The sequence below is a fragment of the Notechis scutatus genome, chromosome 3, assembly GCF_049901735.1.
Source record: "Notechis scutatus isolate UNSWTSFEM ecotype Mainland chromosome 3, rNotScu1.2, whole genome shotgun sequence".
Lineage (NCBI taxonomy): Eukaryota > Metazoa > Chordata > Lepidosauria > Squamata > Elapidae > Notechis > Notechis scutatus.
Genome location: NC_142011.1, coordinates 26,557,532 through 26,667,014, shown reverse-complemented (window position 1 = coordinate 26,667,014; position 109,483 = coordinate 26,557,532). Strand labels below are relative to the sequence as shown.

Genomic DNA, 109,483 nt, shown 5'->3' with positions numbered 1-109,483 from the left:
TAAAGGGGATAATTCTTCTTTCCAAGGAACTCCCACTTGTGTTACTATTGCTGTGTAATTAAATTTGGAGACGAGCCTTTTTTACCAATAAGGAACAAGGGTATTGCTTTTTCATGCCAATACCTTTTATATACCATACTTGATTAAAGTCTGCCATCATGGAGAAACAGCTTCTTAACAAATGCAAAATGGAGCACATATCAGCTTTCGAAAACTTTTACAGCGGAGCTAAAACCAACGTGTGCATGTGACTGTACATGTATAGATACTAATGTGTAAAAAAAATGATGATTTTCCAAATATGTACCTTTTTTAAAAAGTCAAGGTTTAGGTCAGTTTAAAATAGCAGATTTCTTTCCTAATTTTGGTGTAGCAATAATGATGATGAATACTAATTTAAATGAACACCATTTTTAGTTTTGCTTTTCTTCTTTATTAAGGGCAAATTTTTGAAAGAAAGAAATGGCTGCTGGTTCCCTTTTGTAAAATCATCACTTCCTTTATTCATGCATGATGTAGTCTTTGACCCAGAGGCAGGAAACCAGACCCCCATCTAAGAATCGGAGCCTGGCTGACCTCTGCAATTAATTCATGAACTGAAGAAAGCATTAAACAGACTTTCTGTGTTGGCTTTGTCATTCCTTATTAGTTTTGCTTTTGAAAATGCCTATTGGAGAGGAATCTTGGGATGGGCTCTGCTGTGGCATGAAGTTTAAACACGTCTGAATATGGATTTCCTTTGCTATTATATTTTTTTATGAAAACACACACATTTTGTAAAATCTCAGTTACTATGCAGAGAATGTGATGATCTCTCTCCTACCCTTGCCTTCTTAGTGTCTGAAATCTAACCCTTTAAAAAATAAAATGTTTTGAAATATTAAAACTCCTAAATGTAGGAAGGTGAAAGTCCTCTTTTTAATTCAGTGATGTACTTCTATTTCTTTTTCACACAGATATAAAAACACAGTTTTGTTGAATAAATGACACCACTTAGAAATGAAGAAAGTCTGCAAAAGGCAGATATTCTAGTTTAGGAATCGTATATGGGGGATGTCTCAGGCACATTTTCTTCTAATTGGACAGCAGCTACATTTTGATAAAGTCACTATTTTGGCATGTAGCATAATAGCTATAGCACTTAGACTTATATACCGCTTCATAGTGCTTTGCAGCCCTCTCTATGCTGTTTACAAAGTCAGCATATTGCCCCCAACAATCTTGGTTCCCATTTTATTGATCTCGGAAGGTTGGAAGGCTGAGTCAACCTGAGGATCAGGATCGATGTCAGATGTGCCTCATTCAAAACCCAAGAAAAAAACTCCCTCAATTCCATTGTTGTGGTCCATTGTTGTAGAGAAAAGGTACTTTTACTGAGTTTGAAGTGATAGCAACAAAAGAAAGCAAGATCTGATGCAAATAGGTGCGGAAATTACATATTGAAAGTTATCTCAAGTTTCCCTCCCCCCAAGGGTCCAGGCTGGCTATCCAATCTGAAGTGCTTATAGTGTCATGTGGGGTACATCTTCAGATGGATATTTCATCATCTGGTATGCCAGGATAAGCAGAGATAAGTCCATGCAGCCGCGCAGGGAGCAGGAAAGCATCCCCTCCTTTTCACACAGAAACCATCTTTGCTCTCCAGCAAAATTCCCCTCCCAAATACCAAATTTCCCCTCCCCCCATTTCTATGACAGCTTACAAGAAGCAAGCAGCATGAAAGTGAAGAAGTCAAGAAAGTGTCGTGGAGATTGACAATCGAACTCTGTGGGGCAGAATTAGCTTGCAATTCTGTGTTCTAATCACTGTGCCACCACTGCTTCACATGATTGTGGCTTAATATAGTTTGAGCCTAATCTCTGCTATTTAGAAATCATGGTTTATGGCTTAGTTTCATGTGGGAATCCAACCAATGGAAGGCTTGGGAAATATTGTATAATGGTTAAACAAAATAGCATTGTATAAAAGAGGACTGCATATGCTTTATTCCTATCCCTTCCACAGACCTTAGAAGATGCAAAGCAAGCAAGACTAAACATTTTGGTAAAATGGATGTGAGTTCAGGACAAAATTGGGTACCTTAACCTTTGTTGAGTTTGAAGACATTGCATCCCAAACCTCTCTGGTACAGTTAAACTGACTCCATCCATTCACCTGAGATCCTCAACAGTTACTTTTTTAAAATGTAGCATCTGATTTAAGAAAATTGTACATTTCTGCCTTAGTATGATGTGACGAATCAGTGAGTGCCACTTCTTATGTTGTGAAAATAAACACAATGGATATTGCAAAAATGACTAAAATGATAAGTCATAGAACTGGAAGAGATCATTCAAGTCACCAAGTCCAAGAATCTATTTTGTAATCCTAAATTTAAATGCGCTGAAGAGAATGGTGTAACTTGAATAAAATCTGAATCTGATGCAGGGACAAATAGACAATTAAAGCCTTATTTAAATGCATTCTTAAACTGAGGCACTGAAATTCAGTGTAGATTGTTTGTCTAGAACAGTCTTATTTTACTACTCCATGTAAGAGAGAGCTAAACTGAGCTCTGAAAATGACCATTTGCCTCCTTCAGTTTCTTATCTTCCCAGTTTTGAACTCTAGATAATCCATACAAGGTCCCTACACTGAGCTGTACATCCTCTTTTAACCATCCTCTTTTAACAAACCCATAATCCCTTGCAGAGTGGTGTCTGGGCAATTGAATGGAGCCGAGTGTTTACTGGTCGGATGCCCTTCCTGTCGCCAATGCAGTTTTTTCCCCAGCAGATATATTCTCAATGTGTCCAGAAAGAGAAATACCTTCTTCTACCTAGGATGGAACTCACAGCCTCCTGATTGTGAGGTGAGAGCTCCACCTATAGGCCACTGCATCACTCACCTACATTGAGCTGTACATGTTGCATGTCTATTGCAGCTTAGCCCAGTTAAGCATTACCAGAGGTGTTATAGCTATTCATCCCAGAAATCTGCCAGCAACCAATTGGCTCTGGAATCCCAGCCATCTACAATACTGGATTAGGGACAGCTATTTTAGAATTATTTATAATGAGATATGTGGGATGACTGGTGCATAAGTAATACCATGTATAATTTACTTTTTGTAGAAATACTGTTTAAATGTATATCTTATTCCAAAGAAAGATCCCACCATTTGCAATATTTTTCTTGAATTCAGTCTTCCTAAAAAGGACTGGACACTAGAATCCAGTTTATCTTACCAAATTGATTTTATTTAATAGCTTGGATCTTGAAAGAGAGAGAGAGAGAGGTAGGTAGGTAGGTATAGAGAGAAGGAGAGAGGGAGTGGAAATTGAGCTACTCATCCTGTGCACAGGAATCATAACATTTTGGTTAGTCTTCATACACACTCTTATGTACAAGCTCTCATTTTTGAAAAGTGCCCAGCCAATCCATCTCTATCCACTGCTTACCTTATGTCAGCCTATTTTGGCTTTTCTGCTTCTTTGGCTAGAAAAAGACTCATTTTTAAAACATGTTTAAAACTCTGTACTATAAAACCAATTACAAAATGAAAGGATATTTTTCTCATTCGTTGTCAGCTTCCGGGTAAGTCTGTATCACATGAACCGATGCCTTCATCACCGGTATAGACTTTTCTACTTGGGAGCAAGAGGATAGCTACTAAACGTGATTTTCTTGAAATCTAAAAAAGCATCATCTTGGGAAGAAAGTCAAGCACAGTATTTATTTATTTATTTTATTTTATTGATATTGCCACCTATTCGCCCATGGCGACTCAAGGCGGGTTACACAATATAAAACCATATTTAAAACAAAAAAACAAAAACAATAAAAACTAACAAAAAGAGTCAACTAAATTAGTAAAGTACTGTTAGGAATATACACCCTAGCAGAACGTGCAACGGTAGTCAGTCAGGCAGGCAGATATGTGAGATAAACGTTGTTGTAGCTTACACTCAGTAAAACAGATACACTGTGCCAGTTAAATAGTTTTTATTCCAGTAAGAGTTATAGCATAGTCAAACAGTCCATATATCATACACTTAGTTCAGTCCGTCCGGGGATTATTCATTAGCAAAGTCCAGTGTCGAAAAAGAGGTCAGTAAACTCACAAATAATCAGTCCAGTAATATATCTCTTTTTGCAGTAGAGATATGAAGAAAATCAAACCTCTTTTCTTCCTTCAGCAATAGCAGGGAAAACACGCAGTTATCACCATCAATCCATCATTGTCAGCAATCCAGTAAAAGCCAGCAAACAGTGAGCTCTCTTGCTCTTTCTTGTGGTGATTTTACAACCGCACCCAAAATACATGTTTTACATTTAAAGCGACACACACAATCATAGTCTATATATATTATTTTACCCAAACTAAGTTAGGTAACCATGTTATTCCTAACAAGTACAATAGAACAATAAAACAAAACAAAACAAAACAAAAAACCAGAAAATCAAAAACCAACTCCCCTCCCCCTCCCTGATGACAGCAGATCACACTAGCCACCTGATGGGCTCCATCCCTCTCTGGGTTAACTGTTTCTTCTTATTAAAAAAGAAAAGCTTTCCTAACCACCTAGGTGTAGCTATTACATCCAATACCTTTTTTAAAGGAACTTCCCACATCAGTTTGTATATGTTAGTCTTCTAAGCTCAAGTATTCTTCAATTCTAGGATTTCAGTGCCCTTGGATAGAAATAGCACTAGCACTAGCACTTAAGAAGAAGAAGATCTTTTTACAATAATTTCTGGAAACTCCTGTTTCCTGAACAACCTGAATATGACACAGGCTAGTAAATAATACCTCTGCTCTAACATCTGAAAAGGACTGCAGTGGCTGCGTTGCAAAGATGCAGTTTCATTTCCAAGGACTACGTCATTCAATAGTGAAAATTAACTGATTTCTCTTTGCAAAGGTTTGTGTAAAAGAGCCTATCTATGCATTCACAACTTTTACATCATTGATTTCAAAGTGGAGGGAGTCCTGAGTAAATCACACTTCTCATTCATGGTTCCATCACAGTTCAAAAGGGTTTGGGAGTTTTTTTCCTGAAAACAAAGCACAACCATTGTGATTTGTGAACCTTTTAATACTTTTGTATTATTTGTGAACCAGCTAACTGCAGGATGTTCATCACACCGCTAACAAAACCATGGCTTGATACAATATATGAACCCACCCATTTGGAACTGTTCCCAAGACCAAACAATTCAGAACCGTTACTTGCTGCTGGTTGCCTTTGCTCTCTTTCATCAAGAGGGAGAGACTTGGTTACAGCAACAGTGAGTACACCTTTGGGAGGCTTAAAAGAACAGGTTAGAGAGAGATCATCGTCATGGAGAAAAATCTATGTGGCTGCTAAGATCGGAAAACAAATTGATGGCACTCTGAGATAAAGATGTAAACAGAGGCACAGAGGTTAAAAAAAGGCTTTTAAAATAATTAAATCTACATTGTGAAAACATATGCCAACTTCCCATAAGCTGGAGCCATAAAAAAATAATAACCATCACTTTGAATTTTCAGTTAATTCTCTATTAAGTAAAAATTAATTCCTCATCTTTTACAGGTGAAATTCAAAAAATTAGAATATCATGCAAAAGTTCATTTATTTCAGTAATGCAACTTAAAAGGTGAACCTAATATATGAAATAGACTCATTACATGCAAAGCAAGATAGTTCAAGCTGTGAATTGTCATAATTGTGATGATTATGGCTTACAGTTCATGAAAACCCCAAATCCACAATCTCAGAAAATTAGAATATTGTGAAAAGGTTCAATATTCTAGGATCAAAGTGTCCCACTCTAATCAGCTAATTAAGCCATAACACCTGCAAAGGGTTCCTGAGCCTTTAAATGGTCTCTCAGTCTGGTTCAGTAGGAATCACAGTCATGGGAAAGACTGCTGACCTGACAGTTGTGCAGAAAACCATCATTGACACCCTCCATAAGGAGGGAAAGCCTCAAAAGGTAATTGCAAAAGAAGTTGGATGTTCCCAAAGTGCTGTATCAAAGCACATTAATAGTAAGTTATGTGGAAGGGAAAAGTGTGGAAGAAAAAGGTGCACAAGCAGCAGGGATGACCGCAGCCTGGAGAGGATTGTCAGGAAAAGGCCATTCAAAAGTGTTGGGGACTTTCACAAGGAGTGGACCTGTCATGCCCCTGGTGGAGACTGACTCTGAGGAAGAGGAGGAACAGCCAACAGGGAGTGGGAGTGTGGCTCCAGAGGTGGTGGAGGAGGCTGGGGAAAGGCAGAGGCCGGCTGAGCAATCAGAAGAGGATCCAGGCCCATCCCCTATCCATCCCAGAGCCCGCAGAGAGGAGAGGATCAGGGGAAAGCGAGGTCTACTCAGGAGGAGATTACCATGATCCTCCTCGTGGCTTGCAGCTGGGAGCTATGTATATAAGTTTGTAACTACGTAGTCAGAATTGCTGGAGTCAAAGTTTAGTGTTTCCTTTGAAAGAGGTTTACCTTTGTTGGCATTCTTCCCATGGACTCTCCCCGTTATCTTCCTGGAATGTATGATTAATTATCTTGGCTTGCTTCAGAACTCTCGTCAATGCGGTTTGTTTTGGTTTCCTTTTGCCTCATTATTTACTTTTGTGACTTTAAACTGTGCCTAATAAAACAGTAAAGTTAAGTTGAAGGCATTACTGGACTTTAATGTATGTTTTGGGTTTTGGGTTATTTTGAGAGACTATAGGTCATCACACTGAGGCTGGAGTCAGTGCATCAAGAGCCGCCACACACAGATGGATCCTGGACATGGGCTTCAAATGTCATATTCCTCTTGTCAAGCCGCTCCTGAACAACAAACATCAGAAGCGTCTTACCTGAAAACAGGAAAAACAGAACTGGTCTGTTGCTCAGTAGTCCAAAGTCCTCTTTTCTGTTGAGAGCAACTTTTGCATCTCACTTAGAAACCAAGGACCCAGAGTCTGGAGGAAGAATGGAGAGGCACACACTGCAAGATGCTTGAAGTCCAGTGTGAAGTTTCCACAGTCTGTGCTGATTTGGAGAGCCATGTGATCTGCTGGTGTTGGTCCACTGTGCTTCATTAAGTCCAGGATCAACATAGCCATCTACCAGGAGATTTTGGAGCACTTCATGCTTCCTTCCACAGACGAGCTTTATAGGGATGCTGACTTCATTTTCCAGCAGGACTTGGCACCTGCCCGCACTGCCAAAAGCACCAAAACCTGGTTCAATGACCGTGGGATTACTGTGCTTGATTGGCCAGCAAACTTGCCTGACCTGAACCCCATAGAGAATCTATGGGGCATTGCCAAGAGAAAGATGAGAGACATGAGACCGAACAATGCAGAAGAGCTGAGGGCTCTATTGAAGCATCCTGGTCTTCCATAACACCTCAGCAGTGCCACAGGCTGATAGCTTCCATGCCATGCCGCATTGAGGCAGTAATTGCTGCAAAAGGGGCCCAAACCAAGTACTGAGTACATATGCATGCTTATACTTTTCAGAGGTCCAATATTTTTCTATGTACAATCCTTGTTTTATTGATTGCATGTAATATTCTAATTTTTTGAGATTGTGGATTTGGGGTTTTCATGAGCTGTAAGCCATAATCATCACAATTATGACAATTCACAACTTGAACTATCTTGCTTTGCATGTAATGAGTCTATCTCATATATTAGTTTCACCTTTTAAGTTGCATTACTGAAATAAATGAACTTTTGCACGATATTCTAATTTTTTTGAGTTTCATCTGTATTTAGGACAAAAATGGGTTTGAACAATCCAAAGCAGGGAACATGCCACCTCTTTGATTAGTTTCACTGTCAAACTACTCTTAGAAAATCCTTTTTAATATTTAATCAGCACCTGCCTTTTTAGTAATTTAATCCCAGTATAGGTAGTCCTTGATTTATGATCACGACTGGGCCCAAAATTTCTGTTGCTAAGTGAGATAGTTGGTAAGTGAATTTTGCCCCATGTTATGAACTTCCTTACCACAGTTGTTAAGTGAATCACTGCACTTGTCAAGTTAGTAACATGGTTGTTAGGTCAATCTGTCTCCTCCATTGACTTTGCTTGTCAGAACATCGCAGAAGGTGATCACAGGAACCCTGGGACACTGCAAACAGTCCTAAAATATGAATCAGTTGCCAAGCCTCTGAAATTTGATCACATGACCATGGAGATGCTGCAAATGGTCATAAGTGTGAAAAACAGTCATAAGTCACTTTTTCAGAGCTATTGTAACATTGAATGGTTACTAATTGAACTGTCGTAAGTGGAGGAGTACCTATATTTTGTCACCTGCACTAGGATCAAGAAAGAATATGTCCTAATTATAAATGTGTTAACAGCGGCTAGAATTGTATTTGCTAGAAATTGGAAAAGTGAGAAAATTCTAACAAAAGAAGAGGTGATTCAGAAAACGATGGAATGTACAGAAATGAGTAAATTGACACTAGCAAGTAGAGAGCAAGAAGATAAAGAATATTACAAAATCTGGGATCTATTTTATCAATGGTTAGATAAGAAAATAGAGAAGTAAAATGTGTTATAAAAGAGGAATGGTATAATATGTAAGATAATATAATGTAATGATATTATATAATTGAATATAATGAAATGAATTGTATGTTCTCAGACTGGTTAAAACTGAGATTTGCTCAATAAGAATTATGTGAATTTGTAGTTAAGTCTAATAATGATATGATAATAATACAATATAATATGTATAGTTGACTTATGTAATATGAATGTATGTTTGGAAGAGTAAGACTGCTGATATTATGACATTGCACAAAAGAAATGTATCAACCGACACACTGTATTTTGGAAGATGGTTTTATGTTGATGTTTTATGTTTGTGTTTGTTAGCGTTTGTCTTTTAAAAAAAATTACAAAAAGAAAGAATAGGTCCTAACCATCTTTGAAAAGATGTGTCCATTACCCAGGAACTATTCTCGCCCCACCCCAGCACTTTCAGGGCTATCTTGGAATACTAGAAATTCTGCTGTCCTAGCAGAATGTATGCAATCTGTTGTATAAAGTCTGATAAACAGTTGCCTTTGGCTAGCCTTGCTTAGTACATGGCTTCATTGCTAAAGGTGGCAGTGCCATTTCAGTACTAGATTTGGTGAGACTTTCTGAATGATATATATGAAGGGCACCAAAACCAGTTTTGAAAAAGAAGGGGGAATATGTTTGAAAGACAGCTAGCATTTGCCTCTGGTGATGGGAAAAAAAGTCTTTAGTAGGAGTCTGTGTTCCAAAATAAAACCAAAGCCTAACAAAGGACCTTTGGCAGCTTCTGTCTCTCTTCTCACTATTACTGTGTAAGAAGCAAATTTTTGAGTCACTGGAACTTGAGATTTGGAAAGAGAAACCTGTCACATCTACACGAGAGGCAAAATTATCTGGCTCAGTGGCAAGAAATAGCACTTATATTGATGGATTGGCCTGGTTCCCAATTAGAGCCAGGAAAACAACTGCCAGACTGACCAACATGGCTGGGATTATTCTTGAATCAACCTGCTTCTACCAGAGAGGAAGAATAAGCTCTGAATTTGACAGTTTTTTGTTGCATGACAACAGGAAAATATATGTAGGAATGAGAGAAAAAGAATTATGTAAAAGCATCAAACAGAAGAATATCCTTTCATCAGGGAGAACTAATTGTACCTGCAGAGTGAAAACAGTCCATTAAAGCCATGGTGATAAAACCACAAAATTTTCCTTTTAGTTTAGTTAGAGTCTCCCCTCAACGTAGCACTGTGCCAAGAATATCTTCCTTTTGAATTGTTGTGGAATGCTGCATCTGGTTGTTTTCATACCTTCAAATCCCCAAGGATAGGGTTCCAAACACAGAGTAATACAGTATATTTTGCATTCTCCTCCCCCACCCTTGCCAATCCATGGAATGATGGCTGTGTGAACCTAGAGGGAGGTGGGGCATTGCCAAAAAACAGCTGGTGGGAGATGCTGTTTCCAGGGCAACAGGATCCAGGGCTAGGAAGGAATATGCAATTTTCTTTCTCTCTCCACACAAGCTGTTTCTTAGCAGGTCCCTCATCTTTTAAGGTATTTCATCTCTTTTATTAATCTTGTCATACCAAAGATAATAATGGGTATTTCTGCCTAGTCTCTTTATCTAAAATATGTAAATAATTATAATTTTAAGAATGCCCCCCCCTCCAAAGATGGTTTGACCTTTAATAAGGACTAACAATCTAATCTATTGCACAAGCCAACTGCAGTCATGCAAGAAGGAGCCATTTTGATGAAAAATGGAGCCCAAGAATGTGATTAAGTACCAGGAAGCGAGCTGTACAAACCGGATGGATCAGCAACGGGAAGATTAGAGAGAAGTAGAACCAGCCAATAATAAATCAATTGTTCAAGAAAAATTATCTTCAGAGATTTTGTGGCTTGATATGCACATTCCTGATTTTCAACCCCCTTGCTTTTCGGAAAGCAGATCATTCATCATCCTCAGAATTTATGCCAGATTATTCCACTGTAAGCAGGCCTTCTCCCCATCTCCCTTGGCATGGCTCCCACAGGACTTTATGAGACAGCTAATATTCTAGAGGGAAATTTAGATGGACCCTTTATAGCATTTCCTCTGAAGTTGGAAATTCCAATTGTGCTTCCTGAGATTTTTTTACGTTCCTGTATAAATCAACAAGTTATCATGCCTTGGTGCAACTCGTCTATGGCTGAGCTTATAGGTGTTTCTGCAACAGCCTTGGAAATAATCATTTATTGGGGGGTTTTCCTTACCATGAAAGAATACTGGGAGGTGATGAAGAGGAGAAAGGGGTCAGAATGCTGGTTGAATCTCCAGTTTCATGTTGGCCAGTCTGTTTCTGCCAAATCAGAGGGAACATTAACCAACCTGACAGAGGTTCATGATAGCCAGATGGGAAACAAGGGCTTCTGAGGTGAGAGGCAAAATAGGGATTGTGTTGAATTTCCTACATTCTCCTGATTTTACTCTTCCAACAGGGCAAAAGAGTTAAAAGATAAATGTGGCTTCGGCCATCATCCAAGAGTCCCTACATTTTAATGGTATTTCTGAATCAAAGAATAAAATTGTGCAGGCCATTCTCTATAACAGGAATACGGAAGTCTCCTGATTCAAGAACTACAGTCTTTGAGGAGCACACCAGGTCATGCTATAAAAAGAAACTGTTGAAACCAAGACAAAAAACACATTAAAAAATACAACTTGGTGACAAAATCTGGAAATCTCTCTGCCTACATTCAAAGCTTTCAGGGACCACTCACATTCCTCAGGCTTCTAATAATGTGCCCTTCGACAAAACTGTCAGGATGTCTTATCATCTCAATGAACCTGAAAACATGGAACTCTGAGAGGCTCTGAATTTTAAATAATGTTGCCTGTTTAACAGAAGACTAGTTTTATAGTTACAAAAAGACATGTCTCTGAGATATCAAATCAAATGACCCAACCTTTTCTTCAAACTTGTATGACACTCAAACTGCATTTACTGACCCATTTATAATCTGAGAATGAAAAAGCTATTTGAATTTATCTCCACTCTTACCTAGCACATGCATTTAGACACACACACACACACACACAGACTGCCCTTCACTTGGAATCTTTTTCATCACAGTTAACCTTACTAATCAGGGCTGCTGCTGTATTAATGAGGCAATAAGCAATGACACTTAAAGCCATCAAGCCAATTAATGAAATGCTTAAGTCAAGCAAGAAACATCATACTCAAAGTTAATCAGTTGAATTATTCTGAGTGCAAGGACCAAAAGTGCAATTTCCGTTGAACTTTAAGCACAGGCATACATATTTTTTGCATTATATTTTCTTGCATAGAAAAGCAAGGCAAGTGGGAAAAATTACAATTCTCAGAAACTTGACTTTTACTTAAAACATCCTTATGGAATATTAAGAAAACATCTCTTCTGGTTTGAGCTTCTTCGGCGAGAGACCGAAACCGTGTCTCTGCGCGCTTTTGATCCGAGCTCACTGCTGGTTTCGGGGCTAAGTCACCCCATAGAGGTGGTGAAGAAGAGGGAGACTGCCTGCAGGGTTGAGGAGAGCCGCATCTCTCCTCCCCAGCTGGCCATTACTCCCGGGGACTTCCGGTTTGAGCTTCTTCAGCGACAGACCGAAACTTCGTCTCTGCGAGGCTTCGATCCGTGCTCACCGCTGGAGCGCCCCGAGCCAGCTGGTTTCGGGGCTAAGCCACCCTGTAGAGGTGGTGAAGAAGGGGGAGACTGCCAGCAGGGTTGAGGAGAGCCGCATCTCTCCTCCCCAGCTGGCCATTACTCCCTTTCCCGAAGGCGGTTGCAGCGGTGGTCAGAAATGGCCACCACAAAGAAGAACTCCACCGGAAAAGAATGTGCAGGAGGAAGATAAGAAGATAAAGTTTTGGTTGAGCGGGTCAAACAGCAAAAGCAACAAATAAGGTACCCTGGAATTGAAATTATTTAAAAAAACCAATAACATTGTTCCCTAAGAAGATTTTTAAGCTGCGAAGGAGAGAGAAAAGGGAAAAGATTTGGTTTTTTTTTCTCCTTTTCCTATACTGACAGCTAAGAAACTTAAGCAAGACATTGGAAAAAAAATCCACTTTGACATCAATAGGCATTTAATGCTGAAAATAAAAAGTCAAAATAAAGATTTCTGGATAATTAAAAGCTTTTGAAAACAGGAAAGGAGAGAAAAAAAATAAAAGGGCAGGATCTGGAAGGGAGGAGACTGCCTGGAATTAAAAAGAACTTACAGCAAAATCTCAATAAGACTTCCAAAAGATACATCTTAACTGAAACATCGCAACAAAATAGTAAAACCCCAGGAAGAGAAAGTGGAAAAAGAAATAAGAAGAAACAGCTTGGGACTATTTGGATTACTTGGTGATCTCTGGATTCTTGGTTATTGTATTTGAATGACTAAAATTAATCGGGTGGTTGTTTAAAACTGTTTAAAATGGCTCCACTTTTAGAAGAACTGAAAATGGAACTTAAAAAGTACAAAGAAGATGCACAAGAAGGGAGAGGTTCTTTTGGCTTCGTATTTCAGTTCTTAGAAATGGAGATTTGGAACTATGAGAAACAACAAGAAATGCCTGCAGAACAAGAAGATTGCGACAAAGAAGAAGCCATCTTTAATGAATAAATAATCTTAGGTGGGGGGAAAAAGGAAAGGGGGGGGAAAGAGAATGGAAAGTTTAAGATTGGGAAAAACAACCCAAAAAAAGAATAGAGTGAAAAATAAGTATAAAATCAGAAAGCAACAGAAGAGGGAAATGCAGAAAAGAGAATTAGAAGTAGAGAGACAAGGGGGTAAAAAGGGGAGGGAGAAGATGAGAGGGAAGAAAGAAAGAAAGGAAAAGAAGTTATAAAGGACAGAAACAAAATATAGAGAAACAGGGCCTATTTAGAGATAATGTGTGAAAATCTAATGGAAAAAGGGATTCTGCAAAGGTACATAAGATAGTTTTGTTATATTAGAAATAGAAATAATTTCAGAATATGAAACAATGTATGATTAAAATGTTTGATAAAATAACTATCGTAACTCAGTGGAATGCTTGTCAATAAATAAATGTAACAAAATGAATATTTAATGATTTACAAAACATATGTGAAGAGAAATAAGGGAAAAATTAATTATGGAGATTATATGTGTCTTTAAGGAAGTATGATATTTAATTGAAAAGAAATGTTAAAGATGTTAAGATTTTAATGATTATTAATGATAGAACTGAATTGGAATGGAATGAGGGTTTATAATTACATATATTTACAATCTTTTTTTAAAAAAAGAATATAGCATGTATTATAAGAATGTACCAAGCAGAATTTGATTGGAAGTTATGTATTATGTATGATATTGAAGATCATAACCTTAAGGTATATATTGAAGTTTAAATAAGAGTTGAATGGATATAATTAAAAGATATAAAGGTGTCATACTCCAATTTTCCAGGAGAAAATTTGTTTAATGAGAAAAGATAATATGAAATTGAAACAGAACAGACAAAAGTATAAATATAATGATTTGAATTAAGATGAGATAATCAAAATAAAATTGAGAAAATTAAAAGAGGGGAAAAACTATATAGAAAATGTAGAATAGTACAAGATATGGAATAGAACACAAAAATGAGCATGAAATTGAGTTTGTGTCTGTATAAAGAAGTTTAACCCGGGACCATGCTATTTTCAAAAAGGATGTTTTACTTGTATTTTGTATGTGTGAAAACCCAAATAAAACTTTATTAAAAAAAAGGAAAAATAAAACATCTCCATAGATAAAAGTGGAAGTATCTTCATGTGCACATATGCATCATCAGACTATTCTCACCAGAGAAGAAAGCTCCCGAGACAGCTGTATGGCTGACAGCCTGCATTAGGGATCTGCCAAGAGACCCTGGAATCCTTATGAAGATGCTTTGAGCTCTCCAGAGAGAGAGAAATCATCAAATGTGACAGAAGGTATATTCTGCCATCATCAGGAAATCCTCTTGTACAGTTTCCTTAAAGGAAAGTTTCAAGCCAACAATAAACCATATCTTTCTAATTCTCCAGCTGCAACTGTAAAAGTTGCCCCTAATAATGGAAAACAACCAATCAACAATTAACAGTCTCTTGTGTTCTCATCCCTCAATTTGTCCATTAAGGCTAATACTCCAACTAGCAGCAAAACTCTTAGCATGACCCCCCCCCCAGCTAAGCTACCTGATTCTTTTTAAAAACTGATCCAGGTGCAGATATTTGCAGCGCCACAATGTAGAGCTCTATATTCTAAAGTTAGAAAATGACTAGTGATCAAGCATTCCTTTTTTTAAAAAAAGCAAGGAAACTGCTTTGCTAGCAGAAATAATCATCTGCTTTTCAAAAATAGCAAATAAATTGGGAGAAAAGTTTAGGATTTGCTAGAATGGATGGTGGAATAAGTTATCTTTAATCAAAATATTCTGCCTTTCCCATGATTGAAGACAGTTAATATGACATCCATTTTTGAATGGGAAAGACTTTCTGTGGCAGAGTTTGTGAAAACATCCATTCTTGAAATATCAAATGTGTCCACTGGCTCCACCCTCCCCCAAACAAACAAACAGACAGACAAACAAACCCAACTACAGGAGATGTTTGAATGATGGCAACTAAATACACAAGCATACTGAAGAAGATGGACAGGTAATTTTAGCTGGTATAAAGAGAAAGCAGCTACTGTCTGCTTATTATTCTTATCTTATTATTGCTACTGTCTGTTTTGGGATCCTCTTGAGATATTCACTCTTAAATCCAAACTCTAAATCTGGAAAAGTTTAAATGATATGCTGTTATGTAACTCAGCAAGAGCACCAAGGACTATAAAGCAGTAAATATAGCAATGATTTTTTAAAGATTTCAAAGAAATGAAGATGGCATAAGTGGCAAATTATAATACAATTTTTTTGGGGAAAGGTTTTGAACTTGCAGAGTGACCACCGAAGATCATAATAGCAAAACAGATATTAAAATATAAAACATAATTCTCATACTCTCACATTAGGAGCATGCTCTAACACAGTTAATTATTTTGACTTTTTTCCCCTGTAACAACTTACAAATTACTTTTTAAACACTCTACAATGCGAATGATCACAAAGAGCTGCATGAAATACCTACATGCATCTAAAGGTCTCTAACACTTATTTCCTAGATCTCCAGAGGTTGCTGAACTACAGCATGCATCCCAGCAGTCTCAAGCAGCATGTCATTATATTGCCAGTTTGTGTCAACAATATCTAAAGCAGGAGTGTCCAACCTTGGCAATTTTAAGACTTGTGGACTTCAACTCCCAGAGTTCCTCAGCCAGCTTTGCTGGCTGAGGAACTCTGGGAGTTGAAGTCCACAAGTCTTAAAATTGCCAAGGTTGGACACTCCTGATCTAAAGGTTCACAAGCTTTCCATCCCTGGGCTATACTGAATATTTACTCTGCAGTTGAATAGCTAGTTGAAGGAAAATCTATAACAGTATCAAATACTGGACAAGTATCAATTTGCCACACCCATCTCATAAAATCTGTTATATCTTTATTCCCATTTGAGGTTTGAGTTGCATATCACTCTAACTTAGGGAATCCTCCAATTGCACAGCCAAAATGCATATTATCTTGCTAATATAACTGCAGAATTGGAAAACATGTGCCAAGAACTATTGCATTTTCTTGCAGAAAATGAAGTGTCTGTCTGGGTAAGACAAAATATCTTCTGCATTGAGGCTTGCTACATCTGAGGAAATAGCAGTATTAAATGAAAACATCTGAGGACATCTGAGGAAATAGCATCATTAATTTGGGGCCAGGTTTTTATTTTTAATGTTTATGTTTTAATACAAGTAGTTTTTGATCTGATCATAACAAAATTTTTAATGGTCATAAGTTAAGGCATCCACTTGACTCAACCCATTGTTGCTCAGATTTTTTCATTCATGGTTAAGTGAATGCTGAGGTTAAGTGAACACCAAGGTTATTAAGCAAATCCATGTGTTCCTACGAGGATTTTTTTTTTCCAGAAACCAGAAAAAATGTAATAAATTGTGGTCACATGACCACAGAATACTACAACTGCTGTAAAGATGAACTAGTTGCCATGTGCCCAAATTGCAATCATGTGACGTTTGTGTATGGCCATCAGTCATTGAGTGAGGACTGCCTGTAGTTTTAACGTTGTTTAGATTGTTTTATTATATCAAGCTACTGCTTTGCTGTTATCCAAGTAAGGACATTTTGTAAGAAACCAAATTTTAATATATCCTGCAACTGGCTGAAATACTGCTCCCCCAAAACCTGGATTTTTTTGTCTGGCTTATTTGTACATGTGTTCAATTAATGTCATCTAAGTCAGTGGTTCTCAACTTTTTCTTCACCACAAACTCCCCCTTTAAATACCTTTTGTGGCCACAGACCATGACCACAGACCACCAAGACTTACCGTATTTATCGGCGTATAACACGCACAGGCGTATAACGCGCATCTTCATTTTAAGAGGGAAATTTCAGGAAAAAAAATTAAATTTCTAAATAAAAACTTTGAAGCAAAATAAGGGTAGCTCAGAACTTTTTTTTTATTAATATTATTACCACTTATAAGGTAAATAATGCAAAATAATGCCCTCTGCTCGCACCGCCCGGCCTCCGCTCGCACCGCCCGGCCTCCGCTCGCACCGCTCGGCCTCCGCTCGCACCGCTCGCACCGCCCGGCCTCCGCTCGCACCGCCCGGCCTCCGCCGCACCGCCCGGCCTCCGCTGGCTTCTTAACATTATATCGGCGTATAACACGCATACATCATTTGCCCCCTATTTTCAGGGGGGAAAAAGTGTGTGTTATACGCCGATAAATACGGTAATTCAAGATTTAAATAATATTTCTTCAAGCCTTCGCGGATTTGTGGACACCGCTGCCCCCCAGAGGACCATGGACCACAGGTTGAGAACCACTGATTAATGTACAATAAGTTAATTATGAAAAGCATTGTACTGAATCTGATGCTCATAATTCATTTTCTAATTCTGCAAGGTATTTTTTAAAAAACAAAACCCATTATGGCACTTCTAAATCATGGGTGTAATCTCTTTGCATGGATTTTAAATCTCAAATTAAACCATAAAAAATCCACAAAGCTCCCATCACCTGCATACTAAAATCAGTTCATAGTAACATGTCATTTTGTGTTGTAGTATTTTATTACTTAGTAAGTAAAACACTGAATATCATTCATTATGAATCTTTTTCCCAGGAAAGTGAATGCTTAGCTTGTGGGAAAGAACTCTTGGATCTTAAAAATAATCATTAACACATGGGTGTAATTTTCTAAATGAATGCAGAAATAATTTGCCATTGCAGGATGCTTTTCCACTTACAGCCCTATGATATGCAGATGGTCTCCCATTGTGGCATTAACCAGATGCAATCCTACTCGGTTTTTCAAAATTAAATATAGGTAGGTGCTAGCCAACTTCCCCTGGCAGATGTTTGAAAATTACATGAGCTGAAACAAAAACTCCAGTTGCCCTATCTGCAGAATTTACAAAAAAAAAAAAAAAATCAGTTCGATCAAAGTCCACAATACTCAATAGTACACTAATAAAGAGGATATAAATACATTTAAACTTTCATTTAAAAGGAGCTATGTGTAGTGTTACTTACATCAAAAGCTAGATTTCTGTGAACTTGATCTGTGGGCCACATCGCTTCAGTTTAGTCGGGATAGGTATAAGTTTAGATAACCTACCTTCATTACCTGGAGCCTACTGATGAATTCAGGTTCACACACTAGGATCCAGCTATAAGGATTTTCATCAAGGGAGAAACTAGAGTTCAATTTTTCCACTTTATGAACCAACATTTCTCCAGTAATTATTTTTGTCTGCTGAAACTTTTGCTGATCACCAGTTCCATTGTCTCCCTCTTGCCATTCTACATTTAACTCTTAACATATTTACTTGCTCTTTTCACACATGCCTTTGAAATAAAGCAAGTTAAAAGCATTTTCATTTGTATATCTATTTTTCTCGTTGCTGTACTTCTATTTTTTTTTTAATTGTTAGTTCCAAGCATTCAGTTTGTATTTGAGGCTGTAACTATGTGTGGCATTCTGCAGAAAATGAAATAGCTCACAAGACAGAGGAACTAAATCACTTCTGGAAAACTAGTAGTGTTTATCAACCTTGACAACTTTTAAGATCTATACATTGCAACTCCCAGAATTCCACAGCCAGCATGGCTGAGTGTGAAATTCTGGGAGTTGAAGTCCATTCATCTTAAAAATTGCCAAGATTTAAAACCATTTTGTGTAGATTAAAGGCCATCTTGAGCTGTTTCCCAAGATGCAATTTCCCTGCAGTGCAGCACTCCATAGGAACTGGCTGCATGCTGCTTACCTTCAGGCAGCGTTCTCTTTCTGTTGAAAGGCTCCTGTGACCTAGCTGAGGCTGCTTGAAGTTGCATGAGGCCTTTATCCTTGAAGCCACTTTGGGGGCTCTTCTGCAGTGTCCAAAAACCGCATGAAACCATGGCCCAAATCTTTCATGATTTGCAGAGGCCCCAGAGGATCACGCTCTTGCAGGATTTCCAAAGGCTCTGGAGGCCACATGAGAGCACAACCATTCTTGTGCAACCTCCACAAATTGCATTAGCAGGGTGTGTTTTTAAGAATAATCATGGGGTGCTGATCAACGCTGATGTGTCACCCAAAAGATAGCGGCATGTCGCCTTTGATAGAATTGTCATAGATTCGCCAACACTAGTGAGAAATTAAGTTGTTGGACTGCTACTATAGAGATTCAGATTCACATCCACCCTCATCCTTTGACCTTGAGCCAGTCATTCTTTCTGCCCAAACTACCATATAGGGTAATTGTGGGAAAAACTGGAGGAGAAAATGTTCTGTGCCTCAACAAAATACAAGATATACATCTGAGGTGATCAGTGAAGCTACCTAAAAATATTTATAAACTAATAGGATTCTCTCTATCTTTAAACATATATTTTATTATTGACTGGGAATAAAGTAAAATCAATAGCAAAAGAAAGCTTATCTGTAATTATTGTCAAAGACATTTTTCTGTTACTAGCACACAAACACATGCAACTGTTTTATCTAAAGTGTGAAACAAAATGTTGCCCAAATAATAAGACAGCCTTAAAAAGAAATAAAATTTATAGCAAGCATGTATATTTCAAAACCTTAGATGCTACATAATTACCAAAAACTAAATTTTATAATAATTTAAATCTGTGTTTTCTAATTTACTATTCTTGCTGCATCCCCACCTTTTTCTTGATTAACATCTATGAATTCCCTCAATATAGCAATGTCAAGAGAATTTCACATTTGATATCAGGCAAATTAAAGCTGCAAAAGAAACAGTAATTTAAGTTTTATAGTTTTGTTTATGAGCCTCCCGGGGCCAAAAAAGAAACTGCTAATGCAGAGTTTTAGAAAAAAACATGAGTCAGAGAAGAAATTTGATCAGCTTATGTCTCATAAATAAATAATCAGGAAAAATAGGTTTTTAAAGAAAAACTACCGAGGCTATTACTTATGCACAATTCAAGCAGTTCTTACATGACAAAAACAAGGGAGATTAATGCAATCTAGACAACACCAAAATTGGCTCCCAATTTTAGCCAAATTGGACATTTGGTAACCCGCATGTATTTATAATGGTTGCAGCACAATTTTGCAACTTTCTCAGCCAATTTTCCACAAGCAAAATCAATGGGGGAGGGGATTTGCCAGTTTTGATTAATGACTTGATTTGCTTAACAATCATAGCAAAAAAGCTGTAAAATCTGACATGCTCACTTAACAGTGAAGGATGTTCCAGCCCCAATTGTGGTACTGAGGGCTCCCTGTACTGTTAAAAAAGATTAGGAAAGTCAATTAAGAAAGAAAATAGTTTCTGTTCCCCTTTATTGTCCAGAAAGCTCTACTGTTTTCCATATCAAGATACACAGTTACTGGAACGTTTTGTGAAATTGGTCAGGTCAGTGCCTAGATTGGCACATAAAAACTTATTTGGTTTGCAATCAAAACACTTTGGAAATAAAAATGGCTTTAGGAAGTTGTGAAAAAGATAAGCTGCCTTGAAAGCAAAGGTCTTAGTCCAGTGAAAATGTGACTGCATCATAAATGGCACTAATCCACAGACCAAAGTTTATAAAGCTTTATTAAATCTGTTGAACAGCTGTGCAATGAATAACCAACAAAAATAATTTAAAAAAGCTACTGAGGTTTCACGACTGGATTTTCAGTTCCATGTCCTTTGAGAGAGACAAAAATGCCTTTTCAGCAACATTCTTCCAAGGAAGATTGTGTAGAGACAAATGAGAAAATAACTTTGGAAAGTAACAGAACAGGTATCTGTTTGTCTTTTCCTCAGGCTACCTTAGAATTTCACACCAGCAATTAGCTCTTGAGGAGGAAAGAAAGCAAAGTCTCAGTGGAGAAAAGGAGAGAAGAAGAAAACCACGAGCCAGGTACCACTAGAAAAACGGCTTCACAGAATCCTATGAAGATATGTAGCTTAAACAGATGTCACTTTCTTTCACCTATATATGTGAACACAGGCTCATTTGCTTGTGATAACATAATACTTTTGGCCTAAAAGAAAAAAGCAGCACATTATACTCCACTGACAGCCCCACCTTGGTATGGAGAAACCAGACCTGATATACTGATCCATCCCCGCACTCCGGTTGCTTTTTCAAGCTAGAAACACTGGCAGCTTAAAATTCAAAAGCAATACAATAAAAAACAAAATTCCCCAAGCTTTACAGCAGTGCATGCTTTCTTTCCAATTCAGGGTCCTCCATAAAAAGTAGATGTTTGGGATAAAGAGAGAGAGAGAGAGAAAGGGGGGGGGAGGGAGGGAGGGAGGGAGGGAGGGAGAGAGAGAGAGAGAGAGAAAGAGAGAAAGAAAGAAAGAGAGAAAGAAAGAAAGAGAGAAAGAGAGACAAGCTTCGGCATTTGTGCATTAAAAATGGCATCGTGATGATTTTGGAATTTTTGAGCTGTGACATAGATGAAGTAGTTTGGGAAACGGGCAGTATACATGTTCCAGGATGGCCTGCTGAGATAATAAGCAGCTTCTGGCTCCAGGTGCTGTCAGGCTTATCAACCACTTGATAGTTCCCCTTCAGATGAATACCGTGAGAAGGACTAGCTTTCTACCGAACTCAAGATGGAAAAACAGCGTTGCAACTGTTTCAACAAAGATCTGACATTCATGTTCCAAAGGATGGATGGCTACCTTCTCATTTGACGTTAGACAACACTCAACAGGTCTCTTCACCTCCAAATTGGAAATGGAAGGACCAAACTCAAACGATAATACCGAAGGAAGGGATGGCACCCATTAGCAGCTCTGCTTCAAACCCTCGAACAGACAGCATTGCCAGCTATTACTAATAACAACTTTTGTCAAATTGTACAGGAAAATTGTGGAAGTGCGGATAATCATGAATGAAACATTTTAACCGAAACATGTACTCCAATCACATGCCTTATATTCCCTCCTTCCCATGACACCGCCCTTTTAAAAGGAAAAAAAAAAGTGCAACCAAGTAGAAGATTTTAGGTGCCAACTACATTGGGATCATGAGCAGAGTCCGGCAGTTGGGAACCAGAGCAGTGGTATAAGAAACAATTCCCCCAGCAGCTGTAGCAGATGAGAAACAGAGCAGCCAAGAAGACCAAGGCACAGATTGTGCAAGGTTTCCGCTCCAACAAGAAACTCAGAAGGTAGAAGCCCATGAACATTGAGTGACTGAACCACAAGGCTGGGTTGAGGGGCTTGGGAATGAGGAGGACGGGCAGTAACCACTGGAGACAGTACATGATGCCGGGGGATCAGGATGTCACAGTGATGGCAGCAATCCAAGTCGCAGTATGAAATTTCTCCTTTGCACATTCAGCTCTTCACCAACCAGGTACTTAGTCTTCATAAAACTTGGGAATAATGTGCAAGTAAATCTTGACAGAAAAGGAAGAGAGGGGAAAAAAGGACAGGTCAGTAACATGTTTTTTTTTACATTTGCATTGCTTACTAATACAATCCAGCAGAGACCCAGAACTTACCTACAATAACTTAAATGTTATTGTATCCCCAAATCCCTAGGAACTATCTCTTACAATATAAAATTTTAGTCATTTCTTCTCCAAGACAGTGGGCACAGAACATTTGCAGCACCACAATCGTTTTTCTATTATGCACACTTTCTTCAATACATCTGGGTACCTTGCTTTTGAGTATACACTTGAAAAAGTCCAAAAACAATTCCCACTATGAGGATCAACATGTGAAAACTTCCCGAATATGAATGACAACAGCTTCCTGAATTGGAAATATATTCTCTACACATCTTCCTTACTGCAATGAAGTTACCATAACAGGGGAGGGGGTTGGGGGGGGGGGAAATCAACATAATGTACGAGAAATGCTGTTCTTCCCTTTTCTCTTCAAATATTGAGGCTGATATAGAACTATCCAATATAAAAGCCAATATAGGTGGTCTTCAATGTATGACCACAATTGACCCCAACATTTCTGTTGCTAAGCAAAGCAGTTAATTGAGTTGTGCCCCGTTTGCCAACCCTTTTTTGCCATGGTTGTTAAGCAAAACACTGCAGTTGTTAAGTGAATCATGTGGTTGTCCATCAAATTTGTTTCCCCCCATTGACTTTGCTGGTCAGAAACCGGCTGGGAAGGTTGAAAATGGTGACCACACGTCCCTGGAATGCTGCAACTGTTGTAAATACAATGCCAGTTGATAAGCAGCCAACTTTTGATCATGTGACCATGGGAATGTTGCAAGCTGTACGTGTGAGAACTGGTCATTTCACTTTCACTTTTTTGAACAGTCACTAAAAGAATGGTTATAAGTTGAAGACTACCTGGCTTAAATTAACCTAAATCAACTAACTAGGATTTTAAAGACACCATTTCTCATTCTCAGACCGGCATCATAAACTATTTGGAGTAAATATTGATTTACCTATATGACAATGTCATAATGGGGAGGTTGAAAATCTATATGCATCATTTTTAAAATGTAAAATGCATTAAATAAATGCTGCTCAACTTTGATGACAAGGGAAAAAAGAAAGTGCTGAAAACAAAAACTGGGAACCAGGGAGTAAGACAGTGGTCCTCTCATATATGGAACAATCCCACTAGCTTCTGATCTTTGGGAGGAAATATAAGCTAACTTTTAATTTCCAAATGAAATGCTAAGAAAATAAGGGGCTTAAAAACGAGGACATGCATTTTGAAGAAATAATCCAACTTTGCTATAAAAATGTAATGAGCTAGTTATACTATATTTTCATAGTCCTGCTTCTTGGAACAACAGAAATGTAACTGAGGATATACTCCTAAGAATTTACTGAATCTGGGAAACAGATTTATGGTTTAGCTGAAGAAAGGAATCCCAGAGGAAAAAAAATCTCGTGTGACATCACACTTGTACAACTTATGAACCACAATATAATTAGCTTTAGTACTGGATAGGAAAGCTGATGATTAAAATTAACTTTATATCTGCAGCAGTATATATTTCCCATTTATACGGAAACAAAGAAGTGCAATGTAATGCACTGGTATGTTAACTTTGCCAAGATAGTAACTTACTACTCTGGCAAGAAATGCATCTCTTACTACTCTGGCAAGAAATGCATCTCATCATGGCATGTATCTGAGGAACTGTCTCTCCTCAATTGGACTAGCCCGTCTCACTCACACCAGTGGAATAGATCTACTGTGGACCCCATCTGCTAAGGAATTCCAGCAGGAGAAAAACCTTTTCTGCTGTGACTGCATCCCTATGGAACATTCTACCACCAAGGTGAGGCCCACCCTTTTGGTCTTTCAGAAGAGTATTAAAACTTGGCTTTGCTGGTTGGCCTGGGCCCCCAAGGAGGACGCTCATCACTGAAGTGGCTGATGGAGTAAGAAGACCTCATCCATATCCTGTCTCTTGGTTCTGGTTTCAGTATAATTTTAAAATTATAATCTGAATAGTTTTAATGTTTTGATATTTTAATTGTTTTGTACTTATAACTTGTAAATAGTCTCGAGTCACCTTATAGGGAAGATAGGGGGTAAAATAAAATAAAATAAAATTAAATAATAAAATGAATCTTAGCTCCCATCTCCTAAGATTCAGGTAAGAGGAAGCAATAGCACTTTTAATTATGAAGGCAGAATGTCTCAGTAAAATTGAATGTGGCTTCCTTAAAATAAAAGCAGAAACAAATAATTTTGAACCATGGCACCCTGCTGAACAGCATTTATTTAATATAAGAATAAATATTTGAGGATACATGGTAAATTTGTGCTCAAGAAAGAGGAATTGGATATGATTCACTAGAAGAGAGGTAGTTTCCCAACCTGTAAATACACTCAATATTCACAAGCAGGCACATGATATTACGGAACATATTATTAAACATCTGTATATTGTCTTATCATTATCTTATATGATAGTATCTTATACATCATTTCAACTGATAAAAAATACATAGAGATCATCTCATCAGATTCAGATCATGCACACTTCTCTCTAGGACAAAGTTTAAGGAAAAACAACAACAAAAAGCTCTTTAGAGAAGTATATGTTTAATAGCTTGCTTTCTTATTTAACAGCCAAGTCATATAGATAATGTAACTTTGGAATCTGGGACACTTGAAATACATTTCCCCCACAAATAAGCCTCTCCATCATATCAGCCTGTCAAATGTCCCAGTTCCATTCAGAAACTCTTAAAATTGCTGTAATTATGAACGTGAAAAAAGATTAAGGAAGATTATTACTGTGCAACCTGCCTGTGATTCTCTTAAATGATGGCAGTACTTGCAGTGTATATGACAAGAGTGACCTGAGGTTTGTAACTACCTCATTTGTGGGTAGAGAACAAAGCAAGTGTAAATAACTGTTTCTCTTTTGTGGCAGCAAAACAAGCCTTTTAGAATCAGACAGAGATAACAAAGAACTAGCGAAGATATAAGACTATTCTACTGATTTTTTTTCTATTGAAAAGCTATCAGATAGTATTATGTATACTGTTATAGAAGCCACCATATAAGGCTAAGTTGGGAACATTCAATTATTTTTGAAGTCCCACTTTATTGATTACTTTCTTCTTGCAGTTGATGCAGGCAAAAACAGTATCAGCCTTTTGCCTACTTGTTCTAAAAAAAATCTAGAAATCATTAGATATTCAAAGTATTTTTTAAAAGCCTACACTCAAGCAAGTATCTCTCTTAAAATACAGATTAGAGTTTTCAATGTAGTTGCTCAAATTCCTTTTAATGGCTTTTACAGTATTCCATAGGTACTTGAAAACTTAACAGGCCAAAGCTGAAGGGCATCCCCATTTGATGGGCAAACCCAAAATCCAGATAAGGTTCCAGAAAACTGAATTGGGAAAGGGATGGTATTGACCCCTTCCACCCCATTCTTAAGACTGCTGGTCAACTTTTTCAGAGGGGAAAACCTACAGGGGAAAGTCAGTGAGTAACTTTTCCCCTTCTTTTACTGGTTAAGGGTGTAGCATGTACAGAACCCTGAGTTGCACTCCCTTCCAAGTAGCAAGTACCAAGTACCATTGCTCCTGTCAAGGACTCTATCATAGTTCACCATATTGTGGTTCTGAAGATTCCTGCTACCCAACCTATCCATAGGATTGTTGCTATGGGGGAATTTGGGAGAGGGAATATTTGAACTCTTACAGGAAAGGCAGGACATAAATCTAATGAAATAAATAATGCACACACCCAGGCCTAGCATTTTACAGGATGTTATAGTTTCTTCAAAAACCTGTGATTTTAAATTCTGGCATAATAGCAATAGCACTTAGACTTATATGCCACTTTACAGCCCTCTCTAAACGGTTTACAGAGTCAGCCAATTGCCCGCAACAATTTGGGTCCTCATTTTACCCACCTTGGAAGGAAGGAAGGCTGAGTCAACCTTGAGCCTGGTGAGATTCGATCTGCCAAATTGTAGGCAGCTGGCAGTCAGCAGAAGGAGCCTGCAGTACTGCATTCTAACCACTGTGCCATCAAGGCTATATAATGTTGTGTGAACACGTTAAACTGTGAATATATACACTGAGTTCTGTTGAGGTAATCTTGATTTAAAGTGTTATATAAATCTAACCATCATTGTTTATAACTCATGGTTTATTATTGTCAAACTAGCAAATTATGGTTTATTCATATTATCGTTAAGCATGATGTAGGAACCAAGCTGTAATATGACTTGGCTGTTTGCTCTATTGTGAAGTTTAGAATGATGCATGAATCCAGCTACAGTATGAATGGCTTTGCTCATTACTGTAGCTGTTGAAAAGGCATTTTCATAACAAAACAGAGAGCTATACTGTGAGGGTTTTTTCACAGCTAATTGGGCAAGGCACAGTAAGTTAGATCACACATGTTAAACCAAAATAAACAAACAACATTATGATCTATCATTATATAGGAATCAGAAATCTAAATGTGTCCTTACTGATGTTGGAATCGAGTATCTGAGAGGTGGAAGCAGATACTTATGGGAATTGGAAGCCTATTACTCATTTATAAATTTTTCCAAAGTGAGAAGCAACTTGGATTTGACACAATTTTTACTATTTTATGTAGAATCATCAAAACACTAGGTATTTCTGGTGTATTATAAAACCTGTATGTTGAATAAAAATTGCATACTGATCACCACTTAAGTATGAGCCAGCTCAAGTGATTCATCCAGTTCAGGGGTGTCAAACTCGATTTCATTAAGGGCCGCATCAGGCTTTTGTTTGACCTTGGGGGACTGGAGTGGGCGTGGCCAGTTCAACATCACTCGTGTTGGGGCACCTGTGGTGGCCGGAGCACTCTGCCAGCAAAAACAGGCTTCTGAGCTCCGTTTTCAGCTGTGACAGCCTCCTGCAACTTTCTGCCAGCGAAAATGGAGCTCGGGAGGGCCCTCCTGAGCTCCATTTTTGCTGGCAGAGGCACTGCGGGCTGGTCCTTTGCTGTTTCTAGGGTGGCCCCTCGAGCCAGATCTAAGCACCCTGTGGGCTGGATCCAGCCCTTGGAACTTGAATTTGACACCCCTGAACTAGTTCAACTCCTAGTGATTTCGCAAATTTCTTGCTACCAACATGGTAGTATAGTACTTCGCCACTGTCTTCTGGGAACTTTTTTCAAAATTCCAATCTCAGTTATAGTCTAGAATTTCCTATAAAGTACTATTCATCTCTAACTCTGTTGAGATATTTTTAGATTACCCAAGGTTCACTAAGTGTTGTCATTAATTAGACATATTGTACTACTGATCATCTGATATTTCCTTGTATCTTGCATTGAAGTCAACAGGAAAGATTTAATAGGAGCATTCAAGTAATCAAATTTGCATTAACTTCAAAGTACAAGAACAATGAAAACAATAACTTTGTAGTTCATGCTTGATCACTTTCCTCTCCACATTCTTAGCATATATCATCCATTACAAACTTAATTCCTATTTCGTTGCCACTTTGAGACATTTACATGCCAACATCGTGAGATCATCTGGGAATGGCATGAAATAGATCATGACTAGTTCTCCTTTATATTTGGCCACAGCCTACAAAGTTTTCATGAACATTGAGCAAGAGAGTCTACATTTTACATTTATTTGTGCTAAATATCTGGGGACAAGAAACTATATAAAGCTTTTATCCAACATTTTCCAGCAGTCTACCAGAAGAACCTGAGCTATCAAGAATATCTGAAAAAGTTAAAACCAAAAGAATCTTGTTCAATAATCTGAATTCTCAGACATGCAAGCCATATGAGTGGAAGCTATACAGTTTCATTGCATGAGAAATAACATATAACATAAATATATGGAAATAATAGAAATAAAATACTAAATAAAATACTAGATTCATCTTAAATCTTCCAATTGTGAAAAGTATAAAAGGAAAAGCAGGCACTTTCCCCTTTTGGCAAAGAAACTTGTTATTCAATAAAATCAAATCTTCAAATGCAGAAATACTATGAATCAGGATTTTCATCTTAAGCCAGATTTCAGTGCCTTTTTATTAGATCAATATCAGTAAAATTAAATATTTCCATTTTTACAGGAGCTAAAAATAAAATAATGCAGCAGTGTTTTATTTTTGCTGCAAATGAATGAAAATTAGTTAAATCTCTTACCCTAGTGCATGCAATTTCATTGAGAGAAATCTTTTCCTTTTTTTGTAGCTTTGGTGTTCAGTGTAGCTAGATAGTCTTTCTTCCCTTAAAGAAAATGAAACAGTTTGTTGTTGAGGGCCTTAGCAATAGGTTGAAATTTATCTGTGTATCAGAAACAATAAACTGCAAACTATCCTGGTCACAAAAGCAATACAGGTGAAATATATTCACCTCAAACAATTACTTCATGATAAAAGACCAAGTATAACTAAAACTTTCCCCCTGTGATTTATTAGCATTTTTTTGGTATCTTGAAATCAGTGCTGTCTACTGGAGATTATCTGGATTAGTCCTACAGTTTCTTGGCAATACTTTTTCAAGTTTGCTTACTGCCTTCCTTTTTCTTAGCAAGAGAGAAAGTGACTGGCCCCAGCTGCTTTCATGCATAAAGTGGGATTAGAACTCATTTGTCTCCTGTTTTATAGCCAGATGCCTTAATCGCTGTCAAATGTGGAGTAATGTTTAAAAAAAGTACATTCATGTAAATATTCTTTTTATGAAACATAGTTAATCAGAGGATTGAAAAAGAGCTGGAAGAATATATGGAGTTGAAACAGATAATTATCAAAATTCCCCGGAACTATACAATTTGGAACAGAAAACCTCTTCTTAAATTCAAAAAGGTAAACAGTAAAATTCACATAAAAGCAGGAGAGGGCCTTCAATTATAATAAAATAATCAGAATCTCTTATTTGTTTATTCACATCTGGACTACAATTTTTAGTGCACAATCCCAACAGTTAATCTGTGGAATCAAACTATCTTGATAGTCTCATAACATTTTCCTTTATCTCTCTATAATGTACTGGACACAAATCTGATTTACAAATGTATTTCTTCCTTGCACTTCAATGTAGTTGTCTACCTACTGCATCAACTAGTTTCAAAAATTAAAGGAGACACGTCAGATATGAAAACAGAATAATCATAAATATACCAGAAGGAATAATTTGCCTCTTGATTTTTCTAAAACATTAAGTTTCCACACACAGAGAACTAAAGTAATCCAAAATATACACCTGTCAAAAGCTGCATTAGCTGTATAATTTCCATAGTTTTCCAGCAAGGGAAAAAACGCTCTGTTCCAAGCTCTTTAGCGCTATGTTGTAACAGGAAAGAGGCTTGCAAACTAATGTTTATTCAGTTCTCAACCGTCCATATATATATCTGTATGAACATGTTGGTGTTCTAGATCTCTTATTGAACTATTAAAACTGATTACTAAATCCCTATGCTGAAATACTTTATGATAGAGACTCCCATTTTAGAAAAAGCATGGGCGATTTTACTAGTCTACCACTTGTACAAACCAATTTAACTATCATCCTACTGCCTATTCTTAATGCCCAAAGCAAGAGAGTATGATGGAAGACTTGGAGTAAGAAGTAAGCCTACCACGAACAGTGATAATTAGAGTTACAATGACCTCTGTAAAAGGAGTTGATATTGAAGAAGTGTGAGAGGTCAAGGCACGAGACCCCTTTAATTCACCATTCGGTGTCAACAGCAGCCTTTCATATATGCCTCTATGGAGCCCCTCCCAAAAGGCTCTTGTCAAACCCTGGGTCTCTCATGCTGCGACTTGTGTAACAGCCCTTCGTGGATCCATTTCCCACAACCCTTTCTGTCCCTTCGGAGCAACCAGTGCAGCCAGCTAAGCTAGTTGTTCCAGTTGTCCATTTTTCGAAAGATTTATAACTTCTGGCTACCCTCTTTTTTCCCCCTCCCCCTCTGCCTGAGCTGCTTTTAGAGGACTAGGGCTGAACCGAAAAGCAGCCAATAACCATCCTCTTGTTGCAGGGTTTTCCAGAAGCAAATGTCGGGATCTGGGCAGGCAGGGAAGGGGGGGGGGGGCGGTTCTGCCGATCCGTTTTACGTTTGCAGAGCCGAACTTCCCAGGTCGATCCTCCCTGGGAACGGATCTGTTGGGAGGGTGGGGTGGAGAGCCGATCGTTCGGTCCAGCCGATCAGCCGCCACGGACACCGCAGTCCAGGGACGATCGCCTCGGCTCGTATGGCATAGCGTACCCGCCCAAACTCCGTCCCCCACGCCGCCAAAGCTCTGCTTATGGGTACCCGGCACACCCTTCCCCTCACCCAGGGCGACGACATATGTTTTCAGGGTTGCCGTCGAGGGACAGGAGCGAATCCGCCGGGCTTATACCTTCCCGGCGACAGTTGCCCTCAGCACCTTCGGCAGCTCCCAACCGCGCCCCCGGCAGCTGTATTACCTTCCCTCCACGCCATAGCGCCCCGTCGTCGCCCCTCGCCACGCTAATTCGCTCGCAGGTCTCTCGCTTCACGCAGGGCCTTCAACTGTCGTTTGGATCGTCCAACCCGGCGCCTGTTTTTTTTTTTTTTAAATAGCGCTCGCGATTCTACTTCTCCTGGAAGCCTGGAGGATAACCCGCGGCTGTCCGCGCGAGCCTTTCATTCCACTTTTTCTCTCCCGCTACAGAAACCGCCGAGCTGTTCCCAAGAATCAAGCGTTGTTCCGACAGGCATTGCTGTAGACAACCCCACCGTCCTCGATCTGACGAGGAGGGAAGGTCCTTTTCGTTAGGCTGGAAGCTGAAGATGCATTATAAATACTGTGCAGTCTGCATGGAAGAGAACGAGGAGGGAAGCTGGATGGAAAGTACGGAGTGGAATACGACAGACAACGGATTTCGAAGGCGGCGGCGGCGGCGGCGGCGGCGTAGTAGTAATAGTAGTATGTGTGGCTTGCACTGCTGTGATGACAAAAGAAGCTGGTTTCCTGCTCTTACCTCGTTTAATGCTGTCGACCGCAATACGGTAACGGGGGTCGTTTTTCTGGAAAGGTGAGAGGCCCCATGCTGTCTGGGGCTTCGGCCACAACAGGAGGTGGAAACGCAGCAAGCCAGAATCTAGGTTGGAGAGGAGACCACTTTGGAACACTTCACTCGCTATGAATTACTTGCAAGGCAGAAAGATAGCAGATCGGGGCTGAAAAGGCTCTGCTCTTTATTATGGTCTTCGCAAAAAATGTTTTTTTTTATCTTACAGAAGTTTTTGTTTTGACCTTTTCAGAGATACTGAAAAATGTCTTTGTCACATTTAATTGGGGACCTGAAATTGATGCAGGAGTCTATGAACTTAGTTGCCTCGTTCGTTTGGTTTGTTATTGGGATTGGGGGGGGGGGAGGTAAATTCTTTTTATTGGAATGGAGTTTGAGACCCTTTTTGTTTTGTACACGGAATGGCTTTTAACTAGGCTGAGATAGCTTATGTTTTTGTATTTACACACACGTTCATTTGAGAAGTACGTTTTATCCTGCCTTCAGACACACAGAGACCCCTCTTCCTCTCGCGACAGAAATGGGAGAGTGCTTAGTAGTACTTTAAGCTTGAGAATCTGGTGAAAGCATTTGAGGAAGAAGGGAACTGCCAAAAAGAAAGTTTGTGATCTCAATTGTGGCATATTGAAATTCAGCGAATTTATGTAGCTCTAAATGAGGCCCTTGTATGATTTGCTGATCAATTTTGAGACTCAGCATGGTGATTTACAAATTGTATAGCTTGCTCATTGAGACTCAGCATGGTGATTTACAAATTGTACAGCTTGCTCATTACTTAGGTTCAATTTTTGTGCAGTTATACCTCTTTCATAAGACTTTTTTTTAAAAAAATTGTATGTTTTAAATACTAGGGGAGGAATATCTGGATTTATTTCATTGCATGAAATAGCTAAACAAATGCCATTTTCAAATATTAATTGAATAGAAAGACAAAGACGTATTTAAACAAAGTGGCCAGAAACTAGAGCATACAAAACATTTGCTAGACCAATACTCGAATACAGCTCATCAGTCTGGAACCCACATTACGTATCTGATATTAACACAGTGGAGAAAATCCAGAAATATTTCACAAGAGTTCTCCACTCCTCTACTCGTTGCAGAATACCTTATGCCACCAGACTTGAAATTGTAGACCTAGACAACCTAGAACTACGCTGCCTTCGGTCCAAACTAAGTATAGTATATAAAATCTTACATTGCAATGTCCTACCTGTCAATGAATACTTCAGCTTCAACCATAACAATACAAGAGCAAACAATAGATACAAACTCAAGGTTAATCGCACCAAACTTGATTGCAGGAAATACGACTTCAGCAACACAGTGGTCAATGTCTGGAATACTCTACCTGACTCTGTGGTTTCTTCTCCAAACCCCAAAAACTTTAACCTTAGACTGTCTACTATTGACCTCACCCCTTTCCTAAGGTCTGTAGGGGGCGTGCATAAGCGCATCAACGTGCCTACCGTTCTTATATGTATCCATGTATTCATAACTATGTTTTTACTTATACCTATTACCTTGTAAGCAATTGACCAACCAAATAAAATAAATATAGTGTGTATTATAAAGTTCAAAAATGTTAATCTTTCTCAATATTCTGATGCAGATACCACCTTCTGGTGGTATATAATAGCAATATCACTTAGACTTATTCCCCACTTTATAGTGCTTTACAGCACTCTCTATGTCAAGTCTTCAAACTTGGCAAGTTTAAGACTTGTGGACTTCAACTCCCAGAATTCCTAAGCTGACATGACTGGAGGAGAAATTCTGGGAGTTGAAGTCCACAAGTCTTAAAGCTGTCAAGTTTGAAGACCCCTGATCTAAGTGGTTTACAGAGTCAGCATATTACCCCAACAATCTGAGTCCTCATTTTACCGACCTTGGAAGGCTGTCAACCTTGAGTTAGTCTTATTCATATAGTTATCTTAATAGATTTCAAATGTTTTTGACTCTTAATTACCACCTAATTGTTAGAGAAGTAGTGAAAAAGACAATATGCCTCCTTGCATAGAGTGAGCCAGTCATAAAGTCAATAACCTGAACCCCAATGTGGTAGCAGTAGGATCAGCAAATAGAATAAGTTAATGTTCCAGTGAATTACCTTTGTAACAAGGTAATAGCAACTTTTTATATGGTGTTAAATATGTAAATTCATGTGGTTAGATTATAGAACATAGAAAGTAGATCCATTGTTGATAATAGTAATGAACTTTCTTTGAAACTCATTAAGAGCAGGCCATGGCTAGTAATTTGCCTTTCAGGTATAGATTGTTTTGGAAATAAAAAAATCTGAATGCAAATCGAAATGTGGTTTTGAACAGATTTAATTTTTTTTCTGGACCAAAGGTCACATTTGGATTTTACAATATTTATTTGTAGATTCAATTCAGATGGCTATCCAACTAGAATTGGAGCTCTAGGCAGCTAATATCTGATCAAAACAGCAAACAGTATCAAACAAAGCAGCCTAAAAGCACATTGCCTCTGAGGTCACTCGTGTATCTTGCCTAATCATCCCTTAAAGACTTACTATCCTTGTCCAGCACCCCAGTGGAAGTGCTTCACAAAAGACTGGCAAGATGTAGGCCATCTGGATCACAGGTGTATACTATTCCACAGGGAAGGCATCATGCCAGAGATGATGTGTCTCTTGATCCTATCAAATGATGTTGCTTAATTGAAAGGACCTGGAGCATGTCCATTGTGTGTTGGATCATGTGAGAAAGTCTCCCATATCTGGGAGGCCTTAGAACCCATAGCACTCAGATTTAGCGTGAGCTTCTTTCTCTCTACAGACCCCCTCAGCTTCTGGACATTAATAATGAACAATATTTAACTCAGAGTTCAATAAAGATGAGACCGTGCACTGTTTTGGGTGTTGCATCTTTAATCAGAATCATTTTAGCTATTCACAAACTATCACCACTGTACATACTTGTAGCTTTCTTGACAATACTGCAAGTGCTTTCCACTGCCTTTTTCCTGAATGCTTTTTCAACTTCTGTCTAATTTACAGACTAGGTATTCCCTGGCTTTCTCTTATCCAAGTACTATCCAAATCTTATTCTCCTTAGCTTTACAACATCAACCAAAATAACAGTATCCTTCAGATTGGATTAGTGAACATGGGATAAAAACTGATAAGTTTTCTAAATGAAAACTTTTCATTTTCTAATGAAAACTTATTGACCAATTTCTTTATCTTGCATGATTTTGATGGGTTCACTCAGGTGAAATTTTTGCTTGGCTATCAGGCAGTATGGTACATGGAAGACTGATTAATATGATCTTTATGAAGACCTTAATACCACTTGTCAATTATATATTGAAACCTTTTTAAACTATTTGTGTTTGCATACAAACAGCATTCATTTCCCAATTTAGATTATCATCTTAATCTAAATCCTGTGGGTATCATTAGCCAGCACCATGGTTTTTTCTGTTTTAGAGTATTCTTTGTCCAGGTAGCTCATGCTCTAAGTCACAAACTGTTATGGAGATTTCTAGAAGCTGCATTCTCCAGTGACAATTGCATCAGTGTGCTTCAAATTGTTTTTTCCTCTAAAATAGCAATTTGCCAAACTTAAATAGTTATGCAGAATGCCCTCAAGCACAAATCTATATATTTAATATTTTATGTTTCTTCTCTCTTACATCCACCATCACAGTGTTGATGCATTGCTCTCAAAAAATTCTGCCTTCAGTTAAGTTGCACATCGCAATTAAAAGGTGCAAGCTCAGTATGTATATAGGACAATTGAAGTAAATTAGCTAATGAGATAAAGAGTGGTTCTACTTTACCAAAACCAGGGAGATAAAAATTCAAGAGCAATTCTGTCTTATTTGAAGTTGCCTTTTCAGATAATGTAAACATCTTCAAAAGAGTAAGCTTATCCCCTGGGCATTTTTATTTACAGTCCTGAGATCAGCAATGAAGGAAGCTATCCAACAACCATGAAAAATAATCCGTAACAAGAAAATAAATAAAGTCTTGCAAAAGGTACCCTGCTTCAACCATCTACCTTCTCACAAGTTGGCCTTCATTTCTTGGCTGGAGAGTTCCTAAAGCTTTCAGAAGTACATGCACCAGCTGTCCTCAGAGAAGAGGTACACCTCTTATTTTACGAATTATGTTTGCTAGTCGCTTGGCTAGGCCTCCCTTCTTAGGTTCTTCCACATGGAATGTTCTGGTCAGAAGATTGTAAAAGGAGCCATAACACACAGCTACCACAGTGCAAGTCAGGCAGATCACATTATATGGCATGCTAAAATCTGGTGTTGGCAGATTCACCAGTAGGGGTTCAGTGTAGAGACGTACAAAGTAGCTGGAGCCATCAAAGGAAGGAAATCTGGGAAATAAAAAAAAAATCAGCAGTTTAAAATCAGAGGTGAAGATAAAGATATTTTTGAGTCAAGCCCTACTTCCAATGACGAGTGCAATTTTCTTTGCAGATTATAGAGCTGATAAACCACTGCCTTCCTCCAAAATGCATTTCAATTTTGTTACCCTAGAATCCAGTAATCCTGGAATTCACAGGTGGTCCTCCAGCCATGTTCAACCCAGTAAGATCCCATAGCTTCTGAGATCTGCTATGGTGAGGTAGACAGCACCATTGGCTGAGGAAGATTAAAGATATATAACTTATCTGTCAAAAGACCTTAGTTTTTTTTAGCTGTGTCCAGTGCTTTAGCATGCACAAACTACTATGAATATTTAGGATGAGGCTTCATTCAGGAATTGGACATTTACTTCATATGATATTAGCATTCAAATAGGATTGATATGAATACAACTAAGATCACATATGAATACAACATATTTTGAGCATCATATTCCACATAAGATAATGACTCCTGCAAGTATGATCTTCCTTCAGCAGCAAATACTCAAGTGACAGATCACATGCACTATTGTATCAGGCGGCTTCCAAATTCAAGTGCTGGTGATCCCAGTTAGAATACCAGGCAATGAGGAAAAGATAATCAGTGTTTAAGAAACTGCAAACTATTGCTGTCAGCCTTATCCAATCCAAAATGCTCCATAAAGATAATTTTTGACTTACAATGACGATTGGAACTGGAATTTCCATTGCTAAGCAATGCAGTTGTAAAGCATGGCTGCAATGCTTACAAATGACAATCTTTGCAGTCATAGTTACCGTCTTTGGAAGTCAATAGAATCATAGGATTGGACGGGACCTTGGAGGTCTTCTAGTCCAAACCCCAGATCCTGATTTCTTCCTGGACAAATGGTTATCCAATCTTTTCTTGAAAACCTTCAGCAATGGATCACCCACAATTTCAGGAGGTAAGCTGTTCCACTGATCATTTTTTTCCACTATCGGAAAATTTCTCCTTAATTCAAGGTTGGATCTTCCTCTGATAAAACTTCCATCCATTGCTTCTCCTATCCTTAGGTGCTATGTATGGAGAATAAATTGACCCCCTTCTTCCCAAGGAAACCCCTTCAAATATTTGAAGATGGCTAAGCCTTCCCCCACTAAGCCTTCTCTTTGTTAGGCTAGACATACCTAGTTCCCTTAGCCGTTCACCATATGGTTTAGCCTCCACATGATCTTTGTTGCTTTTCTCTTACCATCCTTGTTGCTCTTCCCTGCACTCTTTCTAGGACCTCAGCATCTCTTGTGTCATGGTGACAAGAAATGGGCACAGTATTCCAAGTGTGGCCTTACCTAGTGCAGTATAGAGTGGTACTATTCACTTCTTGTGATTGTAATCACAAGGTTGCAAGGTTTTGTTGTTATAGCCAATCTCAATAAAAGTAGTTTTAGCTTCCCTGGTCTAGTCTACAAAATGGAGCTGGCAAGAATATGCAAGAAATATCTTGGGGAGAATGGAACAGATAATGACTCAATGGCCAAACAATGAAAGCTGGTATAAGCAGCTTCCCATGTTCAATAGCACTACACAAAGCAGCAATATCAACTCTATGCATTTCCCATTTTCCACCCTCCTTCATTTGCCAAGGTTTAGGGACTCACAGTGAAGCAAAAAGTGGTTTTACAGCTTCATCTTCCTCTTTTATGGCAATGGTGCTTGGTACTAGGGCACTTAAGACAGATGGGCTAAAATCCAGAGGGAAAAAAAAAAGAAAATTAAGGTTATAAGCCCCTTCAGGAAGACAAGCAGACAAGGATTCAAAGGGATGGGAGCACAGACAACTCTTTGGCTGAGGACTGTCCCCGCTTACCTCACATAAAAGCCATGGTTGGGGTCAGGTGTGTATTCGGTCCACTTGAGCAAAGCTCTCTCAAACTGGATGTTGATCTTGGTGACTGAGTTTGCTGGCAACTGAATCAACATTTCCAGGAGATGGGGACGCTTTCGGTCCTGTGCTGGCTGATAATGTATATAACCTAATAACAAAGAAATATAATTAGCATTTCAGATAAACAAAATCCTTCCACGAGGTTCATATAAATATACTGAAGAATGTTCTTGCTAAGGCCCAGATGATCTCCACAGCACCTCTCTGCAGAGCAGATCACACTGCTCCACTTTAACCCTTTGGAATGCAATCAGAATCTTTGGGATTCTGATTAAACATCTTAATTCATTTGTGGGGGGAAAACAAAAAAACAAATCTAGCATAGGACTGGCTGGCTAAAAAGCCAAACAGAATACAATGGGGTTTATTTCCAAAGTAGCAGGCAATTTATTATTTTTAATTCTGCAGGCAATTTATTATTTTTAATTCTTTAAAAAATGATATGTTAATAGTCCTAAGAAAATGTATAAAGATACTGATGAAATCAATACAAGTCAAACCCAAAGCAATCACGTTCTATAGAAAATTACTGTAGTTGCCAAAATGGGTATCTTCTACTGTGTTACTAGCCATGAATTATTTCATCCATGTATTATTTTTAGATTTTTAAAAATTCCATTAACCATGGTATAGTATCCTTCTGGGTCATTGGGAGTTGTGGGCACAGCATTACAACAATTTCCAAGCCCACCTCAATCAGTGGTTCCAGTCAGTAGACACGAGGTTGCAACTCTCAAGCTCTTATGAATGCCAACGTGGACTGCATCAGAACTTGCTGCTCTCCCCCATTGTTTATTATCTACATGAAACTGCTTGGGGGATGCCATTCAGCAATTTGGAGCAAGGCATTACCAAAAGGCTAATGTCACTCAGTTATATATTGCCACTTTATGCTGCATTGCAGATGCTGCCAAAATTCTGAATCAATGCCTGAATGCTATGATCTGAATCAAATGAAAATAATTTGGATTAAATCTAACAAGATGAAGTTGTTTGTCATCAAAATATCAGTGCAATGCAGGAACATTGATCCTGCGAATACTGCTGAGTGAAGGAGGTGGTTTATCAGCTGGGAGCTTCTTGTTTAAACAGCGAAAGTTGTGATCAGGAAAGGCCTTCAGCTCATGCATCACTTTCAATCTTACCAGGACAGTTACTGTATCTGGTACAAGCTATATCTGGAACAAAATGTGCCAGCCAGACTCTTAATAAAATAACCCTGTCAGAACACCAATATTTGACTATTAGGGCAATTAAATTGGACACTTATATGGTTCTTTAATTATATACTGAGGTATTTAATAATTGTACATTGCATTTTGTCTTTTTCTGTATGTAACAATGTTGTACATCATCTCTTCACTGAGGTATGCCATAAATATTTTAATAAATAACTTTGCCTCTAATCTTGCTATGGGGCTTCCTGCCTGTTCAGCAGTTTTGATACAATTGGAATAAATAAATTTACACATCCTAATTCCTTGTTCTGGGCTTATAAATCAGAAATTTATGGCTAAATGCAAATAAACATGTAATGGAATAGTTACACGCACAGATTGCTAAACTGGGGCTTAGAAAGTAAAACCCAAATATTGGCTCTGCATATTACTCTCTTTGCTTCACTGATAAGTGTGGATTTCAAGTCCAGAGCTCACAATCAGCTGTATAAACTAAGATTTCCAACATTCTGAAAATTGTAACAATCAGCCCTAAAGGTGGATGGTAATCTTGGGCAATCCTCTAGATCTAAGTACCATGGATACAAATTGGTTGTGGAGCAAAAGATAAACGGAGCAACAATTCTGCATTTCCACTGTTCTCTTCCAAAGGATTTCTCTTTCTAGAAAGAAAAGGATTAGAAGAAGAATGTATTAGAGAGAATTTCGATCTTACTTGGTTTATTTTCCTTTCCTTTAGTAAGAATGGTCAAGGTATGAATGTAGAGCCGTAGGTACCAGGGCACAGTCTCTAACAGAAGCACAGGGAAAGCTCGATACGGATGTGTGTTATACACAAGAGTGCTGATTTCTCCTGTTTGGAGACCATAACCACTCACATAGCGCTGAGCATGGAGCACCGGTACTGCCAGGCCCACTGAAGAAAACAAATGAGATGAATTAGAAACTCAACTTTAGCATCTGGATCAAATGAAATACACCTAAAGCAATACCTCAAAATAAAAACTCAATTTCCTTACTTACATAGGATTTCCCCATTGTTTGCCAATTGGGAGCAAGGACTATTGTTTCCTACTTTATATAAGATGTGACCAAATCACTGCTTGATGATTTAGACACTTTTGTAAGAGAGGACAATAAACACTTCTCTGAATTTCTAGAGTTTTTGTACTGTCTCTTTAAAGACATTTCTCCTGGATGGTTGGGAATACTACTGGATTTTGTACTGCTGTCCTATTTCAAAATAAATAATATTTTGAAATACACATGGATGAAATTCAGCTCTAAAGTATTAGGTCATGGGAGTGTGTGAGGACTAATTAAGTATTAGTCCTAGTTAGCAGATTTAACTGGCACAGTGCAATGGTATCCTTTATACCAGGGGTGTCCAACCTTGGCAACTTTAAGACTTGTGGACTTCAACTCCCAGAATTCCACAAGTCTTAAAGTTGCCAAGGTTGGACACCCCTGCTTTATACCATTAAAATAGCATGGGGAAGCAGGAAATCACTGATCACTCACAATTATCCTGAGGCCGTTTCCATTTCAACAGCACATTGAGGTTGCGAGATGTGTTGAAGAGTGTTGGATTGAGAAGGTCATAGACTGCATAAGTTCTCCTGTCTCCCTGGACTGATGCTTCATAGACAGATAAAGGAGTTGGGGAAACATCCAGGAGCTCTTGCGCCTGAGAATATAAGCACACTCATTTGCTTTGTGCCAACATATGACATCCTCATACCACAGCTAGCGAAAACATGCTCAACATCTCCTTCCTTATGTAAAATTCTAGAGCAACTTATGTTTATAAAGGCAACTAGACACAAGTTGTTGAGGCAGTCTCTCTGTGCATTCAGAATCACAACTGCCCAAGTTCCCCAGTTCATTGGAAATTCTTCCATTGAAACACTCTTCTAAGCAGCACATGGAAACATGACAACTGAAAAGCAAGCACAGCAAATCACAGGTACTCTTTCTATACACTGAATGGGTATGTCTATGAGAATAATAATTCTTCAATAGAGCATGTAATAACTATTTTAAAAGTCAATTAAAACATTAGAATGTTTAATGGAACCTGTAATTATAAATCTTTACATATAAACTACAGAAGCAAGATCACCTAGTTAAAAAAAAAACACAATTTAGATACAGTAAAGTAGCAAAACCAAAACCAAGATACCTAGACCAAGTAAGGGACCTCCTACACACTACCAAAACTATAAAAAGCAATCTATAAAAACTAAAAATGACAGTATTTTTTTTACATGACACTGCCTTACTAACAATCAGATTTTACTATTGAAGGTATCAAGCATTTCAACTGCAAAAAGCCAAATTCCTTGAGCACACCTGATACCCACTCAGTCCATTTACATGGGAAGCTTCCATCAGGATTTTTTCACCCAACTAGAGCTCAGTCTAAAGCCCATTTCAGGAGATGATTACACTATGGAAATATAAAGCTGGGAATCTTGTGCTAAAGAGGGCAACCTGTTGTGCCTCCGCTCCAGCCATTATTTTGATGCAGATACTGCAGATCATATTACCAAAATTTGGTTAGATGTATTTTCAAATTACATTAAGCAATCCACACCCTCCAGATTAAAGCATCTATTTTACCTAAAGCAACGGCCTTAAAACTTGGCAAGTTTAAGACTTGTGGACTTCAACTCCCAGAATTCCCGAGCTAACATGACAGGAGGAGGAATTCTGGGAGTTGAAGTCCACAAGCTTAAAGTTGATAAGTTTAAAGACACCTGACCTAAAGGAACCACTCAAAAGTCTAGAAAGCCTCAACAAAACAAGTCTTTTTCTCCCTCCCAATTCCTGTTTTTTCTAGTCTTATATAAATTAAAAAAAAACGGTGCTCAGCATATTAACATTACATCTATATTCAAACATGGTTGACAAAAAAAAAGTACCTTGGTTTTGCTGGATATATCAACATAAACCTTGCTTTGAGATGCCAGAGGACAGGCTTCAGTGAGAGTACGAGAGAAAATTTTTAAGAGCGACCAATCTGAAGAGAAAAATGACACAAGATCAACTAAGAGATGAATCCAGGCCAGCAGTACCAACACAGAGACAGTAGCCTGAGTTACCTTTCTTTCCTTGGGCACTGGCAAAACTATCAAAGACAACAGTGAGGATTTGCCTGAGTTCCCAAGATAAGCTCAGACAAGATTTGTCCTGAAAGAAAAAGGCAAAGGGAGACAAAAACACCCACATTTTAAAAAGTCGATGTGTTAAAAAGTATAGTAATCTCAACATTCTTCCCAAAATTTCTAGAGTAATCTGCCCTGAGAATTATAATTACGCCAGCAAAACAAATTTTACACACGGGAAATCCTAAGACGTATAAATAAGATTTCCTACCCAACATAAAGATATACATGGATAACTTCCTTATTTTGTTCTTAAGAGCCCCAATATAACTGCGTGGATTTTTTTGCTCAACTTGCTCATTGCCATTTTTAATTTTTCAGAACCAGTCTTTTATTCAGCCTGGATTTAAATGTGGGCACATATCACTCGGTGGTATCTTTGCCTGTTAGAAAACAGTCATCATTGTGGTAGCCAACACTTTACTCCTGATATTTGTGTGGTCTAATAAACTCTTATTAGCACACCACCAAAACAAATATAAAAATAAGAAAACCCAACTTAATAGCTGAGGCAAAGCTTTGGATCACTGAGTCAGTCAATGTATGGCATTGATATTGTTACTTAGTCAGGTAATGAAATGTTTGCAAGCAAACACCAAAGCTCAGAGAATTCCAAAGATTCCTCAGTCAATAAAGCTGATAATGGAAGATTCAGGTCAGATTAAAGCAAATTCTAGCTCATAGTAAATCCCATAATATAACCGAAGGATGCAAATACAGCAATGACCACCAACTTGGAGATTTAAAAAGGAATTGCCATATAATTGACATTAGGCTTATCAGTCATTTCTGCTTATGAAGGTTATATTTTACCTCTGGTGTTAGAGGTAACTGCCACTAAATACCAACTGCTGTGGATCACAATTGAAGCAGGGTTGTGATTTTCAAAGATATTAGATTGATCATAGTGGTAATAGAATGCCGAAATAATTAAACATGGACTGATCTACCCATTTCTTTACATTCAATTTTTAAGAGGATCATCTTTCACTTAATTAGGGAACCAAGACTATAATAGGTTCAGTATTATCAGTCTTGGGCATTCTGTCCTCGACTCTTTCAGATGACAGATGAACCAAACATCCAAAAACCCACCCTGCAGATGGGACGGATATGCACTGCCTGGGAGTGGTAACTGCTGTGGAACAGTCGCTCAGCCTTCAGCAGAACAGCCAGGCCAGCCTGGAAAATAAAAAGAAGCCTTTTTTTTCTGCAGAATCCAAAATAAGTTTAGGAACTATGCAACTAGTGTATGTACATATAATGCTATGGTACAAGTCCAAGTTACACATACCCATCAAAAAAGAGACAAAACCCCTGAAGCGATGTTGCAGATATCCAAGTAATGTTTACAAGAGTGAAAGAATTCCAGGGGTCAAAGGACATGCTGCTGCTTTAAGGCTCAACTACTGCAGCTAACACACGTCTCACCTTTGAGCTGCAAGGCAACAGCTTCTTCCAGGGTGTGAGATTTTCAGTGCATACAACTTCACGGGGCAAGACAGCATATCGTAGGAAACGATGATCTGTTACTGAATGAGGGAGTCAAAGATTAGAATCTTCCTCAACCTGGATTTTGCTAGGGATTATGGGAATTAAAAGTCCAGCACACTCAGAAGCCCCAAGCAGGGAAAACCTGGGTAAGAAGGTTTATGGACATATGCATATCCCCCTTTTATTATATATTATCCTATATATAGTAGCATATAATAAATGGGTTATGATGCTGATTAACTGGATTTCTTGTACTTCTTGTATGCCTCAGATCAATCCTGGGGAATTAAGATGTAGAGAGAGAAAAAGAGAAACTACTGTTGAACAAGCAACATATGTTTTGTAAAATGTTTGAAGAAAAATGGAATTGCCTCAACTACGGTAACTCAATTGAGAACTCTTCCTGGGGAGGCTGAATAGTGCTTTCAATGAGGTTTGAAAAAACTGTTAAAACCCTTTTTGTTATTTTTGGCTTTTTAACCATTATTAGTTCCATTCATTTTTGCTGCATGTCATTTTAAAGAATATCAATGTTCTATATTGTCAATTGCCATAATCATAGGACCTTTAATGATTTTTCCCCAATTATCCAAGTACCCATATTTTTAAATAGCACTTTTTGTTAAACTATTGTTATGTTATTCTTAAATTTTAACTGTCTTTGGTGAACACCTATAGAATTTGTTTTATAAGACCCTTTACATAGATAAGGGATGAATAAATAAATAATAAATGTAATAATAAATAGGATGAATAAATACATATAAACTCACCATTCACCAGCCCCAGGGGTTTGAAGGATGCCGTTGGTATGATTGTGTTGGTGGAATCAATGAAGTTCAAAGAGGCACAGAATATTCCTGAGAGGATGTTACTAAGATCATTCCAAGCTTTGTCAACACTAAGAAAGGAAAACATAGAGTAAGCCTTATGTTTGTGAAGGAGTTATCTGAAATTTAAAATATGTATTTGCTAAAACATTTAAAGAATAAGAATTTCTTTTTTCCTCCTCTCTCACAGCATCTGCAAAAACGAGAGCTGTTCCTGGGACTGCAGTCACATGAAGCCTTTTATAGGGTTGTCATGCCCTCAGCAGCCAATTATAATATCTGATTATTTTTTCTCACCCATATGCACAAGTGGATTGGAGATACCATTAGTGGAAAAAAGTAGAAAAGATATCAGCACATGATACCACTGCTAAATTATCAACCATCATATATAAACCTGAAAAACCCTTCCATGATGGATTCATCCAAGTTACAACAGTATAAGCCAAAAAAAACCCAAATTCAGATTATGGTTTAATATATGTGCAGTTCATGTCTACATATGATGTGGGCATGAATAATGGATGATCAGCTCAAGCCTTTCCCAGCTCTCTGAAATGTATTACATTATATTTCCCACCATCCAGTCTCTGTACTGTATGGTCAGACTGACAGAAGCCAATCAGGCACATCTATAAACTGTGAAACAACTGCCATAGCCCTTCTGGAGGCTCCCATTGACTTAAGACCTATGGAAATCACAACTTCTGTACCAGCATTTAAATAAGTAAACAAATACAAGTAACCAAGCAAAAAGGGAAGGCTGACATCACTTTTACATATTTGCCCTTGTCATAGCCTATGTAGGGTAAGTAGTTAAGGCAGGGCTGTCAAACTTGCAGCCCACTCACTGGCTGGATGCATCATGTGCTGGCCACACCCGTGCCTGGTATAGCAAAGAGGGAAAAGTCGCAATACTTAACAATGTTGTGACAATGCAAGTTTGACAACCCTGGGCTAAAGGATCCATGAAACCCAGGTTCAGTAACTCACTAGATTTACTGAAACTTTCTTTTAGCCCAGCCTACTTCACAGGCTTTCTATTGAGAAAAAAAGAATCAGTTGGAGGCATCCTAGCCAGGATGTAAGTAAATCAAATAAATACATAAACTAATGGAGACTGTGAACCGACTTACTCTGAGACAGTGTCCTGGAACCAGACCCAAAGTTCTGCGCCTGCAGGAGCTTGCAAGTAGGGCTGTCCCCAGCTCCGTGTCCGCCAGAAGCCCTGAGTGAGGGAGAGGTGTAACTCGCGCACTGAATATTTGGAAATAAGCTGGCCCAGAGCCTTAGGGAACAGCCGATAATGGGAGACTGGGAGAAAATGGAGACGGAATGGGAAAGCAAAGTGAGAATAGCATCCCTTCTCTCCCACTCCTATCTGCCCCACCTTTTATCTGCCCCTCCCCAAATGTCTATGGAGATTCTCAGCATCCAAGGTTGTCCCAAAGGTGTTGTTTTTTTTCAAAAGGCAATTGGACTCTCTTTGTTTTTCCTTGAAGACGTCTCTCTTCTCATCCAAAACCCGAAGAAGCTTATTGGATGAGAAGCAAAAACGTCTTCAAGGATAAACAAAGAAAGTTCAGTTGCCTTTTGAAAAAAAAAAAACACATCTTAGCGGCATTTATCCTCCAGTTAGAGATCTCCAAACTTGGCAACTTTAAGACTTGTAGACTTCAGCTATAGTTGGCTGGAGAATTCTGGGACTTGAAGTCCGTAAGTCTTAAAGTTGCCAAGTTTGGGGACCCCTGAGTTAAAGCAATGGCTGCTTATTATTCAGACTATTAAATAGATAGTCTAGCCCCTTCTGTCACCCTGCATCCCCCAGAGTGTTGCAACCACACAACTCCAGAAACTATCTCCCAAACCTAAAGGAGTGGGAAAGGTGCCCAATTGGAGAAGTTTTGGTTTTTTTAGGTAGAATCCACCAGTTAACAACAAGAAGTCAGCCTACTGCAGGGAAATGGGAAGCTCTCTGCTATTTTGAAACATTACAATAATTACCAGGATCAATAAATTACCAGGATCAATAAAGCACATTAAAATCCATCTGCTCCTCCGTGGGGGATTTTCGAGAGTGGAGCCTCACAATCAGGAGGCTTGTGAGTTTGATCCTAAGTAGAGGCTAATAATAGTTGGAATAGACTCTCCTGCTCGAGCAGGGGGTTGGACTAGATGACCTCCAAGGTCCCTTCCAACTCTGTTATTCTATGTTTGGAAGAGCACGGAGGCTTTTCTTAAAACCCCTTTCGAAAGAAGCCAAGAGGCAAGCTGCCCCCGGTTCCTACATAATTCCCTCAACACTATCCAACTATTTACAAAGTCTGCACTACTATTACTATTAATCTTCTCATCACTCCTTATCACCCATCCCCTCCCAACTTGTGACTGTATAACTGTAACCTCGTTGCTTATATCCTTACGATTTATATTGACTGTTTCCTAGTATAATTTGATTGCTCATTGTACCCTATGACTATTATTAAGTGTGGTGCCTGATGATTCTTGACTCTTGATGAATGTATCTTTTCTTTTATGTACACTGAGAGGATTTGCACCAAGACAAATTCCTTGTGTGTCCCATCACACTTGGCCAATAAAGAATTCTACTCTACTCTACTCCTATTCTACAAGCGAGGGTTCCCAAGGGCAGGAAAACTACATATCGGGTGCCAGAATGCACAGACCTACCCAGGTGCGCGCAGGCACCTGCCCTGTCGTCCCCCCACCCCACCCCACTCCTTCCCGGACGGGCTCTGCCACCACCCGGGCTCCCCGCGGCAGGTCCTTCTCTTACCGCCACCACGCTGCAGGTCCGAGTCCCAGCGGGTGCGGAATTGGAACGTGGCGGCCACATCGCCGGAAGGTAGCGGACTGAGCACCAACTCTTCCCGCAGGGAGTCCCGAGGGGGCTCGGCGGCGCTCTCCGCCGACCCCGAGGCCCAAAGCAGGAGGCCCAGCAGCGAGACGGCCACCTCCATTCTCGCCGCGCCAAGGAAGACGAAGCTCCGCCTCTGCCCACCTCTAGCTGGTCAACGGACAGCCGGCGAGCCTCGGCAACTCCGCCCCTCCCTTCTCCCTGAAGCCAATAGGAACTCTTCTTGCGATAACATAGAGACAAGATGATAGAGCGATGTGTCTCCTATGTTTTTTTTCTTATATTCCGAGTCCGCAGAGGAGAGGATAACTCTCAAAATGCTCTAAATCCTTGTTTCTTCCCACTTTTAAAAATTATGGAGGATCCCAAAAGAACTTTTATCAACATTTATCAACATTTACTATATTAAAAAATCAAAAGGATGCACTCGTAGAAAATTTGTCGAATTATTGAAGAATTTAAATCCATTGGATATTAAGATGTAAAATATTTTTCATAAAACCCTGTTTTTAACAAAAATAACTTAAGAGTGACATTCTTTTACATTTTTGGAAATATCTTCAATATATGGCAAATAATTTTGATTTTGCAAACTGTTACGAGGATCTTGGGGAAAACTTTGCTGTAAATCATCAGTTTTCAAGTGTGTCTGCAGGTTTTCAAGATCCATTCAGGGGGTCAGGGAAGTGAAATAAAAAATATTTTAAAAAGTTGTTTTAATTTCTGATCAGTAAATATTGACAGCTATAACCCACATTCAAGTAATCCTCACTTAATGACCATTCATTATAATCAAATAGTGATTATTTGAACTTCTGACGGTACTGAAAAATAGTGATTTATGACCAATCCTCTCACAACTATTTCAGTATCCCCACTGTGATCACATTTCAGGCACTTGGCAACTGTCACACATTTTACTATCATTGCAGCATCTTGCAGTAATATCATTGCCATTTGCAACTGTCCCAGCGGCTTTGAGCAAGCAGACTTAATGGGGAAGCTGGCAAGAGGTCAGGCAACGTGTTCCCATGATTTTTTTTATTTTAAAATTTCCTGATGAGTTGCTTAATTACATCAATGGAACTAGCAGAGCTGCAGTCACTAAGTGTGGCAGTCGCCTGATATTTTACTTAATGATGACTTTGCTTAGGGATGGAGTTGCCAGTCCCAATTAGGGTAAATGAAATCTGTTAAGCCTGGATTCCCCAACGGGTGTAAAGAAAAATCAACACTCCTACAAGAACGCAGCCTGGATTCCCCAACGGGTGTTAAGGAAAACAAACTAAACAGAACGTGCAGCGAAGTCAGATAGGAAGACAGGTAAATGTGTGAGATAAGTTTTCTAGTTAACACGCAGTAAAAATACAGATACGCTTGTGCTATCAAAAATATTGTTTATTCCATTTAAGAATTATAGCATAGTCAAATATAACGGTCCATTAGTCATATATCAATTTCAGTCAAGTCTTGTCGGGGATACTCTATTTGCAAAGTCCATGTTGAATAGCCAATGTCAGTACACTTACAATAAATCAGTCCAAACTTTATCTTCTCTCCGTTGAGAAAAATCAACACTCCTACAAGAACGCAGTCATCAATCCATCCAGTAATTAGGGATCTTCAAGCCAGAGAGAGCGAGCTGCATTTGCCTCGCTTCTTATATAGTGCTTTTACAACCACACCCTTAATTACATTCCTGCAGTTAAAGTTACACACACTTTAACTAACAAACCATGATACCTTATTTATTATTTTTACCCAAAACAGTTAGGGTAAACAATGTTATCCCTAACAAAATCGATTTCTGGTCCTCAAATTTCTAAGAATGCCAAAGGGTCCTGATGCTAAAATGTTGGAGAACTGCTGCTCCAAATTTCACTCATAGCATGTAGCAGTGCCTAGTCAGTCTTGCATATTGCAATATAAGTTATCTTCATGTTTATCATGAAACATCTAAGCAGGGAAGAACCTGCTTAATATTTGGGATGGGAGAACTCCTTTTGTGCCGGACTAAGAATTTGGAAAAATAGTTAAACCACTTCCATTTTGCAGCTGCGCAAATTATATGGGCTGGTCAGTAAAGCCACCACGAGTTGAGATGAAAAAATCCAGGAAGAGTTTGAATATTGTGATATCATTCTATATAAGCAAAAGCACTGGCATATACAGAAAGATAGTTAAACACAATAGCAAAAAACACATGTTTTATCTTGATTTTTAAAATATAGTAATAGATTTTAAACATTTCTATGGTTAAATACCCCTCTAAGCACAGACAAATGTAGCAATTTATAATCACAAACTCCTGTGTAGCGTGGGCATATGAAAATGTAGTTCTTTAAACATTACCACTTGAGAGAATAGGATCCGGAAAACAATATCCATGCAGCTATCTAGCATTGGCTCTGTTGAAGAAATATGATTACAAAGAGCTTTTTATGGATCCTCTTTGTATTGCACAATTATTGTTTGGGGACGGAGGGAGCAAACTGAAAGCACTTCTTTATTCAGGTGCTTCAATGCTAACAAGAATTAATGAATAGGAAGTTGGGCTTGGATAGGAATTAATGGATAGGAATTTGGGCTTGGCCAGATTGCTTTCAGAGATCTAGATGGATGGAAAGGTAACACTTGCCTTGACTTGCCGAGCAGTTTAAATGTAGGCATGCAGAATTGTGAAAATGGGTGGAGGCAAGAGTGGGGGGCTAAATCTAAGAAGGTACATCTGCAATTTAGTAAGTTGCAGGCTTAGGAAATCAAAGAAAACATGGAATGTTATTCGCTGGGCAAAAATAGAAGAAATGAATCCAGAAGAACTCAAAAGATGCTAAGCTGATTGACGTGCATTAGGACCAGTTGGCTATTGCAAAAGGACATGAAAACATACCAGTAAAACAGAACAATTTCTCTGGCTGAAGAATTAAAATAATCTAGGAAGAAAATTGAAAAGATCAGAGCACATCCTATCAAGCAATCAACACTCAGTTAAGCAGGAATTAACACTAGACAATCCGATCATTGAACCAATCAGTGAGGTCTCGATTTGTGAAGTTAATGAATTCCATGGAATAGAAGGGTCCTATTACTCGAATCTGTGCTATTTGAAGTGATATTTCTAAAAAAAATATGGTACAGTCATTGGTCATTGCTGAACAGAAAAAAGGCAATGAAATTTTTTAAACAAAATTGTATATGCATATGAATGAATTATTACAGAAAAAGCTAAAAAAAATATATTTAAACTTAAGGTTAACAAAGTCATGAAATTAAATCTATAATTTGTAAATCTTCCTTTTCCCGATTTTTCTCTCTAGTTCTACTAAAGAGTTCATAGACATTAAACTACAGCTGTATTACAGTTTGCAGAAGTTAAAGTTATATTAAAGACAGCCTCTCGACAAGTATTTCAGATTTTAAGATAGTGAGGAAATATTTTTCCAGCAGAGGGCAATCACTATCTTTTGAGACTACAGCTCATTGTTTTGCAGAGGTCCATCCTGCAAAGGTAGCTGTGCTCTTTTTAATCTTTTTAGGCTCCAATAGAGCTTCCACATCTGTTGCCATCTAGTGGTCCCTTGGGTCTTTGTAGACTTTGTTTGACTCACCTGGATGGCATATTGTGCTACACTAGGGGTGTCAAACTCTATTTCATTGAGGGCTGTATCGGGGTTGTGTTTGACCTTGGGGGGGCGTGGCCAGGGGGCATGGCCAGCTTGATGTCACTCACATCGTAGGCACTATGGTGGTTTGAGCACTCTGCCAGTGAAAATGGAGCTTGGATCTGGCCCGTAGGCCTTGAGTTTGACACTTCTGTGCTATACCGTAAGGTGGCTTGTTTAATTGTGTTTTAGCAAGTCATATGAACATTGTAGTTTGCCCACATTGGGTTATGGTAGGAGGGTGACATGTTTTGTGCTTCAGAGCCACATTCCTTATAACAGTGATTTTGTCTTACAAGGGCTTCGGGAGGAATGATTACTGAGCTTGTTATGTTATTGAAGTTTCTCTGTCATCCCTATTCAGAGTAGCATTTTGAGGCTCAGACAACAAGCATGTGATGATATCAGGTTAAAGATTGGTGTACATTGATTACTAGAGTTTCATGTGGGAAATGATTGATTGATACACCACATGATCCCCAAAGACTTTTGAGCATTTACCAAATAAAAATACACAATATAAAATAATACAGTGATAAAAATAATAGAATTTTAGGGCTAGAAGGGACCTTGGCCCAGGGCAGGAATTCTTATTCCATCCCAGAGAAATGGTTGTGCAATCTTTTCTTGAAAATCCTTTCATCCACAATGCAGGGAGACAAGCAGTTCCGCTGATTAATCATTCTTACTGTCAGGAAACTTATTTATTTATTAATAATGGATGGAAACTGAACGAGGAGAGATTTAACCTGGAAATAAGGAGAAACTTTCTGACAGTGAGAACAATCAATAGTTAGTTTGTGGGAGCGCCATCACTTGAGACTTTCAAGAAGAAATTGGACTCCTATCTGTCAGAAATGGTGTAGGGTCTCCAGCTTGGGCAGGGGGTTGGATTAGATGACCCACAAGGTCCCTTCCAACTCTGATTATCTGTTATCTGTTTATTCACCAGGACACCTAGATCTTTTTCACATTTACTACTACTGAGGCTGTACCTCCTATTCTATATCCATACATTTGGTTTTTCCTGCCTAAGTGCAGGATCTTACTTTTCTTACCACTGAACTGGATCTCGTAGGATGTGATAAGAGTAACAATACAGTAATTAAAACAACAAAAAAGGGATAATATAAAGATGTCAGTCACCCTCATAAAGCGCTGGCCAATTTTCTCAGCTTCATTTTTCTATACGTGGGACTTTTAGAAAGCAAAGTTGATAAAGTGTGATTTATTGCAGAAAGGAAGGAAGAATCAGGTCAACCCTTTAAATTGTGTGCTTACTTCTGAGTAATTGTCTGAGAATATTTTAAAATGTTTTAATATTTACATGGCATGTAATAAGGAATTCACCAGATGCTTTTCTGTCACTACCTTCAGAAAGCAAGATGTATGTTGTAATTGGCACCTTGTGATACATTTCTTCCAATGGAAACAGTTGCTGGCAGAAATACATGTTTTTTTCAAGATCACAGCAGATAAAATGACTCCTTCACCCTGAGCCTCTTGGTTGGCCTCTTCTGAATTTTGTGCCTATTAAGTATGCATGATGACAGCTTAGTGTAACATGATTGTTTGATTGTGGCCTTGTGTGCTGATTGAGCCTGTACACTACAGTGTAGTTTGAAAACCATGATTTATGGGTTAGCATCTGGTGGAAATATCTGGTGTCAGTTGTACCGTCTATAGTATAGCAAGGTTAAGCAAGCCATGCCTTAGCTCAGTGTGTGAACTCAGCTGTATGATTTCTTTTATTTATTTATATTTATGTTCCTAGACCTCTCGTATCCCTATAGAACTGCTAGCTGCAAAAGAAAATAGGCATAATTTTAATCTATTAATGATTATACAGAGGGAAGTGGAAGAAGTCGAGTTTTATAAGAGCTCTGGTGGCTCAGTGGCCAGGATGCAGTATTGCAGGCTAATTCTGCTGACTGCCGGGGGGGTGGGGTCAATCCTCACCGGCTCAAGGTTGACCCAGCCTTCCATCCTTGCAAGGTTGGTAAAATGAGGACCCACATTGTTGGGGTCAAAATGCTGACTCTGTAAACTGCTTAGAGAGGGCTGTAAAACACTATGAAGCGGTATATAAGTTTAAGTGCTATTGCTATAAGGGTCTTCACATATCTGTTCAAGAGGAAGGAACTTCATTCACTTAATGTTAAACCTTAGCTGGCCTTTAACAAAACTGGCCAGTTACTTAATGGAATTGTCACAAATTATATCTTGTGTACTTTAATGCATTTTACTTGTTTACATTCCACTCCCAGATTTTTCATTGCTTTTCTGTAAAAGCTTTAGACTAGATGATCAGATATGATTAATGTTAATGACATTTTCCTCTGCAAAGCTATTAAGAATTATTTTCTGACTGCAGTTCAGCTGTTGACCTTTCAAAACACTTGCATTATTTCACTGGACTTTTTCCTTACCGGGAAGCGGGGAAGTTTGTGGCTGCCAGATCTCTTTTTCTGGACTTTCTCCCCACCCACCTGTTCCTCTCCAAATCTTCCCCCTTTCAGTCCCTCCCTCTCTATTCAACCTTTCTCTCAAAAACAATGACTAGAGCTGCACTTGCAAGGGGGGTGGGGTGGGGGAAAGAGAGTCTATGAGTCATTTGCACCTGGACGGAAGTTTTAGTGCTAGAAGCTGCAACTGGAGTCACAAAAAGCTGGCTGATGTGTTGACTCAGTACAGATGCCAGGCAAATACAGAGAACCCCAGGAATTGAGCCAGCCCAAGGTTATTTATACATTGCACTTTGTTTTCCTCTTGAGCTTATTCTATTCTTTCGAGGAGTGTTTTATATTCTCTTTTATACTAGGCACCACTGTTCTGGTTTAAACCAACTTACAGTTTATGGGCAATCTGAATATTTTTTTGAGGCCAGTGGCTTCCTATGTCAGTTTTCTAAGGTCTGTGAGCCACAAAATCCCAGTGGGCGGATTCAATTTTTTTTTACTACTGGTTCTGTGGGCATGGCTTGGTGGGCGTGGCAGGGGAAGGATACTATAAAATCTCCCGTCAGAGGTGATATTTGCCGGTTCTCCAAACTACTCAAAATTTCCACTACCAGTTCTGCAGAACTGGTCAAAACCTACTGAATACTACCTCTGCATCCTCCAGTTTGGACTAATCTAATGGCTTATGTGAATGTGTATATGCAATCAGTTAATGGTTCAGTGGAGGGGTGGGATTCAAAAATCCCAGCAATTGGTTTGCTGCCCAGTTGCTGGGTGGGCATGGCCTACCAGAACTTGTGGGAGAGCCATTTTTCACCTTCCCAAGGGTCCAGAGGCCTCCCCCGGGCCTCTGGGAGGGCAAAAATGGCCTCCCCTGGGCTCTGGAACCCCCCTGGAAGTCGGAAACAGTCCCATTTCCAGACTTCCGGAAGGCCCATTTTCCCCTCTCCCAGACCCTCCACGTGGACCCTGCACTTACCTGCATTGCGTGGGGCCAGCCGGTCAGTTGAAATACTGGTTCGGTGAACCAGATGAAAACATAACATCCGGTTTTCCTGAACTGGTCCAAACTGGTAGAATCCCACCCCTGGTTCAGTGTATCATGCAGGCTCAGAAAAGTGGATTCACTGAGCAGATTATGGTAAGGTGAGGTTCAATGTGTAAACCCAAGTCTAAGGTTAAAAATATCCAGATGACCACAAGATGGCAGCAGAGAATTGAAACTGTCTTTATCTCTTTGCTGCCATATAGCAGTTGTCTGGATTTTTGCAGCCTCAGGTTTCTAGCCCTAATAAACCATAGAAGAAGAGGGAAGAAATTGTAAGAATAAAGCAATGATTTTGGAAGATTTTTCAAGGACATGAATGGATGCCACACAAAAAAGAACACCTGTTCTTTTTCAGAGCAGATGGCAAGGCATGACATTCATTTAAGGTACCAGAAGACACATTGTTATTGGGGGAAAATGTCCTTACCTTAATTAATTACATTAATGTCCTTACAAATTGCCACTGGTAATGAGAGGGATCTCTTTTCCTAGTAGCACTGTACACACTTGAAAAAGTATTTGGAGTAAATGCTTCAGAACTCAAGCAAGTACACCTCTCTATTATTCACTGTAGCACCGATTCCTTCTCCACCGCACACGCACACCCATTCCATGTGGATCTGGAAACAATTGTTTTAAAATTATATACAGTATTAACCTGAACCAACTGATTCTGTGAAACAGTCAAGGTTGGTTCCCCCCTCATCCTGGCTCCACCCTTAAAATTATTTTGTGATTTATCTTTGGAGGAGTAAAACTGCAGTGCCTGACGCAGACTTCAGCAGTAAAAGTTTTAAATTTACCTATAAAATTTTGTTCTTTAGCCTTGGTTACCAGTCTGTAAACTAACATTATGAGTGGTCACAAACCTGGCTTGAGAACTAATAAGACAGTTTTTTTAGGCAGTTTACAGAGTTGTATAAATTTTGTTACAGAACTGAACTCTGCGTGTTTTTCTCCCTCCCCACCCCTATTTCCAGTGCCCTATCCATGGGTCAATATGTTACTGTGTTCCTCACTTGATGCCATATACATCAAATCATGTAAATACCCCCAAATCAGATTGCTTTTGATCAGGGGTGGGATTCAAATTTTTTAACAACCGGTTCTGTGGGCATGGCTTAGGTGGTGGACATGGCTTGGTGGACATGTGACTAGGTGGGCATGGCTTGGTGGTCATGTGACTGGCTGGGTGTGGCCAACTCAACATCACTCACATCGAGGCATGCATCTCCTCGTCTGGCCTCTCGTGATCATCGGGATTCTGCAACAGTCGTAAGTGTGAAAAATGGTCATAAGTCACTTTTTTCAGTGCCACTGTAACTTTGAATGGTCACTCCACACAAGCAAAGTACCAGCAAAGGAAGGGAAAAATAACTCCAGAGAAGTTCCTGAGACAGGAAGTCTAGTCCTGCCAAGAATGTAATAAGGGTTAATGGAGAGGCAGTTTCCATAAGCAACACCAGAATATTTCCTTCCTGCCTTCCTTACAGGATTAGGCCAGTAATTTCTTCTAACAACCAGTTCTCTGAACTGCTTAGAATGTTAACAACCGGTTCTAGCGAATAGGTGCGAACTGGTAGAATCCCACCCCTGCTTTTGATCCTGTAACACTTCTATAATTGACACAATTGTTACTTCTCAATTATCACTTGATTTAGCAGAGATTTAACTCGGAGACATTATTTAGTCAGTCATCATGTTTTAATGGATTAAACCAACCAATTGACTAAGAGCTACAGGCAGGGCTCTGTCCACAAAGGCAGCAATTTCACACAGTGAGGTTGTCAACAACAACAACAAAAAAAAACAACCCAGAGGAATTAAGTATCAGGAATATTGAAACATTCCATAATCATTCTCTCCTGGGGGGGACTGCCAAATCTTTATTGACTACAATGGCTATCATTATTGTTCAGGAGCATTTATACACGGGGATTAAAAGTAGTCAAGATGGCAGCCACAACTACAAGATTTGAAGCCTCACCTCTTTTGTGCACATAAAATTTGGGTGGGGCTTGGGTCATGCAGTCCCCACCTTGATGTTTTCTTAAACCTCTTCCCCCAGAGACTTATATGGCTGTTTATTCTCTATGCTGGCTGGGGCTAATGGAAATTGGAATTCAACAATATGCCCCAAGCCACAAAAGTTCTCCTTTGGATGAATATTATAGTTCCATCTCTCACAGTGGTTTTGCTACTAAATCTGCTACTAGTTTACTCTTAAATGCTTTGTAAGATGTTGACGGTTTGACATGTCACTGAACTTGTAACATTTTTCAGGCATGGTTTATTATGACTGTTTGCTTAAGTGTTCATTCAAAGTTGCAATGGAACCTCCCACGAAAGATATTTACCACCCAATTTTGAATTTACATATAGCTGCCCCACCCCCAAGTCATGTTGTTTTGTGTCCTTAGCAACCTGTTCACCTTTGTGGCTCTTTGCACATCCTGTGGTAACATGACTGCAATTTTTGATGTTTTTGCTGGTTTCTGGCAGTTTTCAGCAAACACCATCCATTGGGTATAATGGATTGGTTTAATGACTGCAGCATTCGCTTAACATTCGCTGTGTTCATGTAATGCCTGCACAAAAATATTTTAAAGTCAGGTCTTGTCACATGGTGTCCTGCTTAATGATTGCAAGGACTTCTGACCATAATTCTGGGCTCAATTACGGTCATAAATTGAAGATTATATGTATCTTCAGTCCTACAGTGCAGTGGAGAAAAACCCTACAAACTGTCCCCATTGACAATGGAGTCACAAATTCTGCTGCCTGAATTCCCTTCAACTGAACGGATGAAGTGTGGATTGATCCACATAACTTACTAAGAAAGTTTCTTGGTTCCCATGTCAAGTTAACCATAAATTATTCACTTTAGCCTAATCTAGCATATTGTTAGGATCTTCAGCATGTTTCTTGAAGAACATCATCTTTCTTCAAACTACTAACTTGCCTACTAAACATATCCAGGGTTTTGAATTGTCCCTAATAGCTAAAATGAAAAAATGATAATGAAACTATTAAGCATTTAATGTTCAAAGTACTTTATATACATGTACCTTCTTGGATTCCCCCCCTCCCAAATGTCCCTGTGAGGTGGGGCACTTCTAAAGCTTATATTGGATCAAACCAATTACATCAAAAATATATATATATGAAAACAATTGGCTGTACCAACTTCTTAAAACTATAGAATTCGATACTGCAACCAATGTATTTTTCAGTATTATTGTTTCCATAGTAAGGAAGTAGGAAGGTTTTGGAAAAGAGATGAAGTGATGCTACAGCTAACTCTCTGGTTCATATTGGTGGTGAGATTTTACTGAAACTCATCTCATGCATCCTTCATATGTGGCCATTACATATCAGAGACAGGGAATCTCTTGGCCTCCAGATTTGCTGAAATGAAATTTCCAGCATCACTCCTCATTAGCTACAAAACAGTGGTTCAGCAGTATGTAAAGGGATACATGCTCCTGTATAACGGTACCTCTAACCCATGTTGGAAATGTGAAAAACATGAAGGGTCATTTTGCCATGCGTGGCAGACTTGTGAAAACCAAAACAAAAGGATAGAAATGCATACGATATAAAGAATTTTAAAGCCCAACATTCAAATGAAACTAGCACTTATGGTTAACCAATTAGAAAAGTTTTATAGGTTTTGTATATGATAACTGCAGCTAACCTATTATATTCCCTAAGTTGGAAAAAATACTGCCATACCCATAATGGAGAAATGGATTGTGAAGATGGCAGAATTGGTGGTAATGACAAAACTGAGCAGGGATAAAACAAAGTATTTTTTTATAAAAGACTGGAACAGGGACTTTATGCTGAAAATGGAAAAAGTGATTTTTGGATTTGCTGTTTAAAAAGTGTTGAATATTTATAAAAATAATATAAAGGTGGGATAAAAATGAATTAAAAATACAGGAAGAGAATCATGTAAGATAATTTTAAAGAGGAAATAGACACAATAAGTTTGTAATTGCTCTAAAGGAGATTGGAAGAGATTACTTCTTTATATATTTTTCTTTTTTTCTATTTGTGCTTTCTTTACACTTTTATCTTTTCTTTTTTGTTGGTCTCTCATTGTATTATTTTTATATTTATCTTTTAATAACTTGAAAAGTGCTAATAAAAATTATATATATATATATATATATATATATATATATATATATATATATATATATATATATATATATATATATATATATATATATATATATATATATAAAATGAAGGGGGCAAGTTCTTTGTAATAATAATATATCAAAAGGAAAGCAAAATTTAAGTGCCAAAATCTGTCCTCCAATTTCAACAAAGCTTCCTTCTCCCAAAGAGAGTCTTCTCTTTTTCTGCATCATACTATCTGCCTCATGCCCAGAATTTTTTGGAGTAATTTTTAATGTAAATATTTTTGCACTGATGAAGTTACCTAGTTTGGTAATGAAACGTCTCTGCAAGAAAACCACCAAGCTCAGAGAGCACCAAGGATCCTACAGTTCAATCTTGAGCTACAAATATTCTATCGGTATAATCGACAATTTTATAACGAGGCCGTCTGTCGTTCTTTTTGCCCCCTATTATCTATATCTGCATCATTCCACAGCACCTTTTTACCTACTTCTTCTTCTTAATCTGAAAAAGGCTCTGTGGAAGGAGTTTTCTTTGGTAGTCTTTGTCTGATTTGACTTTCACCAATATAACTGAAGGCTGGGATGCCTGACAGTGGGAGACATGACTGTGGAATGAAAGATAGAACACACCTAAGTATCTCTCAGGCATTTTGCAACTAAGGTAAATATAAAGACACAGCCAAGAAAAATCTACAAAATGTTCTTCTCCCTTGGAAAAAGATCTGAAAGCCATAAAAAAAGAACGATTGGGGGAAATGGAGAAGACATTTTCATCATAGAAATGATTGGGCTACTTTAAAACTTAGGGGAGAGCAATTAAAGTTCACTTTGCTACTGAGGTATTCAGTATGGAGGTTCAAAGGAAGTTTTTCTAAAGACTGTCCTGACTGTGTAGCTTTTCCTTAAGACCCATTTCCCTCCTCCAGAGCTCTTCCTGCGCTTTGTGGTACATGCCGCTTATTTACAATATCAGGATGTAAAATCAAACAAATGAAAAAGTTAATAAAAAATCTGATTCATTCCAAGAACCTTTCAAATTGTTTTAGTCCCACCACCTTTCAGCCATTTCTTCTCCATCTTTCCTATCCAGGTAGCCTCATTGTTTCTTTCCCAGTAACACATGTCATCCCAGCTGCTTGTTTGAAAGGAATGTAATCTTCTATTATTAAAAGGCATGCTGCATTCATGTTTGTGTGTGTATATGTGTTAGGATTAGAGAGCCTGTCAGTTTGCACAAAGGTTTTGTTTTAAATTCTTGTAGCCTTGTAGCAAACCGAGCCCTGGTGTGAGGGAAGCAGAAGCATTACTATATGCGTAAAAAGATGGAGAGTTAAATTCTATTTTAATTCTGTAGCACCCATGCCTCACCCTATTCTCCCTCTTCTGTTGCCTTATCCATGCATTGACCATCCTGCAGGGGGAAAGATTATCTTGAATCTTCCCCAAGTACAACAATTGGGTGGGGAGTTTCTGTGGGTTTTACACAGTGGGAATCAGAGCAATCCAGTCATGTTCATAATCTCATGCTGGCAGGGTCCGTTGTAGCACGATGGATGGAAAACCTTGCTAGCTCTTGATCTCCTGTTCTTCAGACCCATCTTGCTCCAATTCTTCCTCATCTGACTGCACCACAGGAGTTTCAGCTCCTTCTTCACTGGTGTCCAGGCTATTCAGGTCTGTAGAGGCAGATGATGTGGACGAAATTCGTGATTTGACCTCAACTGTATTGGGTACTTGCAGAGAAATATCTTCCTGGAAGGTGTTAGAATCTGGCAAAGGAGATGGACAAAAAGGAAAGAAAGAAGACATTAAGACGACTGGCACTTGGTTCATCCTGTCCCACAATATCCTGGTATCAGCCCTCAGGGATAAGTGGATCTACTATACCAGATTTATTTTTTATTTTACAGCTACTGTGTATTGCAGTTGCTTGACCAAACTTGAGAACTCTGCATTAAAATTGCATGAATGTTGGTGCACATTTCTGTAAACATACATACTTCTTTTGTCATATTACCCTACTGCATACATTATCAGCTAATAATATACTAGTGTATTTTATTCTATTTTATTTCATGAACATCTATATCTTTGTGCAGACCTTTCCCTTTATGACTTACAGACAAATTTGTTGATAAACTTTGTGGAAAAATTTAGAAAACTGCAAGTTTTGAATAACAAACTTTAAAATGCTTTTAAATGCAAAATGATGTAAGTCTGCACAGAAATCTAAATTATAATTATTTTTCCATTTTTGCAAGTGCATCCATTCATGAAGACACAAAATTAACTTAAGTTCTTGTTCAAATGCTATCCAATCCTAAAATACCCTGCCACTTAATTTTGCAGAAAGTACAGTTAGAAATTGCTGCAGTTTTTCAAAGATATGCACTGCTTTTTTTAATCAGTTAATAGATACATGCACATCAAGCTATTAATAGAAAATGCAAAATGCATTAAATTTTATCATTGCATCGCCCGAGTTGTACAAAGTAATACCTCGTACTACTATTCTGGGCTTAAATAAGTTGCATGTCAATCACTCCAAAAGATATAGTATGGACAAGCAAAATGCCATTTTAGGTCAGAGGAGTTTAAACTTAATTTTTTCTGATCAATCCTTCTCCAAACAAACAAACAAAACCTTTCAGATTGCCTAGAACTCAATGCCCCCTGACAGTTACACACTGCAGGGAATATTACAACTAGTCATTGCACTACATACAGATGTGCAGAAATGATACGCAGTTCCACAAACTGAGTTAATCTTTCCTTGCAGTCACCCTGCTGATAGTGATTGGTGGAAGAGGATCCCTTTTCTCTAGTTCTACATTCCAGAAGAATCCATCATAAGCAGCCTTTTCAGGCGTTTTGTCATGCCTGACCTAATTTTAAAATGTTGCAAACATGTACATCTTTGGATATATTCTGCACAGTTTATAATACAAATCACAAAATGTAATCTGAGAGGCAACAGTGAGACGGTTTCCCTTAGTGCTTCACATTAAACATTCTGCGGTGGTCCAAAAGAGGTGACCAGTTTCATGAAGGGTATAACTAGCCCTTGCTTAGCAGATTAATTGTATGGTTTGAATCACGCTGATGCATTATTATTTTATGATCTTTATTATGGCATGGGTTCAGTCAGCCTAAGTTCACGGAATGCCGTAGTGTAGATGCCAACTAGAGAAAGAGATGTGACTTGGATATAAAAATGCTATTGTAAGACCGCAGCATCACTACTTCACCTCCTATGAGTTATTTAAAAAATCAGCTCTCTAGGATCTTGCCTTAAGATGAAAGAAAAGGAAAACATGTGTCAGCTCCTTGCAGGGCTGCAAGAGGCCACGCCAAGAAAACATACACTGCAGGGATTCAAGGAAGGCCACTTTACTGTTGTAGAGTTATTTACAAATTTTGAAAATCCTGTGCAAAGTCTTCACTGTCCCCTTTGAAGGCCAAAAAAATCAAGATTGAGCTAGGCTCTCTTTCCCATACTTTCCACTCTCCCAGGTATAAGCAAACATTCTCCTTCTCCCACCTACTTCTCAAGGGCAGAGCTAAATTCCTGCACAACATATTTCTGAATCTTTTGCTCTTGGAAGAAAATTTGCAAATATGTAGGACGTACCCTGAGTGAACATTCCCGAGTCTAAACAGTTTCTGCAGCTGCTTGCTCTACTACACCTGTGATTATTATGCATCATTCATCTCCATTTTTATGTTGTCTACATTCTGCCTCTCTACAAAAATATACATTTCAAAGGCAGAATTATTTATCCAATAGAAGATACAGAATTGTATTAATCTCTCCTCATACTTCCTGGTGAAGTGATGTAATCATGATAGGAAACATCCCCAAGTTGCCATAATAGCAACAGCATTTAGCAATAGCACTTAGACTTATATGCTGCTTCACAGTGCTTTACAGCCCTCTCTAAGCAGTTTACAGAGTCAGCATATTGCCTCCAACAATGTGGCTCCTCATTTTACTGACCTCGGAAGGATGGAAGGCTGAGTCAACCTTGAGCCTAGTGAGATTCGAACTGCCAAATTGAAGGCAGTCAGCAGTCAGCAGAAATAGCCTGCAGTACTGCATTCTAACCACTGCGCCACTAGGGCTCATAAGGTCCAGATACTTCAAAGAACCACCCAGTAAGAGTCACCCTCCATAATAGTTAGGATCTAACTGGCTAATGAAACATTATGAAACATGCTAATGTATATGTGGCCCACTGAATTCAGGGACAGATGAAGCCAGTGATCCTGTAGCCTTCCACACAGAGCTGGGCTGTTTGGTTAGATCCTATCCATGAATGAATCTTTGAGCTATTCTTTATGCAATGCAAATGCTTTACATTCCTTCTCCATCTTTGGACAGGAGCTTTGGTGCTTGGGTTGTAAATCTCATAGTCTGGAGATTTCATTAGTGAGGTTACTTAATTGGAATGTGAGAAGTCTAAGCTGTGAAATGTCTGAATCACTCTCAGGGTGAATCATTGTGGCATAACTGAGTCCTTCTCCCTTCTAGCACAAAATCTAAAGTCTCCTGAAATTAGAGGGAAGATGGGTCAGCTTAAATCCCAGCATTTAAAAAAGCTCTTAATCTACACAAATTCAAAAGTATTTTGAAGATGTTAGCAGTGCTGACTATCCAGGGATTTAACAAACTGACTGGATGCTTTGTTGGATTTTTATAATTTTATTTTTACATATTCATAGTTTTCATTCACTGTACATGCATTCAATAAAAGCATTTGATAGAAGCACAGTGACATCACATGCATCACAACACATTATGCTATGATACATATGCCATTTGATGCATAATTGGTATGATAATAACCTGTTGTGCATGATATTTCTACCTCAACCTATGATGTGAGGCCATCTGTGCTCTTCCAGACATTGTTTAACTCCAACCTCAAATGTACCTCAACATTGGCTGGAGCTGCTGGAAGTTGTAGTTTCAATATCTAGAACCTCATAGAAATGGTCCTTAAAGTGATGTTGGCAAAGGGTATTTAACTTAGAAGTATTTTATATAGGTCAGGAAATAGTCAGCCTGCTTTATCCAACTCTCTCATCATATTGCGATTATATTTCATGAAATTAGATTAAGGAAAGCCACAGAGTGATGGAATTCAAGATGTGATAGAAAATGACCACTCCCTGTCAAATACATTTTTGCTCAATTCTTAAGTCAAAAACTAGTATATGCAGCAAAGAAGAAAAATTAAGCATCTTCTGTCAGGATTGCCACATGAACAAAACATACACACAGTTTACTCCTGTGCATTTATCCATTGTTTGACTTGAATGAAATTAGTTACTTTAGCAATTCACAAGAATATTGGGTCAACTTTAATAATAAAAGATGCAGAAGAAGAACACAAGGGAAATGCAGGCACCTCTGTTAGTAATCTAGCATTTTGAGATTCATCAAGGGGAATTTGGCTGTGTCCTTGGAACAGTTATTTCTTTTCATAAATTTCAGACATTGTTACTGAGGCAAACCTAGAAAGAGAGGAGTAAGGAAAGCACTGTTGCTTAGCAACAAGTATGGGGTTGTTAAGCAACAGCTTCCCTGCACTTTCCATTCCCCACTCCTCAGAATAAACATCACTGTTAAGTTTACAAAAAAAAAAAAAAAAAAAAGCAGGGGAGAAAATGTGATAAGTAAAAAGCCAGAGGGAAGAAGATGACAAGGTGCTATAAAAACAGTTCACAATGTACAGACTGCAGACAATGTAGGCACACAAAACACTACTATCACCAGACGGGTTGTTTTTCTCTTTCAGTTTTGGACAGCAGATCCAAATGGCTCCAAACCCCCATTTTCTAACCCAAACAGAGCAGATTCTAACTTGAAACAATTCCAGTAAAGTCAGAACAATGAGCTTTGAGCTTTAAGACGGTAGGTCCCCCCCCCCCCCAGGCTGAGTTTGAAACGCTTCTGCTCTGAAACATTCTGCACACCTCTTTGTGCAGCCTGCTATCCCAGGGCACAAAACAGGTGCAGTGGAGACAGTCTGCCCTCTTGGCACAAAGTGGGGAAATACTGTCTTGAAGGAAGCCTGGCTGCCTTTGCTATCCCCCCTTCTTAAGGCTGGCTACTTTATTTTATCCAAAAAGACCAGAAAAGCAGCAACGGGGTGTATCTGCCACAGGGAACTCCTTGGGTTCACTTCTTGGGGAGAATGGGGGTGGAATGACTTGTCCTGAAAAGCCCAGAAGGGTATTTTACAAGCTGATACCATATATAGCCAGAAACTGTACTGCTCCCTTTTTAACACTGAATTATTGTGTATTTATTTCATTTATTTATTTACCAGTACATGGCTTATAAATCATTCGAACTAAAGCTAGCTCTGAAAGGGTTTCAAGCAGGGATGAGCTTCTGGGGGTTCGCAGGGATTTGGGAGAGCCCCTAGCTAAGATTCTGTGCAGTTTGGAGAACCCCCAAATCCCACTCCTGGCTGACCCCACCCACCCCACCCCATCCCTCCCAGGAGTCCCCACCCACACGGCCTGTTTTAGATGCAGGAAAGTGCAGGCCGCACGCGGAGGTTTGGGGAGGGTGAAAAATGGGACTCCTGGAAGTTCGGGAAGGCCCGAAATGGGCCAGTTTCCGGCTTCCAGAGAGCCTCTGGAGCCCTGGGAGGCCGTTTTCACCTTCCAGAGCCCAGGGACGGCAAGAACACACACACACACCCCACTATGATGCAGGATGCCAACTAGGTCACACCTACCATGGCCATGCCCACCCAGCAACTGGGCAGAGAAACCTTTGCTAAAAATTTTGAAGCCCACCCCTGGTTTCAAGTGCTTATTGAGCATGGCCCCTAATATATCATGAAGCTTCTTAGGGCAAAAATGTTTAATCTAATTTAGGAGTTAAATTTATGGAGTGAAATAGGTGTATTAAGTCTAAAGGAGGCCATACTGCTCCTGTTTTTCCCCTTATTTTGTTCCAAACCTTTACTTATGGTATCAACAATTTTGCCACTCTGAGTAGTGTGAGCTGAAGAAGCACTGGGGATCACAATAGGGCTAGGGGACATGTCAGAGACCCATAACGTGGCTACTCCTGCCTTTAAGATTCCTATTAGAAGGTTAGAAGTGGATAAACAAACACCCAAATCTTGTCAGTGGGAATAAGAAAGCCAATTGTTTCCCTAGAGCCTAGATTTTAATTTATATAAATGCCCGTGATGCTTTAAGTTTTACAAAATGCCAGAATTATCCATTGCCAACAGCACATCCATGGTCTTTGGTGCTTACTTCATTATTTATTTCAATTTTCTTCAATTCAGATTAATACAGAAAAACCACACATGACAAAATGGAAGTTATACATTTGTGAAAAGGAGTAAAGAATATATGGGTAATAGGAAGTACTTGAAAGTTTAGAGCAAATAAAAAATGGTCTGTCAGAAAGAGAAAAAAAAAGAGTTTCTCTGTACTAATAGCAAGACATTAGTCAGGGTTGTGAGGTTTCTTGATTAACACAAAGGCCTACACTACTTTCTGGGTTTAAATTGATTATGGGTATTTGAGTTTTTCAGCTACAGTTGGGATTTTATAAAACAAAAAAACTCAAGCCTTGTCCAGTGGCCATCTGGAAATGTGTTTTGGGTTATGACTTCATCTCCCAAATCAATGCTCCCACTAAGAAGCTGTAACAATCTCCCTTGAAAGGAATATGCCTGGGCATAGAGCTTCTTTGACTGACTATCTGGTACCATAGTATTTCAATGTATTATACAAGAATGGTTCCATTATATACCATCCCACTTATGAATATTTTTCTTGGTACTTCCCTGATTTCTACCCTATCTATTTCTACCTGGCTTTAATTTTAGAAAACAGAGCAAGAAAATGTGACAGAACAAAAAAAAAAGTATAACTTTTTAAATTTCTACAGTATTTTTCATAGTTGCAGAAAAGGATACCAATGAAAGCTGTGTCATAGGCTGAGAAGATAAGTTAAGGTGGTATTTCTAATGACCAGGATGCTAAGAGCTTTCCTAGCAGGCCATTTCTCGTCTGTTGTCAGCCCTTTGAGGTAGACCAGACTAGGAAATTAAAGTCAAGAATGCTACTATTTTTATTGTAATATTACAGTAACATATTTTTTTTACAAATGAATACATCTCCTTCCCTCTCCCTTTATCTTCATCAGAATTAAGGAGGGTTAAGTCTGAGATGCTTCCTCAAGCTAAATTTCTGCGTCAGACTGAAACTTCTTTTGCCTGACTACGAGCACTGTTTTCCTGTTTCTCAAGGTTATTCTTGTTGCCCATTGCATCTACAGCCATACTAACTTCTACCATTAATGCCCGTGCTGGACCTGTTGATAAACAGCACATGCCCACATACTTGGTTAAATTTCCAACCCTTTCCCTGAACAGAGTTTTACCCCAGTTGGAACACAGCGGCCAACGATTGATATGGATAGTTATGGAAGTTGTACATACCTGGCAATAAGGTAGCTACATTGTTGTTATCCTCAGTCCCACAGCTAAGAAATACATCAACAGTGTCTTGGTCAGAGAGATCCAACATGTCCATCTGTTCCAGCATGTCCACATTGACCTCCATGGAAGAAATGCTACCTAGGGGAGCTGGAAAAATGTAGGGACTATCAGAGGTTTCACTGCATGAAGAATTCTCATAATAGCACAGGGCAAGACCTACACACGGCTTGATAATTGTTTGTACCTATACCTATTATTATGGAAGAAATGGATATCCATTTCATAGCTTGCCGCCCAAATTAATCACAAGTAAATTACAAAGTTACTGACTGTTCTCACACAAATAACACATAGTTTTCCCATACTCTCATTCAGTACCATGAAACAGGGTAGGCAGCCTTTCCTGGAGCCTAAACTGAATTGCACAATGATGTAGAGAAGACAAGGCTGCATCATAGCATGAATAGGACCAGGTTTTCCTCTCTATTTTTCTTCTTCTTACTCTTCTAGGATTTGTATGTGATGTTTTATTATTTTAACAGCATTGAGCCTATTTGAGGGCACATACTGTTATTTGGGGGGGGGGGGGTTGGGGGGTTCAAGGTGGAAAAAACTGCCTTCCTGATGAAAAACAGTGGTACAATTGCTGTAAAATGTCACAAAAAGAGATTTGGAGTAGAACACTGGTACTTGATGATACAGGTTGCCCATGTATGATCTATGAACTTGACACTTGAACTTACGCCTCCTGTGTTCTATCTGCAGGTGTGATACTGGGAAGAAGAAATCAACATCATGCTGGAAAACTTCTTCAAAGAATCTTTGCCTTTCCCAAAGTTTCAGTTGCTGTTGTTGCATCTGCTCAGGGTCCAGCCCCCGTTGTCCATTTTCAATATCAGCTGAAATGAAATCAGAATGAAAAATTGAAATAGTGAAGTGTTCTCTCCTGTTCTTTTCAGAACCAAAAATTGTCCTTAACAACATGCAGGATAGAAACACATTTCTTTAAAGAGAAATGTTAATGGTTTGAAAAAAAGTTTCACTTCTGTGGGTTTTTGCACAGGACAGGAAGCTGGACTAAAATTATCTCCAAGATCCTTTTCCATTTTTACATACTTTCATGCATTCTATAGTTTTGTTTTATTGTCACTTCCTGCCAAGTAGGAACAAACCCCATTAAAGCATGTTTAGTAGTGGTGAAAATCAGAAGACTTAACACATTGTAACTAGTATTAATTATTTTCTGTTTTCAAGCTATCTTGAGTTATATAAAGAAACCAGACCCAACAATTTCTGACTTGCTAAATCAATTGGACTATTTTCTACAGAACTATAACGTGATGCAAGATGATGCAAACCAAAGCTTATATTCTGACCAGCTAATCCTCTTCACTTTCCAAAGTCTCAAATAATTTATAATCCTTTCTAGAATGTATTCATACTGCAGCACAGTTTATAGCACAGAATTGCTTTGCAAAAAAAAAGCACTGTGTACACAGCTTTGAGCTCTTGGACGCACGGTGGTGTAGAAATGCATTGAACTTCCTATTTGTGATGATGAGGAAAAAACATTAAAACTTTTGCCCTACTCATTACGAAGCAGACCAGTTCTGTGAAATACACAAAATGAACCAGAAAATGACATAGTAAAGACTTATTAAATTATCTAGGCTACAGGAATCAACAAGAAAGGTTACCTTCAAAATGTCAAATTGATTGGTTCCTTTTGATTCACTAAACCAAATAAAAGATCAAAAATTTACTTTGAAAGGATGCTGATAAATACTACCTCTGAGGAGGATATATTTGAGGGCAAAATTCATCATTATCCAATATGAAACCATTTTGACATGGTGGGAACAAGCTTCCTTATTTCACATTTAATATGTTTCCCCTTTGAGCTTTGTCTATCCACCTATAAGAAAAATAATTTGGTTTCACTTATTTCTAATCCATGTAATGAAATCTATGTAAATAAATAAGTTAATAAATAAATGTTTCAGTGTTTTCTGTTAATAATTATGGTTTTAGGTATTTATTGTTTTATTGTTTTAATGTGCTGTAAGCTGCCCAGAGGAGCTTGTTCTGTAAGATAGGCAGCTATATAAATTAGATAGGATAGATAGGCAGGCAGGCAGACAGACAGACAAGAAATGTTATATAAGAAATAGCAAAAGAAAAATATAATTCATTTAAATGTATTATTTAGGTTGTGTGGGGGCTGTATAACTTATCAAGAGAAAAGGGACATATTGATGCCCATATGACATATTGATAAATTAATAAAAAACCTTGTGGGCCACAAATATGATTTACAATAATTGTGATTTATAATCTATGACCTACCATTTTGTTGCTTGTATGTACTCTGAGAGCTTATGCACTGGAGACAAATTCCTTGTGTGTCCAGTCACACTTGGTCAATAAAGAATTCTATTCTATTTTATTCTAAACATTGAATGGAGCTCACAAAAGTAAGAACATGAATAGACAACTCTTCCAATATTTTTATGCTAAACAAAGGACAAAAGCTTTGTTAAATCTTTGCCAAGAATATTAGCATATCTTCTGATGTCAGTTTAAATTTAGCAAAGCTAGTCTTAATTAGTTTTTAAGGCCATTACATTTTCTTAGTGTAATCTGCTTGAAGCTAACAGTTCAGGTTCTGTTTAGCTTCTGAAGTTGCAAGAAACTACTTGAACTACTTACTGTGCAAAGAAATTGTTTTGTAGTCTTAGTGGATTCACTTAATACACGGTTTGTTGCAAAGTGCATCACTCTGACCATTCACTGGACAATTTGTTTACTTTCTAAATTAGAAAACTGACCAAAATAAATTGAAATAATGAAGCCCATTTCAGAGGGTAAGTAAACCAACCTTTTGGAGTATCTTCTTCAAAAAGAAATATTGCTAAATCTGCTTCTTTTCAGTGTGATTAATATGAATGAAATCCACCCATGTTTTCTTTTTTGGATCCTATAATCCCTTCATAAATTTTCTCCAGCGTATACAATAATTGATCCTTGAATACAGGATATTCAAGATAAGCTTGGGTTTTTTTGAATTGATTTTTAAAATTATTTCAAAGATGCAACTCACAAAGAGACAAAAAGGAACTAGATTCAATCAAGTAATCATAGTCCATTATAAAAAGGCTGAATGTTGAGAAATCTCTTTTTTCCCCCTGGGAAAATCCACATAATTAAGGAAACAAAGTAACAGCTGGAATAAGAATGGCCCCTTGACCTTATCTAGGAGATTTTCCATAGCAAATATCAGATGCCTTTAAAAATTAAAGACATTTCTGCTCCTCTATTCAACAAGTGATGGTGCAGGGACTGGCTAGACTGATGTAAGGAAAATGTGATTACTAAGCTGGGCAGTGCCATAACCAAGGAAACCAAACAAATAGTGAAAATTGTAATTGTCTCAAGTACAACAGCCTTTTCAATTGCCTCAGGGGAAATTTCAGCTCAACAGCAACAACTATTAAACTTCCTGTTCTGGGAGGGGAAAAAGAAAAGAGGGAGATGAAGAGGCAGTGTTTCTCTGGTGTGGCCTATGCATTCAGCTCCAGATTGGGAGAAAAAAAATCTCTAAATCCATGTAACAAATATGCAATTTTGAGTTCTCTAGAACTTTTCATCAATCGTCACTGAATTCAGGAGAAGTAGGAAAGCTACACTCCTATCATTTGGCTGGTCCTAAGAAAGGCATCACCCAATGTTTGATTTGAAACTATTTTTCCCATGTATCAACCTGGCAATGGCAGCCTTTTATGTTTCAAGAAGCAATTCAAGAACCTCTGCAGCTACCAAATACAGTAAAAGGAGGCATGTTTAACCACTTGATATAGATATGGCTCATTAATTCATGGTCATCAGCCAACAAACATGTTTTTCTACCTGAGCAATTACTCAAGATAAAATTTACCCCACATGCCACCCTTCAAATATGCTGAGATTTAAATTCCAGAATTTCCACCTAGCACAAGTTTCAATTAAAAGGGATCCAGTAGCAGATGATGAAAATAATGTCTCTCTTGTCCTAGAGGCTAGAAGATCAGAGCAGATTATTAGTCCAACCAGATGTGTTGAAACATAATTGCCAATCAGCATGTTCAAAAGCTAAGCATTATGGGAGTTTTTGTTGCTCAGCTATTCATTTACCTTCAATTTGCCCAAGCATCAAGATCTTTTCCAATGACCCTTCCCTTTCATTATAGGTCCAAAATGATGAAGCTTCATCATTATTGCTTTTAGTGAGCAACCTGTTTTCACTTGATCTAGTACTGAACAATTTGTTCTTTCTCCCTTCAAGGGTATTTTCAATTCTCTGTCATGTTTTTAATTCAACTTTTCTTACTGTGCTTCCCATATCTTGTTAAAAACTGGGTATTTTTGTTGGCATCATCTTTAATGAAGCCATGAATTTCATTCTAGAGTTCTTCAGGCAACCCTATTAATCAAATCTAATCCATTTAATTAATTTTTATTTTTACTGCATCATCATGTGCAAAAAACAAGTTTGAGTGTGTGCTTCAAAGGAAATAAAAAAGAATGTCTGTGTAATATTGTACTGTAATTTTTATAGGGAGATGTAGAATTCTTTCTTTCTGCCTTTTCTGTGCCAGTATCCAGGATTGTTATTATGCAATAAAAATAATTCCTACCTTCTGATTACCAAAAACAGTAATCTTTTAGGCAGTTGGATGAAGGTATTTGCTTTGGATAGCGCACAATAGCTAAAAAGCAAAGGTATAAAATATATTGGATCAAATTTAGTCTACCCCCTAATGACCTGACTGTCATATGTGACAATGTTGGGAGTGCATATTCCCACTGATATAGTTCAGAGAATCAGTGGGAGGTGCAAGCCCTTCACAATTACAAGGGAATGATCCAGAAAAGAACAAGAAATCAGCAAAAGATCAAGAAATCAGCAAAATAGGGGAAGGTCCAGTACTGACCACACAAGTCAACACCAATTCCTCCAGATTCATGCACATGACAGCTTTTGTACATGGGTCTACACATGGTCAAAATATTTAACCATGGCTACTGAATATCTCTTCAGCCACAGTGGTTCTTCTTTATTCCAGTAAGATTTACATGTTCTTCTGGAATCCTTTATTAACAGACATGAATGAATTTCTGGCTGCTTAGCTGAGTTTTCCTAAAGAAAGCAGCCAGCAATTAAAGCAAAATTTTGATGGAAAAGGATCAGATTTTGATGGCTGAGGCAATGATTTCTAAACACTGGAGGTGCACTTGTTCAATTTCCTAAAGCTTTTGCATGATAAGAGCTGGCATAAGCTGAGGCTTTACTTCCTAAATGGCACCCTCAGCAAGACAGTAAAAATTCTGCAATCTCTAAATTGTCTTAGTTTTGCATGATCGCCTTGGTTTCTGCTTTTCATGGAATTGAAAAGCAATTTAAGTACAATGCCTTACTCTCAACACTCTTTACACTTTGAAGTCCATCATATGAATACTCCAGATGTTCCAGAACCTCAGCTCCCACTAGTCTCAGCCACTATGGCATAGCGTGAGGAATGCTGGGAGATGCAGTACAGTAATATCAGGAAGGCCACGGTTTGTTTAATACTATACCTGGAGACTTACTTATGGACAAAACATGAAAGGAAAAGAAAAAAGAAAAAACCACCAATGCTTGGAGAGCTCATTTCGTTCTTCATCAAATGCAGCAGCAAATGCAACCAGAACAGGTGCTGATAATAATGATGTCATCATTCCAAGTAATGGACTGAGGGAAGTCAAGACTCTAACACTTTGCTCAGGTTCAAGAGATCCTTTATTGAATACATCATATAGGCACTTAGAAAGGTGATGCTACCTCTAAATTATTCCCATGCTTAGGAATAGTTAAAAGAATGAGACCTCCCCACCCCACTTTGTCTCCCAGGTCATATGGACCAATCAGACCAGATGTAGGTTCCTGCTGGCGGAACAGGTGTCCGTTGACGTGACCTTGGTTCTCATGCCATGTTATGGCTGGCCAACTGAGGCACCACATTCCTGACTTCCCACCCCCCACACGCTCCCCTATACCCCTTGAATGGCAACCAAGAAACGAAGCAGAAGTAAGCATGGCTTCAGCTGAAGTCATTTTGCAGGTTGACAAACACTGCATATCTGGTGAACATATCTAATCTCCTTAAAATCAGAGAGAAATGCTAAAATCAACACTGCACAAGGGAGCCCCATTGCCAATTTTAAAAATTACAAGGTGTTCCTAATATATTCACTTTAATATAATAAATATTTCAGAATCTGGCCTTGAGCTTCAAGGCTTATTGCAGACAAAAGGGAACTTTCATCCAGCTTAGATTCTGGCTGACACCATCAGCAGAAAAATATTTTTGGATACTGACACAGCCAATACGTATAAATTTTTCTGTCTTCAAGGGGGTGACAATGAAAGCCATATACCCAACTGTGTGATACTGTTTAGAGCTCGGGTGGAAATATAAACTAGCCTGTGAAAAAGTGCTCAGTTCAGTCATCATTACTTAACTTAAAACATCCACAGTCGAGATTTTCAAAGTGGAAGCTCCATGTCTTATTTGCATAATGTATTTCCATTTTATATACTTTCTAATACACATATTTTTCCTAAGGAAAAAAATGTCTTTAAGGAAGGAAAGACAATTAACTGATATTTTGATTGCTAAAGCTTACTGTAAGTGCTCCCTCAGTTTGGAAGTAACATTGACTATGACCTACTTCACTAAATTGTTGCAGGGATATTTTGCAAACAATGAGAGAAAGTACCCTATGTAGTGCCTATGAACTATGTCATTTAGTGCAGGGGTCGCCAACCTTTTGGACCTCAGGGACCACCAAACTCATAATTTTAAATCCCGTGGACCAGAGACCCTGGGAAAATCCCAAAAAAAGTCTACAGGAAAATTCCCCAACCTGTTTTCCTACCGATCAATCATTCTTTATTTGGGATCGCAAGATATCGTTTCCTGCTCTATTCTCAGGGGGAGAGAGGGGGGGGGAGAGAGACTTTTGGCTTCTTGCAAGGAAAGCAGCAGAAGCAGCATAAGTCTTTCTTTCTCTCCCCCAAACTCTACCAGAAATGAGTCTTTGTGAAACTTGTTGTGCTGGTGCAGCCTCTTAGAGCAGGATGCCTTGCAGTGTCCCAAAGACTCGTTTCTGGCAGAGTTTGGGGGAGAGAAAGAAAGACTTTTGCTGCTTCTCTTGCGTGCAGCCAAAAGCAGAAGAAAGAAGCAGAAAGAAACAGCCCAATGGCGAGGCCAGGCACATGGGCCGAGTGGAGCAAGTTCCCCCCTCTGCCCTTTCCTCCCTCCCCTCACTACCTCGTGTTGTTCACAATGCAAGCAATGCAAGCCTTGTGTTCCCGTGGGCCATATGGGCAGCGCAGCCTTGTTTTTCCCGTGCAGCCTGGATTAATTGCTTTGGGGGGGGGGACATTTCTCTGCGGACCACCAAAATTTTCTTGCAGACCACCAGTGGTCCCCCGCCCACTGGTTGGCGACCACTGATTTAGTGACCATTCAAAGTTCGGATGGATTTACCTGGGGAGCACTTATGACCCAAATTCAAAGTTTTGATGATTACCCTCCCCATGGTCACCTGACTGAACGATAGGTGTTCAACAATCAGACCACATTTAGGGCTGTTTGTAGCATCACGTAATCCACAATTTAGAGCAGCTTTCCTATGAGGACAGATTGTGACACTTGAGGCTTTTTAGTCTAGAAAGTAGGTGAATGAGAAGGGACATGATGGTGATATATAAAATTATGTATGGTGTAGATAAATTGGACAAGGAGAAGCTATTTTCTCTTCCCAAAATGCTAGAACCAGAGGACATCCAATGAAATTGATTGGAAAAATTGGGACGGACAAAAAGAAATAATTTTTCACTCAACACATAATTAAATGTTATAATTCATTACCCCGGGATAAGAGGTGGTATTCAGCAGGTTCTGACCTGTTCTGGAGAACCAGTAGCAGAAATTTTGAGTAGTCCAGAGAACCGGCAAATACCATCTTCTGACTGGCCCCACCCCCATCTATTCTCTGCCTCCTGAGTCCCAGCTGATCGGCTGGGTCTCTTTTTGTTGCCCTGCACAGGAGAACAGAGCTGGAAAACAGGTTAGTGGGGTGGAGAGGGAATGGGATTTTGCAGTAACCTTCCTCCAGGAGTGGGGTGGGAATGGAGATTTTACAGTATCCTTACCCGGTTCATGCCCACTAAGCTATGCCACGCCCATAGAACTGGTAAAAATTTTTGAATCCCATCACTGCCCAGGATGTAGTGCTGGCTACCAGCTTGGTTGGTTGGAGCAATTCATGGAAGTCATGGGATCAATTACTATTAGCCTTGATTGTAGTGGGACCACCTCTGAAGTCCATCTGCTGGGAGACCAGTAGGCTTCCAGTGCGGTTGGGTGGCCATTTGAAAACAGACCGCTAGACTAAATGGGTCAGGAGTCCAATCCAGCAATGCACCGCTTATGTTCTTATCTTCCTCATCTGATGTTCCTTCCAGCTCCCTAACACATCCACCCATAATTACAATAGAAATATTGCTTTACATACACCACCAAGTGATGATAGACAACTTTAAAGCCAAAGTTAAAGGCTTTAAAAAGGGATTGGTAAGTTAATATTTAACAAGGGCGTTAATCTTGAAGACTCATGTTTCCAAATACTAGATACAGGAGAAATATGATTGGAAAAGGGTGTACTGTCATATTTTGCTTAGCCTGAATGAGCAAGGCTATTCTTATGCTCTTGTGTTCTTCCTTTAGAAGGTGCGGTCCTTTTTTTAAATAACCTTCACCAACTTTGGCACCTTCCAAATATGCAGATTTTAAGTCCCAGAATTCGCCAGCAATCATGGTTAATGTAAAGTTATGTTTTATTTTGGAGTGGGATAACTATAGCTTCATAGACATTAGTATGCTATTTATTGACTGAGGTTGATAGAAAGTGTAGTTCAACAATATCTGAAAGGTTAAAAGTTGCCTATCTTGTCTCTGATTACATCTAAATTGATAATTGCAATTTTATGTAAACTTGTTCTTCTATTGTTATTGTTCTTTTTTGTTGATTCATTTCCTGGTTTTCTTGGTGATCTGTAACTTGCCAATCTGCCCACAGTGTTCTGATAAATATTATAAGGTCTCAGTCACAAATTTCATTTGACATAGAATTGAAACTTATAACTTGTCTGAATGCTGGGTCTTTAAAAAAACAACCCAGCACTCTTTTCTTTTCAACTAAATATCCAGAGCAAACCCTTATTCCTATTGCTTGAGAATACAAGGTTTAGTTTCAGCTCAGAAAGAAAAGCTTTCTAAAATGAATTGCAGTTCTCATTCCATGGTGGTCTAATTCAATACTGGTCACTATGCTGGGTCTCCTCTTCTCCTGGTAGAACAGTTCTAATGTTTGAGCAAATACACTGGGAAACCAAGCTGAAGAAAGTGATCCTAGGCATCAAGACAAAGAGAGATGGAACGGATTGGTACTGTGTAACAACATGCCACGGCTTGGACATAATGCTTTATGTCAGAGCCTGAATCAAAAAGATCTGTTGGGATTTATTTCCCAGATAAATTAACAAACCTGCTGATAGATTCCTGATGAAATTTCATTAGCCAGCTGGGCAGTTGACCACAAGCATTGAATTGCCATTATCTAATTCTTGGTGCTAGTCAGCTGCTTTGTTGAGCAGCTGATGGTGGGCTGGACTGCACTAAGGCAGCAATTGAGGGTCAGCAATGGTGCCATCTTCTTCACCCCACCTTGGGCAGACAAGAAGGCAACAGGGTTTAGATATGAGCTTTTTTACATCCTTCTCTTCTGCTTCCCTGTAGCAAAGAACAGAGTGGATGCTTTTCCTTCTCTTCAGCACCGATGGGCTCTCTCATACACTGCCCAGTACTGAGATTGCCTCACTAGGATGGCATGTACCCCATGACTGTTCTGTATTCATTCACAATGCTTCCTCTTGTGGGCTGCATTCTTTGTTTAAGGAGAGAAAAATACCTGCTGCTGCATTTTCTTTCCCAGGGCATTCAACCAATAGGGGCCTGCGCTCATTCACAACTGGGAGTGGGGTGGACCGTGCAACAGTGCTTTCTCTTGAAATGCTGCCTCCCCCCAATGCGTTTCTTACTTGGGTTCCAAAAGCACCAGTTTCCCTATTGCCTACTAATCCTTCCGGCTCTCATTGCACACTCATTATGCACTGAGGTCTGGGGCTGAATGTGAAAGCGAGGGCTGTAAGAAAGGAATGAATCTGGGAGTGAAACCTATAGATTTGCTTCTCATTCATCTGTTTATTATCTACATGAAAGGTTTTTCAAACAAAGAGAGGCTTCCCAGCAGCTAGATTAACCTTAGCATCAGGTGCTGTACCTTTATCTGAAGGAAGAAGCATATAAAGCCCTCAAAAGATGGGTTTATATGGTTAGAAATGTTATTGTTGATGGGCAACAGAGTTCTATTGAATGTATTCTGCATAAGAGTTGGGATTGCATAATTTCATTTGAAATGTATTAATGTCTTCTGGAGGTAATTTTAGCATACAAGTCAAGAATATTAACACTGAATGTGTGGCATATCCACATCACTTAATATCAACACATTAAACTCTTCTATCATATATATAGATTCTCTTGAAAGCACTGTATTACTCTATCTAATGGTACTTATTTAAGTTGAAATTTTTCAAGCGATTAGATGACAATCCAGAAATTAATTCTAATATAGCTTTTAATCCATGTATTCTCAGGACATCTATAAAATAGTCCAACATAAGAAATTTAATTTTCATCATTAGCTGCAAATTTACAATAGCAAAATACTAGGAAACTAAGAATATTTTTTGTGTTTAATCAGATTTAAAAGTGGCAAATTGCATCAGTTGCCAATTTAACAGAATGTTAAATGTCATTTAATTAAGAAAGGTTTTACTCATGTTTGTTCTTTTTTTTTTTTTAACTTACATTAGTCAATTAATTCCTCATAGATTACCTCTACCTACACAAATGTACATTTTGGATAGAACAATGGCATTTTGAAGTTCAACTTGACTTTCTCAGATTTTAATCTATTGCAATAACCACTACTAAGTTAGTTACTGAAATCTGATTAAGAAGTAGGTTGTCATGGCGACAACATAGGTCTACAGCATTAGTAACTGGATTTATATGGACAGGATAGAGCCCATAATAGATGAAGCTGATCATTTTTTCCTTCTTTTTACAACCATTGGTTTGCCAGGGGCAAGCTATTGTAGGTGGATTTGTACATGATTATATGCATCCACTATATTTCTTAACAGATGTTTATTTATTCCCAAATTATTTTGATGCTTCTGCAACTAAAATAATACAAATGGTCATATTGTGTGGGCCCAGAAAATCCTTATATCCAGAGTATAAAATTATCTAACCACAATACTGCAGTTTCTCTAAATCCCTTTTCTCAAGTCTTAGGCTTCTAAGTTCCACAACAAGAAGGGCATAAAAAGTTCATCTCAGCAACTCAACTTTGTTAATGATTCATACTGCAGCTCCCATAAAGACCCTGAATGTTTGTCTGTCTGTGTCAAGCTGCAAAAGCAAAAAAGATACGCTAAGGTTCTTCTAAGGCAGGGGTGTCAAACTCGATTTCATTGAGAGCCACATCAGGGTTGTGTTTGACCTTGGGGGGCTGGGGTAGGCATGGCCAGGATGGGTGTGGCCACCTCGTCACTTGTCTTAGGGCACCTGTGATGGCCTGAGCATTCTGCCAGTGAAAACAGGCTCTCAAGCTCCATTTTTGGCTGTGATGGCCTCCTACAACTCTCTTCCAGTGAAAATGGAGCTCAGCCCTCCTGAGTTCCATTTTCGCTGGCAGAGGCACCGTGGTGCTGTTTCCAGGGCAGCCCCATGGGCCAAACCTAAGCACCCTGGGCCTTGAGTTTGACACCCCTGTTCTAAGGAGTTTCCTTCATTGTTCCTCACCTTTAGACAGAATTAAAGTAGACTGCTTGCACCATTAAACATATACTCTAAGAACTCCCAGGGAAGAGCTGTCTTAACTATTTTTACTCCCAACCAAACTATTGAAACTTTGCTGTCTTTTGCTCCTCTGGAATGTGATCCATCCATCTTGGGAATCTGGACCACATTCTACCACAGACTGTACTATAAAAGTAAAGGCCTCTTTTGATTCAATTGGATACGGTTATGTAGTTTTCTTAGAAACAATGCAGGTTATCCTTGACTTACAATCACAATGCAGACCAGAATTTCAGCCGCTAAGAGATACAATTAAGCAAGTCATCACATGAACAGAAGCAATTTAACAACCCTTTTTATCATGGTTGTTAAGTGAATCATGTGGCTATTAAGCAAATTCCATTGTCTTTGCTTGTTGGAAGCTCCCCGGGAAGGTCACAAATCATGATAAGGTGACTGCAAAATACTGAAACTATCATAAATGCAAGCTAGTTCCAAGCACCTGAATTCCTGTCATAACTTTTAACTGTTAAACTAACGGTTGTACGTCGGCAACCACCTGTATATCAATGATTTGTCATTGCCTTTTTCTAATTCTTTTTCTAATTATTAATTTTTCAATCTAGTTTATAACTCTGGTTTATCCTGTCCCAAGTATTAACCAGATCTGAACTTCCTTAGCTTTCTGAGATCAGCCAAACCATCTTAAATGACTTCCTCTCTCTTAAGTTGCTTGGTCTACTTCATAGATTGAAATATACTGATAAATAGAATTATTCACTATTTTGAATTAACATAGTCAGCCTATGAGACCCAACTTAAAAGCTGAAGATGATTAACATGACGATTCAACTCCCATTTCAGATATGAGATCACCAGGGGATATAGTACAAGTTACTAATCTCATGGCTATTTTATATTTGTCTGACTGCAAAATGAGAACAGTGAGCTATTGTACACAGTTATGAGGAAGTGTAACATAAAGACTATGAGCATGAACAAAATTCCAGAGTTGCTGAGGTCACACAGGTAAGCCACTCCAAATTCATTAATTGTTAATTCTAAAAACTATTACCATTTAGATCAAGCGTTTCCAATCCTGGCAACTTAAAAGTTGTGGACTTCAACTCCCAGAATTCCCCAGCCAGCCTGTCTGTCAGTTCTTTTAACCCAGTATTTTGTTCTCTATTCTGATAAACCAATAAATCCAAAAAGAGAAAGGACAGCATTATTTGCCTATGCTGTTGTTTCAAGTAACAGATAATTAATGAGGTACTGCTTTTCATAGAATAATAAAGCTTGAAAAAGCCATTGAGGAAGTCTCCTGTTCAACACACAAATGCAAATTAAGTATCTTCAGCAACTGTTTACCTAACATCTGGTTGCAAACTTCAATGAAGAGAAACTCACGACTTCCCTTCACTAATTGGTTTTATCATCAAACTACTCTTGCTATTGGAAAACATTTTCATAACATCAAATGAAAGAATCAGCTTTCCTGAAATTTAAATGTTGTTTTGGACTTGCATTCTGAGGGATTTTTTATTTATTGTGACACTCCTTCTGGTTCCTGAAAAATACTGTACAATCTTCCTTTCACCTGTCTTTTCTTTTTTCTTTTTTAATAAAGTTTTATTTGGGTTTTCACACATACAAAATACAAGTAAAACATCTTTTTTGAAAATAGCATGATCCGGGTTGAATTTCTTTATACAGACACAAAACTCAATTTCATGCTCCTTTTTGTATTCTATTCCATATCTTATACTATTTTACATTTTCTATATAGTTTTTCCCCTCTTTTAATTTTCTCAATTTTATTTTGATTATCTCATCTCAATTCAAATCATTATATTTATACTTTTGTCTGTTCTGTTTCAATTTCATATTATCTTTTCTCATTAAACAAATTTTCTCCTGTAGTTACAAATTGGAGTATGACACCTTTATATCTTTTAATTAGATCCATTCAACTCTTATTTAAACTTCAATATATACCTTAAGTTTATGACCTTCAATATAATACATAATACATAACTTCCAATCGAATTCTGCTTGGTACATTCTTATAATACATACTATATTCTTTTTTTAAAAAAGAAAGAAAGATTGTAAATATATGTAATTATAAACCCTCATTCCATTCCAGTTCAGTTCTATCATTAGTAATCATTAAAATCTTAACATCTTTAACACTTCTTTTCAATTAAATATACTTCCTTAAAAACACATATAATCTCCATAATTAATTTTTCCCTTATTTCTCTTCACATGTTTTATAAATCATTAAATATACCTTTTGTTACATTTATTTATTGACAAGCATTCCACTGAATTACGATAGCTATTTTATCAGACATTTTAATCATACATTGTTTCATATTTTCTAAAATTATTTCTGCTTCTAATATAACCATACTGTCTTATGTACCTTTTGCAGAATCCCCTTTTCCATTAAGTTTTCACCCATTATCTCTAAATAGGCCCTGTTTCTCTATATTTTGCTTCTGTCCTTTATAACTTTTCCTTTCTTTCTTCCCTCTCATCTTCCCCCTCCTCTTTTTACTCCCTTGTCTCTCTAGTTCTAATTCTCTCTTCTGCACTTCCCTCTTCTGTTGCTTTCTGATTTTATACTTATTTTTCACTCTATTTTTTTTGGAGTTGTTTTTTCCAATCTTAAACTTTTCATTCTCTTTCCCGCCTTTCCTTTCCCCCCCCCCCCCATCTAAGATTACTTGTTCATTAAACATGGCTTCTTCTTTGTCGCAATCTTCTTGTTTTGCAGGCATTTCTTGTTGTTTCTCATAATTCCAAATCTCCATTTCTAAAAACTGAAATACGAAGCCAAAAGAACCTCTCCCTTCTTGTGCATCTTCTTTGTACTTTTTAAGTTCCATTTTCAGTTCTTCTAAAAGTGGAGCCATTTTAAACAGTTTTAAACAACCACCCGATTGATTTTAGTCATTCAAAACAATAACCAAGAATCCAGAAATCATCAAGTAATCCAGATAGTCCCGAGTTATATCTTCTTATTTCTTTTTCGACTTTCTCTTCCTGGGGTTTTTGTTGTGATATTTCAGTTAGAATGTATCTTTTGGAAGTCTTGTTGAGATTTTGCTGTAAGTTCTTTTTTTAAATTCCAGGCAGTCTCCTCCCTTCCAGATCCTACCCTTTTATTCTTTTTCTCTCCTTTCCTGTTTTCAAAAGCTTTTAATTATTCAGAAATCTTATTATCCCTTTGACTTTTTATTTTCAGCATTAAATGCCTATTGATGTCAAAGTGGATTTTTTTCCAATTTCTTGCTTAAGTCTCTTAGCTGTCAGTATAGGAAAAGGAGAAAACCAAATCTTTTCCCTTTTCTCTCTCCTTCGCAGCTTAAAAATATTCTTACGAAACAATGTTATTATTTTTTAACAGTTTCAATTCCAGGGTACCTTATTTGTTGCTTTTGCTGTTTGACCTGGTCAACCAAAACTTTCTCTTCTTATCTTCCTCCTGCACATTCTTTTCCGGTGGAGTTCTTCTTTGTGGTGGCCATTTCTGACCACCGCTGCAACCGCCCGGGAAGGGAGTAATGGCCAGCTGGGGGAGAGAGATGCGGCTCTCCTCAACCCTGCTGGCAGTCTCTCCCTCTTCACCACCTCTACGGGGTGGCTTAGCCCCGAAACCAGCTGGCTCGGGGCGCTCCAGCGGTGAGCACGGATCGAAGCCTCGCAGAGACGAGGTTTCGGTCTGTCGCTGAAGAAGCTCAAACCGGAAGTCCCCACCTGTCTTTTCTTAAAGAGTAAGCATAGATCCTTCAACCATTCCTGGTAGGGCAGGAATCATTCCTCTGATCATCCTTATCGCCTTAGCTTGTATCTCTTTCAGTATAAATAAGGTGTTATTTTAGCAGTCTTGACTAAATCAATACACCAAATGAGAACAGCATAGAGTAGCTTTCTATAGTCTCTTGCCTTCTAAACTCATGGCCACACTAGCTGGGGAATTGAAATTTCCACACATCTGGTAGCTACCTGGTCTAGCAAGGCCGTCTTACAATAAAACCTTTTTTAAAAAAAATTCAGCAGAAATAAAACTTGCAAGAAAACCTGCCAAATCTGGCAGTTAAAAACTGCAGAAGTATCAGGAACAGAGGATATATTTAACCTAAGAGTTCTAGGGCAGGCTTAGATTTTACTGGGCTGTCTTGAGACCAGGAAGTAAAAGTCTTGTTTTGGACAAGACTTATCAGAATTGTTGGACTGGATTTCAGCTGGGAGTGGTAGCTTTTGTCATTCTTTCTTGTCCAGTTAGATCCTGAATACAAAACGCCTATTGTGAGGCAGGCAGTATGAATGAAAGGAGATGGAAGAGAAGGATTGTTACCATAGGCATACATCCAAGAGACAATGGTGGGCTTTTCTTCTTTAAAGAGGCTCTTAAAAATCTTTTGAGTTTCAAAATGCAGCTCCTTAAGGTTAAACCATCCCGTTTGGAAGAGATACCTTTTTACCTTTCCTCACTACGTAACATCTGGAATTCTTTCCAAGCCAGATATGAATGCTAGGTTAGGTTAAATTACAATTGCTAATGATAGCGGCTCATGGTTTGCACACTCAGCCACCATATAAAACAAAGGGCTTGCACTTGTATGAAAAGGAGTTTTTTGAGCCTGTTATTGCTATGCCATGATAAAACATTACTTATGTTTACTAGTAACATACACACTGAATTTGGTTCCCTCAAACTCACAGACATTTTTAAACTTTCATGGCTGAAAAATGGGAAGTTGACAGTACAAGTAATTCTCAACTTAAAACCGTTTAGTGACCGTTCAACCTTACAAACACACTGGAAAAAGTGACTTATGACTATTTCTCACACTTACGACCATTGCATCATCCCCATAGTCATGTGATCAAAATTCAGATGCTTGGCAGCTGATTCATATTTATGATGGTTGCGGTGTCCCAAAGTCATGTGGTCACCTTTTGCAACCTTCTGACAAGCAAATTCAATGGGGAACCCAGGTTCACTTAACAACTGTGTTACTAACTTAACAACTGCAATGATTCATTTAACAACTGTGGCAAGAAAGGTCGTAAAATGGCCCAAAATTCATGTAACAAATGTTTCACTAAGCAACATAAATTCTGGGCTCAATTCTGGTTGTAAGTCAAGGATCTACATATAAATGGTATATATTTGTTCCTTTTTATATAATTTGGTGTATTTTTGCAAGTCATGGGGGATTTTTCCTCTTCTTTTTCCTCTTTTAAGAAAGCCTTGACTCCTTCCATGGACAAATCCCTACAGATTTCTAAGCATCGTTTTTGGAAATGATTTGCCATCCATTTCTTCTTCCTAAGGCTGAGAGGGAGTGACGAGCCCAAGGTCACCCAGATAGCAGAATTATAACTCAGCTTTTTCTCTCCTAGTCCAGCACTTTAACCTGGCTCTCATTTATTTCCAGTGGAAGAATGCATAGCACTGAAAAACAACCATTGGTCCTCGTTTCTGTTCTTTTGGGATGGAGGAGAATGCATTCTCTGGCTAGTTGGTAATTCTATACTACAAACTCAACACATTTTGGAAGTCTTCAGATTAGGAATGCTGACCTATAGGAACCATAAATTATTTGTCATCTGGAGGTAAATCCCACTATTAAGGTTATTCAACCCATTCAACCCAGCTACTTTCAGGAATGATTCTAGATTTACTGCATGAATATCAATGGATTGTTGCTTTCTACATTTACATGGTTTTACAGATAGCATTTCTATCGGTGCAGAATGCTTTAATTGTATTGCATGCAATTGCAGGTATTTGGATTAAGGGATAAATTTTCTTCAGCAAAGATGTGATTTCCATCCAAATCTGACCCTGGACACCTTTCTTTCCCATCCATCCACCCTTCTTTTCTACATACTCCCTTTAGGCTCCTGATTTAATTCCCCACCACCACTGTTCCTGCAATCAAAATAAAATCATCAAGAGAGCAGCAAAAGTTGAGGAACAGGAAATTCTTTTAATATAGAGCATACTTCAATCATCTAGAGAATTAAGACAGCTCTGAGACTGAACCAGGCAAGGATGCTGGCTTCATAGCTTGGTTCAAGCATGACAAGGAAGCTGCCTCCTTTTGTTGTCCTTGGGGTTTTGAAGATCTCTTGCCCTCCCATCAACCTCTCTAATGTGCTCCTGGTTTTATCCTGCTCTTCGTTCTATATAAAGCAACTCGTGGCCCTGTAAATAGCCAGGTCTTATGATGTTGTCTCTGTTGGAGAGAGAGCTGTGGCCTGTGAAAATATTTTTAGCTTCAAGACTCAAGGGTTTTGAGGATAGGCCAGTCTAGCTTTAATTATGAATTTGAGACAGGGGGAAGGGTCACAGGACAATTTTTCTTCACCTCACCCCTCTCAAATCATCAGCTTTCCGGTTTCCCCTCCTTCCTTCCCTCTTTTTCTTGTACTTCATCTCCCTGCAGTTTGAGTTATGCTTTTACTGCAGTATTGCATCCCAAAAGAAGGTTAAGAGGAATATTCAAATGGGAATTGTGGATGGATTTTAAATCTCCAGTTTTAGGCCAGTTCTTCTTCCCATGCATATTATTCCTAAGACAGGCTTATCCATCATCTCTTATGGAACAGAAGGGTTTTATTTTCTTTTTCTATAAAGGAAATCTACCACCGACCTTTTAAACTATTTCAGTAATCTACCATAGGCTAATAGATCTTACAAAAGCCAATGTTATTCAATTTCTCTCCAGAGCCTAGGGAAAAAGACTTTAAATGGAGATCAAAAGAGACTTGTTTTAGCAACCTCATCTAAAAACGAAGGCTCTTCATCCAACCAGGAAAAAAAAAACCCGTAGCCTACAGATAGAACTGGACATGACCTTAAATACATCTTTGCATTAAAAATATACATTTATATTCTTAAAGGAATTAATGTTGTTAATATCAAAGGCCGATTGTAAGTGAAGGAGTATCTAAGAAAAGGGAGTATATGGTATATTTGTGTATGAAATGATGCAAAGATAGATCTAGCTTCTCTATAGATGGCAATGTAAAAAATGTTATCAATGTATGAATTATGTACATTCATCAGAATTGATATGGAGAGTACATTCTGAAGAGAGGTTACAGAAGAGGATGTTTTTCTTGGGAATAAGAGTTCATGCATAGCTTTTCATGGGGGTGGCAAGTATCTTGTCAGGAACATGACATCATTATCACACCAGCTCAGGGACCCCATCCATCATCCACTAGAGTTAAAAGGTCTCCCTAAATCAGAGCAAGCAGGGATATCATATGAAGAGCAAAGTTGAAATTGCTGGGATGATCCACACAAGAAGCCTAACTTCTTAAGTGTAGGGTATTTTTTTAGAAAGGTATGGGGGAGGTGAGGAGGGCATACTCTGACTAAAAAAAACGAGAGGGAGGAAACGCAGAGTGGGCTAATTGCTTTTATTCTTATCTTGCTGTCTCATAGCAATTATCCACCACTTGCACTTGTGAAACTACACATAAACACCCACCCATGAGAACAATACTTTCTCTTTGCCTGGAAAAAGAAACCTTTACAATTTGTGCTCTTACACTGATCACAGAGGAAGAGAAAGAGAGAGAGTTGGTGTATCAAATGTATTTTTCTCAGCCAAAACACCAACGAACACAATTATTTATTTTTACCATAAACGCCTCTCAAACGCCTCTCAAATGTAAACTAAACACCTTATACACACTTCATAGAAGGGTGGGAAGTGGGGGGGGGGGCATTGTTTAGATCTGACTATAGGTATTTCCTGAATGCAAATCAGGAAGAGACTGGAAGAGGCACAAAGTCTAAGGTTAGAAGGAGAATTATTTGTAGGCAGGAACCAATAAGGATGGGGGTTTGGACCATTCTGATTCTGGTTGAGGTTGATTGAGTTATAATTTCTTAAGAAGAGGGTGTGTGTGAAATTCTCAACAGCACATAAATGATGTAGCCATGTAAATTAGATTCAAATGGGAATATATCTGTGAGTCAGATTGTTTCCAGAAAGAAATGCTGTGGGCTGTTGTTGAAGTGACAAAATCCTAAGGGATGAACTACAATTAGAAGGCAATGGTTAAGATGGTTTCCTGCTATTAATCAAGAGGTATGGATCCTGGTACTTGTGCCCAAGCCATTCCCCTACTCCAGAAATGATGGGTTAGTCAAGCTACTTCCCCCCACAATATCCCAGGGCAGGAAATGGGGGGGGGAGTGGGAGAGTCCTGCTCTCCGATAAAAAAAAGCTCTTTTTATTCTGTATGTATTATATAGGGAGAAAACCTGGCCCCGCATCCCAGCTGGGAGCAAGGACTCTGGGGTCTGGGGGCATGAAGGGAAAATGGGCTTGTCTTCAGCCAGGCCCCCATTACTCCAGGCTAGTCTACTACACAACCTCCTTACACCTGCTGGCTGGGCAAGGCGGAGAGTTGTTGCAGGCGAAGTCTGGAGAGAAGCCGGATCCTGGAAGGCTGAAAGGAAGCCCTATCTTCTCACCTCCATATATTTCACCTGCCTGGCGCCTTGGGCCGGTTCTGCCTTGGCATTTCCGTTTCTCAGAAATGCCTAATAAAAAGTTTCGGTTCGGAAAAACGAGGGGCGGGAGGGCGCCCACTCCCACCCTGGCTTTCCCCAGGCAAAAGGACTTACAGGGCAACCTCCGGCTGTGGCCGTGATGGGCTTCGGGTCCAGACATCGCTTTCCGTGGGCAAGTACGCGCCGATTCGCCTGGATAGTCCACGACCTTCCCGGGCAGAAGGAGGCTCTCACAGCAGCAGATCGGCCGCCGACACTCCCGCCGCTCCCAAGCGCCTGCTCATCTTCCCAGGGAGTGGTGCAGCTCCGGGGACTCCACCGGCCGTAACTCCGGCTGTCTGGCTCCGGCAGGGCGGACTGGGACTTCGGCAGCACAACGTACCAAGTGGCCGGGATGCCAAGGGGGTGGAGCCGCAGATCGCGGGGCGGCGTGTGGGTGGGTGGAAGGGGAGGGTGTTGTTCTTCGCGCTGATTTTCCGTCCGCCTCGTTTGGCGACGTCGGAAGCGGAGCGCGAGATGAGGAGGCTGGGATGGCGCAGGCGTTCCCGAGCCCGTTGGAGCCCCCACAGACTCGCCCGTGGGGTGGTTGTTGTTGTCTTTTTAAAAAAATAAAGGCCGCTTTTCCCCTCAGGACCGCTGTAGGCGTGAAAGGCGGACGGGGATGAAAAGGAAGAAAGGCGCTGGAGGCAGACGTCGGAGAAGGGGGGCGTGCATAAGCGTACCAACGTATCTACCGTCCTTGTCCTATTGGTTCTTTTATTTTTATTTTTTATTTTTCTTATATGTATCCATGTATTCATAACTATGTTTTTACTTATATCTATTATTTTGTAAGCAATTGACAAAAACAAATAAATAAAAATAAATAAAGGAAACGCGGAAGGCTGCAAAGTTGGGTCGTCAGACGGGACTCCAGGGCCGATCGCGCGGAACAAGCCCTCATCGGCTTAAGTGATCCTCATTCAACTCGCTTTACCTTGCAGGGTTGTTGTGGAAGGGAATGAAGGAGGAATTGTGCCCTAAGTGGGAGCATGGAGCTCCTAGAGACATCTGGAAATATGAAGAAAATGATAATAATACAGCTGATGTAGTCTCAAATGTGCCTTACGACACCTACATGTAGCTTTTGGGACACCTGAAAGCCAGCAGGCTGTTTCTTTCATGCCAAAGGGAATGCAGGTAGAGCAGTGTTTCTTAACCTTGGCATCTTTAAAATTAAGATGGATGGACTTCCAGCTCCCAGAATTCCCTAGCCGGTTAGTTGGCCAGGAAATTCTGGCAAACCAGCCAAGGCTGGCTGGGGAATTCTGAGAGTTGAAGCGCACCCATCTTAAAGCTGCCAAGGTTGAGAAACGGATATGGAGAGTTTTGTTTTGACCGAGTCTCTCGTGGGTGCAATAAGGAACAGAGAACTGGAAATTTCAGACTTGTGCACATTAAATGGGAAGTCCCCGTGTTTTGAACTATTTTGCAATTATGTGGGGAGGTGAGACAGGTGCTTCCATTCCCTTGTGCCTGTGAAAGGAACCCAGGCAAGGAGGGCAGGCAGGGCAGCAGGTGTGATAAACTAAATTCCTGAAAGTCCCTTTTCCGGCAAACAATTTTTTTAAATTAAAAGACCTGGGATCACTTTATCAGATCTTTTGCCTCCATAGACTAGCAACAGCTCTCTTCCCACGGTTTCTCATGTCTGATGATATTAGTGACGAATGCTTAAAGGATCAGAAAAACATGCGTGGTATAAAGTTCCATGCCGCCAAAAAAAAACCACCCCTGCTTAGCAGCTAATAATTCTGTGAGTCCAATGTTACTTAATCCACTGATAGTGTCTAATGTCTCCCTGGCACACAGATTTTCTCTCCTAGATATCTTGTTGCTGTGAAGTGATTTGATCTGTTTTGATCTATTATTCATCAGTTTGAAGTACTCCTGCGCATTGAGCCCAATTAATTGATGGAATTCAGTGTGCTACTTCAGATGCAGTTACAGCTACTAGCTCAGACAAATTAAAAGATGATGCTATGAATGGCTATTAACTAGGATGGCTAATGGAATCATCTTTTGTGGGACAGATATCTGTGGGGGACAATCCTGCCAGATGCTATGTTTCTCTGCTGATGGATACTGTGACACCCAAGGTGCTGAATTCTACTCCAAAGCAACTGAAATGCCTGATCTCTTTGGGATTTAGTACTCCTTTATATTTCATCCCGTAGTTCTTAATTAGGCAAATATTAGCCAGGCTTCATGGGCATTGAAAACAAGATGTAATAGACCTTTTCATAGATACATTTTCTAAACCTTGACTTACCAATGCCGTAAAATTGAAGAGTAACAATGAACAAAGGATGCAATTATAATCTCCAATACTGATCACATTTGTCCACCTCCCCTTTCTTTGCCATTTTTGGGACCACTTTGAATGACTGACAGATGCATGTCACTCCTACATTTGTAACACCTAAGTATTGGTTCTTGATTCCTGATGCTGCCATGCAAATAAATCAGGGCGTGAGAATTGCACGAAGTATAATTTTGTGGCTCAAGGTAAACCGCTCCAAATTCAATTGCAGAAAATACGACTTCAGCAACAGAGTGGTCAATGCCTGGAACACCCTACCCGACTCCATTGCTACAGCCACAGCCCCTCACAGCTTCAACCTCAAACTGTCTATCGTGGAATTCACACCATTCTTAACAGATCCTTAAAGGGGGCGTGCATAAGCGCACTAGTGTGCCTACCATTCCTGTCTTATTGTCCCCATTTATCTGTATTTACTTCCTTTGCTCATCTTTATGTTCCTACCTACTTGTTATCTTGTACATGTCCTACTTGTTATCTTGTACATGTTTGACAAACAAACAAATAATTCTGCTTTGGCAGCCAGGGCACTCCAACTCTGCCTGTATAGTCGCCTTTCTAGTTTTACCATTTGTTCATTCAAGTGAACAAGGTTGAATGGGTTGAGTTTGAGTCATTATTGTCTGCTTTGACTCATGGCTGACCATGGCAGAGAAGGATGTGGTAAGAACAAGATCTTTTCCACATGCTATGCCATTGACCAGGCTAGTTGTTCCTTTAGAGAGGATTTGTCACCTCCAGGGCAAGAGAGTGACCTAGAGACTCTTCATCCAAGTCACCATTAAACAACCGTGGCTTCCTCCATCAAGTGGTCTTCAACAGGAGTGTATTAACATCCATAATCAGAGCCACTTATGGAAGGTCTTAGGGACTATGATGAAAATATGGGCCTGACTTGTCTCTCTTTCAACCTTATTTCCCCCCCCTCCCCAGGTTGGAATGCATATAATTCCCATCTGGAGAGTGTTAAATTCAAGGAGACTGTCCTACCATTGTGTCAGTGTGTTGTTATAAATAGTGTGACACAAAAATAACCAAGTCACAAAAATAGAAGAAAGTCCCTTTAATGCCTCCAACTTGGCCACAATGTCCAATTCTTCTCGGCTGGATATCAAACTCTTAAAGAAAACAGTTTATGGAGGGAGTAAGTGCAGTCCTCACCCAAAGTAAAGTTAATTTGAAATAAAAAACCCAACACACCACACTGAAGGAATTACTACGGCAGGCAAAGATGATTAATTGCAGACTTCTACCAGATAACGCAGCAACCACAGTTGGGAGGAAGCCAAAACACAAGTTCCGACAAGAATGCACTCTTTGCTTCCAGCAATTTTGCCATGTGCAGTTTGTCCTTTTAAACAGTCCTCCCAGCTGCAGACCATGAAGGGGATCAGGGCCCTTTCCTCCCCCGTAGACCATGCCACTCACATTTCTCCCTTATCTGCTCCTCTCTGCGTGCCCTAGGATGAAGAATGGATGGGCCTGGGTCTTCCTCTGAATATCCATCTGGCCTGTGCCCTTCCCCAGTTTCCTCCACAACCACGGAGCCACACTCACACTCCCTGTCAGCAGTTCCATCTCTCCCTCGGAGTCAGACTCCAAAAGGGGCATGACATATAGGCTATCTTAACTGGCTTGCTTGTCTTGTCTTTTCATGCATTTCTCTTTCACTTCAGGTTTCCCCTCTGACTTTATTAGACCAGAAGTCTCCAAACTTGGCAACTTTAAGACTTGTGGACTTCAACTCTTCAGTTGAAGTCCACAAGTCTTAAAGTTGTCAAGTTTGGGGACCCCTGTATTAGACCAACCTTTTTGTCTTTTCACTTGGGATCACTTGCTCTTGTTCTTTTCCATACCAACTGTTTCTAACTGGATGACAGAGGAAGGATGATTGTATTGTACAGATGGAAAGTGACGGTATCAAGAACTCCTGCTTTCACCCATATTGGAGGAAAGAGGAAAGATGCTAGGGAACCCTAAATTCTGTTGAACAAGAATTAGTCCATGTGTCCAGTGAAACCTACATATAATTCAGCAGCATGAGGTGGGTGACAGGTCCTCTCCCCAATTCTAGAACCAATAAGGTTGGAGCTATGTAAGGATGGGAGAAGATTTCCCAGATAGAGAACTTTGGGGCATATCTGGGCTTAACTGAATTTTCATGCGTTGTTTTTGCAATCCTACTTATGTGCAAGAGAGCTATGTATGAATTCTGGTTGTTAATGAAAGAATTATTTTTTAGAGTCAGAGCAGCAGTCATCAGCAGTGAATTGATTCACTGCCAGTTTGGAAGGTGGAATTAAAATTTGATTTTATTTAAAGCTGCCCTTTACAAAAGGAACCACATTGCCAAGTTATTTGCACTTTTTAAATTCAGTAAATGCTCTTGGAATAATTTGCTGAACATAATACATGGTTTTTGTCTAAGTATGTTTTCATTAAGCCCATTGTTGTGGCTTTAACATTCTAGTTTCCATCCACTGAAAAAGGTACACTCACCTCTGAGTCAAACTTTTCTCCTATTAATTTTATGGACATTTTTACATAGATTTCTTGGCATAATATGGAAGGAGTTTGCCATCATTTTCTTCATGGGGAGTTTTAGATTTCTTGGTTTAACCTACCGCACTGCAGTGGTATATTCTAGCAGCCTACTAACCTATGCTAAACAATTAATAGTGCTAATTTTGTTTCATTTATATCAGTGTTTCTCAGTCTTGGCAGCTTCAAGGAATATGGATTTCAACTCCCAGAATTCCCCAGCCAGCCAGCTTGCTAGCTGGAGAATTCTGGGTGTTGGAAGTCCCACATGATAAAACTGTTGATTGCCTTTGATCTTGTAAGCAGCAGTATGATCCTTTGCCCAACTTTCCTATTGTAGAAATGTAGTATAAATGTCTTTCAAGTACTGTATCAGCTATCTGTGAGACACTTCAGTGTTTATTTTAACAGGTTCGTGAACCAAGATGTTAAATGCCAAACAGCGGATGGACTAATCATTTTTATTACTTGACAGTTCTATTAGGATGCAATCTTCCTTGCTTATCTGTCCTGCTTTACTGTAGTTTCCATGGTGATTTTAATCTGAGCAACATTGCCCCCTGCTGATAAAATACCTAAGCATCCTGCACTTCGTAGACTAGTTAATATTTTTAGTCTTGCAATCAGTTAAAAGCAGTCCAGCTTGCTTGATAATCTCATTCCTTTCTATCTCCTCACTCACTGCATCTGAGAAGAATTTCTTTCCGTGCTTCTAAATAAGGTGCAATGTCTAAAATGAAGAATGTGATGTCAGGACTCAACGGCACATGTGAGGCATTGCTCCCAAATCTGTATAAACATCTTTTAAAAAAATAATAATAACAAGACTCTCCATGCCTAGGTTATGAATAATTGATAAGCGGTTAGGTCATTCTGGTTTAATTATGAAAGTAAACTATAAGCTGAAAAAAATAATTTTGATTTTTGGTTCCATCTGTTTCCCTATTTATTTGTTTTTCTCTCCTCTCAAACAAAGCAGGAGTTCCTTCAAAAAGATTAAATAAAGAATTTCAGGAGGAAATGCAGACAGAACACAATCTAGTACCTTCTGAGTCAAGAGAAGCTAAATACAAGTTGCTGGGGAACAAGCATGTGAGCACACTTATCTGGACAAGAAATTGTTTGGCAATTCTGGCTGGGAACTTTACAAACCTCACTCTCCACATCTGAACCCAAAAGTATTTTTTTAAAGAGGCAACTGGTCCTTCTGGTTTTTTTCCTTTGAAGATGTTTCGCTTCCTATCCAAGAAGCTTCTTCACCTCTGACTGGATGGTGGGGAATGCGTCCTCAGGGTCATCTGAGTGGTGTAAATGGGTGTGGAGGAGTCTTCTTGGAACTATTGTAGCTGGTAGCACTCAGTCCTTTCAACAGTTCCGAGAAGGCTCCAGACCCATTTGCACCACTCAGGCATTTGCCTGAGGTCACAGATAAACCTTAACAACTCGCTAAGAGAACACAAACGACCAGCTGTCTGCAAGGAGTATAAATCCTCCCATTTCCCACCATCCAGTCAGAGCTGAAGAAGCTTCTTGGATGAGAAGCGAAATGTCTTCAAACAAGAAACCAGAAAGTCCAGTTGCCTCTTGAAAAAAGCACTTTGGGGGCAACCATGATCAGATTCTGGATGACTGAGAATCTCCACAGACACTCCACATCTGAAGAACAATACATTGAGGAGGGCTGTCCTAATGTAATACAAACCAGTTAGACTTACTCCTTCCTTCGGAGAGCAGCTGGTGCTCTCCAATACACCTAGGCTGATACATTGCCTGCTTTGCCTCCCATCAAGGCAAAGATTTGCATTTGTAGAATGATTTGGAAGGAGGGGTGGTGCTGGCACCTCCTTAAGCCAGGGGTGTCAAACTCAAGGCCTGCGGGCCAAATCCGGCCCACAGGGCTTAAACCTGGCCTGCGGAGCCACCCTGGAAACAGTGAAGGACTGGGCCAGGGTGCCTCTGCCAACGAAAACGGGCTCCTGAGCTCTGTTTCTGGCTGCGATGGCCTCCTGTAGCCCTCTGCCAGTGAAAACAAAGCTCGAGAAGGCCACACACGGCCCTCCCGAGCTCCATTTTTGCTGGCAGAGGGTTGCAGGAGGCTTTCACAGCCAGAAACGGAGCTTAGGAGCCCGTTTTCGCTGGCAGACTGCTCGAGCTGCCAGAGGTGCCCCCATGAGTGACACCGAGTAGGCCATGACTGCTCTGGCCACCCCGACCCCCGGCCCTCTTAGGTCAAACACAACCCTGATGCAGCTCTCAATGAAATTGAGTTTGATACCTCTGTCCTAAGCTTTTCCCCGCCAGGTCACTGCCTACTCAGCCTTAACCTAAAGCCAATCTGAGGATTCCCTTATTGGAATCTGTCTCAGCCTCTCAGAAAAAAAAAACAAAACCTTAGGTAATATTTCCAGTTGCTTTCCATAATCCTGCTCCTCCCACCCTTTTCTCCAGCACTTTAATTTCTCTGCCATTACTGTCATGGTTTCTGATGTCACAAAGAAATGATGTCACAGCATCTGTGCAGCTTGAACATCACTCATGGCTTCCCAAACCCAAGAGGCCCATTAACTTCTCAGAGCCAGAGGGAGCAGTCACCTTTTCTCTCAGCTATCTCGCTTATGAGCTACAGGCCCTCCTTTGAAGCTCTGGCTGAACCACCTGAAAGAAGATGAAGGCTGTCGGAAAGAAGAAAGAATATCTTAATGTATTCCCTCTTGAGGCATTTTGAATATTACGGACCTAAGTTTCATTTGAAAGTTGATTATCATTTTAACAGTGACTCTAACCATCTCCTGTTATGGAGTAATAATTTGTAACCTTGTAATACTGAGTTCTATTTGAACTATGTTTATTGCATTATGATTTTGTCCATTGATTATAATGGGCTACATTGTTCTTTTCAGAAGTAAGACTAATTAATATCCACAAGCCATAATGTCATAAATGTGAAGAAGAGATGACCTTCCAGATGTTGCTTAACCACATATTCTGTGATTCCCCACTATTGGCCAAGTTGCCTGGGGTTGATTGCAGTTTCAGTTAGCAATATTTGGAAGATCCTATGTTGCCCATCCTGGTATGCAGGTTTAAATCCTAAATTATTAAATGACTAATAAAAGGAAGGAAATAATTTTTTTCTTGGGGAAGAAAGCTAAGGAATCATAGTATGTAAAGGTAGAAATGTTGAATTATCTTCTATAGAAGCAAAACCGATAAAGGTCTCTTTTCATTGTAATCAGTGTTATATATTGACTTTGGCAATTTGCTGAACTAACAAATTATATTTGTCAATCTAACAAATGATATTGCAGCAATATCCAAATCCTCAAAATCATGGTTCTTATTCCAGGAGCTTGATTATCTAAATTGGATTATCCGCCAACAGTAAAAGTCATTTGGAGATTTCAAAGATAAAGGAGACAGCCAGAGTAGATGGTGGGTAGCATATACCATATGTCAAGATTACAAGGCCATTCTGTCTCTACCATCCCATGTCTCAAAGCTGAATGAAATTACGCTTCATAAAAGTAAAACAGTGATTATGTGATGCCCACAATTTGTAGGTCTTCCAATTCAGGTCTGGAAGCTATTAGAAGAGAAAGATGCTTCCAGTTGACTAAAATTTGACTGGTCGCTTCATTGGTCCAGAAAAAACACTTTACCTGATACAGGTAGTCCCCAACTTATGACCACAACTGAGCCCAGAATTCATTAATTTGTTAAGTAAACTTTGTCCCATATTATGACTTTTCTTGCCACGTTTGCTAAAGGAATCACTGCAAAATTAGTAACCCGGTTGTTAAGTGAATCTGGTTTCCCCATTGACTTTGCTTGTCAGAAGGCCACAAAAGGGGATTATACGACCCTGGGACATTTAAACCATCATAAATATGAACCACCTTGTCAAGCATCCAAATGTAAATCATGTGGCCACAGGGATGCTGCAGCGGTCATATGTGTGAAAAATAGTCATAAGTCACTTTTTTTTTCAGTGCTGTAACTTTGAACAGTCATTAAATGAACTGCTGTAAGTTGAGGGCTACTTGTATGCACCCTGCCAATCATAAGAATGAATAGTCGGTATCTTATATTGAGTATAGATTTTACTTCTCGTATAAATCTATAGATAAGATGGACTGCACATGAATAAATAAAATAAACCTAACTTTCAGAATTTCAGTTGGCAATCGGTTATAGATGGGACTTCCGTCTTCTGCCAAGATAATGGCAATTTATTGATGGAATGCTCCCTCCGAGGCAACTCATATTGTATCTATTTCAATGATTTTCAGTTGTTTTAAGTGAAAAGATGGGATGCTTAAAGAAGCAGTCAGTGCCATTGGTCTTTAAGACGTTTTTGCTAATTTGTATTTCTCAAGTTTCTGCTATTTTTGTTTTTGTCACATCTTATTTTAATCAGGTTGGATCTTAATTTAGCTGTGTTTCTGTCACAGACTTGCTGAAATGAGTGCAGCCACTGCCTGATATTTTTAAAGCCTATTCTTGACGTAATAATGCTTAACAGAAGTATTTTGAATTCGGTATCTTAATATTTCCAATGAGTTAGCCCTGTCCATAATTTCTTCCACATGCAAGAATTGCAATGATCAATTGTTAGTAACTGTTTGCTTTTGTCTTCATGTTGCCATGGAAAATGTGTGTGCAGGATGAGCAGCTCCTGCTTTAGAGCAGGGATCTCCAACCTTGGCAACTTTAAGCCTGGAGGACTTCAACTCCCAGAATTCCCCAGCCAGCTTTGCTGGCTGGGGAATTCTGGGAGTTGAAGTCCTCCAGGCTTAAAGTTGCCAAGGTTGGAGACCCCTGCTTTAGAGGATACATTGGAAAGGCTAGTTTGCAGCATTTTCCTTGAAGCTATTTGGCAGTCTGTTTCCTACTCAAACTCCAACCTCATCCCACCTCCTGGATCCTGTGACTTCCTTATTCTCTCTTGCACTTTTTCTTCCTCCTATCTTTTCCAATCTCTTCAAAAGATGGCATGGATGCCCTCTTAAACAGCGAGCAATTAGATATGCTTTTCTTAGCTGAAAAAAAGCAAATGTTGCTGGACATACATGGATTCAAGGTGCACATTAGCTGTTTTTGGGGTTGGGTCCTTCTTATTGGACAGCTGGTCAGCTATATGAGCACAGCAATTGGGATGATGGTGTAGTGGCATGGAAGAGTTGCTGAGGGTAAAAGGGACAAAGCAATGGCTGGATAGAAGGACCATAAATGTGCATCTAACCAGGGGTGGGATTCAAATTTTTAACAACTGGTTCTGTGGGCATGGCTTAGGTGGTGGGGGTGGCTTGGTGGTCATGTGACTGGCTGGGCGTGACCAACTCAATATCACTCACATCGAGGCACGCATCTCCTCGCCTGGCCTCTCATGACTGTGGGGATGCTGCAACAGTCGTAAGTGTGAAAAATGGTCATAAGTCACTTTTTTCAGTGCCATTGTAACTTTGAATGGTCACTCCACACAAGCAAAGTACCAGCAAAGGAGGGGGGAAAAACTCCAGAGAGGAAGTCTAGTCCTGCCAAGAATGTAATACGGGTTAACGGAGAGGCAGTTTCTGTAAGCAACACCAGAATGTTTCCTTCCTGCTTCCTTACAGGATTAGGCAGTAATTTCTTCTAACAACTGGTTCTCTGAACTGCTTAGAATGTTAACAATCGGTTCTAGCGAATAGGTGCGAACTGGTAGAATCCCACCCCTGCATCTAACCCATTATATTTTTAAAGATAGAGACACTTTGAGAATCTTGAGTTAGAGTGTGCAGCAAAATATTTGAATCAAAAGATAGATTGAAACAAACAAGGCAAATTAAATAGTATTGAACTCAAAAATACATGAGAAGTTAAACTTAGGCCTGAGTTTCTCAACTTTGGCAACTTTAAGATCTGTAGACTTCAATTCCCAGAATTCTCTAGCCAGCATGGCCTTTGGCCTTTGGTCACAAAGCTGAGCCATCTTTCTTTGTTGTGTCATGTGTATTTTTACTTACAGCTCATCTCCTGCAGTTTTCTCCAACATGGCATCCTTCAAATGTGCTAAGGATTGCCAAGACTATGCTGGTTCAGAGGTCTGAAAGTTTTGCAACAGAACACCTTGTTGGGGAAAGATATTCTATACAGTCATTTCAGAATATTTATAACCAATTCTATAGCAAGTTAAATTAAAGATCTAGGGCTACATTTGTACCAAATAGTAAGCTTGGGTATTTTGAACCTTTGCAAGCTATTTTGGGAGGGGTATATAGTTTTTTCCTTACTTTTGCTTTTTAATTGTCCTTTGTGCAGCAAAGTTATAAACATAAACAATTACATTTTTTATTCTTATGAACCTTTTTCTAATTTGTCCCTTTTTCAGGTTTGCCTTTCACTTTTTCCAACAAATCATGCTCACTGTAGATGTAACCTAATTTGCAGCTCAGGCCCTTTGGGTTAGTTTATATTCCAATATACTGTGTTAGCCAAGAAACTTGATTAACTCAGCAACTGTGTTAAATTTGTGGGACACTCCCACATTCTCCCCTTTCTCTTTTTCACAAATGTAATGCAACATTTGTTCTTTGGATTCATAGCAAGTATGATTAGAAGGGATCACTTGGGGATCACGGCGTTCAATCTCTTGCATAGTGCAAGAATCTACTTTTATATCCTAAGAGGCTGTTTATGACAATATGTGATCCAACTCTAAACTAGCATGTTTTAATTCATTGAATTCTCAATATCTATGAAAAACCCCTGTTGAGTTCCATCTAGTTTGCTTACTTAGATACATAGTTTCCACAATTTTGTAATGATTTTTCTAACCCGTTACTCAGGCCAGTTTCAGAACTAGTAGATTTTACATTGAGGGTGCAGATCACACCCATTTTCATTCCTCTGAGTTAGTTCTTATTATATTGATATCTGTTAAGGCCACTTGGTTTTGCTTCACTTCTAAAGGCCCAAACTATGTACCCAGCCTTGAATCCTCTGTGGATGTTGCAAACCAGGGACTTTATAAGCATTGCCAGCAAAAATATTGGGGTGATAGAAAAGAAAAATGATCAAATATACAATAGTAATAATATTTGCTTTATTTATTTGCATTCTTCTCATTAAATTTAAATGTAAATAAAATAGATTCAAATTATATTTTTGTCATTGTCAAGCTTACTTTTCAGATTACAGTTAAGTATGGCTTTAAAAAGTTGCACTAGTATAGGGTCATTTGATATTATAGAATTAACCTAATTTATTGGGTGAGGCTGTTCTAATACTTTATTGCTATTAATCATGTGTTTTTTTCTCTTATCCTTATAACTTCCTTCCTTCCTTCCTTCCTTCCTCTCCCTCTCCCCTTCCTTCTCCTTCTCCCTTTCCCTTTCTCTTTTTCAGATCATTAATGTAACAAACGAAGTACCACAGATAAGCAATTTAGTACAAGTAATAAGCCAACTCAAAAGGGTAAGATGGCATTTCTTCCTTTCTCCAAATTTAATTTAGGTTAAATAGCTTTATGATAGCTAAGTATCACAATAAATGGGCGAGCATGAATGAATGAATGGACACAACCATCTTCCCCAAAGGATTTTCAGTAGGCTTGTGGCCTATTTTTGGTCAAATTATGAGTCAAATCCTGAATTAGGCAGAATGGTTTGGGAAGAAGCAACTTTATTTGTTAGATTACCAAACAAAATAAACAAACAAATACCTTGTTTCTTCAGAGTCTTATAGGATAGCAATAGCAATATCACTTCATAGTGCTTTACACCCAGAGGTGGTATTCAGCAGGTTCTGACCAGTTCTGGAGAACCGGTAGCGAAAATTTTGAGTAGTTCAGAGAACCAGCAAATACCACCTCTGACTGGAGAGTTTACAGTATCCTTCCCCTGGCATGCCCACCAAGCCACGCCCACAGACCTGGTAGTAAAACACTTTGAATCCCACCATTGTTTACATCCTTAGGAAACTCATATCACACAGATGTCTGGTGAGGTAAATTGGACTGAAAGACTACGAGTGGCCCAAGGGAACCCAATGAATGTCTGGCTAATAGCAAACCCTCCACTCCTCATCCAGGATCTTTTTGTTTTTTGTTTAATAAATGTTCAGAAAGAACAGTATTGATATCTGGAGCATATCAATCAAGCCTACATCTAGAAGAATGCATTTGGTCTCTTAGTAATGAAGCATACTGGCGGTACACCATTCTTTGTTGCAGTGGGAACTTTATTTTGGAATCCTGGAACTGCTTGACAGCAAATCTACATAATTTGTCAGCAGCCATCTCTTCCCACCTTCATAATCTGAAAAGAATGAGTATAAGTTCTATGATGTGTCCTCATATCACGATAGCACTGTGTAGCATCTCCAACAGTTGTCAAATCCTGACATTCCTTGTTCATAATGCTCACACTGTGAGTTCCACTGTGAGAATCCCAGGGCAGCCTAATATCGAAGTTTTTCATTTTCAGAGGAGAATTCTATAAACCTGTCCACAGTGTACAGTTTCCTCAGAAGATCTTAGCTGAATATAAAACACGAGAAACAGGATTTTGCAACAACATAGTTAGGAGCAAATATGTGCACCCCATAGAAAGATGATGTTGGACACCTGGGACTAAGAAGGCATCTCCCAACAGTTTTATACTTCCTTAGGGTCTCATCTCTTTCACAGTCATCAGAAAGACATTCAACTCTTAATCACTGCAATACACTGGCTCAGGAATGTGGTCTACTGTTAAAGAAGACACAGTTAAGATCAGAAAACAGTAGATTGCATTTTTAAACTTACTGTTTCTCTCTGAACTCCGGTAGATAATGAAGAAATTGGCTCTACTGAAAATTTTCAAGAGCCGGAACCGCAGAATTAAGTGGCTTTATGAATTAGCCCACAAATATCTGAAAATGCTAGTGCTTGAGAAGCCATCAAAGAACTCCACTTCCATTTTAGGGTAAGTGAGAATAATTGAGAAATTTTTGTGCAGGCATTTTGCCCAAATGAGATAAAGTTGGATCATTAAAGCGAGATGATTTAAAACTCACTATCAAGAAAAGTAAAGTTGAGCTGATGATAGTTTTCTTGGCAATAATATGGACATGAGTTGCATGGTCTTATTGTGGGAATGTTTTTTGACTTCCTACAGACCTGCGATATCCTGGTGATTTCTCATCCAAATATTATTTCATTCTTGTAACAATGGTTATTCACAAGCCAATTTATTATTTGACCTTATGGTGACCACTGGATCTCAGGGAAGGATGGAAAAAAACATGATAAATTCAAGAATTGAAACAGAACTTCATATGGCTGTCCCCATAGAAAGCAGTAGTGCAAAAGATTTTCCCAGTTCAGTCAGAAAGGCTATGCCACAGATTTCAAATGTATTAGTGAAAATATACTCTTTTAATCAACTTGATACTGTCAAAATTTAGACCAGCCAATCTGGTACGTGGAAGTGTACTGGGATTACAGCTTCATGTTGACCAAGTTGGCTTAGAGCTGCAGTCTTAGTACTTCCAGAAATACCCGTCTGTGGTATTACATTATTAGTAAAGCCAAGTATCAATTCTTTGGGTGGTTCCAGAGGAACAAGCCAACATTTTTTTCTATATTCCATGGTAGAAAGACAGAGCAAACCAGAATGCAGATCCATAATAATGCTTCCATTCTGCTTATATGGCAGGATGAGTGTCACCTCTGCAGATAGACTGAGTTCTAATGCTGATACGGTCATTGAGCCTGTCATGGATATTGCTAAGGTGTCTATTGACAAAGAGGCTGAAGATGATTGTTTTCCTGAGACATCCTTGAAGGCTTCAACCTCAAGATGTTATGAAGCACTCTGCCTGAAAGGCCTGCCTCAACGGTTCCACATGCCAGCACCCAGAATGCTCTGTAGACCTTCAGCTCTGAGATGGACCAAACCCTGCTGCACCAGATCGTGCAATGAGTCTCTGGAACACATCATCACCATCAATTATTAAGAATGTCAGAAGTCATATTCTGTGAGCAACCAAATTTCAATTATTGTTGCCTAGGGTAGAGAGTCTCATGCCTGCCTACAAAGCCAGGTTTTGCCTACAAGTCAAGCTTGAGTCTCTTTAGGAGTCTTGTCAATAGCTTCAGCACTTTACTCTGAAGCAATCTGGGAATCCCATCCTGCTTATTCTTGAAGCGAACGAGGGTAGAGACTCAGAAATTGTATAAACAGCAGGTTTCAAAGGGCTCGTCTGATCTAATCAATCAAGAGGAATTAGATTCAGTGAGGCAAAGGGGGGTGGAAAGCCACAGCAATAGCTTGGGATCTATTAAAAATGAGAACACACAGAACAAGGGTTGCTGAACCAACCAAAACGGGGAATACCTTTGCCTGCTCAGATTGAGGAAGCCCATTTACAATTAAGAGTTTACTTTCATTTCTTGCAAGACTTTTTGCGTGGAATTAAAACAGAGAGAGGCTATTTCTTTGGGACTAGTGGTCACAGCTAAATTTTGAGAGCATCTTGTAGGCACATTCCCAAAAAGAATTATCACAGGATCAAGGCCAATCCCTCCTTTTCTGTCTCTCCTCCCCACACAACACACAACATTTAGCAGAAAGCAGAGGGGTGGGGTCCTTCTCGTTGATTTCTGTAGCTCTTTCTCCAGACCGTTGCTATTGATCTCCAGACATCTCTGTCCTTTTCTTTTACCAAGTTGATTCATATCCAAACAAAACTAAAGGATGGGCTGTAAGTCACTCTCCAGTTTTATTTCTTAGGAATATCTCTCAGACCTATGTGATATTGTAGGCCAAAGCTTTACTCTGCAAGGTGTAGTTTTGCACATTGCTTTTAAAGTTAAAAACTATTTTTAAAAAAGTAAATAAAATCAGGTTAAAATCAGGTAAATAAAACCAGATTTAAAAGAAATGATGAATGTCTTTGGGATGATTATTAGAGTGATTTTGATAGATCTAAGTAGATGAAAAATGTGTTTGCCACAGGCAAAAGAAAAGAACAGGAGGAATTAAACTTTAATATTAATAATGAATAGTAGCAGTGGTAGAATTTTGGAATCTTGGTTTGGAAGTCCTACTTGTGAGCATCCTTCTTACCTTTTTTCTCTTTTAAGAAACTGGATTGACCAGACTGACGCTCATTTCAGATGGTCTGAAGATACTGTAGTAAGAAGAATCCTGAAGAGATAGATCTATTAAGTGCCCTATTAACTCATATTCCTGCAATAAATGGAATGTTGATCATCCTTCAAATACAAAACCTGTCTGCAGTTTGCAATGAACTGGGCATGCTTATTTAGGCCAAGGGAGGGGAAGAATGGTCAGAGATTATGGGATTTGTATTCCAGGTAGGTCCTTAGGTTTTGCCTAATAACAAGAGGCATGTACAATGCTATTTATATCCTTTTGTATTGCACCACAAATAAAAGACATGGCATCATTGGCCAAACTTTTCCATTCAGTCCATAACAACATCTCACCAATCTCTATCCCAGCATATTGGGGGTAGGGGGGGGTAGGAGGGGGGTGGAGATAGCAATAATAGCATTTATATACTGCTTTATAGTGATTTATAGCATTCTCTGGGTGGTTTACAACCTCAGCATTATTTGCATATTGCTCCCAACAATCTGGATCTTCATTTTACCAATCTCGGAAGGATGGAATCTTGACAGGGGTGGGATTCAAAAATCCCAGCAACCGGTCCACTGCCTGGTTGCTGGGTGGGCGTGGCCATGGTGGGCATGGCCTACCGGAACTTCCGGGAGGGCTGCTTTTTGCTTCCCTTGGGATTCGGGGAGGGCAAAAATGGCCTCCCCTGGGGTACAGAGGCCCTCCAGAAGCTTGAAACAGGCCCGTTTCCAGACTTCCAGAAGGCCCATTTTTCACCCTATCACAGCCTCTGCATGGACCCTGCACTTACCTGCATCCAAAACGGGCCACATGGAGACTCCTGGGAGGGGAGGGGTTGGTGGGGCCAGCCAGTTGGTTCAACTACCGGTTCGACAAACCACTTGTAAATTTAACATCTGGTTCACCCAAACCGGTCTGAACCGGCTGAAGTCCACCCCTGAATCTTGAGCCCTGTCAGGATTGAACTCCAGGTTGTGGACAGAGTTTGCCTGCAATACTGCACTTAGCCACTGCTCCACCAGGGCTCCTCAAAATAGGGGTTGGGTGCCTTTCGGAAGATTAAAAGTGTGGGAGCCAAGTCTTTGCTCATGGCTGATTTAACTATGCTTTTTCCTAGTGTCAGAATTGTTAAAAATGTTCCTGTTCTTTCTGAAGAACAGATTGAAGGCATAGCAAGCATATACTGTATTATTGTCAACTTGGTTTTAGGATTGCAAATGTTTCATGACCATATTAAGCAACATCATTTACGTAGGAAATATAGAGAAGAAGTATGTGAGCTGGTGGGGCATCGCTGCAGCCCCACTTAAAATATTGTCAATCCTGGATACCACAATTTAAAAGAGTGACAAATTAGAGTAAATTAGGAGAAAGACTACTTAGAAGGTAAGATGTGTTAGGTATAACATTGATACCAAATATGGTTTGGGTGAATAAATATATAAAACTTAGATATCATGGTTTAAGTGCTTATCACTTTAAGCACAATGCAGCAGGCAATTAGCCGATTAAGGGTGCGGTTAGAAGTTACAATATAAGGAAGCATTAGAAGCTGGAAAGCTTACTGTGAGTTTACTGTCTGTTACTGTAACTGTGTGCTGCTTCGACTAACTGAGATTACTGACTGTGAGTTTACTGTCTGTAACTGGCTGTAACTGTTACTGTGTCTTGCTGCGACTAACTGAGATTACTGACTGTGAGTGCCTGTGACTGAACTGTTATTGTTTGCTACTGTTTGCTGAATATCCAGCGTTTGTTTCTCTGGAGAGTGAAACCGGAGGAGGAGAAGATATCTTTATCGGCTGATAAAGATATTGCAAGGACTCTTAACTTGGACTATACTAGTGAGTCTTACTGGATGGAAATACTGTGAATGACTTAATGGACTGAATGACAATGCTTAAACTCTAACTGGATTAAAAACTATTTAAACTACAAACAGTGTTTGTATTCAGTGTGTGTATACTCTGGGGCCCTTCCGCTCTCCTTTGGCTGCCTGGCTTGACTACTGCTGCAATACTCTGCTAGGGGTTAAATCCTCAAACCCTAACATTGGTTATGGGCCCAGCAGCATAGTCTAACTAACCAGGATATAGCAGAGAGAGTTGGTGTGAGTTGCACATTACTGTAAAAAACAAACTGTTTTAATTAGTTTAAAATAGTCAAAATATCTGAAGAGTAATGGCACAAGTAAATTTGTCACAACTGTCCATGATATCCAGGCTGGATGGAACAAACTATGTTTCATGGTCAATGAAATGTAGTTTACTTCTACGCAGAGAAGGTTTGTGGGACATTATAGCAAACCCACCAGATGTGAGTAGATGGGATCCTGCTAATGATGATGATAAAGAAAAGTTACAAGACTTTAAACTGAAGAATGAGCAGGCTTTATGTATCATAGGACTGACTCTCTGTGATCAGCAGCTTGTCCATATTCGTGGAGAAGAAAATGCTGCAAACTGCTGGGAGAACCTCAGGAAGATTTATGTTCGGGACAGTGTAGGAGCACATATAAATCTTACACGGAAGCTATTTCGAACGCATCTTCAGAGGAATGGAGATATGTTAGTTCATTTAAACTGTATGAAGAGCATTTTTCAAGAATTGCAAGAAAAAGAGCTTATATTTAATGAACTGCAACAAGTCTACATAATATTATCTTCATTAGATCAAAGCTATGATGACTATGTGACTTCGTTAGAAGTATTGCCAAAAGAAAGCCTCTCATTAACCGAGATTACAGGCAGGCTACTAGAAGAAGCCAGAAGAAGGCGTGAGCGTGACGAGCTGAGAGAAGATAAGAAAGAAGAGAAATTATCTTCAAAGTTTGAAAGAAACCAGCAAAGCAAAGTAAAGCACCTGGAAGAAGAGAATTTATCTTCAACAGCATACACAATTAAAAAGTGTTTTAATTGTGGAGGCAGAGGACATTTGGCAAGATTCTGCAAAAAGAGAAAAAGCCAGAATGTAAAAAAGCCAAAGAAAGCATTTGAACTAGCCACGTTTAGCAACTCTGATGTGAAGAATAATTTATGGGTGGTTGACAGTGGCGCATCCCACTGCATCACAAGAGATAAGACAAAATTTATAAAAATGTCTACAAGTTCTCAACATATATCTCTTGCTAACGGCTGGAACCTGAAAGCTAAAGGTCAAGGTTTTGCACGTTGTCCGTACATAAACCAGGATATAAAAATGTTGTATGTACCACAACTAAAGTTTAATTTGCTTTCAGTAAGGGTATTAGATAAATTAGGTTATGTAATTACTTTTAAGGATAATAATTGCATAATTGAAAAAGATAACAAAAGGGTAACTGCAGCTTTAAATGGAACATTATATGTCTTAGATAATAGTAAGAAAGGGGAGGCACAAACTGTATTTAATAATATAAAGCCTCATGATGAATGTATCCATTTATTGCATAGGCGTTTGGGGCATGTAAATTTTAAAATGCTAAAACGTACAGTTGAGTTATCTGAAGGAATAAGGTTAAAATCTTGTGATAAATATTTGCGTTGTAATGTTTGCTGTGAAGATAAGAGCAAAGTATTGCCTGCAAATAGGCTAAATGGTTTCAAAACAAAAGAACCTTTAGAAGTAGTATTTGCAGACATAATAGGTCCAAAGAAACCCAGTATGGGGGTGCTAGATATATACTGAGCATTATGGACCATTATTCTAGATATGGGTTTTGCTATTTAATGAAAAGCAAAACTGAAACATATCAACATTTTTTCAATTGGCTTAGGTTTGCTGAAAGAAAGTCTAAACGACAACTGATAACCCTGGTGACAGATAATGGCACGGAATTTATTAATAACAAATTCCAGAACAGACTTAAGGTAGCTGGAATAGAGCATAAGAAGTCTGCTCCATACAGGCCAGAACATAACGCTTTTATTGAAAGAAGAGGCCAAACACTACAGGCAATGGTTAGAACAATGTTAAATGATTCTGGGTTACCTGATAGTTTGTGGGGGGAGGCTACAATGTGTGCTAATAACATATTGAACAACGTTGTTAATACAACAACAGGTGAAATACCATTCACTAGATGGCATGGCAGGAAACCTGATCTAAGTTACCTGCACACATTTGGTGCACCAGCATGGGTGCATATTCCTGCACAACTCAGAAAAAAAGGGGAACATAGAGCTAAAAGATTTTTCTTCGTTGGTTATCAGGCAAACCATAGGGCATATAGATTTTGGGAGAAAGGCACATCTAAAGTGTTATGTAGTGCTAGTGCCCAATTTCTAGAACATGAAGGATGGGAGAAATTAGAACAGGATGCCAATAAAGATGTAATTATTGAATCCTATAGAAATCCCATTAGTTATCCCTGTAACTTTAAAAATAAAGTAAAGAGACAAATACAGGATGAAATAGTGCCCATAAAGGAAGAAACAGATTCAATAGATGAACAGGATGAGGAAGATGAACAGGTAGTAGTTCAACAAAGTCCTCCTGTAAGCCCAGTAATTCCTAGAAGAACTACACGTGTATCTAGACCGCCTGATAGGTACCAGGCTAACACAGTGTGCCAGATTAATCAAGTTCCTAATTCTGTTGAAGAAATTAAAAAGTATCCTAATAAGGAAAAAGAAAGATGGTATGCAGCAATGAATAAGGAACTGAATTCATTAAGTGATATGAAGGTGTATGAGAATGCCAAATTACCTGTAGGAAAGAAAACCATTGGCTGCAAATGGATATTTAAGGTAAAAACAGACAAAGATGGTAATTTAATCCATAAGGCAAGGTTAGTAGCCCAAGGTTTTAGGCAGAATACTAATGACTATGATGAGGTGTTTGCACCTAGTCTTAAGGCAGCAACCTTGAGGGCAGCTTTAGTGTGGGCAGCTAGTAAAAACTATATAGTTAACCATTTAGATGTGGAAACTGCTTACTTGCACGCCCCATTAAAACATATTATTTATATGAAAAAACCTGTTGGTATTAAAAGTGAAAATAAGAATAATAATGATTGTTGGTTGTTAAAGAAAAGCCTCTATGGTCTTAAACAATCAGGCTATGAATGGAACCAGTATATTGTAAAGGAACTAAACAATATAGGATTTAAAGCTGGTTTAGCCGATCCATGTCTGTTTAAGAGGGAGACAAATGGGAAAGTATCATTATTATTACTATTCACAGATGATATTGCTTTGATAACTGAAACTAATGATGAAGCAAATAAAATAATAGCATCATTAGGAAGGAGAATAAAGATCAAGCAATTAGGGGAGATAAAGAAGTATCTAGGTTTGAATATAAAGAAAACAAGGAAAGGTTTTAAGATATCTCAGGAAGATAAGATAAGCAAATTGCTAAAAGATTACAAGATGGAGCTTTGTAAGCCAGCTAAGACTCCAATGAGTCAGGAGTTTAGCAACACTGATGAACAAAGCCCTGAGTTTGATAAGGTGATTTATCAATCTTTAATTGGTAGTTTGAGTTATATTAGTAATTGGTCTAGACCAGATATTTCGTACTGCGTGAATCAGTTGGCTAGATTCAATTCTGCACCATGTGAAAGACACTGGAATGCAGTTAAGAGGATATTAAGATATCTTAAAAAGACAATGAATTATTCATTGTATTTAGAACCAAAGGGTGATTTAATTCTGAGTGCATATGCAGATGCTAGTTTTGCATCAGAAAGAGACAC

At 39.0% G+C, this 109,483-nt stretch overlaps 4 protein-coding genes and 1 pseudogene across 6 annotated transcripts; 1 reads left to right on the top strand and 4 right to left on the bottom strand.

The window, feature by feature from the left end:
- Window positions 1-20,665: 20,665 nt before the first annotated feature.
- Window positions 20,666-22,485, bottom strand: BLCAP (BLCAP apoptosis inducing factor). The gene has a single exon (XM_026665044.2). It carries the CDS (start codon window positions 22,351-22,353, stop codon window positions 22,090-22,092), a length of 264 nt encoding a protein of 87 aa, XP_026520829.1. The 5' UTR covers window positions 22,354-22,485; the 3' UTR covers window positions 20,666-22,089.
- An 11,951-nt stretch (window positions 22,486-34,436) lies between these two features.
- Window positions 34,437-47,546, bottom strand: PIGT (phosphatidylinositol glycan anchor biosynthesis class T). 2 transcript variants are annotated; one of them, XM_026665040.2, is made up of 12 exons: window positions 47,323-47,546; window positions 45,662-45,839; window positions 44,469-44,596; window positions 43,633-43,733; window positions 43,297-43,383; window positions 42,139-42,226; window positions 41,959-42,056; window positions 40,556-40,721; window positions 39,750-39,950; window positions 37,779-37,944; window positions 37,570-37,653; window positions 34,437-35,916 (listed from the first exon to the last, which is right to left on the bottom strand). In XM_026665040.2, exons 1-12 carry the CDS (start codon window positions 47,504-47,506, stop codon window positions 35,664-35,666), a joined length of 1,734 nt encoding a protein of 577 aa, XP_026520825.1. In that variant the 5' UTR covers window positions 47,507-47,546; the 3' UTR covers window positions 34,437-35,663. The 2 variants fall into 2 exon arrangements, with proteins under 2 accessions (XP_026520825.1, XP_026520826.1); XM_026665041.2 differs by having other exon boundaries at window positions 45,662-45,753; window positions 47,323-47,527.
- A 10,047-nt stretch (window positions 47,547-57,593) lies between these two features.
- Window positions 57,594-88,186, bottom strand: DBNDD2 (dysbindin domain containing 2). Of its 2 annotated transcripts, none has more exons than XM_026665039.2 (4): window positions 87,892-88,186; window positions 67,950-68,105; window positions 67,207-67,353; window positions 57,594-60,495 (listed from the first exon to the last, which is right to left on the bottom strand). In XM_026665039.2, exons 1-4 carry the CDS (start codon window positions 87,935-87,937, stop codon window positions 60,293-60,295), a joined length of 552 nt encoding a protein of 183 aa, XP_026520824.1. In that variant the 5' UTR covers window positions 87,938-88,186; the 3' UTR covers window positions 57,594-60,292. The 2 variants fall into 2 exon arrangements, with proteins under 2 accessions (XP_026520824.1, XP_087815483.1); XM_087959357.1 differs by lacking the exon at window positions 87,892-88,186 and adding an exon at window positions 70,085-70,478 and having other exon boundaries at window positions 58,990-60,495.
- A 12,641-nt stretch (window positions 88,187-100,827) lies between these two features.
- Window positions 100,828-101,356, bottom strand: LOC113410504 (large ribosomal subunit protein eL20 pseudogene; annotated as a pseudogene).
- A 135-nt stretch (window positions 101,357-101,491) lies between these two features.
- TP53TG5 (TP53 target 5) lies at window positions 101,492-102,658 on the top strand. The gene is made up of 2 exons (XM_087959038.1): window positions 101,492-101,625; window positions 102,358-102,658. Exons 1-2 carry the CDS (start codon window positions 101,492-101,494, stop codon window positions 102,656-102,658), a joined length of 435 nt encoding a protein of 144 aa, XP_087815164.1.
- The last annotated feature ends 6,825 nt before the right edge of the window (window positions 102,659-109,483 follow it).

Coding starts and splice junctions, on each gene's coding strand:
- TP53TG5 (XM_087959038.1), top strand. CDS start 101,492: ATGAAGAAATTGGCTCTACTGAAAATTTTCAAGAGCCGGAACCGCAGA. Junction 101,626..102,357: donor AACTCCACTTCCATTTTAGG/GTAAGTGAGAAT, acceptor CTTATATGGCAG/GATGAGTGTCACCTCTGCAG.
- PIGT (XM_026665040.2), bottom strand. CDS start 47,506: ATGGAGGTGGCCGTCTCGCTGCTGGGCCTCCTGCTTTGGGCCTCGGGG. Junction 45,840..47,322: donor GGACCTGCAGCGTGGTGGCG/GTAAGAGAAGGA, acceptor ATTTTCTCCCAG/TCTCCCATTATCGGCTGTTC. Junction 37,654..37,778: donor AACCATGGCTTTTATGTGAG/GTAAGCGGGGAC, acceptor TCTGGATTTTAG/CCCATCTGTCTTAAGTGCCC.
- BLCAP (XM_026665044.2), bottom strand. CDS start 22,353: ATGTACTGTCTCCAGTGGTTACTGCCCGTCCTCCTCATTCCCAAGCCC.
- DBNDD2 (XM_026665039.2), bottom strand. CDS start 87,937: ATGTCTGGACCCGAAGCCCATCACGGCCACAGCCGGAGGTTGCCCT. Junction 67,354..67,949: donor GCAGATAGAACACAGGAGGC/GTAAGTTCAAGT, acceptor ACATTTTTCCAG/CTCCCCTAGGTAGCATTTCT. Junction 60,496..67,206: donor TGTAGCTACCTTATTGCCAG/GTATGTACAACT, acceptor CTCCTTTGCCAG/ATTCTAACACCTTCCAGGAA.